The sequence below is a fragment of the Syzygium oleosum genome, unplaced genomic scaffold (genome assembly GCF_021117445.2).
Source record: "Syzygium oleosum isolate NSW1041296 unplaced genomic scaffold, Sole_v2.1 Sole_v2.16, whole genome shotgun sequence".
In the NCBI taxonomy this organism is placed as follows: Eukaryota; Viridiplantae; Streptophyta; class Magnoliopsida; order Myrtales; family Myrtaceae; genus Syzygium; species Syzygium oleosum.
This window is the reverse complement of record NW_026607500.1, coordinates 4,956,934-5,093,847: the sequence shown is the minus strand read 5'-3', so window position 1 is coordinate 5,093,847 and position 136,914 is coordinate 4,956,934. Positions and strand designations below refer to the sequence as shown.

Genomic DNA, 136,914 nt, shown 5'->3' with positions numbered 1-136,914 from the left:
TAAAGCAAAGTGTCGCGCCGCGCTTTCGCACACCTTTGGAGGTACTTTCATTTATCACGAATGAGGAAACTGTCCCAAAATGAGCTACTAAAGTCCGGAAAGGATATTTTGCCCAAACGTCAAACAGACATCACATCACTAGACAAACGGAGATCTCTCCCAGACCATACTTCACGAGACAACGGATATTTATTTTTTTTTAACTTTTTCTATTTAACCTAAATTTTGTTTTGGAGTTGCCACTAGTCTTTATTGGTCGACTAGAAACCTAATCGAGGTATGGGAGAACTACCACGATTTCTACGAACTAGAGATTACATGGGTAAGGGGACTTGGTTATGTTAATGATCCCAAATCGAGATCTCTAACACCCTTTTCGGTACCTAAAATGATACGAAGTGTCTAAACGTGTCACACGAGTTCGCAAGGCCTGTCTAACCGTTCTAATCGGGAGAAATCAATCAATCAATAAGGAAATGCGCAAATAATTTCAATCAAACACAGCAATCCTAAAATGGTCTCTAAAATGAAAATCAATTAAAACACATAAACTTTAGTAAAGCCTTAAAGGCTTGTTCATTCAATGGATTGTATGGCTTTAGGGTTTTTTAGGGAGAAAGTCCCCATTTGAGGGTTAAAACCCCTTTAGTTTTTTTTCATTAGGGGTTACTAAGTAATTTTCAAAAATACAACTTAGGCACCTTTAGAAATTTAAATTTCACTCAAAGTGGGTGGCTACAGGTATTCTAAGCCATTCTGTGAATTTTTGAAATTTTTTAATTTTATTTTATTATTTTTAATTTTTAAATTTATAATTTTTATTTTTTGGGAAAAGTTCACTGAATTTCTTACTTTCCCGAAATCTGTTTCTTTTTATATTCTGAAAAATTTTATGAAATTTTTTTTGAAATTTTCAATTTTTGTGAATTTTGAAATTTTGCAAATTTTTATGGGTTTTCTAAATTTTTTTGATTTTTATGAATTTTTTGGGGATTTTTCAAGATTATTATGAATTTTCAGGATTTTTATTGATTTTTAAATTTTCTTGAATTTCTGTGAATTTTCTAGGAATTTTTTGGAATTTATAAAATTTTCTTTAATTTTTTTTTCTGATTTTCTGAATTTTCTATTTTTTTGGATTTTTCTAATTTTTATGAGTTTTCTAGAATTTCTGATTTTTTAAAAAAAATTTATCATTTTTCCGAATTTTTTTATGTTTTTATTAATTTTTATTCTGGAGTGAATTGGACTGAACCGGTTTGGCCAACACGAGCCGGTGCTCCGATGATAACAGTGCCAAAACGGCACCGTTTTAGCCTTCTCTTCATTGTGGCATTTTCTCAAACATGTGTGGGCATTATCCTTGGTTTTACATTCTCGAGGCAGTCACCTTGGACCGATCTTCAGTGACCTTCCGGCTACATTCCGCCCATTCTAACCAATCCTAAACCTTCACTGAATGACCCTCTACATATTCATACCCATTAGATTTTCATTAAATCTCTCTAAGTCATTGATTTTCAAGCTCAAACTTCCTTACTTAACAGTGGAAATGATATCCTAAACTAAACTAACCTAACATTCAGATCAACAAACACAGCACCCTAATCATTTCCAGCGATCAAAACAATAATCAGAACAATTAGAGAATAAGAATGACTGACTTGGAACGGCCATTGGCCGCTGGGAACAATCTGATGAGGTTTGGGAACTCCAGGTGGGATGATCATGAGGGTCGACTCACGATTTTCACATAAATCCGATCCAAAGTGCATCAAACAACAAATCATATGATCATAAACATGTTTAAGGCATCACAAATCATAAAATCACAAATAGAATCTCAAGATCAAATTCAATGAAACTTAGATCCTCATTCTGGAATTTTGACGAACAGGTAGCGGATGATAGGGAAGGGTATTTACCTTCTTTGCGGGAGCTTGAATCGGGAATTTCGAGCCGAACGATGGCTATAAGATGATACTCTGACAACTCCTTTTCGAACTAGTGACCTCCACTTCGCCGGGAAAGTCGCTAGTTGATCAAACGAAGCTCGTTTTTAGAGGCTCACGATCAGCTACTTGATCGGAACGAGAAAGGGGAGGTCACAACCACGGGCTGATTTGCCGGCACTCCTCCGATTAGGGCAATGCCGGACGCTCGGTTAGAGACCTCTGACCCTCTCTCTCTCACTCTCTCTTTGGTTTCTCTTGTTTTTTTTCTCTCTCTCTCTAGAATTTCGTCAAATGCCTTCTGTTCTCCTGATAACAAGTTTTTCACCCTTTTTGTTCTCCTCCCCAAGTCGGTTGTCACCTCTAACCGACTCGCCAATTAGTTAGAGATAGTAAGGATGGACAACTGGAGATTCTCCAGCTGTCCATTTCGTTTAACATGTGTTGGAATGAAAGCAATCAGTCGGTGAAGATGAGGGACCAAACATATTTTTTTCTTCCTTTCCCGCGCAATGCCTGGACGGGTGAAGGGGATGATTGACCCGTGTCGGGTCGGGTCAATCTGACCGACCCGGCAGACCAGGGTTGGTCTAATTTCGCAAATTCGACCCAATTTTGACCCAATTTCATGATTTTGATCCCAAACTTCAATTCCTTGACACTTTGTGCCTTAAAATATGAAATCAATTTGAATTTTCATCTTCATTAAACCCAAATATTCTGAATTTTGCATTCGGTTTATCAGGGATTTTATTCAATTAAGGGTCCAAATGATCTAATAAGGTAAAATTGAGATCAAAATTGAATTACCCATGTTCAATTAACTCTAGGAAAGGTATAGGTTTGAATCGAAAATTTCAAATTGAATAAGATCCCCAATTTGGGTCTTAAAATCCCTAATTCTCAATTAATTTTGGGGCTTTTTAATTCCTTTGTCAAATTGTGAAATTGGACTGACCAATATGAAATTCAAGGTCCTAGAGTCAATTCTTGTGAAGACACCACAGCCTAAAAATGACTAAACATGACTTAATTGGATTTTTGGCTCAAGTATGGTGTGAAATTACCCAATTTTGGAAAAAACATATCCCCAATTGAAATTTTATAAAATTAAAACTGCAGGGATGAAATTGACACTAAAAGAAGACTGATGACTATTTTTGTGGAATTTTTAAATTCCATTTGGTATTTTTCTTGATTTTTCACTCATTTTAGCCAAAAGAAATTAAGGAAAAATGCACGAAAATTATAAAAAATTTATTTTTTTGTTTAGAAATAGGTTCCTAAGCATGGCCAAAGTTCCTAATTCTAATTTTATGATTTTTAAGTAAATTTGAAAAATTGTCCCAAAAATCAGGTGTCAACACAAAGCAATAAATAAATTGCAAGGAAATGAGATACACTTACCTTGAAGCAATGAAAGCATCTGCAATATCAACTAGAAAATCACATCATCATCCTAAATATGATTTCTAATTAACACACAATTTCACTCAAATCTTTTTTAGGGTTTTCTCTTATTTAAATGAGAACTAACATATATCCAATGCATGTAATGCAATTACTCTAATGTGATGACGTACAAAGCATGCCTATTCTAACATGACACGGAGCAATTAAATGACCTAACATGCAATTTCTAATGACGGTTAAAATTGATGTGCAACTATTCTTGCATGACATACAATTTCATGAACCTAACATACAATCACTAAATGACATGTAAGCAATCACATGGCAAGTTATGAATGATGTGGCAAGATGACACACAACATAGCATACATGACACTTAGTAATGACATGGCAGCGATGATACGAGCATAATGCAATTAATCTATATGACGTGCACATGATTTTTTTTTGTATCCGAAATTAATTAAATACTTTAATTTAACATGCAATCTATCCTAGAAATGAAAATCTAATTTATTCTAAGAATATATTTTTGGTATTTTATTAAATTCGAAAGTAGAAATTACTCTAAATATGCAAGATTATAAAAAAAAATCTATTTTGATTTATTGTCAAATCTTTTTGGATTTTTCTTTATAGAAGCAAAATCAATTGAAATAAAAGAAGATAGAAAGAAATCATATACACATCAAACACGGGATCGAATCACACGAGATATTATCAATATCCATCCAACTTTGTAAATAAATTGACGAATCGTATCTCAGGCATGAGGATCAGATTGGCTAATTTTCCATGCAATTGTGAATCGCATCTCGAGCATGAGATAGGATTAATGATTTTCCGTGCAGTCGCGAATCGTATCTTGGGCGAGAGATCGAATTGACAACCATAGCACGTTATGAAATTAGGAAATAATTCCTAATTTAAAAGTTATTCGGGAATTTTATGGATATGATGATATCAATCAAAGGTTCAAACAAGATTGCAATTTCACACATTAGGCTACAAAATATATAAAAACCGATTTAATGAAAATTCTTACCTAATTTGCGATATCGTTTGGATAGCGTTTCCGAACTTGAACGAACAGCAATCACGGGAATCATATACAAGCAATAGCACTCAAATATGTGAGAAATCACTCAAAGAAAAAGTTCACTTTTTCTCTTTTCCTCTCCCTGCTTCGTGAAAGTGGTGTCCTTGCAGAGGAGATAGACCAATTTGCCCAAGTCTTCTTTGAATGCCAGAATTGCTGTAGTGGAGGCCTTCTCCGGGGGCACGTTTTCCTTGAAAAATGCTACGAGTCTTCCCGTGAGCGCCTTCTTCGTGTAGTCTGTGTATTATGGCCGAATCCTACGATTTCTCCTCTTTCAATGTGGCCGCCCCACTCTCTCTATTCGCTCTCAGTGTCGTGTATTCTATCAATTGCGAATGAAGCCCCCCCGATTTCACTTGTGTGTGTCAGCTTTTATAGGCGAGAAGACTGGGTTGTCCAAAGATGTCTCAAATCTTGCTTTCCTTCTGTGTCCGAAGAAGCTATACTCCTCAACCGGTGGATAATTTGCTCCCAGGAATGTAATCCCACCGCTGAAATCATTTCGCATGTTAACAACTCAGCCAAATCTTTTTTTTTTCCTTTTTTTGCTTTATTCACCCGGGGTACCCATGAATCAAAGATCCATATGAAGATGATATGTATCCTATGTACGATTGCTTCCTTTCTTTAGAGAATACAGCCAGATATAATTAATTTCCTTCCCTCTCGACCCACTCCGGAAATGCAATATCCCCTGGATGACATGGGAACTTCGGCCATCAACTTGATTTGAGTCTATTTACTTAAGTCTATTCGCCACTGGTCCAATATAAATGCAAACTATATGTGCTTAATTAACTATTAATGCAAATACTCTTAAACTATATGCGATTTAATTAATTTATTTTTGTCAGGGGCTGAAGTCGGTCCCTAATTTTCTATGCAATAAATTATTAAATAATTAATCAAAATTTTGGTGTTAACCGGCATTATAGACGTCCATGGAGTGCTCTCATATAGCCAATCGAATTTGAAGTAGAAATGGATCGACCCCTTTCCTCTTTATTGGTTCAATCATATAGAGTTGTTAATAGCATGACCATTCGGATGTCGTTTTCAAATCAAAAGCTTTTTTGTCTATGCGGACCAAGAGATTAATTGTTAGTTCGAACCTTGAAGGTAATAAATGCACTTGGAAGAGCTAAATCCTTTGTATATTGTAATTTTTCTTTCTTTTTTTTGTGGTCGAAATTTTTTCTTCTTTGAGTCATTGGTAATTATATCTTATATTCAGTGAAATAATTTCTTCAAGGATAATTACATTGGACAAAGAGTGAAATGGCTCTGTGTTGTTCTCATCCTCAAAGTGATAGACGGACTCCAGAATCATCTACTTTTGACGCACGACCAAAATGACATATTAAACCGAAAAGTTGAGTGGATTGCAAAGATCAATAGGGCATGCAAGACGTTTCAATTATATCATCAGTTAGTTAGGGGTATGGAGTTTCCAATCAGCCATAGTTTCTTCTTTTACCTTTTCAATTGATCAGGCATTGCAGTTGATTAGTGGGTCAATTTCTTCTTCCTCTCATTTTCATAGGGGAAAATGACACAAATGGTCTCCATAGTTTGGTCCAATGTGTAATGTCATCCATGAACTTTTAATTTATTTAATATGGTCCCTGAATTTTGGCCCAATGTGTAATGTCATTTTTGAACTTTTAATTTGTTCAATGTAGTCTTTGAACTTTTGGTACATGTTCGATATAGTCCCGAGACTATATAAAAATGTTCAATATTGTACTCCCATTAGTTTAACTTTAACGGCAATATTGAACATTTTTCATATAATTTAGGGACTAGATTGAATATGTACCAAAAGATTAGGGAACGCATTGAATAAACTAAAAGTTCAGGACTACATTGCACAATGGGCCAAAGTTTAGAAACCATTTATGTCATTATTCCTTTTCACTGGCTTGAACTTTAATATATGTTCATTGATATCAGCAAGTACATATTTGATTCAGATAAAGCCAAATATCGTTCATAAATGAAATAAGAGAAATCAGAGACCCATTTCAGTATATCAGATCATTCAAAGGCAAAACTTACATTGGATTTAAGAAAAACACATTCTTCAAAGTACAGAATCCGCTAGAAATGGACTACCAGGCAAACTGCCTAGTAATTAGGAAGGTACGAACGCAAGATACTAATTGCAATAAGTCGATGTGGTGGTATATTTCCTTGGGATGCTTGCCGATTTACATATAACTTAAGTATAGATTGTAAAATACCAAGAATTCTAAAAGTCCATTTAACTTCACTATTTCTCTGACGAATTTCACGGCAAAAGTAAATTTGAGCTCTCTTTTTGCGATTAAACATTTTGCAAAACAATCTGTGATGTCAAACCACCTCTTCCGGGCATGAATGTATGATCTAGAATTTTTAGTACTCAATGACACTCGATACATAAGTTTTAAGTCTACTAGAACACTTATTCCTAGGACTTAGATAAAACAGTACAAGGTTGCTAAGAGAAATTATGTTCTCAACCTATTGTGTACATGCCGATTTAGTCATAAACTTTTCACTTTTACCAATTTAGTCATAAATCTTTGTACGAAATTTTAGTGTAATTCTTCCAACTAGTTTTCGCCAGAAATTGCTAACGTGGCGGTGTGCCATGTAAGATGGCCAGCGATGACTACACTGTCACAACGATGATTTCTAGTGAAAATTGATTGGAAAGACTACATTAGAATTTCGCGCAAAGATTTAAGACTAAATTGACAAAATTGAAGAGTTTAGGATTAAATTGACATCCGTACAATCAATTTAAGACTAATTAGGTAATCCTCTCAAGATAGTTAAGTTTGAAGCCTCGAATTCTTAATGAGGCGAGTAGATAATACTTCTTCCAATTAATGTAATTTGTTCTATTTCTCTTTCTTCACCAAGTATTGACATTGTCATTCTTGTATAATAGAGAAAATGACACTAGAAGTGCCATAACTTTCATACGAAACTCACTTTAGTGCCAAAACTTTTCAACAAATCACTTTAGTACCACTTTGGTTAAAAAAAAAATGATCACTTAAGTGCCAACTTCAATTTGGATGCCGAAAATCCAACATGGTAATATTTTAACATGTTTTTGATTGACGTAGCTTGTCGGAAATTCGATGTGACAAAGTCTAGTGAAAAGTGATCACTTAAGTACCAATTTTTGTTAAAAGTGAAAGCTTATGATTTTTAACTTTTTAAAAAGTGATTTGTTGGTTTCACTTTCTTAACATTATTGGACCACTTGTTTTGCAGCACACATTCTGTACAAACTTGGAAACACATACAAAAAAAGTTACTCCATCAACAATGGCTTAGATTCAAATCAAACAGCATTGCATTAAGAAGAATAAAGATGTTCTTACATCAACATAAAGTTCCCAAAGAGTCAAAAACCTCCCAGAGAAAAACCTCCCCTACTAAATGCAGCAACAACAGCTGTTGATACTTGCTTTTAGCCGACAAGTCATAAATTGTAAAAACTTGAGATTAGAGATCTCTAATTGCAACATGGCCCATCTCTCGGCCAAAAAGGGTCATTTCGATGTTTTCCAAAGTTTTTTAAGCTCCATTACATTCTGTGTAAACTTAGGCATTGATTTCCTCAATAATCCAAGGTTGACTTAGAGTTGATTTTTGGTCAACCCTTAAGTCAACACTCGGACAACATTTTTTCGAAAATCTAAAAATCATCAATTTAATTCCTTGCAAGCTGAATTAGACTTCCAATTCTTGATATTTACAAAAAATGATCGAGAACCGACTTTTCAGTTAAATAGAGAATTTTGACCCTCAATTTGTAAATTTCAAAATTCATTGATTTCTAATCATTTTTCGGAATAATTTCCTTCTCCACATTTGATCTAAGGATCATATCGCATCAGAATTTTAAGTCAATTTTTGAGAGTTCAAGATTGAGTCGGGTTGACCAATTCTTGGGCGCAAGTTTAAGGTCCAAATGGTATCTCACAAATGATGCCAATTAACCCAATTTGAATCCGATTAAGCCAATTAACTCAATTTCAATATCAATTTTGGCAAAATCATGGTAATTTGGCATAATTTAGCTTTACGCGAAAAATTAGGACCAATCAGACCTAGGCCTAATTTAGCCAATTGGACCGAGGAAGGTAAAATTGGCCAAGCCCATAGTGCAATTCAAAGAAAATCAAACCAATTGAGATGCCATGAGTCGATTAGATTGAACCGAGTCATCTCGGTTTGAACCGAGCCAACCAGGTTTGATCGAATTGGACCCGACTCATTGGGCCGAAGCCCAACACAATTCCACTTCACCCAATTAGCTAAACAAATCATCCCATAGAATGAAATAGACAAAATTTAAACAATTGAGCATCCCCGGGCTGACCCGATTGGGTTCGGTCTGAACCCACAGCCCACTTAGCCAAGGCTGGTCCCCTCCCTTACATCTCAAAAATTACCAAAATGATCAAAATTTCCGAATCATGGACATTGATTCCAATTCAATTTTAGCCATCATGATTGCCAAGTCATCTATTAATGTTACAAAAATTCAGCCAATAAGGAGCAACCATAACACTTAAGGACGCAATATCAACCATTGGATTAATCAAAGGCAAGAATTGAGAGCGGATTCAAATTTTCCCTCCAAAGGACAAAACTCATTCTCTCTCTCTTCCCTCTCACATTTGATCGAAGCTCTCTCTCTGACACTTTCTCACTAGAAATTCTCACAAAAACTCTCTCTCCCTCTCTTTCGGTGAGCCCCACGCCATCCATCTCATAGGTATCTTCTCGGCTTGTCTCGCTAGCCGACTCTTGCGATCACCATCCCCAAGGAGTCCTTGAGCCTATATTGGTGGTTGCTAGCTTAGATTGCCGCTAGGCCTCCTCCGTTCCGGCCAATTCCTTTAATTGCTCATTCGATGGCTTATTGAGGTAGGAGTTCCTAATTTTAATTGATCATTCCAGATGATCATACAAGGATGCTCAATTTGCTCATGGTCTAAAATTCAGGTATAACTTCAATCTATGATTAATAGAAGCTGGTATGTGATTTAATCGAGTGAAATCGGAATGGGAATTAGGTTATAATTTAGGATTGCTTGATGAAGTTTAGAAATAATTGCATGTTTAGATCAACTTTAGACTCCAAGAGGTGACCGAATCTATCTAGAAGGATATTAGATGTTACTTTTGATGTCATGTTGTTAATTAAGTCTAGTTTGCATGTTTAGGATAATTGATTCCTAGAACTAGATCAAGTGATAGTTGATTTGCATGTTCAATTTCCTTAAGAATCCAAGCCTAGCTGATTTCCTTAGGTAGAATTTTCATGTTCATTTGATGTTAACTATTCCTAGGATTGGTATAGGTTAGACGGATGATGCTTAGGAGTGATTGGATTGCATTTTGATGATGTTTCTTTGAGTTTTCCATAATAGATGAGTGAGATATGTGTTGTTTGACGTTGAATGTAGGAAGAAGTTGATGAATGTTCACAAGAAAGGCTTGAAGATGTTCATAAGTTCTGGAATATAGCTTGAATGAATAGGCTTGAATGATGTTAAATATGAGTTTGAAGTGTAATCCGACCTCTGTGTGTTCCCCTATTTTTTCAAAATTTTTAAAATGAATCTGAGAAAAATGTTTGAAATACGATTTGTCATGCTTCAAACCCACGAACGCGATAACATCCCACCTTGGTCGTTATAATGCGACATCCCAGGACTTGTCGCCGACCCAATCGAACTGACTTAAGATTAAACGCATGCGGAAGCAATCATAGACCACCCAATCACAATAACAGGGATAGTCAATAAAACACACCTCAATAAAAATAACTTTATAAACAAAACATCGGGTTAACATATTACAAGTCCGCCACACGAACCTTCCCGATTACAACCACAAAGGTAGGGGGTTAACCTATCTCCTCTACCTACGAGGTGACCTCAAAAGAAGTTTGACCCCTCAAACGGGTACCTAGTCACCTCCTGGTCCCGGTCAACAGGGACCCCAAAATCGCACGTGATAATTTTTCATCACTCAGGGTCTGAAAATGGTTAAACAACAACAATGAGATAAACTCATTGAGTTAACGACCAAAGCCTCGATTAGGAGGTCAACTCATCTCGGATGCACCTAAAACATGCAACTCAGCCCGACGTACACAAGATGCCATCACACAATTGTAGGTAACATTACCTTGCCATGGCACATGCCCTGCACGTTATCAATCTCCATATATAATCATCATACAATAAGCATATAATGCAATCAGAATACGTAGCAACTTTCCCATACACTATGCATCCACAGGTGTCCCGATTATAAGGTAAAACCGCTTCGGGCCGTCTCATACCGTGCCTCACAATTTCATCCCATAATCAAGCGCAATGCCACCACAATCTTTCATGCGTATTCCGATTACTACGGCCACACAGGGCATGGCACAACCCGCATTATTTGCATTAGGTTGGCGGTCTTCCGGTATAACCCCCATTGTCCCGCCCCGTCGGGCATGGCATCGTCTCACCCTACCTTAATGATGGCATCCCATAAATGTGTTCGTTCCGAATCCAATTCGCAAATGACTTCGTCTCCCCTGCCCCTGCGACGGCATCCAATTACCAAATTGGGGACACCTGTTAAGGCCACGGCCAAACCCTAGGTTAGCGGTCATCCGGTATAACCAGGCACGAAAGGAACCTTTAGGTGATTATGCACACATAGCAATCACTCAAGTCTCATTGTTATCTTTCTCAATTAGCCAATGCAGACAGGATCCGTGCTAATACGTCAAAATATTGCAACTTTCACACGTAAAAATGCACTAGAATAATCACACGTGATAACATACATATAATTAAATCATCAAACTTTGCATACTTCCCAATTCAAACATCCACGTCCTATTTAGCTAATAAAAATTGACATACAAACCCGACACCTCGAATTTTCTGTTCATATGCCCACAATTCCATCCTTAAAAATACAAATACAATTCATTTAGTTATACAAGCTAATTTATATAGCAATTTCCAACATAAGCATCACAATTCAAGCCTAAAACAATCACAATTTATTATTAAACTCTACACAAAAATATTAATATTTAAATTCCGAAAATTAATTTATTTAATAATAAAATATTAATTATAAAATAATCCGATAGCTTATCATCAAATCCTTGATAGCTTATCGTCAAATCCTTGATAGCTTATCACAATATCGGCGATAGCTTATCACTAAAAATTCGATAGCTTATCGCATTTTCTCGATAACTTATCAAGTCCACTTATTACTTATCGTGATAACTTATTGACTAATCCCTAATTAATTAGTGCTAAACATAATTAACCTAAACTAACTCATTCTAATCAAGTTTAACCTACTAATCAAGGGATCAGACGATGTAGACGAAAGATAGATGCTTTTCATTCAACAGAGCCCGAGTTATTCACCACAGGCATGACTCAAATAATTGGGTGCTTGGGGAAATGCGACCAATGATAAACAGGGTATCTGATACTTAATGAGATGAATCTCTAATTTTATTGCAAAATCATCATCATTACGAGTGTAATGTCAATTAAACTGTCGCGGACTCGAGGTTGAATATATCGAGTGAAGTAATTGGCACACTTGCACGTGTGAGGATGTCAGCCAAATGGAGTAAATAGTGTCACAGAAATCATTTTAAAATAAAAAATAATAAAAAACATAACGTTACTCAAATGAACAAAGCTAATACAAACAGACAAACCGTTGTTAAATTTTTAATATTTAAAATAAAGGAATATCATCATTTTCAATGCAATCTCTCACTTGTTACGTGCATCATTGCATTGGAAAATAAAAATATATCTTTATCCTTAATGGTAACTTGTTAACAAGGCCCGAAAAAGAAAAGTTTTAAAAGCTCATGGACTTGTATCTACCGTAGAGCACACCAGAATGATTCCGGCTTTTCCAATATAAGAAAATTCTTAGCTTTTTCTAGAAATTACATACATACATACATACATATATATAATTGCAATCCGTTTTTTCAAATCAGGATAAGGAAAAGGGTTGCATTGACCAATTTGTGCAGTATTGGCCACGTGCTTGACCAAGAAAAGAAGTACTTAGTCAAGCGTTTTGTCGGGGGGGTAAAGGGACAATGTCTCATTCAAGATTTGATTGAGGTGGAAAGAAAAATTGAGTTACTGTGATGACTAATTTTTCCATCATCCTCTTTTTTCTTTCGCATTACAATTTTGTCAAGGTCTTGTTATTTACTTTCCATCATCCTCGTACTGCTTTCCCATTACAATTTAGTAACTGTGGGGCCATGTGATTTGCAAGGGCAAAATGACACTATAAGTGCCATAACTTGTGTACGGAGATCACTTTGGTGCCATAACTTTTTTTCGGATCACTTTGGTGCCAAGTCGGATCACTTTGGTGCACTTAAGTGTCATAAGTTTTTTTTGGATCACTTCAGTGCTAAAATTTTTGAAAAACGATCACTTAAGTGCTAAAATTTTTGAAAAACGATCACTTAAGTGCCAATCTCCGGCGAGCCACGTCAGCTTCAGAAATTAATAAAAAAAAATGCCACGTCGGATTTCCGGCGAAAAATTGTGTACGGCACCGGAGTTGGCACTTAAGTGATCGTTTTTCAAAAATTTTAGCACTTAAGTGATCGTTTTTCAAAAATTTTAGCACTAAAGTGATTCAAAAAAAACTTATGGCACCAAAGTGAGCGCCGTACACAAGTTATGGCACTTGTAGTGTTCTTTTGCCGATTTGCAAGTGATGCGAATATGGACTAATTTAATGGTATTTTTGTTTAGGGAAGCGGGTCGATCCCTAATTTTTATGCGATGAATAGCCGAATGTAATAATCAAAATTAGATATCAACAATTGTTTGCTGCTTAAAGGTTACTATCGGGGTTTTCTAATGTCACCTAGGGTTAGCAAGGTATTTAATTGATCTTTTTGACATATCAAACAATCTTCATTACATTTTACATAATACCAAAAAAGAGATTTCTCCTCAAAAGTGGGCCTGTGAGGTTGTGTACATGTGTCCATGTTTGACGATCTTCGACTCTGTGTTTATCTACCATTTTGTTACGTCAAATGGTATCAGAGTTGGCAAGATCGCTATAGAATTGGTAACGATGGCAATGGAAGCAACTGCTTTGCTAATGAAAATCGGGGGATGCGGGTCTTGTGCACGGCTTTTTGTCGTCTCGAGACATCGCAACGGACCATGGAGCAAGATTTGCAATGGACTCTAGATATGTTCACAAAGCGGCTCGGAATATTCGTCATGCCAATTGTTGACAAATTTATGTTTCTCAAGTTTCGGTCGTCGGTGCTTGCGAGCCTCACATAGTATGTAGCCAACAAAGTGATTAAGAAGTTGAAACTTCCAAAGCTGAAGGATTTTGAGATCGAGAAAGAATTTTTAGAGAAAAATGTTTTGAATTTTTGTGATGATGGAAAGAAGATATTATAAGCCAATTCTAGGGAAAATTGTCAAAAATGTCCTAAATCTATTGTATGACAACTAATTAAGTCGCAATCATTTAATTCTGTCAATTTAGTCATAAACTTTCAAAAATTTGTCATATGACCAATTTTCACAAGAAATCGTTGATGTGGACATCGACCGTCCTCCCTCTGCTAGTTATCAGGCCTCAGCCATGGCCAGCGGAGGTCAGTAGCCACAAGCAAGGGTCGCCCTCTCGCCAACCTTTGGTGAGGGTTGGTAATGGTCGCCTCATCGGCCTCTGGCAAAGGTCGCCCTCACCCAAACGAGGCCCCTCGCCAGATCTAGCGATGGCAAGAGTCCCCCTCACCGGATCTAGTGAAGGCAACCCTCACCTGTGGCCAGCAACCAACGGAGAAAAATTGTGAAAACAAGAGTAAAATTGTAAAATCATTAGCGTCAGTATTTGCCTTCCTACGTGGCCCCGCTAATTGGATTGGGCCACCTAGGACAAGCCAACGCTAATGAACCATCACATTAGTAATTTTTAGCCAGTTGAAAGGGCTATATTGGAAAATCGTTAAAAGATTTAGGACTAAACTGGCCGTCCTACAATAGATTTAAGACTTTTTGGACAATTATCCTATTAATTTTGGAAATGAAATTATTGCTAAAATAGATGTTAAAGACTTCAATTGTGATGGAAGCAACTAGATTCCGGTATTTACAATATGGACAAAAGAAGAAATAAAGTTGTTGAAGAAGGGCATGCAGAATGTTGGCACAAAATTGATTTTGTGATTACGTAAGATTTCGATTATCCAGTTAAAAAATTCATTTTGGAGATTCTCCTTGTGGGCGGGAATGATGTGGGGCGCATATATTTAAAGATTAATATTTTTAATTTCCTTAATTTACTTTGTTTTAAAGATTATGTTACGATAATAGGTGATTTGTTCCGGTTTTCAGTAGTTTTCATTTAGATATTTAAGATTTATTAGTTAATATATATCCTATTATTTTTATTTTTTTGATCGAAAACATATATCCTATTTCAAACTTAGAATTTGTTCTCTTTTGCCCTGCCTCTTGCAAGGCATGGGAGTCGAAACCCACATCTGAAACTACACGTCCCCATCCCTAGCCTCCCTGAGAAGGTGGGGATTCGAACTCCCCACCTTCTCCTTTCCAAATAGAAAGGGTGGCCACTGAGGCAAACCCCAGTGGTTATGATGCAATACTAGTTCAAATCTATACTTATAATGAAGCAAACTCAATCAATTATGAAATTCCGTAACCATCTCATATGTAAATCTTCAATTAACAATCTCATATGGCATATTAGAATGGCTTTTTTTTAATGGAGACGACTAATAAAAAATCAAAATGGAAAAAAATACAACAAATAGGACACAATAAGAAGTTTTCAATATGCCAATATCTTCCTGACTCATCTCGTTGTAATGAACCCTAGAAAGAGATTATATTTTATTCCTCCAATGTCATTTTATATTTATTAATCAACAGTGTCATTTTCTAATACAGTGATTAGCAACACATATTGACTTTTCGATTTTTTTTCTTTGATCGTTCTCTTTCCTAGAATTGGCATGTGAAATAGACAGAACAAGCTCTAATAATTGCCAGTGAATTAATAATATTTTCATTGCTTGTCATTAGCAATTAAACTAATCTTGGAAATTTCACGGTAGCCTCTAGCAAACGTGCACTGCCAATATGACGTTGCATGACTCGTACGCTTCTAAACTTGTCACTTAAGTCTTGAATTTCTTATTAGAAATTCATTTTTCAAGCTAAAGAATTGGAAAGATTCTAACTCGACTTAGACATTTGGGGCTGATCAAGATCACAACCACCAATGTGTAGAATTTCAATTGCTTCCAGCGTGGAATTTCAATTGCCTTTCAATCTCACACTCAATCGAGAAATGACAACATTCATCTTATTAAATATAAGGAATATTTTACTAAACATATTATAAATTTAAGATCTTATTCACGTCTTTGTGTTTCATTTCACTTCTACCAACAAGAGATTCAGTAGATTTGAGGACTCGATTAAACTGTCGAAGACTCGAGGTTGAAGATATCGTGTGAAGTAATTGACACATATGCAAGTGTGAGGATGTCAGCCAAATGGAGTAAATAGTGTCATAGAGATCATTTTGAAATAAAAAATTAACGTTACTCAAATAAAGAAAGCCAATAAAAGCATACAAACTGTCGTTAGATTTTTAATATCTTTAAGATAAAAAAGAGGGATTTTCTAAAATAAAAAATTATTGTTATTTTCAACGCAGTCTCTCACGTGTTATGTGCATCATTATATTGGAACTAAAAGTATTTCTTCATCACTAATGGTAACTTGTTAACGAGTCCCGAAAAAGAAAAGTTTTAAAAGCGCATGTACTTGTATACACTATAAAATACGCTAATATGATTATGGGCTTTGCTGTTATGAGAAAATTCTTAGCTCATTCGACAACCGATCGACCAATTTCTCAGCTAAGCACACAACTAACTTTATACACAAAAGAGAAAATCCCACATAGTTTCCTTTTTCTTTGGGATAAGTGCCTGAAAATTTTAAAACTCATCGTGAAAGTGCAATTGAGTCTTAAAACTTACAAAAAGTGTAATCAAGTCTTAAAACTTGTCAAATTAGTATAATTAAGTCATTCTGTTAACTACGTTCAACTTGGCTAACAAAAACTGTTGACGTGGCTTGTTTTAATATTTTCTCTTTCTTACGTGGCGATGATGTGATTAAAACGACGACGTTTTGGTCCAAATTTAATTTTTAGTACAAATTTTATCTAAATTAAATGAAAAATTAAGAAAACTTATAAAAAGAAAAAAAACGATGATGTGGCTTCCTTTTTTTTTCCTTTTTAAGTTTTCTTAATTTTTAAAATAACTAAAAAAATTATTAAAAAAATTGATTTGGTCGTTTTGGTCACATCAGCGCCACATAGAAAAAAAAAATCATGTCATCATTTTTCGTTAGCCAAGTTAGATGTAGTTAACAAAAAGATTTGATTACACAAATTTGATAAGTTTTAAAACTTAATTGAACTTTTTGAAAGTTTTAAAACTTAATTGCATATTCATGACAAATTTTAGGATTTCTAATACACTTATATTTTTTTTAATCAATGGCTTGCGTTTGTCACATGGGAGAGTATCTTCCGCTCCCACCGTCCATTTCAACCCCATTTCTCGATTGGTTATTTTGCTAACCTCATTCTAAATTTTATCTTCTCTATGTGACCGACTTCAAAGAGAGGTTGTGTAATTAAAAGAAGTGTATTGTGATTGACTTTGTCTACCAATTATATAGAACTTAGAGCGGTCATGTGATACAAAATTATTTCACAAAGAGGACTACCGAAAGATTTTAACATAAGACGATATGTGAAATGGGTCGAAATTTTCATTTTTCTTAAATTTAAGAATGAACACATCTATAGTTCACTCAGAAAGCAACCTTTCTAGACACAAAATCTCACAAAATGTCAATAATACTGTTAAACTTGGTTGGATTGACGCATAATTGATTTTTAAGGAAAAAGCCTCGTATTGAGTAATATAATAGACTTTTTTGTAAGATATCAAATAAGGTCAACTTGTCCACCTACAAATTAATACGAAACCAGATTTTCTAAAATATTCAAAATATACCTAGCATTAGTCAATGCTCTGTTTGTTCCATTTAATGTCAATTATAAAGATTCTGATTACCAATAGGATATTGAAGGAATAATATAATCAAAGATACACCTACCTAGAGTTAGTGATTTATATACTGATAACGACATATGTCACGACTTTCTTATGTAACTTTGTTTTCTTTTTTCTATGATAGCACTCTTTCCTAGAATTTGCATGTGATAGAGACAGAGCTCTAATAATTATTTGATGTGACCCTTCATATACAATGCAAACATTACAAGCCCTTGACATTTCGACGTAAACTAGAAATAGTTAATAGTGAATTAATAATATGTTTTTTTTTGGTAAGGAAAATTAATAATATGTTCATTGCTTGTAATTAGCAATTAGACGAATCTTGGAAATTTCGAGGTAGTATCTAGCAGACATGCCTTACCAATACGACGTTGCGTGACCCATATGATTCTAAACTTGTCGCTTAAGTCTTGAATTCCTAATAAGAAAGTCAATTCAAGCTAGAGACTTGGAAAGATTCAAGTCGACTTAGACACTTGCAGCTGCTCAAGATCACAACCACCGATGTGTAGAATTTCAATTGCCTTTCAATTCCACGCCCACTTGAGGAATGACAACATTCATCTTATTAAATAAATATTTTAATAAGCATATTATAAATTTCACTAGTATTTACGATGAACTCAAAGCGGACAAAAACATCAAACAAGTGCTTATGAATTAGTTAGAACCTTCTTGTGATGTGCAGCCCCAAATCAAACGGCTTAGAACATTCCGTGAATCATGGGCACTATGATTTTCTATTCTTGATTTTTTCTATTTACTATTATTTTATTTGTACTACTCAAGTACTTGGACAGCGAAATGAAAAGGACTCCTTTGAAAACCAGAAAGTTCGGACTCGTCAAGTATTCATCCATTCTATATCAATCATCATATTACTCGGACTAAGCGTATGAACTTGGTAATTGTTGTTTGGACTCAATTTTCTTGTTGAGCTCTATAAAAGACACAAATTTTCCGAGAAATTATTCACTTTCTTGTTGAGATCAATAGATGTGCCAACCCATTCGACGAAATTTCGCGTCAAGTAATCGGGATATAATCCAATGGACAAGATCGGATAGCACATTGAGAATCAGTTAATGCCTGCTTATTTGAATGGATCTAATTGACTAGAGCTAATTAATTCCAAAGTCATTACCAAAATCACATGATTTTAATACAAACAATATCCTCCCACGCAATAAGCAATAACCAGGTGCTTTCATACACATCAAACGGGCTAACGGATAGAGAGAATCCACACTCCCATCACATTAAAATACAACCATGTCCCTCCTCATAAACATATTGAGAATCTTATTGTTAGGGTTCCTAGTTCGTATTCTAATTTCTTGGATGACCTCATCGACGGTTGATGTACTGACTTGTATCTGAAGTCGAGAGACCAGATACTTAGTTTCCCCTGCATTAAGTTTTCCCTCTTTTCCATTATAATTTATTTTTCTAATAACTTGTAAATTAATTGCCGGGTGAATTTTGTATAGAGATGTATTTAATACACAAACTGAAAATATATTGATATAATGCTCAAGCTTCCCATGTACCCAATCAACGGCTGAGGTCATAGACGGTTGCATTTTGGTCATAAACGGTTCCAGAAGTGTTTCTTTCCAGCTAGGTAGATATGGAACAATGCAATTATCACTGGAGCCATCATGATATTGGGAGAAATCCAAGTCAAAAGTTTTGACTTCAAGGCACACGCAGCTTCTCGGAAACTCACAAAAATCATTCAGTATGTTATAGAAAGCCAATTTTACTAATAATAGTAATTATTATTATTATTATTATTATTATAGTAGTGAATAACAACAACAACGACAGGAATGATAATAAAAGGGAATCAAGTTTGGCTCTAACGGGGTGGGACAAAGACAAATTCTACATTTAATTAGAGATGTCCGACTCCCGTAGACAAGGACCTTCCTCTTGGTGTGGAATTGTTAGGGGTACCTGTAGGTGTCTGACATCTCACATTTTATTTATCATCCTTCAAGAAAGTAGATTTATTGCTCGGTTCATAATTAATATGTTCTAATGTCATCTGATCCATTAATTATTTGAGTCTCAGCATGAGATTCGTATGATAAACGGTCTAGATGAGCTCAGTATGCATATTTTATTTTACTATGCAGTATTTTTGCTTCGAATGAGAACTTGTTGTATGATCTGTAGATCATATCCACCCATATCACATACATTCAAAACAAACAAGATGGCAATAGCGGGAAGAAGATTGAAAAGGCAATCCAGGGGCAAAATAATTTCTGGGATTCTTAATCCACAGAAAGAAAAAAACATAAGCAGCTGCTAAGGGTTTTTTGGAGCATCCAAACCAGTAGGCCATATATTTTTTTATCCGAAAGGTTCCAATGCGGCCCATAATGCCGATCTTGAGAGCCTGTTAGATTTCGACATTGAATCTTATATTTGTCCATGATTTTAGTCGATTTGGTATTAATGTGTTAATTTGGTCTGTTGTCTACGGGTTAGGGTTACGAGGATTTCTTTAGTACAAATAAATATTTTATTCTAGAAGACGAGAACCTTGTTGATTATTATTCAAAATACGACTAAAAATATTCCTCGTTTTCTTGCGCAAAATTCATTTACGAGAATCTGTCGTGTGTGAACTTAGATTTCTTTGCAATTCGTGTTGAATCTGGTCCCACCGTGCAAGGTCTCAAATGACCCACTTGATCCCCATCCTAAGTAAAGTCAAAGTTGGAATTATTGACCTCTTTTCTTCCGCAGAAAAGAGAAGACAATGAAGCAACAATCTCTTGTGGCTATGTGACATTAATATAAGAGGTTGATTGTTTGGTTTACGCAATAAAGAAGCAAGACGAGGGAAATGAGTTTATTAAAGAATTAAAAAGTATTAAAAAGTTCAACACAAAAGCGTAGGCACATAGAATTTGATGGACGGGGAGCAAAATCAAGCTCTAAATACCATGTAAAAATTTATGGGATCACACTATCATCTATTCTAAAAACTTAAGCGGATAGTTAAAAAACGTCAATGCGTATATGAAAAGTATATAAATTCAAACACAAGCGATGCGAAATATTTTAACAATAAGAAAAAGTAGAATTCCCGTGTTAGACATGAGCAAAAATCCTAGTAGTTTAAGGTATTGACAAAAATTCCAATGAATTAGTCTTAGGTATTGCGGACGCAGTCTAAGAAGTTATAGAAAATATTCCAACTTACCGAGTTAGTCTTGTGGTCTTGCACGAGCTTTTGCCGCTTTGCGTGTTAGATTTACTCCATCTGAAGCAGTTTCTATCCAAGACAGATCCTCCATGATGGACATAGAAAATTCATCAAAAATCACTAGATGGAGTAAATCTAACACGCAAAAGCGGCAAAAGTTCGCGCAAGTTTTAGGACTTAATTGCACTTTTTGAAAGTTATAGAACTCAATTGCACTTTCGTGATAAGTTTTAGAATTTACAGTGCACTTATTCCAAAAAAGAACTAGATCATTTGGTGTGGAGTTCATAGGTTGCCTTTAGGTGATTGACATGTCACATTTTTTCTTAATTTCCTAAACTAAAGAGAAGATATCACATGATTTGTAAATCGTATGTATCAATGCCATCCGATCCATTAATTATTTGAGTCTTACCTTGGAACTCAATGACCAACGGTCTAGATGAGTTTGATCTACCTGTTTCATTTGACCATGCAATGTTTTGTATCTAAGGAGAATTATTGCATAGTCTATAGATCATGTTTACCAATGTTACCCGAACCATTAACTACGCGAGTTGTACATTGGGACCAACATGATTTAAGAGATAGATACTCTTTCTAGCTATGTGAGACAACGATTTAGCGATTACAACGCAAAAGCAGCTGCTAAGGGTTTTTTGGAGCATCCAAACCAGTAGGCCATAACGACGCAATTTGCAAGTAGGCCATATATTTTTTTATCCGAAAGGTACCAATGCGGCCCATAATGCCGATCTTGAGAGCCTGTTAGATTTCGACATTGAATCTTATATTTGTCCATGATTTTAGTCGATTTGGTATTAATGTGTTAATTTGGTCTGTTATCTACGGGTTAGGGTTACCAAGGATTTCTTTAGTACAAAGAAATATTTTATTCTAGGAGACGAGAACCTTGTTGATTAGTATTCAAAATACGACTAAAAATATTCCTCGTTTTCTTGCGCAAAATTCATTTACGAGAATCTGTCGTGTGTGAACTTAGATTTCTTTGCAATTCGTGTTGAATCTGGTCCCACCGTGCAAGGTCTCAAATGACCCACTTGATCCCCATCCTAAGTAAAGTCAAAGTTGGAATTCTTGACCTCTTTTCTTCCGCAGAAAAGAGAAGACAATGAGGCAACAATCTCTTGCGGCTATGTGACATTAATATAAGAGGTTGATTGTTTGGTTTACGTAATAAAGAAGCAAGACGAGGGAAATGAGGTTATGAAAGAATTAAAAAGTATTAAAAAGCTCAACTCAAAAGCGTAGGTACATAGAATTTGATGGACAGGAGCAAAATCAGGCTTTGATACCATGTAAAAATTTATGGGATCACACTACCATATATTCTAAAAACTTAAGCCGATAGTTGAAAAACGTCAATGCATATATGAAAAGTATATAAATTCAAACATAAGCGATGTGAGATATTTTAACAATAAGAAAAAGTAGAATTCCCGTGTTATACATGAGCAAAAATCCTAGTAGTTTAAGGTATTAACAAAAATTCCAACGAATTAATCTTAGGTATTGCGGACGCAGTCTAAGAAGTTATAGAAAATATTCCAACTTACCGAGTTAGTCTTGTGGTCTTGCACGAGCTTTTGTCGCTTTTGCGTGTTAGATTTACTCCATCCGAAGCAGTCTCTATCCAAGACAGATCCTCCATGTTGGACATAGAAAATTCATCAAAAATCACTAGATGATGCGTTGCATACACATAATATCGGAGACCCTACGTTTCTTAAGTATTAAATCCGAGTTGTTTCTAGCACTCAAACCAAGTTCCATCATCAGTTGTTTAAAACAAGATGGAAATAGCAGCAAAACAATAGTGGTATAAACAATCCTGGGGTTAAAGAATTGTTAGGATTCTTCATCCAAAATTAAAAATTATAATAAAATCATGAACTGTCAATACTACCGGATGTCATCTTATCTCTTTGCATGGTACGTAAGCCCAGATGGATTTGATCCCAAAAAAAAAAAGCCCAGATGGGTCCCGCCCTCGACGATCAATCCTTGAATGGAAAGCTCTCCATGCTTTGTCTTACTTTTCGAAGCTCTTCCCCCTTACAAATACATCGGCTTCATCATCACATCCTTCCCGTCTCTCTCTCTCTCTCTCACACGAACAATCAAACACACACACTTGTGTTTTCCCGAAACCCTTTTCAATGATTCCTCCAAGAATCTCTTTCGATGCTGAAAAGCTCCTCTTTTTGACTCTCTCCTCTTTTGCCATCGTCGCGACCTTCAGCCAGGGCCCTCGCCTAGCGGCGGCGCAGAGCAGCAGCAACAACGATGCCACAACGATCCGGGTGAACGTTGGGGTGGTTCTTGATCTGGAGACGTGGGTGGGTCAGATGGGATTGAGCTGCATTAACATGTCTCTCTCTGACTTTTATAGTTCAAACCCTTCCTACAAGACCAGGCTCGTCCTCAACGTAAGAGATTCCAAAAGAGATGAGGTTGCCGCTGCTGCTGCAGGTTCTCTCTCTCTCTCTAACGTACTGACTAATCATGATGCTTGTCCAGAATTATACGATGACACCAGTTTTTGGGTTAAAACTTTTGTACTTCTGTTGATAGTGTTGAAGTTTTTCTTGGTTAATCTCTGCTTGAACTTGGAAGTGGTTTGGTTTTTGGGTTAATACACATCTTCTCGTAGAGGATAAAGAATTTTATGCAGCTGTCCGTGTGATGCAAGAGAAAAACATTTATTGTTCACAATGACATACTCTCCAATCATTTGAAAACTTCAGCTTCTATATTTTTGAAATTTGAAACGAATCCCCAGTTAAACTTTTGGCAACCCGACGTCATTTATGCATTCTCTTACCAGATCTTGTCCAAGTCCTAGTTTCAAAAGCTCCAAGAAGAAACGACCAGGGGCATCAAAGAATTGCCTCATCCTCTAGAATCGTCTGTCACCAATCTGTATTGACTGTCTACTGACAGAACTTTCCTTTATTAAATTTTCAAAGTTAATGAGTGCATTAATCATTGTGAGAAAGAAGTCATTAGCATCTCGTAATAGAATCAAAGATAACATAAAGTCAGTACTCGAGACTCAACTTGATCTCTTTCACACTTGGAATGAGGATGGTCTCAAATTCAGAAATGTATCAATATATCCCCCCCAAGTCCTGCGGTCGTATGAGACTGACACCTTGACGTTTAGCTTGAGAGCCGAGAGGATTCGTGGGATTTGGTCAATCCACGGAACGCGGTGCTTCTCCGCAAGGCTGGTCTTTGAGCGCAACATTTGACCTTGGAACCACTTGTTTTATTTTTTTCTTCCAATTCTTGGAGTATACTTTTCAGAAGCTATATCAAGAAATGATATTGGCGAGAATCCTATCTTGGGGATAGCTTGACGGAGATAGTTATTTCAGTCGCCTAACTGAAAATCTCCGTTCTGCTAAACTTTTTCTCGGGGTTTTATTTCGTGTTTAAAGGATGCAGCACCTTTAAAACTACCTTGTATGATTTACGGAACAAATATAGATCAAATTTATCTCAACCGTAGATCACCATGCGAGCCCCATGGTAGGACCCACATAATTACCGGTTGAAGTGGGATTGATCAACATGATTTACCGAGCATGCAATAATTTTTCAGTACCTATTGCCGTCAGTCAAAAGTTGACTTTGAATTGAATAGTCCACCTTCTCTATCATCTCATATTTCAATACATGAAGGCTGGCTTGCATTCTGGAGTGGAATTTTCTGATGCCATAAGATAAAGACGTTAACTTAACGATGAAGAAGATTCGACTTGATGTTAACAACTTTCATTTTGTTCTTAATTAACTTTAGTTGGAAGAATCAGTTTACGGTAGGTTTGCAATATCATTTGCCAAACAATTTATATCTTTAGATAATATTAATTAAATTTCTTTTCCAACTTCAAGCTCCTATATTTCTTTTTCTTAAACAGTTCTATTTTGGCAATATTACATCAAATTTTCATTGACTTCCGATCAATACTATGCCTTTTCCGATAAGAATTTCCATTATCTGCCGTATTGTTATTGTTTCACTGTCTTTGCAGCACTTGATTTGATAAAGAATAAGCAAGTCCAAGCCATAATAGGCCCTGAAGGTTCGGGGCAAGCAGACTTCATTATTGAACTTGGAAACAAATCTCATGTGCCCATCATCTCTTTTTCTGCTACTAGTCCTTCCCTCAGTTTGATTCGGAGTCCATACTTCATTCGAGCCACGCAAAATGACTCGTCTCAAGTGAATGCCATAAGCGCACTCGTCCAAGCTTTTGGCTGGAAAGAAGCAGTCCTCGTATATGTGGACAACGACTTCGGAGAAGGCATCATACCTTCTCTTACCGATGCTTTGGAAGAGGTCGACACGCAAGTGCCCTATAGGAGCCTCATTCCTCCTTTGGCCACGGATGATCAAATCCTGCAGGAACTCTACAAGTTAATGACGATGCAAACGAGGGTCTTCATCGTGCACATGTTACCTACCCTCGGTTCTCGGCTATTTGCCAAAGCAAAAGAGGTGGGAATGATGAACGAAGGCTATGTGTGGATCTTGACTAATGGAATCACTAACCTATTGAGTTCTGTGGATTCATCTGTTGTCGCTAGTTCGATGCAAGGAGTACTGGGCATCAAGACTTATATCCCGGACACACCAAACTTGGACAACTTCATGGTCCGATGGAAGATGAAATTCCAACAAGACAATCCATCTGTCCTTAATCCTACGTTGAACATTTTCGGATATAGGGCTTATGACGCTGCTCGGGCTCTAGCAATGGCTGTCGAGGAAATGGGGGCAACGAATTTTACCTTCCAGATGTTGAATGCTTCGACAGATGCAACGGATCTCGACACTATCGGGATCTCTCAAAATGGTCAGAAACTTCTCCAAGAACTAGCCAATATGACATTCACGGGCCTCACTGGAGATTTTAGACTCGTCGATGGGCAGCTAGAGTCATCAGTGTTCCAAATCGTTAATATCAATGGAAATGCAGCAAGAGGGATTGGGTTTTGGACGCTAGAAAATGGTCTGCTAAGAGATTTGTATTCATTCAACACAAGCAAATATTCCCCTTCGAAGAGTAATCTCGGATCGATAATATGGCCAGGAGATTCGACCTCTATTCCTAAGGGATGGGAGATACCCACAAATGGGAAGAGGCTAAAAATTTTAGTCCCCGTGAAGGTCGGTTTCAAACAATTTGTGACGGTGACTCGAGATTTTAGCACAAATACATCCCAAGTCACTGGATACTGTATCGACATCTTTAAAGCCGTCATAGAAAAATTGCCTTATGCTTTGGCTTATGACCTTATTCCATTTGCCCTGCCTAATGGAAGTACCGCTGGCAATTACAATGACATGATTGATCAAGTATTTTACCAGGTGAGCAACTGCTTGATTTTGTTGGATTACCTATTGAAACTTACTATGTTATCATGTAGTTGACAAAGAAAGCATTCCCCTTCCTTTTGTTGGAACAGAATTACGATGCAATGGTGGGTGATACAGCGATCATTGCGAACAGATCATTATACGTGGACTTCACCTTACCATACACCGAATCGGGGGTTGCAATGCTTGTGCCATACAAGGACAGCAAGAGCAAGAATGCTTGGGTTTTCTTGAAGCCACTCACTTGGGACCTTTGGTTAACAACCGGATGCTTCTTTGTGTTTATAGCATTGGTCGTGTGGATTCTCGAACATCAGATTAATGAAGATTTCAGGGGTCCAGCCGCGCATCAAGTTGGCACAAGCTTCTGGTTCTCGTTTTCAACCATGGTCTTTGCACAGAGTAATCACTCTTCCCTTTAATAAATCAATCGAACATTACAATTTACATACCATTCTTGGATAATTTAGGTGCTTTCCCTTAATTTGGATTGCAGGGGAGAGAGTACTTAGCAACCTAGCCAGATTTGTTGTGATCGTGTGGGTTTTCGTGGTACTTATACTAACGCAAAGTTACACTGCAAGCTTGAGCTCTCTTTTGGTGGTGCAAAATCTTCAACCAGTTGTGACTGATATGGATCAGCTCCTAAACAGTGGAGAAAAAGTGGGATACTTGGATGGCTCTTTCGTTTATGGATTGCTAAAGCAAATGAAGTTTGACGATTCTAGACTTATATCTTATAAGTCTCCTGAAGAATGCCATGCGCTTCTTTCCAATGGAAGTGCAAATGGCGGGATCGCAGCAGCGTTCGACGAAGTCCCCTACATTAAACTTGTTCTTTCTCAATATTGCAACAAATATACCATGATCCCAACCTTTAAAACTGCTGGATTTGGCTTCGTAAGTCCTCAATCAATTTTTTGCCTCAAATTTTTCAATTACTAGGACTATTCGCTATTTCTTTGATCGAAAAATCTCATGTCCGGCTTCTTTTGATTTACAGGTTTTCCCCAAAGGGTCTCCACTAGTACCGGATATTTCGCAAGCAATCCTCAACGTAACTGAAGGGCCTAAAATGACGGAAATCGAAAATGCATGGTTTCCATCAAAATCCAACTGCCTGGATTCGACTAACTCAGTTTCTTCCAACAGCTTGGGTCTTGACAGTTTTTGGGGCTTATTCTTGATTGCTGGAGCTGCTGCTGTTTTAGCTCTCCTCATTTTCATGGTCATGTTCGTCAAAAGAAATTGGCATGTCATTACAAGTTCTTCAGGTTCATTGTGGGAGAAAATTGTTGCATTGGGAAGAAGATTTCACCAAAGGGACCTCAACTCCCATACTTTTAGGAAATCCAGATTCAGAGACAGAAATATGGAAGATGGTGCCCATGAGATTGCATCTGTTGAAATTATGGAACACACTAACTTCCCCTCAAGTCCGTCAAGCGACTCCAGCCAAATCGATATTGTCTTTATCAATGAGCAAGAGTCACCATCTGCAGAGCAAGGACTTCCTAATCGTGTAGTCGAAGGGTGCCCCGAGAGAGCGGTAAACATTGAGCATACCAATGTAAATTAAGAGATGGAAATGCCACAAGAACATTAGATGCTAGACTTTCATGCTTGACTAGCTGAACTCGATACTTTTAGATGACAATATCTTCCCTCTCATTCTCTTCTCTTGTAAGGAATGCCATTGACACTGCTTATTGTCTAATCTCAGACAATATAGACGAAAGATAGATGCTTTTCATGCAGCAGAGCCAGAGTTAATCACCACAGGCTTAACTCAAATATTTGGTTGCTTGGGGAAATGCAGTACTAGTTCATGCCACAAAACTTAAAAAAGAACACATGGGCTCATCAATATTTAGTAACTAAACAGCGCTAGTCATAAAGATATTTTCTTATTTAATCCGTCTAGCACATAGTGCATTTTAATGTCTATATATCTCGACTGCGTAGATTTTAACTGTGATGACCTTTTTTTATTTTGGACTTTCTCCTTTCTTTTAGTGAATTTTCAATAAATATTTTACTAAACATATTATAAATTTTAAGATCTTATTCATGTATTTCATGTTTCATGTTACACTACAACTCTTGTTGAACTCATAATAACTCTCCTTGATTAATTTTATTAGAGAGAGTTTAAACTCCAATTATCAAATGTTTCATTTTGCAAGATTTAGAGTTTTGAAATCATCTGATTTGTTTTTAACCGTGTTCAGTTTGATTTTAGGAAAATTTCACAGAGTTTGAAAGTCAAGTTGAGAACATAGTTCATAGAAAGAGTCGTATGTTCATTTATCCTTGATAAAAAAAAACTTCATAGATGATCGTTAAATAATATTCACATAGAAGATTCATAGTATACAATTCCAAAGAACTAGATAAATCAATCCACAACGTCTTTCTTCAATTCGGGTTTTTTTATTTTTGTGTTGGAGATATCTCTCCTAATTGTAATGTGCATCATTTGGCCAAAATTGTATCAAGGTCGGTTCAATTTTCTAAATATCGTGAAAAATTGTACAAAAGATCAAGTGTAATCGGCAAAACTATTTTCTCTGAAGACTAAAAAGAAAATTTCTTCTCATAAATTGTGCTTCTTAGTTACCATTATTCTGAATATATATTATCTTGTGTCAATTGTGGTCTAGAAAATATTTTTCCTTCTTTTATGATATGTTCAATCTTGAGCTCGATCAAGTGACATTAATATCAAGGTCAAGTCTCATTTTTTTTATGTCCTATTTAGTTTATCATTTTGCTTGGATTCTTGCTCATTGTATTCTCCCGATTATTCGTTCCAGGGCCCGTTCTTCATGTTCGGTTCGCCCATGAGAGGGTTTGATTATGGGGTTACTAACACACTTATAGTTATGAAGTCACCCTCCGCTTAATATCGTTAAGGGTTTAACAAATCCATAAAAAAGTAACCTATGATAACCAAACAAATTTTCGTACATCTTTATTCAATAAACCAATATAGACACTAACAAATATCAAGCATAGGCTTCTATTTATAGGATTAATATGCATGATATATATAGTGGCATGTAAAGATCATCAAATTCATGATACAGTATAAATCTCATCAATTTTCTATTTATGAGAGCAAATATAACTAGATGAGGATATAATTTTCTAAAATATGATTTTTTTATTGATTTAAAAATGAATTTTTGAAAAAGACCATCTCATATGATTTTCCAAAAGATATAAATTTGTAGTCTTGGACCTATACATGGACATTCACTAGTATATACCATAATCTCGAACTATACAAACACATAAACAAGCAGTTATGAATTAGTTAAAACATTCTTGTCGTGTGCAACCTGAAATCGAACGGCCTAGAACATTCCCGTGAATCATGGGCACTATTTTTTTCTCATCTTAGTTTTTTTTTTATTTACTACTATTTTATCTGTACCACTCAAGTACATGGACAGCAATTTGAAAAGTACTCCTGTGAAAACCAGAAAGTTTGGGCTCATCACTTAATATTCATCCACTATATCAACCATCATATGACTTCGACTAATTTTCCCGAGAAAATTATTCACCTTGTCTGTCCCATGACTCATATAATCAGCCCATTCCATGAATTTTCGTGCCAAGTAATCGGGATAGAATCTAACGGATGAGATTAGATGATACATTGAGAATCAATTAATGCCCGCTTATTGGAATGGATCTTATTGACTAGAGCTAATTAATTTCAAAGTCATTACCTAAATCACATAATTTTAATACTCACTAATAGCTTATGATAATATAAACAATATACTCTGTGGCAAGAAGCAATGACCCGGCGCTTTCATATGCATCAAATGAGTCAAGGATAGAGAGAATCCACGCTCCCATCATCATCCATCACATTTAAATACGATCATGTCTCTCCTCATAAATATATTGAGAATCTTATTGATTTGGTTCCTATTTTAATTACTTGGATGACCTCATCAAGGGTTGATGATGTACTTACTTGTACATCTAAAGTCAAGAGGCCAGGTACTTAGTTTCTTCTAACTTGAGTTTTCCCTCTTTTGGTTTTTTTTTTATAACTTGTAAATTAATTGCCAGGTCATTCTTATGTACTAATATATAAAATAACACACGTACACTCTAGTTGCTATGTACTCAATCAATGGCTGAGGTCAGACGGTTCCATAAGTGTTCCTTTCAAGCTAGATAGATATGGAACAATGCAATGATCACTAGAGCCACTATAATATTGGGGAAAATCCAAGTCAAAAAGGTTTGACTTCAAGGCACACGCAGCTTCTTGGAACTCACGAGAATCACTCGATGTGCAATAGAAAGCCAATTTTACTATTATAATAGTAGTAAATACCAACAACAATAAGAATAATAAAAAAAATGAGTTAATATCACGAATAACCCCAAATTGATAAATCTATGGCAGCTTTTTTCCAAACTAATTTTTTTACTATCAAAAACTCCAAACTGATATATTTACAACAAATTTACTCCAAATTAATTTTTTGACCATCAAAAACCCCAAACTAGTACATTTGTAACAAATTTACCCTCCGCTAGTTTCCATTAAATTGGATAAATACCACGAAAAATCACAATTGTGCCAATTGAGTCATGAACCTTTTGACGATTTGTCAATTTAGTCCTAAACTTTTTTACGATTGGCCAATTTAGTTCTTCCGACTAATTTTTGGTCGGAAATTACTAACATGATGGTTAGTTAGCACCGATCATCTTACGTGGCACAGCTGACGCTGACATAGATGATTTTTGTAATTTTTTTTTTGATTTTCTGAATTTTTATCCTTTATTTGTTTTTTTCTTTAATTTCTCTTCTTTTTCTTTTTCCTTATGTCCCTCCGCCAGTCGTCAGCCTCGATGATGGCCAGCGGAGGTCATCAATCGCTAACGAGGGCAAGGGTAGGGATACCCTCGTCGACCATAGGCAAAGCTAGCCCTTCCAGCCTCTAGCAAGAGCTGGGTGAGACCGCCCCTTACCAGATCTAGTGGGGGGACCCTCGCCAAGCCCTCGTCGACGAGGGCTTGGCAAAAAATAGAGCATTATCCTGGTGGCAAAGATTTGAAGGAAGATCGACAGAGATCAAGAAGGCAAAGGACGGGAAAATTGTCCAAAAAGTTCTAAACCTATTGTAAGGCGGACAATTCAATTATAAATTTTTCAATTGTGCCAATTGAATCCTCAACCTACTAAAAATTTGCCAATTCAATCATAAACTTTTCAATTATTCCTATTTAGTCCAAAACCTTTTAACGATTTGCCAAACTAGTCCTAAACATTTTAACGAATTCCCAATTTAGTTCTTCCAATTAATTTTGGCCAGATATCCTTGATGTGCGGTCCAGTCAATGCCAATCGTCATACGTGGCGCAGTTGACGCTGACGTGGATAATTTTTAAAATTTTTAATTTTTTTCCTTTCTTTGCTTTATTTTCTTTTTTTCTCTTTTTTAACACAAGGCGAGAGACCTCCGCTGGTCACTAAGCAAGGGCTGGCGACCCCCCGATCCTTGGGCAAGGGCCATGAAGCCCTCGCCGGCAGCAAGCAAGGGTTGCAACCCTCATTGTGGCCTGCGAGGGCACCGAGGCCCTACTCAACCACAGCAAGGGTGGGTAAGGGCTACGGCGCCCTCATTGTGGCCCGCGAGGGCCTAGGCGAGGGCACGAGATGCCCTCACTAGCCACAACGATTTCCCGCGAGGCCTCACTAGATTCAACGAGGGCTGCGACGCCCTCACCAGATCTAGCGAGGTAAGGGCATCGTGACCCTCGCCCAAGCCCTCGCCAACCAAAACCAAGTTGGGTGAGGGCTTTGAGGGCTTGCAACGTCGTCACCCCTCACAGCCCTCGCCGGCCACAACGGGGGCTTGTGAGCCCTCATCGGTTTTGGTGAGGGCTTCGCGACCTTTATCCCGGCCAGCTCTCGCCTAGTGGCCGACAGGGGGCGCCGACACTTAGCCAGTGTCCGATGGCCCGGCTGCCCTATGTAAAAAAGAAAAAATAAATAAAGAAAAATAAAATAATCAAATAATCAAAAATATTTCTAAAAATTTTTAGAAAAATTAAAAAATTGTCAACGTCAGCGTCAATCGCACCATATAGAATGGCTAACTCTGACTAGACCGCCATGTCAACGATATCTAGCTAAAATTAGCCAAAATGACTAAACTGGAAATTCATCAAAAGGTTTAAGACTAGTTTGACAAATCGTTAAAAATTTTAGGACTAAATTCATACAATTAAAAAGCTTAGGACTAAATTGACACAATTGAAAGGTTTGGGATTGAATTGGCCACTATACCATGGGTTTATGAATTTTTGGACAATTTTTGTAACAGCCCGAATTTCGATGTAGTTCCGGGATCAATAAAATTGACAATATTTCGCATTTCATTTTAGTAAGTCTCGCTCAGAGCTGATCACTCTCGGGATACTAACCAATAGGGTATGGCTAATTAGAAAGCGGTACGTGGACCAAGGATCCGATCGCGAAGCGGACACCGATCACAAGAAATGATGAGAGAATATTATAAACCAATGTGGATCGATCTTAGGAAAAGTAACGGATTTGGTTTGACCAAGGCCAACGATGTACAATCGGATCGCAGGTGATTCTGCATGACCGAGAGTGCACGTGGCCAACCAATCTTGAACTTAAACCGGACGATCGTGACCTTTGGGATTGGTGATAATTTCTCATTCTCTCAATGATCAGGACCGTCATAACTCGGATAACCCTAGGTCGATACGCGTAACCTCTAGACAGCCGCCCGTTAGTGAGAGACCCTGAAATTGGAAATCGAGCGAGTTTTAGTCACGAAATTGGACCCGGACTTTGATACCAATTTTCGAAGGCTTAAGAGACTATTTTTGGGAATCTGACGTCATATCACGCTGGCCACACACGTTTGGAGTTAGTACGAGTAAAAATTGGAATTTCGGTCCGGGGGTGAAAAATTACGATTTTGCCCCTCGGGACGCCAGCGTTGCTTTTCGAGGCCAAATGAGGTTATTTTTCGAGGCCGACGCCATTTTTGGGTGGCCACGCATACCAGGAGTCGTTATGGCCAAAAATTAGAATTTCGACAAAAATTGGAAAAATAATATTATTTTATTCCCAGAACTTGGCAGTCGATTTTCGAGGGCTTAAAGGGTTGTTTTCGCGATTCCGACGCCATATTATGTTGGCCACACACATCTGGGGTTGATACGTGCGAAAATTGGAATTTCCCCCCGGGACTGGAAAAATGACCATTTTGCCCCTGGGCTATTTTCGGGTCCGAATTTTTGGGAAAGTATTTGGGACAGTTAAAGATAATTATCAGCTGCATTATTGGCCCCATTTACCCTTTTGCCCTCAATTTTTGGATAGGGTTAGATTAGAACCGTAGGATTAGGGGTATTTTGGTCAAAACCGCCGGATCGGCGACACGTGTCGCCCCTAGGCCACTTTATTTGACCAGATGACCTTCCCTCTCTCTCCTCCCAGCCCCATTCGGCCAGCAGCTCCCCCAGAACAGCCCTCCCTCTCCCATTTTTCTCTCATTTTCTCTCTTGGTTTGGCTTGCCGGAGCTCGCCGCCGGCCACCGGAGCACCGCCGCCGACCGCCGTGCCCCGCCGTCGACCACCACAGCCCCCAGCCTCAGCCTTGCCCCTGTCCGACCCTTTCTCTCTCTATTTCTCTCTCTTTCTCCCTTTTTTTCTCTCTTTCCTGTCCAACAAATAGGGCCGCCGGAGCTTCGCCAGAGCTCCGATCGCCGTTCCGTCGACACCCAGCCGTCCAGCCACGCTGTACGACGCCAACCGTACCTGTCCCCCCCGTACAGTGTTCCGTACGATCGGGGGTACTGTAGCGTCGTACGGTCGCCGTCGTACGGCTGTCACGCCGGCCACCGTTTTCCCCCTTTGTCCGTACAGTGTCCGTACGGGGGGAGGGGGGGTTACTGTTCACCGCCGTCCCGTACGGTCACTATTCACGCCGTCCGTACGCCGTCGCCGGGAATTCCGCCGCCGGTTTCACTGTTCACCAGTGATCGGCCGCCGTTCCCCGTCGTCGTGACCTTGGATTAGGTGAGTAAAATTCCTAAACCCGGATTAGGACTGATAGTGCATTTTTCTGGACTGGTTTAGGTATTATCGATGTATAATTCGGACTGGATTGAGGACTGATTAGTGGAAATAAAATCCGAGGAATTTAGTGAGATTATTATGGACAATTATTGGGCCCGGATTGAGGAAATAGCGGCTGTCCATATTTTTGAGGAATGTACCGGATTATAATGGACAGCAAGAATTATTAGCTAAATGGTCGGGATTACCTAGAATGATTGGCTGTTGATTGATTGATCATCAATTGTGTTTAATTGCGAAATGCTATATTGCGTGCTTGTGTGGCTGAATCGTGCGGAGTGTGATTGGCCAATTGATGGCTTGAATTGTGTATTTGGAATTTGGCCGCACGGTATTAATAGGCCAAGTAAGCACGTGGCTTGTGAATTAGGCACTGTGGAATGACTTTGATTGAACTGTGTGCCTGTGCCTATGTTATGTGGATGCTCATGTTGCATTTTATGGCACGCATTATGAATGCCGAGAATGAGGCTTGTGATGAAATTGTGTGAGACTGCGTGCCTGTCATGAGCATGTGATCACCTAAAATACCCTGATGCGTGTTACGCGGGGTTCAGATAATAATGGGTTGTGTGATCACCTAAGGGCCTTCGGGTCGATGCCGTCCTCATGCATTTTGAAGCAGGCTCTGGTTCATAAGGAAATCAGTGTTGCGCCTCATGCACTTTGAAGTAGGCTAGAGACACTGGGCCAGATCGGTTGCTGCGCCTCATGCACTTTGAAGCAGGCTAGACGCACCGGGCCGTGAATAATGTCGACTCGAGTCGTAATAAATAATAAATCGGGCGATTGCCAGTGTGCCAGTATGGGCCAGTGGGCCGGAAAATGCATATGACATGCTGACGACATTTGCGTGCATAAGAATGCATGGATTAGCGTGCGAGTGTGTGAGACTCGGTGCAGAAGCATGTGTTTGGCATACGTGTGACTATGTGTGCCACATATGTGCCGTGATTATTAGATGTTGAACTATCTAACCTGCAGGGTCAGAGACTTGTGTGATCATTGTTGTGTTATACTTTGAATGTTTATTTCCGGTCAGGAGATTGCATGCTAGCCTAGCCTAGGTTTAGGGGTTGAACTCATTGAGATTCGTCTCACGGTTGTGTAAACCGAAACATTTCAGACCCCCAACCGTAGAATACCGAGGTCACCACCTCTTTCTGGGATACCGCATCGCATTCAGCGGTCGTTGAGCACGCACCCCTGTGGAGACGGAGCAGCAGATATGGAGTCAGAGGAGTAGTCGGATGAATCCTCGGAATCCTCAGATCTTGACTGGGATCCCTAAGAGCACCCTAGCCACTTACCCTTTTGACCCAGTGGCTGTTGACTGTTTGTACTGCTCGCTTTAGTTGTTTGATGGGTATTGTAAAAAGGTTTTCTATAGTAATGTAAATATGTACCTATTTTCTGCTGTGATCGTGTTTATTGCTTGGCTATCCTTGGCTCGTATTTTATAATTGTCAGGGTTGTTTATTTAATTGCTTCCGCTTGTGCTTGTTCTCTGTTGGGGGTTGGGTCGGCGACGTTTCCTGGGACGTCGCACTGCAATCGACCAAGGTAGGGATGTTAGCGCTTCGTAGGGTACGGGGCGTGACAATTTTTCCGGTAAAGCACCGATGGAAACATGGTCGAAAGTGCGATTATTATTTAAGCGATAATACTTGCTGGGAGATTATGATGCCCATCATCAAATTTGAAACTGTGTACAACAAGAAAATAGCGCGTATGACAAACTGTCTCAAAATATTCTTGGGAAAATTCCCAAAAAAGTCATAAACTTATTGCATTTATGTCAATTCAATCTTAAACCTTTTAATTGTATTAATAGAGTCCTAAATCTTTTCATGATTTGTCAATATAGTCCATCCAGTCAATTTTTTAATTGTGTCAATAGAATCCTAAATCTTTTCATGATTTGTCAATGTAGTCCATCCGACCAATTTTGATCAGAAATCATTGACATGGACATTGGCTATTTTACATGGCATGACCGAATCCAACTTGGATAATTTTTACAATTTTTTAATTTTTTTAATATTTTTTTCTTTGCTTTTTCATTTCTTTACTTTCTTTGTTTTTTTTTAACAACTGTGGGCCGACGAGGTCACCAACCGACCCTCTCGGCCACAAGCGAGGTCTGGACGAGGGCTGACGCCCTCAACTGTTGGTTGGCGAGGCTATGACGCCCTCGCTAGCCACAGGCCAGAGGCTCGCAGCCCTCTGCTAGATTTGGGCAGGGCCGACGCCCTTGCCTATGGTCGAGGAGGGGGCGCAGGCCCTTGCCCATACCTCCCTTTGTGGCCAACGAGGGTCGACTGGCAACCTTGCTGGCCCACAGTTGGGCAAAAAAAAAGAAAGGAAAGAAAAGAAAAGAAAAAACAAAAGAAAAGCAAGAAAAACAAGAAAAAATTCAGAAAAATTAAAAAATTGTAAAAATTGTCCAAGGTTATGCCATGTCGGACGATTGGCATCCACGTCAGCGATTTCCAACCAAAATTAGCCAAATGGACTATCTTGACAAAAAGTCAAAAGATTTAGAACTCAATAGCACAATTGAAGGGCTTATGACACAAATACAATAGGTTTAGTAGTTTTTTGGTCATTTTCCCGAATATTCGTCATGTCAATCTTCAATAAATTACGACAATAATACGAGGAAAGAAAAATAGGACAATAAGAAGTTTTCAGTGTACCACTATCTTCTTGACTTATCTCCCTGAAATGAACACTAGAAAGACATTTAGTTTATTAGTCCTATGTGATCAAATAATTTGCTAGTTCGAGTGAATTTCACATTCATTGATCAATAGTGTTGTTTTCGGATCCGTGATTAACGACAAATATCCACTTTGTTCTGTGATTGTGCTTTTTCTTAGAATTTGCATATGAAAGAGACAGAACAAGCTTTGATTCTTACTTGATATGACTCCAGTTACAAAGCAAACATTACAAGCCCATGGCGTTTCGATGTATACAAAAGATAGTTCCTTGTCAATTAATAATATTTTCCCTCCTTACAATCAGCAAATTAAACTAATCTTGGAAATTTCACTATAATCTCTAGCATACATGGACTGCCAATATGACATTGGAATGTATGCTTTTGCGACTCATATGCTTCTAAACTTGTCCTTAATGTTTGACATCTAATAATAAGAAATTCAAGTTCCAAGCTAGAGACTTAGAAAGATTCGACTCGACGTAGACATTTTCAATTATAAGGAACATATTATATGTCTTATTAACGAAACTTTACTTTGCAAAGATTCATCTCGACTTAATCATTCCAACTAGAGACACTAGGGAATCCAAAAACTCATCTTATTAATTATAAAAAAAAAAGAAAATACTCCATTGAAATTTTATGTTTAGAATCTTACTTGTCTTTTATGTTTCACGTTACCCTCCGACATTTGTGGAACTCCTAATAATTCTGCTAATTATACTTTTAATTTTAGAAGAGTTTAGACTCCAATTGGGTCAAATACTTGATTTTACAAAAGTGAGAACTTCAATCATCCAATTTGTTTATAACCGTGTTCATTTTGATTTTTGGCGAATTTCACAAAGTTTGTGCACAATCATGCCGTTCCACGAGCTTTTTCATACTAGTCAACTCCATCCTAAGCAGTCACTAATCGAAGACAGATCCTCCATATTAGAATTAGGAATTTGATAGATAATCACTAGATGATGCGTTGCATAAACATCAGATTAGAGGACCCTGCGTTTCTTGGTCTCAAATTCGAGCCGTACTAGCTCTCGAACCAAGTTTGGCCGTCCGTTCTCAAAAAAAAAAAAATGACAATAGCAGGAAACAAAAAAGGATGGAAAAAAATCCTAGGATTAAAGCACTTTTGGGATTCTTAATCCAAAACAAGAAAAAAACAACCAGGAACTGTCGGTACTACCGGAGGTCAATTTACATTGTACGTACGCCCAGATGGACCGGCCCATGTCGAACAATCATTGAATGGAAGCTTTCCATGCTTTTTTCTTACTTTTGGAAGCTCTTCCCCATTATAAATACATCGTCGTCGTCGTCGTCGCATCTTCCAAGAATGGAAGCTTTCCATGCTTTTTCTTACTTTTGGAAGCTCTTCCCCATTATAAATACGTTGTCGTCTTCGTCATATCCTCCAAGAGTCTCTCTCTCTCTCAAACACACGTACACTTGCCTTTTCCCAAAACCCTTTTCAAAGCTTCCTCCAAGAATTTCGCAAGATGCTGAAAAGCTCCTCCTTTGGGCTCTCTTCTTTTTCACGATAGTCGTGAGCTTTATGGACAGCCCTCACGTCGCGGTGGCACAAAGCAGTAACAACAGCAATGCAACGATGATCCCGGTGAACATTGGGGTGGTTCTTGATCTGGATACTTGGGGGGTCAGATGGGATTGAGTTGCATTAACATGTCACTCTCTGACTTTTATAGTTCAAACCCTTCCTACAGAACCAGGCTCGTCCTCAACGGAAGGGACTCTGAACAAGACGAGGTTGCTGCTACTGCTGCAGGTTCTCTCTCTCTAACGTACTGACTGATCATGATGCTTGTCCAAAATTATATGATGACACCAGTCTTTGGATTGAAACTTCTGTTCTTCTGTTGATCGTGTTGAAGTTTGTTTGGGTGACGCAAGATGAAATCAATTATTGTTCAACGACACGACAACATAATGTGTGTTCCATTCGAAGCAATATGCATTCTCGTAGCGAAACAGCCTTAGCTGTCTTAGCTGCGCGGCACATCTACTTGATTTAGACAGACAGGACTTTTTTGCCCTTTTCAAAGTTAACGATTGCATTAATTTTAAAGGGGTTTTAATCATTGTGGACGAGAAGTCCTTATCATTTTATAATAGAATACATAAAGTTGGTACCTATGATTCAATTTGAACTAGATGATAAGTGAACCTGTTATATTTCGTCGGTCCGCCCATGATGTGTGTGTTCAAGGGACACCATTTGCTCTAATAAGAAGTGTGTCTGAGAGACACCTTTTGAAGAGGTGCGAGGGGAGTTTCTTAAGGGAAATTAAGGTAACTTCCTTAGAATAAGAATATCGAACAAGAAATAGTAAATGCTGAAGAATCAAAACTCTCTCTCTCCACTCTTCATCAAAGAACGACGCATAAGGATTCCGTATCTACTTTGAGAAGACAATCGGCATTAACGCTGTGGAATGAGAATACTTTCCTTGTGATTGTATTCGGACCAACGTGAAGTAGATTCGTTCATCATTCGCTGGTGATTCAACGTACGATCCTGGAAAATTGGTTCGGAGTGCATCGAACAGGTTAGTTGATTCTCCCGACACTCGCTTCCAATAGAACCATATTAGAAATCATCTCGCAAAAGACACATGATACGTAACTACATTTTTGGAAAAAGAGCCTAACATTATTGCGCCTTTCAGATTAGAAAAATAGTCATTTCAGTATTTCTGCATAATTATATTGTATTTTCTCTTGTTGAGCCAAACATCATGGTTCACCAACATTGTCAAGTTGAATCGGTGATTTAACTCTTTTCATGGAAGTCGTGTGTTATTGACGATGAAATGAAACGACCTAGGCTTCCAGTTCAATCAAATAATTTTCAATGCATGAAAGCAGTTTGATGTGGATGCTGAGAGGCTTGGTATATAATATAACATCATAAAGGTCTGCCCTCACAGATTCTATAGAATTGAAATGTGGGCTTGGATTCTAGAGTGGAATTTTCTGATGCCATGGGATAAAAGAGGTCGACTAAACGTTGAAGAAGAATCAACTTGACTGGCACTACAAAGTGCCAATAATTTCAAGTTTGGGTCACTTATCTAGACTTGCGTCTTTCTTGATCAATCGTATGCCCGGGGTATTTCATGGATCTACAATTTACATAATTAAAATGCGCTTCCTTGACATTAATAATTATTATTTTTGAACAAAATTATGCATCATGTCTCAAATTATGTAAAAATCCAAATGGGAGTGTTCAACTGTGTTTCGTGAGTAAAATTTCTTATTTTCTTCAAAATAAGAGGTTTCGCTTACCCATGTTGGAGTGATTGAGATTTTATCATGGTAAGAGCATGTTGAATTTGTTGGTTTTTTACTGAACATGCATAGTTAAATTAAATATAAACGCAGCGGAAAGATATAACCGTACATGTATATCCAAAGGTGTTGTTCGTGCGTTTCAATTAAAAATTAGAAAACCATAGGGGGTTAAACGGATTACCTTTCGTAGCGTGCCCAAAACGATTTCGGTTCGGATGTTCTTCAGTTCGAGCCCCACAAGCGTCGGACCTCTAGTTCAGACACACCACCAATCGCACAACGAACGGAAGGAAGAACTTGCGGGTAATCACTAATATAATTGTGCTAGCAATCTTGTGGCGACAATTCTCCGCACTCTCAATATTTCAGTCATGACGTCGGAAGAGAGAAAACGTATTTTCTTAACTCTCACGAACACATGATAATTGCATACACACATTTTCATCATCTTGCAACTGTTGCTGATCGCGCCTTTTATATGTGCGATCAGCAACGGTTGCTGATCGCATGTGTGCATATTGCACACGGTCAGCAACCGTTTGCTGACCGTGTGCCATGCACATTGCACACGATCAGCAACGGTTGCTGACCGTGTGCCGTGCACATGGTCAGCACTTGCTGGCCATGTGCATGCGCCAAATTTTTTTTTAATTTATATATATAAATAAATGTAAACATATATATACAAACATAGAAGTGCATGATCAGCATATGTGTATTTTGTGAGCATCATATGCACACACGCCCATGACAAAAATTGAATTAAATTAAATCCCATTTAATTTAATTTCAGTCCAACTCAATTCGATTGCAAACATATTTGCAATATCGTCTCTTCCGTACAACGTCATTCTAAATTGGTTATGGTGTGTGACATCCCTAGGTTCATCACTGAACTGGTAGTAAGACTTGTACTAACACATTAGTACTTCCAAGAGAATTAATTGTCCCGATCAACCTCTAGATCTTACAAACCACGATTGACATCTAGCAATATATCATGTCTGCCCAGATAGTGTGAATGCTTTAAGAACATAACGAACCTATCAACTTTGGCTACAGTGTAATTCAATCCCTCTGTCTTACTATGCCCCGATCGAACAAAGACCATGGAATATTTGTCAAGTCACCAATTCGATCATATGCACAAACCTAATCGTCATGCATTTTATATGAGACATGAACAGTTCATTCTCGATTACAACCCCGGCCGAGGATTTTAATGCAATGTCAAGATTAGATTGCATAGGACATCATTATTGTACCTTGCATACAATAAGGAGACAGATTCCATTTTGCGCACACGTATAACTTTGTATGTAAACGAACTATGGCCATCAAGTATAGAGACGGATTAACGAACTGGCAATATGCACACCTGTGAACCATAGCCATCAAACACACAAGTCAACACTGTGCCTCAGGCCTAAGGATTATTTACACAAGACCAGAACATGAACAATTAGGCATTGACCATGCTAAAAGCTTCCATGTTGCTAATCATTAAATGTGTGTCATGGTCAGTGAACTTGTCTGGTACAAGCACCTGCGTTCTAACTCGGGCATCACAATACCCAATGACTCGTGACTCGTCATTCCCTTAAGTATCCAATACTTAATGGTGAAGTTAAGAACATACCAGTCTCAACAGGATCATTACTATCCACTCAACGATCCATCTACCGGGAACAATTTAAAGAATCAGTCTAATTATGAACCTGTCACACATATTCTCAATGTCTCAAGAATAGGTCTAGTCACAACTGATCTTATGTAATCATTCATATATTTAAATAATTGGACAAATGAATGAATACATCCTTGCCATTAAATAACTAATGAAATTGAAAATACAACTTAAATCCCTAACATGTAACTATTACATAGTGACTTTAAGGCATACATCTAACAGAATTATGAATCCAATCACAATACATTCAACATCATAAATATTTTATTAACATGAGTTAACGCTACTACAAGAAACAGAGAAATTTTTTCAAGTTACTAAACACATGGGTTTGAATAATATTAAGTACAAGTTCTTTTTCAACTTTAAACTCCTATGTTTCCTTTTTCTTAAACATTTCTGTTCTTATAATATTGTTGACACCCAAAATTACCTCTGGTGAGAGCGGGCCGGTTACAAGTTACAAAGGATATAAAGTACGGCCCACATGGCGAAAATCCGAAAAAGGCCGCAAGTCAGGCCCAAAGACATTAAGAAGACCTAAGATAATTATCGACAGGACACGTCATAGAAGTGTCGACAAGTCCAAGATCACGAGTTTTGCACGTGACGTCGACGAATTCAAGATCATGAGCTTTGCACGTGACGTCGACAAAGTCTAAAATCACGAGTTTTGCACGGAATCATGGTAATACGTGTCGAAAAATTCATTTACACGTGTCAAAAGGTAAAGATATGACCGTGGGCGTGAAGTTCAAGGAAGTTAAAGAATGACAAGAAATAAAAAGATACGTGGAAGAAAATTAGTTATTACGTGATGCCCAAGGAGCGTAAGCAACGTCGATAAGGCAGGAAACGGTTAAAGGGCGAAACGTAAGGAAGTGGAAAACGACTTTCAAGGAGAAGTGTTCGGTCAACAGTTATCAAGCTGCTCTATAAATACTCAAGGATTTCCAACATAAAAGGGACCCCTTTTTCAAAAACAACACAACATATCTTTTATCTAGCTTTACTTTTAGTGCATTAGGAGTAGTTTTAGCTGTAATTTTCAAATTCCGCGTCGTAGATTCAATTCCGGCAAGAGTCTTTATCAGGTTCAACGTTGTTGATTAAATTCCAATGTTGTGCCATTAGTTCAGCGCCGTCGATTAAATTCCGGCGTTGTGCTTGGAATATAGCTGTTGATTAGATTCCAATCATATTCTCTCAAGTTACGTCATTGATTAGATTCTGGCGTACCTCGAATGGTAATACCGCATATTAGTTGTATCGTTGATTAGATTCCGACATAGCTTGATCTCGGTATTTGCAAGTTGTCATTCCATTATTAGTATTATCGAGTTTGGCATATTGTCCAGCCAAGTTGTAAGATATAAGTTGAACTTAATAAACGCATTTGACATTCTCTGTCCGAGCTTGACTCAAGACCCTAGTCTCCTCTAATAAAATCCGAAACGTAACGTTCGGTGAAAGATTTTCGACGGGATAAAACCGGCGAAACATCTTTTTGGCACGCCCGGTGGGACCCTTATTGAGTTAAGTAGAGAGAGTGCTATGCCACGCACCCGGAGTAGAACCAACTCGGATAATACTACCGACGAGCAAGCTGCATTGATGGCGAAAGATAATACCCGTGCTGAGACATCATCCGCTCAACTTCTTCATACCAAGATTGCTAACCAATCTCGAGAGGAGGTCACAGATATGTCGAGGCAGCGTGTTGAAGATAGAAGGCAAACTGAGCTTACACCGGTTGCACTTTCTACCATGAGGCGGACTATCGAAGAAACTCAGAACGAGTTCGTTGATTATGTGGTAAGGCGTATGACTGAAGTGGTTAGGCCTTTGATTATTAACACTTATCATGAATGCACGTAAGGTCAACATGAAGGGTCCATCGCACCGGCCCAACTAAGAACAGGATCTCCGTCAGTATCGGGGGGTCCTGCAATACAGTTTGGAACAATGATGCAAAGTACGTCTCCGATCCCACCCATTCGAATATTACCAAGGGCAGAAACTTTGCCAATAGCACCCAGCGAGGGATTACCTCACGCTAGCGTGGACCCAAATGGAGGAATTGCTCGACAGTCGATGATCGATAAAAACCTCCAAAGAGGATATCAGGTTACTCAGGTGCATGGTCCCCCTATGATCCAGGTAAATCCTCCACCTGTAGTCCTAGATGTTTAGAATCTTGCAACACCCTTGCCTAGAGGGCAAGAACAGATCCAACAGATGAACATTCAACCACAATGTCAGGCACCCCAGCCTGCAGTGCCTAACGTAAATCAACCTTTTCCACCCCCTATGGGTCCAAATGTAATCCAGCAACCATTGCCAGCACAGTTAAACCCACCGGTCAACCCACATATGATTGTTCACAACGTACCGCAGCTAATGCACCCACCACCTCAACAACAGCCACAATTACCACAGCAGCCATTCTACCAATTGCCTCATCAAAATTTGAATCAGCCATTGCCACCTAATTATATTGTAGCTCCTGCGCCTGTCGTGGGTCAAGTGCAAAATCAGTTAGTAGTGGACTTGTAATGAGGGGATATGGCCATGATATGGGATACCTCCCAAACGTTTATAGAAAATCATATCTTGATTGGATGGATATTATACCGTATCCAAGAGGTTTTAAAATGCCAGAATTTACATTGTTCACTGGAGAGAAATATCAGTCCATTTTTTAACATGTTAATCATTTTCTGGCTCAATGTGGTGATGCGGCTCATGCCGATTATTGGAAGTTGAGGTTATTTCCCTTATCCTCGTCAAAAACCGCGTTTACATGGTATACTGCCTTACCTGCAAATTCGATTACATCATGGGAACAAATGGAAAGGTTATTCCATTGCCAATTTCAAAGAGCTGTGCCGGATTTGTCGGTAGCAGATCTATCGACCATGAGACAGTTAGCTAATGAATCTGTCGATCAGTTCGTTTCCAAGTTTAAAAGGGCAAGGAATAAGTGTGTCGCGACCTAAAATTTCTCTCAGGCTAATGGATTGTTAAGACTAAGCCTAACTCGGGCTCTCCCAAGCCCTACCAATTCGCAACTTAGGGTTTAAGTTTTTAACATGCAAAAGTTTTCATGCTTGGAGCCGCCACTAATCAATTTTATGGTAGGTTGATTAGAAACCTAAATAAAACATAGGGAGATATGTTTTATTCCTACGAACCAGAGATTCTAAGCCCGGGGACTTGATTACGCTAGATCCGGTCTAACGCCCTTTCGGTACCTTTTCTTTTCAAAAATGTTTTGGCGGGCAGTTTGGATCCATTTCAACTTAGTTACTAACATGTGAGGTGTTCATGCGAGTGCGCAAACCACCAATTTAACACCCAGAAAGCATTAAATAAATTGCAAGTTTGGAAGAATTACTTACCTGGAAGCAACGTAAGCATCTGCATTGTTAGCTAGAAAATCACATTGACACCCTAATATGATTTCTAATTAACAAACAATTCACTCAATTTCTTTTTTTGGATTTTCACTTATTTAAATGAAATCTAGCCTATATGCAATGACATGCGATTAATGCAACCTAGCATGCAAACTATATGTCGTGCGACGACGTGACCTATTTCTAATGACAAGACGAATGATTATTTTTGGTATTTTCTCAATTTAAATTCGGAATAATAAAAATGCCTAAATTAACATGCAAACTATGATGACTTAATCTACCCTAGCATGATTTCTCTTTAGGATTTTTGTTAAAATTCGAAATAATGAATAACCTGAATAATCTATTAAGATTAGAATATTACTTAATTTAAACTAGGAAATAGATCATCTCAAGTCCTAATTTAAATTAAATGACTACTCTATCTTCTAGATACATTTAGGATTCCTAGACATGTGAAAACTCTAATTCAAATCTAATTAATATTTTTTGAATTTTCTGTTTATTTGAAAAAGGAAAGCGATTAAATAAACAAGGATAGTAACCACATTCAAAACGTCCACGCGATCCGCCATATTTGTTTCAAACTCGGATTAAGCACAAAAATCAAACTATCGGTCATATCTATAGGGTTATAAATATCGACGGAAAGCCGATTATTCAAATTTGGAAAGCGGATAAAAATCATTATCGTACCCAAGTGGTTATGGATAGGATAATAATTTTTCGTATCGCCGCGTATCGAACCTTAGGGATAAGGTCGGATAGTCGTCCAAATACGTTGCTAAATTAGGAAGTTTTCCTAATTTTGAATATTTAAAACTATTACGAATATATCGAACATTATCCTAAGATATCTAAATATCCACATGATATTCACGAAATATTCAAACACCCATATTAGGAAATTAAATATTCTGAAAATATCGGATAATGTTGAATTACCTAATTTGCAGATAACTTCCAAATTCGAATTGTGGATCGGGATCGGGCTTTGCGGATCGAGACGGCGGTGGTGGCGACGACACGGTGGCTCACGGGCGTCGAAGACGGCGGGGGCGATGACCGGCTGAACAGCAACTTGGCGGGGGCTCACAGAATGCTTGGCCGATGGGGCTGCTCAACGTCGGGACGGCAGCCCGACCGCACGGGGTTGGGACAGCAACTCTTCTTGGCGCTAGGCTCGCGGTGACTATGTTCCGTGGTGGTGCTCGGCAAGAAAACCCTGAGGAACGTCAAGAAAACCTGCAAAAGAGAAAGAGCCGCTCGGGTGGGCGCAGCAACAGCAATCGTGGAGTTGCTATGGCGTCAGCTTGGATACGTCAGTGAGGACACGCGGCTGCTCTGGAAAACCTTCAAAGGCATGAAGGCGAGGCGACGGGAATCACGATCGCAGCAGTACGCGTGACAGGATGCATAGCGATAAACGGATCTCCTGGAAGTTGACTGCGTCACCGAGCAGAAGGAACCGCAATCCGCTGGGCTGTCCGTTGAATATGCGAAGTCTCCACTGTACTTCGTGCAGTAAGTGGCAGCATCCTCTTTGGCCAATGGACTTCAGTGTGAGTGCTCCACTGACTGAGAACCCTTTGACTTATGCCGTGAGTTCTTCTTCTCCTCTATGGTGCGGCTTCTCACGATTTCTTTTTTCTGTAATATCGCGGAGCTCTCTTTGTGGCCGTGTATTCAATGTGTGGCCCCCTTAAAATCCTGACCTAATGATGTATATATAACACTAATCTAGGTCAATTACATGGGCTCTCTAGTCCTAATGGCTTAGGCTTGGGCTTAGATTTTAATTTAATTTAAATGGGCTGAATTAATTAAGGATAATGGGCTGAATTAAGCTCAAATTAAAATAACCGAGCCCGTTTGACTTGTAATTCCCGGCCCTTGCATTCCAAGCGAGCCGAGTCCCATTCGATGAAATTTAAGCTCGTTCGTCACCGCCGGTCTGATGCAAAATGCAATTAATCTAAAATGAATTTAAACTATATGTTATGCAACCTAGATATTTTTGTTTAGGGGTTAAAAATTTAATCCCTAATTTTCTATACAAATTACGACTAAATGATACGCCAAAATTTAGGTGTCAATAGCTGCCCCTCTTTGAAGGTGAGCTCGTAGAGGTTGCATTCAAAGACTAAATGATACCTAAATTTCAACCATGCAAATGCAATGAATGTTGTTTTTGTCGGGATTATGAGTCCCATTTTAAAATGCATTAAGAAATGATGTATGCTAACATGAGTGGAAAACATACCTGGAATTACTTACCTGACAGGAGTGAGATAGCGCAATTCGAGGCACGACTCGGACTTTGTATGTTGTTTGGCAAATGTCTGGGCTCATTTCCATAGGTATTGCCTGATATACGTTGATGAACTTCGGCGATCTGTAGTTAAGTCAAAACACACGAAGAAAGCTCGACGTATCTAATCATCATCTGGATTCATGAGAACAGTTCCGATCTTTACCAACTACCTATACATCTCCATAGGTATTTGCAAAGATTTGGCCGCTTCACTTATACCTGCTCATAAGTGAATTGCGGGGAGAACTTTTGAAGTCAAGAGGATATTCCGACCTTTACATATACCTGCTCATATGCAAAGATTTGGCCGCCTCACTTATACCTGCTCATAAGCGAGTAGCGGGGGAACACCTGGGGTTGAAAGAATATTCCGACCTTTACATATACCTGCTCATATGCAAGGATTTGGCCACTTCACCTATACCTGCTCATAGGCGAGTAGCGGGGGAATACCTGAGATTTGGGGAGAATTCCGACCTTTACATATACCTGCTCATATGCAAAGATTTGGCCGCCTCACCTATACCTGCTCATAGGTGAGTAACGGGGGAATCTTCTCGAGATTGTATGAAAATCTGTGATTTGGTGAACAAAGGGGCTAGCCCAAGTGTTCAAGGGTTCCTTGACAAAGTACCTGGATATCATCAGAGGTACCTAAAAAGGTTTGATCAATAGACACCTAAACATCATCAAAGGCATCTAGAGATTGCAAAAATGATCAAATGTGGGTCCTGACGATTGCTCGAACAGGTTAGGGACACCTAGATAGTTATAGACATCCTAGGGATAGAGATATACGTACCTGGCGATATCTCCAACTCTGAAGGTGTGTCTCCTGTTAGACACGGATTTAAGTAACATGTAATATGCATTCGCACACTGTCAAGAACACATATACACATGCACTATGATTTTCAACTGATTTTCATGCACGATGGTTTTGTCAAATCGGTATTACAAACTCCGCTGAGGAACAATCATGACAAGACAATCCGAACTTACAAGTGGGTGTCTTGAAAATGCCGAATGAGGGACTTCCGATCTAAAAGGGCTTTCTCTCATTCTCATTGAAAAAGGCTGATTTATGAGAATCACTCCATCTCACCTTCATCATGTGGACAAGGGTCCGAGTATTCTCGCAAGCGGTACGACCTTACCAATCTGAGAGGTCTTTGTCAGGACCGTAACATGGGCTTGGTCAATGGCTTAGCAAAAGGAGACTCTTTGAGTCAAGGCTATTGAAAGAACAATACTCCGCAATCGTCTCCGGGTTTACAAGTCAAGAACCCTGCAAAACGAGATAGAAATGGACTTGCTCGCACTTCTTCGAGCTAAGCTTATAAACATCTGAATCCTTCGTTAGTTCAAGTGCCCTAATCTGAAGAGACTTTACAAGGGACGTAACGTAGGCTAGGCTCATGGGTTGAGAAATGAATAGATCATTAGGCTCAAAATGTGTATAATTGGGGTGAATAAGTTGGTGATCATCTTGGCATTGTCACCGGTCTTCTTGTTCATTCTTGGGAGTTGTCTTTTCAGCGAATGCTTCATTGGGCTTGAATTCACCACTTCTTTAAATTTGTAGGACTATGACTATCCCACTGGGGATGATTTTGATACACTTATCTTTCATCCTTGGGCATTGGCCTTGCTTTTACCAGGCACACTGCTCTTTCTTGCCCACTGAACTCTTTTTTTTTTTTTTTTACACTTGACATACGCTGTTTACAATGCATATGTTGGCCAACTATACTCTGACTGAATGATTCAACATTAGACTTCCAGGGGTAATTGCCTTCGATTGACATTCTGAATATGCTGCTCGGCGGTGACAACTTTTACCTTGCCCCAATGTGGGGGATGATCACCAACTGGTTTTAAGAAACGAATTTGCAGGCTCAATTGGGCTTAGCAAAGGATAAAGTGTGTATAGGATAGAGAAAGAAATGCTCTTCGTCATCCTAAGGCACTTGAATTTCGTGTGAATTCATCTGAAAAAAAGAGCAACACTCGAAGATTAATGCAAGTGAGAGCAAGACAATCTCTATTCATTTTTCACCTTATAATGCTGACTTACCTCCAGTTTGCCCCGATGTGGGGTGGTTCTTGACATGGGTAATTTGAAAGAATTTCTCCAAGTGTTTAGGCTCAAAGTGGCAAAACAATGGATAACCTGTAGTGTTTGGGATAGAGAAATGAACCGCCTCTCGTCATTTCGGTTGCCGTACCTTTTGCGAGATAACCCTTTACCTTACAGACATGAAATTTTTCCGCTCAACTTACTGGGGATTAGTGCATGTGACTATGTATAGGATAGGGCTTGCCTTCCATCGTCCCGATGTACCTCATTCGACACATTCAAGTCATTCCACATGAGTTATCAGATTGTCTAAATAGACTTCTCCTTTGAAGTCGATGATGCAGACCGACAAAATAACCATGCAGAATTTAAAGCCAATGCACACATCTTAACTTGAAATTGATTGAAACCATTTATTCATAAGTGAAATGTTTGTGACTCAAAGTATAAAACCAAACACTTGAAAACTTTTGCCGCAAAAATGTTAGATCTTATCAGGGATAATACATCTTCACAGCATCAGAATTAACAGGATTGGAGAACTCACGACCATCCATTTCTGCAAGAATCAGGGCACCTCCGGGAAGCACCTTTTTAACCACATATGGACCAATGTAGTTTGGGGCAAATTTACCTCCAGGAACAGGAAAGACTGGCAGTACCTTCCTTAGGACTAGGTCATTTACCTCGAAGTGTCTTTGACACACTTTTTGGTTGAAAAACTTACCTACTCATGCGGCAACTGGATCGGGCGTTTCGTCTCACTCTCAGGGGGACCCTCTCTTCGCTTCTCTAGGTTCCTCCGCATCACCCAAGTTAATAGTGACAGTTTGGTCTGACATCAGGACTTTAGGTCTTTCATGACGCTCTAGATTGCGCTGAAGGTTCGAGGAATCTTCGAGTTCGTCGGTGTCATCGAGATCAGGCTCGGCGGCACATAATTCATCAGATTGGACCGTTCCCATACCTTCACGCGTCATAAGATTGCCCCTGAAACATAAAGTAAGGGATTCAGAAGGACAAACAGGGGTAAACCTTGCATTTTTTCTAAATTGTTTTTTTTTTTTAAATTCTTTTCAAAAATATTGTAACACGAAGGAACATGAAGAAGCCCAGGCCTCAGAATTCTCCTTGGACTATATTTTCTTTCATCGGTTGGATATCATCACCAGGCTGGTTTGATGTACCTCAACATGTCCTCAAAACGAAAATAACTTGTAATTTCATTGATTATTTCAAAATGAATTACATTTATTGAATGGAAATTGCAACAATCAAATCCTAGAAATGAAAATGGAAAGCAGAGCCTGAAACGGGGCAAGTCCTAAAAAGCAGTAAAAATTCCCACGCAGGGGAGTGTGCGAAAAAGTAAAAGTTTTACTCTTGTGGGCCTGTGCCCATTCCCTCTAACGGTCCTTCCTCGATAGCTCCAACGAAGAAATCATCAAACAGGGCAGTGATTCCATCCATTGCATCATCAGAATCTTCTGTCATTAGAGGTGTTGGATCATCCATACCTCCCCATTCATATGGGACAATGTCACAGGGGTTAACATAGAAGCTCGGGGGCGCCGAGTATTTCACATAAAAATCGAACTTGCCGCTCGGTTGCCCCAAAGTGTCGATCACCTCTTTCTCTTCATGCATCATTCTTGCAGGGCCTGGAAATGTGGTGCGGATATGTGGAAGCAACCTACCATGCCCAAGCTCTCTATTGTTGTGGGTAATTCCATTCGGCTTTTCTTCGGATCGCTGTCTATTATATCCATCTCTTCGACCTCGACCTCGGCCGCGTCCACGTTCATGTCCACGTCCCCTATTATTTGGCCCGCTTGACCCCTGGTATCCCAACCCAGTAGTGTGGGGCCTTCGAGAGACTTCCACCTGTTGGCTGATACCTTGACCATTCCTACCAAGACCTTCACCCGGAATAAAGCCATGGGACACCATTACTCTTCCAACCATGACTGCAGCATTTGACACCTCAGGAATGGGCGGTGATGATCCTCTCGATGCATGTATGGTTGATACGAGCTCGAGCGACTGATAGCTTGATTCTATTTTGCAATCCGACTCAACATAGGGGATAGCCGTTGCGTGGTAAATTGGGTGCTCCTCTTCACCGTGGATTGTGACTAACTTTCTCTCCACAACGAACTTCACCTTCTGATGCAGACTGGATGGCACAGCTCCGGCAGTATGAATCCATAGACGACCAAACAGAAAATTGAATGCAGTGGGAATGTCCATAACTTGAAATAGGATGTTGAACATTGTTGGTCCTATCTGTATGTCAAGGAGAATTTCTCCCATCACTTCTTTTTTCGTTCCGTCAAAAGCTCGCACGGAGGTCTTCGCAGAATTTATCCTAGAAGAATCTATCTTGAGGCGGTGTAAAGTCGCCAAAGGACAGATGTTCAAGGCTGATCCGTTATCAATGAGTACCCGGGCTACATGCGAGGCCTTATATTTGACAGAAATGTAAAGTGCCTTGGTATGCCCCCTCCCTTCCAGAGGAAACTCTTCATCTGAAAAGGCTATGAGGTCCTTGAGGAGTATAGAACCGACAAATTCCTTCAATTTATCATGATCGATCGTTTCTGGCACGTGGACTTCACTTAACACCTTCATTAGGGCCTTCTGATGCTTGACAGATGTCTGGAGTAGTTCAAGGAGAGAGATTTGCGCGGGCATCTTGCGCAATTGTTCAACTATGTTGTATTCGCTAGCCTTAATCACAGCTAGAAACTCTTTGGCTTCTTCATCAGTAACAGGTTTTGCAGGTTGGGCATTAGCTTGGCTATAGGTACGCCCAGATCATGTAACCAAGTCGTCATCGAGACTGTAAGACCAAGGGACCGCCTTATTATCACTGTACTCATGTGGTTGAGGTATCTCGATCATTATCCCTTCATCAGCTGTAAGCGTGCATACTACGATCTCTTCATCATCGGACGCATCTTCGAGCGGAGGCATGTCTTCAAGCAAAGGGTCGAACTTGTCCTTCCCGGTGTTCAATGTAGCAAACTCTTCTTCCCAATTAATAACCACTTCAGAAATAGTGGAAACAATGCCAGTGTGGTCAGCATAAACAATCGTCCCAGCTTCTACCATCCTTGAGATTCTTTCTCTCATGACAGCCAGGGGAAGGGTCTCGTTACTCGGGTAATAACCGGCTTTCACCAACTCGCCATAGACGTCCGTAGTATACACCTTGACGTTCTTAATTCGACCAGCATCGAAGCTAAAAATGGCATTCACATTGCCCGCGTGATCGGGAAGTGGGTTATTCTGAACATTCGGCTTAGCGGGTTGGAATGAGAAAGCCCTCGTATCCAGGAGGTTCTGGATTCGGTGCTTGAGGACATAGCAATCATCGGTTGAGTGTCCCAGCTCACCCATGTGATAATCACATTTCTTTGACGGGTCGAAGTTATAGAACCGCTCAGGATTGGGCCGCTTTGGCTCAGTAGTAAGCAAGCATTTCTTCTGAAGTACTGCCAATACTTGAGACAACGATCCGGGGAAGGAGGTGAATTGCCTCTTGTTGTTCCTCCTTTGAAAAGGTTGACGACCCGAGTTTTGTTGCCGAGCTTCCGCTACTTGGATTGCTGAGGCGGAGTTAGTATTCCGCCGGCTCGGTTGGTTATAAGCCACATTCACTTCAGCTACCGGTTCTTTCTCTTTTCTCGCACCAAATCTTCTGGTCGAGGAGGACGACTCGACAAACCATCCATCTTTCAGCCCTATCTCAATCTGTTCGCCTATGGGGATGAGTTGGTTGAAGTTGTTAGCCGGAATGGCAACCATCCGATTACGGTATTCGAACGGGAGAGTTTTTACGAACATCCTCTTCAACTCACTGTCTATGGGTTCTGGGACAACCTGAGCAGCTAAATTCCTCCATCTGATAGCATAGTCTTTGAAGGACTCAGTCTTTTTCATTTGAGCACGTTCGAGATCATCACGGGTAGGAATGATGTCCGTTATGAATCTGTACTGCTTTAAGAATGCTTCACTGGCTTCTTTCCAAGTTTTGAGGCCATTTATCTTCTTCATGAGATACCAGTTCAAAGCAGGACCCGTCAAACTTGCTTGAAAGGCATGGATCATCAGGAGTTCGTTGTCAACATACGAAGTCATCTGTACGTGATAGAGCTGCAGGTGGGCTTTTGGACATGTGGTGCCATTGTACTTGTCAAAATCTGGCATTTTGAACTTCTTTGGGATTTTGATCTGTGAGTACAGGGACAGATCGATCGAAGGTGAATCCTGCGAACCTTCCAGCTGCTTCACTCTTTCTTCAAGCTTGTTGACTCGTTCGTCAGGTTTGTCTTTGTTGTCGATAATCTGGACGGGGTCATCTTCTAAATCAGGAATATCATCATCTACGTCAACATCGACACTTTTTCTAACTTTCTGCTTTGGGACTGATGTTTCGAGGGATGCCGGAATAGGGATCGACCCAAGAGCTTTGATCTCAGCGGACATTTGTTGCATCGCGATGACAAGTTGCTTCATCTGGTCTTCCATACCAACAACACGCTCTTGCAAGTCGGTTTGATCAGCCATTCTGGCTCTCGACCGTGTACGAATGGGCGATCGTGATCGGTCCGTAGTTACCTAATTTCGGAACGAAACAGGCATACATAAGTGCCAAGCAAAATCATACGCCGATCCATGACATTGGTCTAAACGCTTTGAATTGAAAAGACCCCTTTATTGAAATGGTGAAAATTTTTACACCAATTAATGACTTGAAATTGAACTGAAGACAAATGACTCAATTCCTAAACAAATTTAAAAACTGAAACTGAAATGAGAAAAGAACTTCGAGCTTATTATTTAGCTTGATCTATAGACATATGGGAGGCGACTTCCTTCTTCAATTGCTCATAAGCTCGAGCTATCTTGGTTGCCTTTTCTTTAGCTTCTTCGGCCTTCCTTTTGAGGCGATTGTTCTATGAGCGATTGGCGGACTTGAGAGGCACCTTGGGTATCTTCGGGAGCAAATCCTGCGGGATTCTGTGCCGTCGAATGTACTGGGTCGTCGCGAAATAGGACTTCTGCTCTCCCTTTAGTTCTCTTTCGGGCCGAGCTATCTTTAACACACGGCACTTCTTCCACATCTTATTGAGCTGAGCTATGATCCCTTCGTGGTCTTTATCATCATCGGCGAAGTCGACCCGGAGGAGTTCTGGTTGTAACGCCGGAGGGAGTCCCTGGAGAATCTGGTACTGTCGGGACACTCTGGCAGGGTAGTACTCGATTGCGCCAGTGAAGCCCAAAAGTGGCACCGGTCCAACACCATTACACGTAAGCCGAGCTTCCTCGACCTTGAACCAATTAGCATGCCAATGGAAACCTTGGGGTCTAGCGTTTTTCATGAAAATGATCCATTCGGAATAATGATAATCAAGTGCATTTCCTTGTTTTTTTTTATAGCTTAAAATGGGATGGCTAGAATCACTAAGCTCGGATATTGTGAGCAAATCGCCACATCCTTTTATGTGAGACAAAAACCAAATTTGCAAAAGTTCGAGGGGGACATGAAACGTTTTGTCAACATGTTGCTTAAATTTAGTGAGTGAAATGAAAGTCTCGGCTAAAATGGTGTTGCCAAAATTCTTTTCAAGACAGACTTGTTGGACCAACCATGCGATTGACGGACTACATGCATTCTTACAGTGAGGAAAAATCACGAACCCGAAAAATGCTAACAAAAAGATTTTGCCCTTTTGGAAAGATGTGGCTTTTTCAAAACACTGACTCAGGAATGAAAAAGGACATGTGCCGCGATTTGCTTTTAAAACTTTTCCCAATTCATCTTTTCCAACATTCAAAAATTCAGCCAACATTAAAGTAGAATCAATTCCCAAAGGTGGTGTGACTAACTCCGACTCCAATGGTTTTCCAATGAGCACGCTATATTCTTCCAATGTCGGGGTGAGCTCGTGCTTATCGAATATAAAGGTAGAGGTCTCGGGACACCAGAAGTGCGCTAATGCTCGAACGAGGCCGGTACGGACTTTGACCTCCAGTAGGGGGAGCAGCCTCCCGATGTGGCCCTCAACTAGCTTGCGGTTGGTCGAACTGAGTAGATTCCACCAGGCACGGAGCTCGTCCTTAGGAGCATCAAGAATCCGGATGTCTACCCCTCCCATAGTGTATAGACCAAGACTCACGACCGACCTAATGTCATGGACCAACCAAAGAAAATACGGAACATAAATAAATTGCGAAATAAACGTTCAGAAAACTTACTTTACCCGATAGGACCATGGCAATCACATAGACATGCGCATGAAATGTGAGGTTCGATTTCTATCTAGACTCTGGCTTGCAAAATGGAGACGCGAGGATTACCGGGCTAAACCAGTCATGGTTGTGGTTAGGCCGGGGTTCCCCTTACTCCGGCTTAGTCAAGGAGCCGACCCGGGTTGCAAAGGGTGCAACCGTGGTGGGAACTCAATGACACCGTGAAAGAACTTTCGGGACCAAGGAGGGTGACCCGTACCACACGGGTGTGGTCAGGGTGTCCGCTGTCTCAGTACCATCCTAAACCTGTGCCGCCCAGGTCCGGCAGCGGGTAGTGTGTGCGGTGTAGTGTAAATGCAAGGCATGCACAACATGTTATATCAAACAGCGCTTCGTGCATAAAATAAACCATACATCCAAACACCTCCCTGCAAAACAAGGGTTAACAATCACGCCTCCCCTTATACCTCACATTCTGCAAAAACATTTAACACCTAAAATGTTAGGGACGTACATGGGATCCTCGCTGCCAAACAAAAATATTTTTTGAAAAGAAAAACTGGCCTAAGTCCACTAAGAGTTTTAACTCAAGTCCCCAGTGGAGTCGCCAAGCTGTCGCGACCTAAAATTTCTCTCAGGCTAATGGATTGTTAAGACTAAGCCTAACTCGGGCTCTCCCAAGCCCTACCAATTCGCAACTTAGGGTTTAAGTTTCTAACATGCAAAAGTTTTCATGCTTGGAGCCACCAATAATCAATTTATGGTAGGTTGATTAGAAACCTAAATAAACCATAGGGAGATATGTTTTATTCCTACGAACCAGAGATTCTAAGCCCGGGGACTTGATTACGCTAGATCTGGTCTAACGCCCTTTCGGTACCTTTTCTTTTCAAAAATGTTTTGGCAGGCAGTTTGGATCCATTTCAACTTAGTTACTAACATGTGAGGTGTTCATGCGAGTGCGCAAACCACCAATTTAACACCCAGAAAGCATTAAATAAATTGCAAGTTTGGAAGAATTACTTACCTGGAAGCAACGTAAGCATCTGCATTGTTAGCTAGAAAATCACATTGACACCCTAATATGATTTCTAATTAACAAGCAATTCACTCAATTTCTTTTTTTGGATTTTCACTTATTTAAATGAAATCTAGCCTATATGCAATGACATGCGATTAATGCAACCTAGCATGCAAACTATATGTCGTGCGACGACGTGACCTATTTCTAATGACAAGACGAATGATTATTTTTGGTATTTTCTCAATTTAAATTCGGAATAATAAAAATGCCTAAATTAACATGCAAACTATGATGACTTAATCTACCCTAGCATGATTTCTCTTTAGGATTTTTGTTAAAATTCGAAATAATGAATAACATGAATAATCTATTAAGATTAGAATATTACTTAATTTAAACTAGGAAATAGATCATCTCAAGTCCTAATTTAAATTAAATGACTACTCTATCTTCTAGATACATTTAGGATTCCTAGACATGTGAAAACTCTAATTCAAATCTAATTAATATTTTTTGAATTTTCTGTTTATTTGAAAAAGGAAAGCGATTAAATAAACAAGGATAGTAACCACATTAAAAACGTCCACGCGATCCGCCATATTTGTTTCAAACTCGGATTAAGCACAAAAATCAAACTATCGGTCATATCTATAGGGTTATAGATATCGACGGAAAGCCGATTATTCAAATTTGGAAAGCGGATAAAAATCATTATCGTACCCAAGTGGTTATAGATAGGATAATAATTTTCCGTATCGCCGCGTATCGAACCTTAGGGATAAGGTCGGATAGTCGTCCACATACGTTGCTAAATTAGGAAGTTTTTCTAATTTTGAATATTTAAAACTATTGCAGATATATCGAACATTATCCTAAGATATCTAAATATCCACATGATATTCACGAAATATTCAAACACCCATATTAGGAAATTAAATATTCTGAAAATATCGGATAATGTTGAATTACCTAATTTGCAGATAACTTCCAAATTCGAATTGTGGATCGGGATCGGGCTTTGCGGATCGAGACGGCGGTGGTGGCGACGACACGGTGGCTCACGGGCGTCGAAGACGGCGGGGGCGATGACCGGCTGAACAGCAACTTGGCGGGGGCTCACAGAATGCTTGGCCGATGGGGCTGCTCAACGTCGGGACGGCAGCCCGACCGCACGGGGTTGGGACAGCAGCTCTTCTTGGCGCTAGGCTCGCGGTGACTATGTTCCGTGGTGGTGCTCGGCAAGAAAACCCTGAGGAACGTCAAGAAAACCTGCAAAAGAGAAAGAGCCGCTCGGGTGGGCGCAGCAACAGCAATCGTGGAGTTGCTATGGCGTCAGCTTGGATACGTCAGTGAGGACACGCGGCTGCTCTGGAAAACCTTCAAAGGCATGAAGGCGAGGCGACGGGAATCACGATCGCAGCAGTACGCATGACAGGATGCATAGCGATAAACGGATCTCCTGGAAGTTGACTGCGTCACCGAGCAGAAGGAACCGTAATCCGCTGGGCTGTCCGTTGAATATGCGAAGTCTCCACTGTACTTCGTGCAGTAAGTGGCAGCATCCTCTTTGGCCAATGGACTTCAGTGTGAGTGCTCCACTGACTGAGAACCCTTTGACTTATACCGTGAGTTCTCCTTCTCCTCTATGGTGCGGCTTCTCACGATTTCTCTTTTCTGTAATATCGCGGAGCTCTCTTTGTGGTCGTGTATTCAATGTGTGGCCCCCTTAAAATCCTGACCTAATGATGTATATATAACACTAATCTAGGTCAATTACATGGGCTCTCTAGTCCTAATGGCTTAGGCTTGGGCTTAGATTTTAATTCAATTTAAATGGGCTGAATTAATTAAGGATAATGGGCTGAATTAAGCTCAAATTAAAACAACCGAGCCCGTTTGACTTGTAATTCCCGGCCCTTGCATTCCAAGCGAGCCGAGTCCCATTCGATGAAATTTAAGCTCGTTCGTCACCGCCGGTCCGATGCAAAATGCAATTAATCTAAAATGAATTTAAACTATATGTTATGCAACCTAGATATTTTTGTTTAGGGGTTAAAAATTTAATCCCTAATTTTCTATACAAATTACGACTAAATGATACGCCAAAATTTAGGTGTCAACAAAGTGTTTAATCCCTTTACCTGAAAATACTTTTGCGGACCTCGCTTTTAATGGACTGAAGTTTGAAATCCGAGAAAGAATGGTTGGACAACCATATTCAGATATGTTCCAGTTATCAACCATAACTACTAAGCATGAAAGTCTCCTTCAGGAAAAAGACAAAAGGTATGATCGATGGGGTGAAGTTTGTTGGGTTGACGCTGACAAGAGCAAGGATGAAATTGAATCAGGAGATATAGCAGATGTGGCTCTCGCTAAAATGATGACTGATAAGCCATACATTTGCAAGGCTCTAAAGCCAGCAAGAGTTAAAGAAAAATCCAACCTCATGTCCAAGGCTAAGGAACCTATTTTTTATTCTTTCGATATCAATAAGACAGAGGAAATATTTGACTTATTATTAACCGACGGTCAGATCAGACTCACGGAGGGTCAGGTTATACCCACCAAAGAAGAATTAGCGGGAAAGAAGTACTGTAAATGGCATCATTCATGGAGCCATGCCACCAATGACTGTCTCGTATTTAAAAGAAACGTCCAGGAAGCTATTAAGCAAGAGAAGATAAAATTCTCTGAGGACAAAGGTAAGTCCCCGATGGAAGTTGATGTCGATCCTTTTCTTGTAATGGCAGGGATGGTGTCATTAAGGACAAAGACCAGGGGACATCGGCCGTATCGTTTTTGCAAAAAGTGTAGACGACTATTGGAACAAGACAAACATTACTCCAACAGTCGAAGACGTCCGCCTAGTGAAGTTGTCGACGGAACTCGCGACTTGGTCCTCACTGATTCATATGATGAACAAACTCCTTCTAGAGGTGTTAATCATCATAGAGGCCATCAAAGCCGTAATAAGACTATTAAGTCATTCAAGCAAAGGTACGAAGAAGGTGATCCGACTATTGGTACTTTGGGAGAGCCTAATGGTAAATATGATTATTATGTTAGTTATGCTCCACCACCTTCGTACAATGGGAAGATTGAGCCAAGTGGATGGGGTTCTAACTTCCCTGATCAAGAGGATCTTTGCACAGACCCTCATCCACCACATCGACAAACTCTGAAAGTGCCAAGAGACCCACTTGTAGGTCAATGGTATGAGGCCCACCGAACTCAAAATCGTAGTTCAAATCTGACGCGGACTCAAAAAAGGAGAATGCTGAGGAAAAGAAAGGAGTATCAGCTCCAACAACAAGTAAGTCAAGTTCACATCAAGCAGGTTAGACCAACCTTAATCGCAGAACAAAAGGTCAAGCCAAAGTACCCTAAACGTAGAAACTTAGTCTGGAAAAGAAAACCAGGAATTCAAGTGTCGACATCTGGTCGACCTCAGCAATCTTCACCAAAGCAAGACATTGAGCCTGCACGGTGTGAACCACAACAATTGTCAAGATCAATCTCATCATTAAGTTCTTGCATGGTTCGAGTATATCTTCCATCGAACCTTCGGGTTATGACGGTGGAGCCAGGTCATACGAAAGAAATTACAATGGAAGAGAAAGAAAAAGCAGAATTTCACTTTGCTATAGAGGAGGTGGTTGAATTCGAGAAACCTCCGCCCAAGGGGTCAAACCATTTAAGGGCTCTGAATATCAACGCAAAAGTTAATGGCCGACCGGTGTCTTGAGTGTTAGTGGACGGGGGATCTACACTGAATCTCATCCCATATCGTTTCTACAAGAAACTGGGAAAGCGTGACGAGGAGATTATTCCGTCGAACATCTAATTGTCCGACTTTACTGGAGAAGCCTCCGAAGTTAAAGGAATTTTCATTGCTGACTTGATCGTTGGCACCAAAACTTTCAGGACGTCCTTTTGTGTGGTTAATGCATATGGATCTTACAATTTGCTATTGGGCCGGACTGGATCCATGGTAATTAATGCGTACCATCAACTCTCCATCAGATGCTAGCTTTTTGGAACGGAGATAAGGTAGAATATGTCAAAGCAAACACCAAGTCACAGTCAACCTATACACATGCATTGGCGCTGGAAGACAGTATATCCATCAATAAGCCACCTCTCGTTGACCCCAATAGTATTGCATTCTGCCGTTTTGACAAAGGGATCGTTGAGTGGGTCCCGAAGAGTCAACTGGCATTACAATTAAATGAGGTTGTCCATGGAGAACCTTATATTGTCAAAAGACCTCATTGAGAGGTACTCAGCCTATCAGGCCGAGCTCGCAGAACAATCCACAGAAGCTGTCGATGGAATTCTTGAGTTTGAAGAGTCACCTATAAAAGAAATTGAAAAATCAATTGAAGCTCAAGACCCGTTACAAGAGGTCAACCTTGGGCTAGGCAATGAACATCGACCTATTTACATAAGTTCGTTGATCGATGATGACTTCAAAGCTCAGTTGATAAGACTCCTGAAGAAGTATAGGGATTATTTTGCCTGGGACTATAAAGAAATGCCAGGATTAAGCAGAGATGTCGTCAAACACCGACTACCCATAAAAAAGGGGTTCAGGCCTCATAAACAGCCGCCCAGACGATTCGCCCCGGAGGTTATCCTTAAAGTAAAAGAAGAAGTCGAGCGATTGTTAGCAGCAGGGTTTATTAGAACACCATGGTACGTCGAATGGTTGTCTAACATAGTCCCGGTAAAGAAAAAGAATGGGAAGTTACGTGTCTGCATTGATTTCCAAGACTTAAACGCAGCCACGCCCAAGGATGAGTACCAGATGCCAATGGCGGATATGTTAGTTGACTCGGCTTCTGGAAATGAAATTATGTCATTAATGGATGGTCATTCAGGCTACAATCAAATATTCATTGCTAAAAAGGACGTCCATAAAACTGTATTCAGGTGTCCTGGGGCCATTGGCACTTTTGAATGGCTCGTCATGCCATTTGGATTAAAGAATGCAGGCGCAACTTACCAAAGAGCTATGAACTTTGTTTTTCATGACATGATTGGAGAATTTATGAAAGTCTACATCGATGACATTATTGTCAAGTCAGACCAGGTATGTCATTTAAATTATTTAGAATAAGCTTTTATTAAGATGCAGAAATTTGACCTGAAAATGAATCCATTGAAATGTGCTTTTGGAGTAAGAGCTGGTAACTTCTTAGGGTTCCTGGTTAATCAAAGAGGAATTGAAATTGATAAAAATAAAGCTAAGGCCATCTTAGAATTGCCGCCTCCCATAACCAAAAAGCAACTTCAGATGATTTTAGGAAAGATAAATTTTTTGCGTCGATTCATCGCTAACCTGTCAGGAAAAATTGAGATGTTTTCCCCATTGTTGAAGTTGAAAAGTCAAGAAGAGTTTGTATGAGAAGACAAACATCAACATGCTTTTGACCAAGTCAAGGGGTACTTGGTTAATCCGCCAATATTGATGCCGCCAAAAGTGGATCAACCATTGAAATTGTACCTGGCCGCTACCGATACTACCATCGAATGTATGCTGGCGCAGGAGAATGGTGAAGGCAAAGAGCAAGCGATGTATTATTTGAGTTGGATGTTGAATGATCCTGAAACAAGATACAATGCGATTGAGAAGTTATGCTTGTCATTATTTTATGCATGTACAAAATTACGTCATTATATGCTGCCGACTACAGTACATGTGATATGTAAAACAGACGTGATTAAGTACATGTTGACTCGGCCTATTGTTAAAGGCCGAATTGCCAAGTGGGCGTTTGCTTTGACCGAAATAAATCTGGTCTATGTACCACTTAAAGCAATAAAAGGACAAGCCATAGCAGATTTCATTACGGAATATCCCGGAGCACGAGATGAAAGTTGTGAAGAATATGTTCACGTGGTCCCATGGCAGCTTTACTTCAATGGATCCAGTATCCCTGGGTCTGTAGGGGCAAGGATCATGATAATATCCCCTCATGAACAGAAAACGAAACTTATGTTCAAAATGGATTTTGAATGTTCCAATAATCAGGCCGAATATGAGGCCTTAATTGTTGGCTTAAACATCTTGGCCAACATGAAAATACGTTTCGTCAAAGTTATAGGGGATTCTCAATTGGTGATAAAGCAATTATCTGGGGAGTACCAGTGTCTTAATGAGAATATTATATCTTATTATTCACTGGCCAAAGACTTTGAGTTGATCCATGTTAAAAGAGAACATAACATGGAGGCCAATGATTTGGCACAAATGACTTCCGGTTATAAAATATCAAAAGAGCTTGTTGACCATATGATTACTCAAACCAAGGTTCTAACATCGATAGACAATAGAGTTATGTTTACACAATCGACAGGAACTCTTGTCGACAGCACGACTGTTGACGAAGTAGTAACCCAAGATTGGAGAACTCCATTTATAGAAGAAAAGCATTTAATTATTTGATGATTGGAGACGAGTTATATCATAAGACCGTAGATGGGCTACTACTCAAATGTTTGGGACGACAAGAATCTGTGATAGCAATGGCCGAGGTTCATGAAGGCATATGTGGAGCCCATCAATCAGGGATAAAAATGAAGTGGTTGCTCCGTTGATATGGTTACTTTTGGCCAACTATTACTCAAGACTGCATAAGTTATACTAAGGGATGTGAAGCTTGTCAAAGGTACGATCCCATTCAACATGTTCCTGCAGCCGTAATGAAACCTATCATCAAACCTTGGCCATTTAGGGGCTGGGCGATGGATATAATAGGAAAAATCTACCTCCCTTCATCAAGGAAACATAGCTTCATTTTGGTTGCCACCGACTATTTTACCAAGTGGGTTGAAGCGGCCTCGTATAAGAGTATAACACAGAAGAGAGTGAAAGAGTTCATCGAGGAGCGTATTATCCATCGATTTGGCATTCCAGAATCTATAACTACGGATCAAGGCACGGTTTTTACTGGACAAGAGATGATTAGTTTCGCCAAGGCTAGAGGCATCAAAATGATTCATTCAACTCCTTATTACGCCCAAGCCAACGGCCAGGCTGAAGCCTCTAACAAAGCCATTATCGCACTAATTAAACGACACCTGGAGGATAATCCCAGAGAGTGGGATGTGTTGTTGTCGACTGTATTATGGGCTTATAGAACGTCTAAAAAGACTGCTACAGGAACTAGCCCATATATGCTCACTTATGGACAAGAGGCAGTTCTCCCTATTGAAGTTATAATTCAATCCCTATGAGTCAGACTCCAAAATAACTTGGCCAAGGAGGAATGTGACGAGTTAATGTTCGCCAATATCGATGAATTGGGAGAAAACAGAGCGATTGCCTTGGAAAAACTAATCCTCCAGAAAGATAGATTTGCCAAAGCATATAATAAACATGTAAAGCATAAACAGTTTCAAATTGGTGACCTAGTTTGGAAGACCATTTTGCCAACGAGTTTGGACAGTGAAAAGTTTGGTAAATGGTCACCAACTTGGGAAGAACCATTCATGGTAACTAAAGCATTTGTCGGAAATGCTTATCGATTAATGGATATCGATGGAAAAGAATTTCCCCGTACTATCAATGGCAAATATTTGAAGAAATATTATCCTACTATGTGGGAGATGCGAGATATGGAGGAGGAAGAGACTGAAAATTCCGAATAAGTCTAGCAAAAGACAGATTACAAAAAAAAAAAGGGACATTGTTTTGGTTTTCTTCTTCTTCTCCTTCTTCTTCTTCTTCCTTCCTTCCTTCCTTCTTTCCTTCCTTCCTTCCTTCCTTCCTTTCTTCCTTCCTTCTTTCCGAACATAGACCTGCCAACCATCCTCACTCTCCCAGGCCGAGACCGACATGATCTCTAAAGCGGGCCACGAAGTGCTGCATTTGGTCCTCCAGGCGCTAGTTCGCCACTTCAGCCTGCTCCTTGGCCTTCTCGAGCTTGGTAAGCATCTCCTCCAGGTTCGACAACCGTTGTTAAGCCTTCGGATAAGCTCGAGGTGGGACTCCACCAGTTCATCCGACCTCTTGGCCATTGTGCCCAAGGATGTGGAAGCGGAGTTGATAAAGACTTCACAACGGAAATCCATCGAGAGGTCCATCTCAATTTCATCCTTTTCAGGGCAAGGAACTCCTCGCCTCAGTCTTTTCTCCGCCGCCTGAATCCGCTCAACAATTGGTTCCCGATATTTGTCAAGATGCTCTCGGGAGGAATGGAGTTGGCCCTGCACGTCAGAGAGTGTGTTGTACACTACATCAGCATGCTCGATCTCCTCCTTGAGACTCTCGGACAAGCGTTCCATGACGAAGTATGCACGAATGGCCTTTCCATTGTCCTGGAACTGAGACACCCGGTGCTCGAAGACGGTCACGAATTCCTCATAGTTAGCAAGGAAAGGATGACCGGAAGGCAGGTCATCAGGTCTCCCTTTGCGAATCAGCTGCTCGACCTTGGCCACCGCCTGGGGCTTGATGACCAAGACGGCGTAGGTCAGGCTCAGGTAGGAGATTAGCTCCTTCCATAAGGCCTTGAACTTGCGAGCACTCAAAGTTGGTGACGAGGCACTGGATTCCATCGTCGATCGGCACAATAAAAGAAAGGAGATTTCTCTGGAGAATGAGGAGTTAAAATTCAAGTCAAGTGGTGAAGTCTTGATCGCAATAGACCCACTGTTTATAGCCCGCGACTTGAGTCTCAAATCTTCACGAATCGATACAAGAAGATCAAGTGACGTAACGAATATCTCGGTTCGCACAATCGTATCTGTTTGATCAGCCCAAGATACACGGATTGGAACGTTGCGAGTAATGGGTATTTATTCCTTGAAGGTCACAAAGCAAGATTTGGGAAAAACGTGCCGATGATTACTCCCAACCGTTCGATGGTTTACACGTGTACCGATGGGATTTAACTATTACTTAGGCGCATGTCCATTCGACGGCAGAAGCGAATTATACCGATATAGATTGATTACGTATCGTACTAATTCATTAAATGCAAGTGCAGAAGGGTGCACACAGACGTCTTTTCGAGACCATAAAGAAAGGGTAGTTTGGTCAATAATACCATACAGGTCATCAAAGCAGGTGCAGACTATGATTATTCAGATAATATTCAAGCAAAAGGAAAAGCAGAGCAGTAGAAATATTTACAGCAGTGCTATTCTTGGCATTAGTGACATGGAAAAGAAAGGAAAAGACGGTGCTAGTTGTAAATTAAACGAAATGTTGCTCGAGGCCCAAGATGAAGCTGTGAAGTTGGACTTCTCGATCACAGTTTAATTCCAGAATTTTGTTCTTTCTGGTTTGGCTGTCCTCCACCTCAGTGCTCAGTTGCTTCACGGTCGCTTCAAGGTCTAGTATGACCTTACTTTGGTCAAAGAGTGTCGACATAGAAATACTTTCGTTGATACGGAACGCCTTGAAGACCTTACGGGCCTCATCCAGCTCTTTTCCTTTAAGACTCAAGGTCTTCTCTTTGCCCTTGATGTCATTAACATATTCAAGCCCTGCTTTAAAAGCATTCATAGTTACATCGAATGAATCAGAGAATTCATGAAGAGCAAAATCTAGAGCTCAACAAGGTAAAGGGTAAGGTAAATTGGTCAGATAGTCAAGCAAGGACCTAACTTTGCTTTCGATATCTGGGACATCACAAATAACATCGTACCCTTCCTTTAAGAGCTCACAAAGTTGAACTCCCTTCGAGCGAATTTCATCATAATTAGCAGAGGGAAAAAAGTTGCTTACCGAAGGACGTTTACCCCCAATAACTCGAATGTTGTTAACCTGAGGAGTTTTAAGGGAAGGATGATCCATAGTAGAGCTCACTTCATCCATCGATTCGCTTAAAAAATCATCCATATCGGAGAAAGATAATGATGGCATACTGGAGATAAGGGCATATCGGGCATAGGAAACCTCCTGAAAGGATGTAACAATCCCATTGGGAGCAGGATTATCCTCGACAAGGCAGAATCCAGGTCTTCAGGAAAAATCAAGACCTTATATTCATCCCACCATTGATTAAATGACATTGAACCATACGGAGTATTGAAATTATCGACAAGCTTGAACTGTCCCAGGATATATTTGGCAACCTCATTGTAGTATGACAGAGCATCATTCCGTGGAGACATAGGATAAGGGAAGTTCACCGAGTAGATAATTGACATAGGAATACCTTGCACCAATCCGAATTGACGGGCACAGTAATGGAGGTTGTATGCCTCGAAGCCAATAGAAAACCTTCCTCCAAAAGTGAATTCCAGTGAAAGATCGGTGGGAACAAGGATGCTTGCCCAAAATATTAAGGTGTCATGTTGTATAGTCGATGATAGTCGATAGGTCACAGACAAAGTTTATGCCAAACCTATGAAAAGTGAAGTCCTTCAGGGTGAGCAGAATACCCAGGAAGTATTCCAAGACCGGAAGCCCTCCAATTGGCCGGAGGAAAATGCTACAAAACTTCCAAGGCCCAAAAAACAGTCTCTATGGGTTGCTTATGTGCATCATACCAGTCGACGGGTGTAGAACCGTAAGACGTGAACAGATGAGGGAAATATGATCGAAGCCAACCATGCAATATCCACAGCGGACCAATGAAAGGGTCAGGATGCGTACTAAACAATGAAGATTGTACATCGGTCAGGCCTTTATACAAGGCAGATAAGGCTATTCGACCTAACCCCACATCGACTGTAACGTCCCGAAATTCGACTCACTTTCGAAATCAATGAAATTGATGTATTTCTCATTTCATTTTAGTAAGTCTCGCCCGGAACTGATCATTCTTGGGATACTGACCAGTAGGGAAAGGCTAACTAGGAAAAACGGTACGTGGACCCAAGAACTCGACCGTGAATTGGGTCCGATCCTGAGGTACGACGAGTGAATATTTTGTGCCAATGTGGGCCGGTCTAAGGAGAGTGACGGATGCAGTTCGACCGACGACGTACAACCGGATAGCGGGTGATTCCGCACGACCGAGAGTACGCGCGACGTACGATCCCGAACTTATTCCGAAACGATCGCGACCCCTGGGACTAGCGATAAATCCTCGTGTTCTCTAGGAAATCGGGACCGTCACGACTCGAGTAGCCTTATGTCGATACGCGTAACCCCTAAACAGCCGCCCGTTAGTGAGAGACGCTAAAACTGCAAATTGAGTGAAAACGATCGTGGAATTTAGTCCGAACTTCGGCGTCGATTTTCGTGGGCATGTGCGACTAATTTTCAAGGACGACGTCATTTTTATGTGGCCACGCATATTTGGGATCAATAGAGTCAAAAATTGGAAATTTGACCCTGGACCGGAAAATTACCGTTTTGCCCTTGTACCCCTAAGTTGGAATTCCGAATTTTGGAGATTATTTTAAGGTTAAATATTGATTTGTTTCAGCCCAATAATGCTGGAAATTGAAGACCAAAATGCCCCCAAGAGTTTTGCCAAGTTTAAACCTCAACCTTTGTTTTAGGGGCAAAGTTGGCATTATGAATAATTGGTCAACCACTCCACTAACTCACTCTCTCTATAAACCCTCTAATCTCTCTCTCTCCTCTTCATTTCTCCCCTCACTCAGCCGGCTACCCCTCCCCCCACGACAGCTTCATCTTCTTCTTTTTCCCTTCTTGTTTGGGACGTGGAAGGCCAAGCTCGCCGGAGGAGCTCCGCCGCCGCCGGGGCTATTTCGCCACCACCGCCGCCTCGCCTAGCACCATCCAGCCGTCCCACTCCTCTCCCTCTCCCTCCCATCCGCCGCGACCAGCCGCCCCTCCGCCGTTGCCCTCAAGCCGTCGTCGCACGCGCACGCCGGGAAGGTCGCCGCCGCTGCCCCGCTGCTGCCCAGCCTTCCTCGTCGCTTGTTCAGCCCCATTTCAAGCTTAGGACTTCAAGTGAGTTTGACCCTAAACCCTAGGTAGGCTAATTTGCATTTCTAGATGGGTTTTAGGGGTTAATTAGGGTAATTTGGGGGTTAAATTGTGGAAGTGATTAGGGGCTGTTGTTGTGGCTGATTTGGTGGATTAGTATGATGAATTAATGGAGGTTTAGTGGCCCGAGAGGTGCTGTACAATGGCTGGACAGATTTGGATCGGAATGGCCCAAGTTTGGGAAAGTTCGGGTTTGAAATGTGGATTATAGAGCGCGCCTTATTTGGTCTTGTGGTGGCTGATTAAAATAGTGTCTTGGGGAGTCTAATGGAGCACTTTGAGGTTATTGAATGACGCGGTGCGACCGGTCTAGTGGCTGTCCACATTGGAGTTTAATTGGGCAAGGTGCGATTGTTTTGAGGTCTAGTAGTGTAATTGTCGGAAATGTTGGATTGACCGAACTAGTGGCTGAATTGTCCTTGAATGCGAGCGATTTTGTAGTGCCGTGACATATGCCTAGTGCGACTAGGAAGGGAGTAGCTTGGTGGGCCTCGATTTCTATGGATTCGTGTTGAACTAGTTGTGTGATTTATGCGTGTGAATTGTGTACCGTGCGTGAGTGCTTGAATTGATTCCACGGTTGTGCTAATATGTGGTTGGGCATATTGAATTGTGGTCTGAGCATATTGCGTGACGAATTGAACAGGTGGTGTAGTGATATTAAATGCCCTTTGTGAAAAATGTGAATGCCCAAGTGTGATTGTTGTAGTCATGGGTGTGCGTCACGAGCATTGGCACGACATGTGCATTTACAAGTGTGCCCGAGTGACATGTGCATTGTGATCACCTAAAATGCCCTGATGCGTTTAACGCGGGGTTCAGATAAAAATCGTGCCTGTGAATGTGTGATCACAATAAACCCTGATGCGTTTTACACGGGGTAGTGAACCCGTCCTGAGGCGTGTTACGCGGGACGATGCCTGGTTTACCGGAAGATGACCAACCTGAGGTGTTTTACGCGGGTAATGTGTCATGAGCCTGATGCGTTTTACGCGGGCCAGAGATCGATCTCGAAGTGTTGGACCTGATGCGTTTAACGCGGGTCGGATGAGAAATTGATAAATGGCAAGAGTGCTAGTATGCAAGTGTGTGTTAATGCATTGATGAGGCATGAACATGAGTGCGAACATGAGCATATGCATTACACACGTCGAGACTGAGTGATATGTGTATATGTGCCGTGATCTAATTTCTATGGTACTGTTGTGATTATATATATAGAATGCCTAACTTGCAGGGTCAAGTAAAAATTAGATTTAGGCCCGAGGGCCTGAGTCGTTTATGTTTCATATTGTGCTTTATTTAGTACTCGTCAGGAGGTGCACGTTAGCCTAGTTTAGGTTTAGGGAATTACTCACTGAGATTATTCTCATCGTTGTATAAAACCATTTTTCAGACCCTCAGCCCTGAGATGCCTACCATTCCAGTGCGTTTTGGGATTCCGCATCACGTAGAGCGGACAAGGACGATACACCCCGTAGGGAACGGGGAGTCATATATTAGATATTATACCGCAGTTTGGGTAGACGCGGGGGAGTCATATTATCAAACCCACGAGTACGTGGCTTGGTGCTTCAGGGACGATCTCGGAGAGTATGGTCCTCTCCGTACTTTTGACGTCCCGTTTACCGGGTTGGGCACCCGGTATCCTCGATGCCCTAATGGCGAGGTGACCGACCCTGGCTCTTCAGCCGAGGAGAGTGCGAGCTCCGACGGTGTGCTAGTGGAGTACGAAGTAGACGAGTTTGAGCCGATGGACATAGAGCCAGACGACGGGGACGCCGTTCCGGAGCCGATGGAGCCGGACGATGAGGAGATAGAGCCGATTGAGGAGGATCTCGTGTCGGAGGCCGAGCCCGAGGATATGGTCTCGGAGGAGGAGGCTGTAGAGGCCGAGTCTGAGACGGATTCATCAGGGTCCGAGGAGGAGATGCCTGACAGCTCTTCATCCTCGGAGTCTTCTGATTCCGACCCAGACTGGGCACCGTAGGAGTTAGTATCTGCCTTAGTTTGGTAGGGCCAGTACCTTTTTGACCAGTGCCCCACCTTTAGTATTAGACTGACCCCCGAGCCACTTACCCCTTTTTGTCAATAGTGGCCTTTGACCCGTTTTTGATTTTTGATGATCGGGCTGTACATGGATATTGTATATGGTTCCCAGTAGTAGTGCAAGTGTTTACTTTACAATTGCTGTTGTTCGTAATTGTGGCTATCCTTGGTTATGTGTATAATTTTGTCCGGGTATTGTATTGCTTCCGCGTGTGCTTTAATCTCTGTGTTGGGCGTTGGGTCGGCGACGCGTCCTGGGACGTCGCACTCGAATCGACCTTTGCGAGGGATGTAACGTGCCGAAGAGTGCGGGGCGTGACATCGACACTCTGAGTAAGGGCGTATGCGATGTCCACAAACTCATATGATATGGAAGTAGTACAAAAGATATATCGACAGAGCCAACAAAGCAGGAATGCAACATGTTCTTGGGGAGTTATGGGTCCATCTGGCTTGCTGAACTCCTTGATGAAGTCAGGCAATGAGAGATCAACGAAAGAAATACCATAAAAATCTGGACATGACCACGACTTCTGATTATAAAATTCCACAAAATGTGATAGGCCAGTCAGTGACCACATATCGAGCATAGTGATGGACATGTGTCCCCAACGAAAAAAGAAACAGTTGCTGGAGAAGGACCAGAAAGTAATGGCGGAGCCCAATAACCCACGTTCCAGGTCATAAGATGACATACTGACCTCGAGAGCGATGTCGATTCCGGCAGCTGTCCATAAAAGTCGAGTTTCTTGGTCAGCCTTCAACCGAATAAACCATTTGTGAAAATCCTCTTCGTAAGAAAGGAAACTTCGAAATCGAGAAGACCCGGTGGACCACACATCCGTAATGGAAGAATGTTACAGTGCCAAAGTCTCACTGTGCTTATACGGGAAATGAAATTGGAGATTCACGGGTATATTAAGATGGTCCATGAAACTGGGGCTTAGAGAGAAACAGTTGCATTCATCCTCAACAATTTTCAGTAGATGAAAAAAGCAATTACCAGCGCACGGATCGTTTTTAAACTTATCAAAAGCCGCGATGTAATCGCTAGCTAAATATTCAGACTTTTTGGACTCCATAAGAAATGATGGATCAAGATCGGAAAAGGATTCAAGAAAGGATTTTTAGGGTTAGAGAAGAAGACGTGGCGGTGAAACGAGGTTTTGACAAGAATGAAGGATGAAGAAGACGATTTGAAAAGTCACGACTGTTCGAAGAAGATACGAGGTGATGTATCCAAAGGATATTGGATGAAGAATTCGTATGGACTGCTCGAAAGGACGTCAAAGGACAGAAAAGCATGATTATCGCCTAGGGATTCGTACACAGATAAGGTACACCTTTAAAAGAAATAAATTCAAAATTATTCATTTTAAAAGGGAGCATATGTTGACACCCAAAATTACCTCTGGTGAGAGCGGGTCGGTTACAAGTTACAAAGGATATAAAGTACGGCCCACGTGGCGAAAATCCGAAAAAGGCCGCAAGTCAGGCCCAGAGACATTAAGAAGACCTAAGGTAATTATCGACAGGACACGTCATAGAAGTGTCGACAAGTCCAAAATCACGAGTTTTGCACGTGACATCGACGAGTTCAAGATCACGAGTTTTTCACGTGACGTCGACAAATCCAAGATCACGAGTTTTGCACGTGACGTTGACAAATCCAAGATCATGAGCTTTGCACGTGATGTCGACAAAGTCCAAAATCACGAGTTTTGCACGGAATCATGGTAATACGTGGTGAAAAATTCATTTACATGTGTCAAAAGGTAAAGATATGACCGTGGTCGTGAAGATCAAGGAAGTTAAATAATGACAAGAAATAAAGAGACACGTGGAAGAAAATTAGTTATTACGTGATGCCCAAGGAGCGTAAGCAACGTCGATAAGTCAGGAAACGGTTAAAGCGCGAAACGTAAGGAAGTGGAAAACAACTTTCAAGGAAATGTGTTCGGTCAACAGTTATCAAGCTGCTCTATAAATACTCAAGGATTTCCAACGTAAAAGGGACCCGTTTTTCAAAAACAATACAACATATCTTTTATCTAGCTTTACTTTTAGTGCATTAGGAGTAGTTTTAGCTGTAATTTTTAGATTCTACGTCGTAGATTCAATTCCAGCAAGAGTCTTTATCGGGTTCAACATTGTTGATTAAATTCCAATGTTGTGCCATTAGTTCAGCGTTGTCGATTAAATTCCGGCGTTGTGCTTGGAATATAGCTGTTGATTAGATTCCGGTCATATTCTCTCAAGTTACGTCATTGATTAGATTCTGGCGTACCTCGAATGGTAATACCGCATATTAGTTGTGTCGTTAATTAGATTCCGACATAGCTTGATCTCGGTATTTGCAAGTTGTCATTCCATTGTTAGTACTATCGAGTTTGGCATATTGTCCAGCCAAGTTGTAAGATATAAGTTGGACTTAATAAACGCATTTGACATTCTCTGTCCGAGCTTGACTCAAGACCCTAGTCTCCTCTAATAAAATCCGAAACGCAACGTTCGGTGAAAAATTTTCGACGGGATAAAACCAGCGAAATAAATATATTGCGTCAAGTTTACTATGCCTTTTCCAATAAGAATTTCCAATTTTCTGCCGTATTTTTATTGTCTCGCCGTCTTTACTGTTTCTCCTTTGCAGCACTTGATCTGATAAAGAACAAGCAAGTACAAGCCATAATAGGCCCTCAAGATTCAGTGCAAGCAGACTTCATCATTCACCTTGGAAACAAATCTCATGTGCCCATCATCTCTTTTTCGACTACTAGTCCTTCCCTCAGTTCGATTCGGAGTCCGTACTTCATTCGAGCCGTGCAAAATGACTCGTCCCAAGTGAATGCCATAAGCGCAGTCATCCAAGCTTTTGGCTGGAAAGAAGCAGTCCTCATATATGGGGACAACAAGTTAGGAGAAGGCTTTATTACTTCTCTTACTGATGCTTGGAAGAAGTCGGCACGCGAGTGCCCTACAGGAGCCTCATTTCTCCGTCGGCCACGCATGATGAAATCCCGCAGGAACTCTACAAATTAATGATGATGCAGACGAGGGTTTTCATCGTGCACATGTTGCCTACCCTCAGTTCTCGGCTATTTGCCAAAGCAAAAGAGGTGGGAATGATGAGCGAAGGTTATGTGTGGATCTTGACTAATGGAATCACCGACCTATTGAGTTCTATGGATTCATTTAATGTCGCTAGTTCGATGCAAGGAACACTGGGCATCAAGACTTATATCCCGGACACACCAAACCTGGACAACTTCATGGTCCGATGGAAGATGAAATTCCAACAAGACAACCCATCCATTCATAATCCCACGTTGAACATTTTCGGATACTGGGCTTATGACGCTGCTTGGGGTCTGGCAATGGCTATCGAGGAGATGGGTGTAGATAATTTTACCTTCCAGATATTCAATGCTTCGACAGATGCGACAGATCTTGACACTATTGGGGTCTCTCAAAATGGTCAGAAACTTCTCCAAAACTAGGCAATACAACATTTTCAGGCCTAACTGGAAATTTTATCCTCGTTAATGGCCAGCTAGAGTCGTCAGCGTTCCAAATTGTTAATATCAATGGAAATGGAGCAAGAGGGATTAGGTTTTGGACGATAGAAGATGGGCTGCTAAGAGATTTGAATTCATTCAACACAAGCAAATATTCCACTTCGAAGGGTAATCTCGGATCAATAATATGGCCAGGTGATTCGATCTATTTTCCCAAGGGATGGGAGATTCCAATGAGTGGGAAGAGGTTAAAAATTTTAGTTCCCGTAAAGGACAGTTTCAATCAATTGGTGATGGTGACTCCAGATCCTAGCACAAAAACATCCCAAGTCACCGGATACTGTATCGACATCTTTCAAGCTGTGATAGAAAAGCTACCTTATTCTGTGGCTTATGACCTTATTCCATTTGCCTTGCCTAATGGAAGAAGCGCTGGCAGTTACAATGACATGATCGATCAAGCATATTACCAGGTGAGATAACTCATTGCAAGTGCTTGATTTCATTGCATTAGATGTTGAAACTTACTATGCTATCATGGGGTTGACAAAGAAAATATTTCCCTTCCTTTTGTTGGATCAGAATTATGATGCAGTGGTGGGTGATATGACGATCATTGCAAATAGATCATTGTTCGAGGATTTCACCTTACCATACACTGAATCGGGGGTTGCAATGCTCGTGCCATACAAGGACAGCAAGAGCAAGAGTGCTTGGATTTTCTTAAAGCCACTAACTTGGGACCTTTGGTTAACAACCGGATGCTTCTTTGTGTTTATAGCATTGGTTGTGTGGATCCTCAAACACCAAGATTAACGAAGATTTCAGGGGTCCGGCCGCGCATCAAGTTGGCACGAGCTTCTGGTTCTCGTTTTCAACCATTGTCTTCGCTAAAAGCAATAACCCTTAACTTTAATAAATCAATCAAACATTACAATTTACATATTGTTCTTGGATAATTTAGGTGCTTTCCCTTAATTTGGATTGCAGGGGAGAGAGTATTTAGCAACCTAGCCAAATTTGTTTTGATTCTGTGGATTTTCGTGGTACTTATACTAACGCAAAGTTATACTGCAAGATTGAGCTCTCTTTTGGTGATGCAAAATCTTCAACCAGCTGTAGCTAATGTGGATCAACTCCTAAAGAGTGGAGAAAAGGTGGGATACCATGACGGTTCTTTCGTTTATGAAAAGCTAAAGCAAATGAATTTTGATGATTCCAGACTGATATCTTATGAGTCTCCTGAAGAATGCGATGAGCTTCTTTCTAAGGGAAGTACAAAGGGCAGGATTGCAGCAGCATTCGACAACGTACCCTACATTAAACTTATTCGTTCTCAATATTGCAACAAATATACCATGATCCTGACATTTAAAACTACTGGATTTGGCTTCGTAAGTCCTCAATCTCTCAATTCTGGCCAAAAGGGAAAATTCTCAAATTTATTAGGATTAGTCGTCATTTCTTTGATTTATAATCTCATGTCTTGCTTCTTTTGGTTTACAGGTTTTCCCCAAAGGGTCTCTGCTAGTACTAGATATTTCACGAGCAATTCTTAACGTAACTGAGGGGCCTAAAATGACGGAAATCGAAAATGCGTGGTTTCCATCAAAATCCAACTGCCTGGATTCGACTAACTCGATTTCTTCCAACAGCTTGGGTCTCGACAGTTTCTGGGGCCTATTCTTAATTGCTGGAGTTATTGCACTTTTAGCTCTCCTCATTTTCTTGGTCATGTTCGTCAAAAGAAGTTGGCATGTCATAACAAGTTCTTCGGGTTCATTGAGGGAGAAAATTGTTGCATTGGGAAGAAGATTTTACCAAAGAGACCTCAATTCCCATGCTTTTACGAAAGCCAGATTTAGAGATAGAAGTATGGAAAATGGTGCCAATGAGACTGCAGCTGAAACCTTAGAAAACACTAACTTTCCACCGAGTCCGTCAAGCGACTCCAGCCAAATCGACAACTTGCTAACCAATGAGCAAGGCAGACCATCTGCCGAACAAGGACTTCCAAATCATGTAGACGAAGGGTGCCCCAAGATAGCAATAAACGTCGAGCTTACAAATGTAAATTATTGAGGTACATGCCTCAACAACCTTACATGAATGGACATGATCATTTGATCCAGTGACATGTAAAGCGATCCTAAGTATTTGCTTCATTATCAAACATTTTATTTAACAAAAGGAATCATGATGCAAATCAAAACAGATTAATTGAGTAATTGACAGTACCGATTATAAATAGGCTTCAAGGCAGTGTTTGCTACACTAGGCATGTGATTTCAATGCCTGTCTAGATTTTCTAAATTCAATATGGTTCAAGGAGACATAGATGTTATCTGCAGAATCTGATCAATACCACAACCATCTGCAGAATCTGATCAATACCACAACCATCTATATGTAGAATTTGCATGATATTGAAAGGGACGTTGGCTGAGGAATTTGCATGATATAACCACAACAAAACAACACCAACACCAGAGATGTTGCCGGTGTAGTGGTCGTCGATGGTACCTGTTTCCAACAAGGGATAGGTGACAAGTGTGAAGAGTAGTCTTTCCATATTTTAGGATTGTGCGAGAGAACAGACAAATGAGAAAATGACTTTCTTTTTTTTTTTTAAAGGAGAAGTCATTTTCTCCTATTTTTAAAGGAGTTTTTTCCATCGACTAAAAATACCCCCTTTGACCGGTCTACTTTTCATGCATCAAACATTGAAAAACCCAGAAATTATTTTCCTTAAAGTTATTTTGATTGAAACAAATGGAGGCTAAACCAGCACGATCTTTCTATAGCTCTTTCGACATTTTGTGCTTTCATTATTTTTCAAGTTGTGAATAGGCTTCTTGTTCCTATGACATTGGCATCTTAATGCCAGTTTGTGGCCCATAATGGCACGAGCCTATTCGTCACAAATAACCCGCACACTTCAGGCCCAAAAATGAAAAAAGCACCCAAATTTCTCGAGGGCTGAGATGAACGGGGGGACACAAACCTATAAAGAAGTTGGGCAAATGTGACCTTAAAAAATATAGAAGTTATGCAGTAAAAGATACTAAAAATAATTGTATTTGCTGAGAATAAGTGTTTTTGACTTGTAATGGAAGGAGTGTTCCCCATTTTTCTTTTTCTTTTTTACCAATACAACAGAAAAATTACCTACATAAAGAAATTCGTCTCGTTTAGTGAACTTTCAAAGGTTATTAAACCTGTGGTTATAATTTTCAGTATTTTAAACTTTAGAGGCATTGCATGTGGAAGATCTACTTTTATTGTATTTATGGACCGATTAGCAACATTTGTCCCTAAAAAAATCAGCATGCAAGCTTTACAATTTTACCCATCCTTTCTTTATAACCACATCATCTACTAACAGACACTAGGGGTCAAAACAACTAGTGCGGGTGTTGACTAATTTCAAGACTGTGTTGGGCTATCATCTACTAACGGACACTTTTTTGTATATATAAAGAAAAAAAAAGGTGAAAGAGAACCTTTGGTTGTTCTGTGGCTAAAGACTAAATCAAGCAGACAAAAGAACAGGGTGGTCATTTGCTTGTGCGTGAACATCAAGCAGGCAGTGTCATTGCGTGTGTGGTTGTCTTCTTCGATTCTGAAGCCGCTCCCTTGTGTTGGAAAGCTTATTCTTCTTTTTTTGTCGACCTACTAACAGTGATCGGGAGCCAAACACCTAAGGCGGGTGTCGGCTAATTTCAAAATTACGTTAGAAAGCTTATGTTGGAAAGCTTTCGACATCGGAAAACATCATGCATACTATAGATATGATAAGAGTCGGGAAAAAGGACATTTATAGATTTGGTTTCGTGCATCTGTCGGGCATTATCTTCTGTTCCAATAGTGGACAACTCATGCTTTTTTGTTTTCCTTCCTGGTCTCGTTCAAAAGATGATTTCGTTCTAATGAAAAGTATTACAAGGTTAGGTTATGTGCAAGAATTGTTATCCGACTAGCGTTTAAATTTACCATGAATTCCATTGTTATATTTGATATAATCTTATTAGAATGTTTCGTTTCCGTCTTCCGGTGTTCTTTCTATTCTCTTTTTGTCTATTGCTGATCGCGGTTTCTTCCCTTTCTCTTCTTCTTCTTCTCCTTCTCCTTCTATTTTTCTTCTGCTTCTAGATCTGTTACTGCATTAGGAAGAGATCAATCGATAGTAATTTTCTGAAGGGGTCCCAATAAAGAAAACAAACGGAAATCCTGAAGCTGTCAAAATCAGAGAGATGATGCAACTTGTGCCTTTAGTAGGTAAAACATATCGGGGTCAAGATTGATTCAAGGATACAATTAGTGGAGTCAATATCCAAGAACGGAAACCACCGAGGTCTTTTTTTCCGACTACCGATTGCTGTGGAACCAGACTAACTTTTTTAACATAGACATATTAACACGAAATAGATCAGTCGGGACCAAAACTAAAAGCTGACTGTCGGAATCGGGATCAGAAAAACCAAGTTGACGGGTTTTCTCGCGAATTTAAGATTTGCAAGAAATGAACTTCTCGGTCCAAAGACCCTTACCAAAAAAAAACTTCTCGGTCCAAAGACTGTTCCAAACTGATATACGACACGAGACTTCCGTTATTGATATGCTCCGCCAGTTTAGCTGCCCTACTAAAGTGGTTATGTGCATTCTTCTTACTTTTTGCACCTAACGATATAAGATTTTGCTAGATTTGAGCAGTCTTGGTGTCTGCGAAAAGACACAGAATAAGTGTAGAGCCCATGAGCATGATGCTGCGACCCATTTAACTGATCTTCTTGGAATCTCCAAATCTAACTTGGTCACAGAGTTTTGAGAGTGTCGGTGACCAGACCTGTTTGTTTGCTTCCCAACTACTTTTGCACTCGGCGAAAAGCTCCAATCTCCGGGGAGCTTCGATGGTCCGCCGCAGTAATGACATTCATTTCATGATAATCCTCGCGCAAAGTGTGGTAACTAATAAAAACTCGAAGGATTTATGATCAAAGTGGGAGATATACTCACATTAGCATCCGATGGCCTCGCACTATCGAGCACTAGTTGAAAACCCGCCAACTTTGTCGATAGAGGAAAGAATTGGTAAAAAATTGTCTGTCCTTTTTAGTTATCCGTTTCTTTTTAATAAGTGCAACCATTTTCATTTGCTTACCAAAATGAAGAAGCTGTCATTCTAACCTACATAGAAAACCTGCATAGAAATCTTCAGACATATTACATAAGCAAATTACCGTTAAACTTCAGACGTGCGGGCCCTGATACCAAATGTTGAGTTGTGGAAGCGTGAAGCGTGACTCAAATATCAATTATTGAGGAAGAAACACGAAGCTCACTTCAAGAAAACACACTCTTACTAATGGAGGCACTGTCTTACAATATTGGTTGGGAGAACTCTTACACACACTTGTATGCCAAGCACACTTTCACGCTCTCACTTACACTCTTCAAGCTCCACAATTGAGGGTGCTTGGATATTTATAGGTTTAAGGAGGTGTTATGCCTCCTAAAATATATAGATATTCCTAGTAATTCTAGAGAAAATATCTTTCTAGTTATTTCTAAACTCTTCATTAAATATCTCGCAACAAAATATCCAGATATTTAAGTAACCTAGAAATATCTAGAATGCTGAAGAGAAGAGAGAAGATATATTTCTTCAACAATTATAAATGCATGAAAACACGAAAAAATTACTAGAAATGGAAACAGAAAAGGTATTTTTGGACAATAATAAAAATGGTCAATGTATTATTGTCAATGCTCAATTTAGATTTTCATACATAGTTTGGCGATAGATTTGGTCCCCAAAGTAATCTCCCATCATGATATCAGGACAAAGTCCGTGTTTCCGTCCATATATCAATGGAAAATGCTAACTAAGTGACCGGATAAACACGTGGCGGCGTAGAATAAACAAATCAAAAGTGAGGAGAAACTCCAAGAATGGTCATTGCACTATTGATCTTGTTCAATTTTGATCCCTGAAGTAATCTTTGATCCTGATTTTAGGACAACTTTCCTATTCTACCACCCAAATGCAAACAAATAGTTATGACTAAGTACCAAGTATAACATGTAGCATCGATATTTATAATCAGTGAAAAAACTGATGAACTAGTAGCGGTATTTCCTAAAGAGTGGACACTTAAATATCGTTTTTGGGGGATTTGATCCACGTGGACTAGACCGAATTTTTACAACTCTAGGCTTAGGTCATTAAAATTTGCACTGTCCATACCACCTCGACACCACATGTTAATCTCTGACACTTGGTCAGCAATTTTGTCTGTATTTGGATGGAAATATGAAATTTACCTGGAAATGGGGATGAGAAATTAGTTCATGGAACAAATTTGTCGAAAAAATAAAGTACGAGGAACGAAATTGAACATGAGCACAGTATAGGGACCATCTTTGTAATTTTATCTCAAATATTTTTTATCCCTTATCGACATGAAGTGTTCATCTTCGATACTTAGTCAACTTTTTAACACCAATATTTGGATGAAAAACGGAATTTGTCCTGAAATCATGAATGGAGATTTGTCTAGAGATCAAATCTGTTACAATATAAAGTACGTCAACCATAATTGAATAAGAAGATAGTACAGGGACCCTTTCTTAATTTGTCCATTTTTCTATTAGAAACTTAGCTTCTTATTTTTTGCCAAAAGTCCAACATTGTGCGCGTGAGGAATAAAAGCTAACTCTATCATAAAGATTTAGGCCTAATTCCCTTAAAAAAAACCCCAACATTAGATCTAGTCATAATTCTATCCCGAACTTTTTTTTGTGTATAAAAAAGCCCCAAACTTTAGGTCTAGTACCAAATCTGCCCCAAATTTTGTTTTGTCTTTAAAAAAATACCAACTTTTAATAAATTTTTCAAATCTACCCCCGTGATCCAATCTCAACTTGAAGTGGCATTTCCTCATCGATAACAAATCCTATGAAAAATTATCTCCAAAATGAAACCGTTACGAAAGGCTAATGGAGGCAGATTTGGAACTAGAGTAAATATTGGTGATTTTTGTCTTAGACAAAAAAAAATTTGGGAGAATTTGAGACTGGACCTAAAGTTAAGGATTTCTTATGACAAAGAAAAGTTCATGGTAGATTTGGACTGGACCTAAAGTTTAGGGTTTTTTATAGATAAAAAAAAGTTTGGGGCAAAGATTGGGACTAAACCTAAAGTGAAGGATTTTTCAAGGAAATTAGGCCTAAATAAATAGTGAGAAGGATGTTTTTCTTTTCCTCCTTTTACCAATTGTTTGAATTCTATTAATAGGAAAACATTTTCTTTGCTAGATTGTTGGTGCCATGATTAAACTTATGGCCTAGATTTTGCACATTCAGCATTTGAATCCCACAGTCTTAAGCCTAGAGTTATTTTGAGGGCCACGCTTCCTTTATGTTGCATGGGGGTCATATCAATGGAGGAGCTATGGTGATATACTTCACGAATTTCATTTGCATTAATGATGGGACACAATTCCTGCATCTGACCTGAATTGCAAGAACATTTGTTCGGTTGAGTTCTGATCAGTTGTACAGTTAGAGAACTAGGTTGTTTACTCAACTTGATCACGTGGGAGAACTTGTGATTCGTATTCGATCCAAACAAGGATTTTGGACTGACATCAATCATCACTTTAGGTCAAGATCTCAATTTTCAACGATGACATTATGAAAAGATCAAACTTTAGAATTGTGGATATGTTAATTGGGATAAATATACTTTCTCATTTTCTTTAGTGCCCCCAACTAGCAAAAAGAACTAGCTTCAAACAGATGTTGCTGGATTCATGAAAAGAGAAACTGAGAAATACCCATACTCGGAATGCAATTCTAATGGGGAAATTATCAAAAAAGTTCTAAATTCATTTTACGGATGTCAATTCAGTGGTAAACTTTTTAAATTGATCTATTTAGTCCTATACCTTTTGACAATGTACCAATATAGTCCTCTCCGTCAATTTGGGTAGGCAATCGTTGACACAGATGTTACGTATCCTACGTGATACGACTAACGTGGATGTGGACTATTTTTACAATTTTTATTGAAAATTCTCTGAGTCATTTTTTTTTCTTTTTTTTCGTATGTCTCTCCTCTGATCCGCGGCCTCGACGATGACTGCTGTAACGACCCGGTCCGACGAGGGCGGGGAGTGGTCGCCGGGGTCAGAGGGCCTAGACAAGGAGCGGCTCCTGGCAGGCTTCTAGGATGGCAAGGGGGGGCATGTCTCTTGTCCCACATCGCTTAGGGGGGCGAGTCCTGGGCTAGTTTATAAGGCTTGGGTTCTCTACTCTGTGTAACGCGTTTTAAAGCCGTGAGGGTCAGTGGGCCCAAAGCGGACAATATTACACAGTATAGACCCCGGGTCCTTACAACTGCCCTCACCCAAAGCCCGCGAGGGTGTTGCAGCTATCACCTACCACAGCGAGGGCGTCGGGGCAACGATCGTGATGCCCTTGTCAGCCATAGCGAGGGCCGACAAGGGCATCCCCACCCTCGTCTGTGACTGGCAACTTCCATTGGCCATCACCAAGGCCATGGACCAGCAAAGGGAAATAAAAAGAAACAACAAAAAAATAGATAAAAAATTATAGAAAATTTAAAAAATACAACGATTGTTCATGTCAGCGCTGGCCACGCCACATTATACGGCTGACATCCACGTCAGCAATTTCCAACCAAAATTGGCCAAACAAAATATATTGACAAATCGGTAAAAGATTTAGAACTAAATTGGTCAAATTAAAAAGTTTAAGACTGAGTTGGCGTCCGTACAATAACTTTACTCATTTTTTATTTTGTTGTAATTATCCCCCATCCTAACAGGTGATTATATTGCTATACACTTGGATTATAGCTAGTTTAAAACTCTTATTATAAGTCAACCCCAAAAGAAAAAGGGAACCATCAAGTTTAGAATCCAATGTAATCACTCTCCTAATTGTACTTCCACGAGGCGGCTTGAGCACAAAAATGGCCCCTCCAAAAAGCGAGCCCTCATCATGACCAATTGCTATATGAAAATCCAAAGCTGCCTTCCACCTAAGCATTTCATCATAATGACCACCCCGTAATCATATAATTAGGAAAAACGGCTTTATACTCCTAATTGCCAAAAGAGAAGATGCATAGAAAAGAACCAAGAGAGAAAAAAAAAACAGAAAACCCTAATCTCCACTTAATTTTTCTTCTCCTCTCTCTCTTTTTTTTTTTTTTTTGTTTTGCTAGAAAACATTTTTCTTGTCCTCAATCATCCACTTCTAGTGACCTCTGTTCTAATTCAAATTGTTTAATTTTTTTACCACTTTTCTATAATGAATTGCCAACCAGAGTCCAAAGGATGGACCCATTTCCTATATATTATATCAACTTTTTTTTCTTTTTTTCTTTTACACAGGGGCATCACTGTCATGACCCAATATATAAAATTTCTTTTTAAATTTCTTTTTAAATTTCTTTATGCTTTCTTTCCTTATGTTTTTTTTACTAGAATATGTCAAGAGAACCTTTTCCTCTTTTCATCTCACTGCCTGTTGTGACGGTGAAAGACATCAACTTCCTTACCTGAACTTGTTGTCTTTAATACTAGGGAGGGCAATAATGGCACGCGATGAGGGTCCCCGGATCATTGTCCACTACTAAAACCATAAGTCTCCATCCTGGGTAAGAGCGTTAAGGAGAGATCTGCCCAAGAACCTTCCACGTCAAAGTAATTTGCAAATTTTTACTGCAAATATCGTAAAAACCGCTCGAGCGGGTCCGCGCAGCAAGTATAATAGACTTGCATGGCTCTATAATCATTAGATATAGGGAAAATGATATAGATAGTGCCTGAACTTTGGCCTAATGTACAATATTATCCCTAAATTTTCATTTTATTCAATGTGGTCCCTGGACTTTTGGTGCATATTCAATTTAGTACTTGAACTATATGAAAATATTCAATGTTGTCCTTAAACTTGAATTAATGGAATGACAACATTGAATATTTTCATATAGTTCAAGGATTAAATTGAATATGTACCAAAAGTTCAGGGACCTTAGTGAACGAATTAAAAGTTCATAGACCACATTGCACATTGAGTTAAAGTTCAAGGACCACATTAAACAAAAAGTACATGGATCATATTACACATTAAGCCAAAGTTCAGGGACCACTTGTATCATAATCCCTTCGATATATTCAAGCGTCACATTCTAAAGACCAGTCAAAGTGTTAACCGACCATGAGCATCCAGCAAAACAAAAAGAAAGTTTTCTCAAAAAATAGACATGCGATTGTGGCAAGTTGTTTACTAAAAAATCATATGTGGAACTTGCATGGCTAAATAATTTGTCCGGAAGCTGCTCTTGACGGTTAGGATCCCCATTCTCCGTCGCTCCCATAAATTTATGCGCAAAATCTATATATATATCAAAAGAATTGCGGGTTTAGCTCCTCGATTGGCTCCCTGCTACTCACACGCTTGATAAAGAGAACAATCTGGTCGATCCCCTGTTTTCATCTCTCCTTTTACTTATAAAGAAAGATTATCTTGGTCAATCCCCCTGAAGGAAGCCTTATCTAGAACATTGTGGCAAGATCTGGAGTTGGTGAATTTGCACTTGCCCTTTTGCAATCATTATCGTTTTAGACTTTTAGTGATGCAGGCGAGAACTGGAGCTTTTACTTGGAGTCAACATGAAATGTTTGCTACTTTTGCTCAGGTGGTCCATGTTTTTTAGTGTAACCGTTTTTTAATCAGGTGGTTTTTCTGAGTTTAACCCTTGATTTCTCTCACAGAATTTGACTCATTCTCTGAGATGAAATTATGCACCAAATGGGCATTGGGCAAAGGGTAGTTTTTTTGTTTTTTAGTTCCCTGATCTTGCGAGGAAGGGAAGAGAGAGAAAGAGAGAGGCTTTAATCTTGGATTACTTGACAAGTGCCCACATGCTTGAGTGAGTGAGTGGGAGTGTAAGAAGGGTCTTTCACAGCTTCACCAGCAGATACCTTCCCTCATAATGGAGCTTCTTCTCTCTTTAACCATGTTGGTTGTGGCTTGCAAGAGGAGTGAGAGTCCATTTGGGAAACATTAAAAGAACCTCTCGAGCACTCTCCTCGCTTGGCTTTCTTTTTCTCTGCCACGTTCATCTCCAACAGGGAAAGGAAAAGGCCCTTGAAATGCTTTCCTTCGAGCGTTCTTCCTCCACTGGGTCCACATCTTTCTGATCGGTTGTTGCAACGAGGGAATTCCTTTCATCATTCTGAGATCCGGGTTCACACACAGAAGGGAGGATTTCCAGTCAACTGTGCTCTTGGGTTTCAAGATTTTCCAAGGACCTCAAGGGAAAAATGGCTCCAAGGTTGGATTTTTCAGATTGGTGGGCGAAGGAAAACAGGAAGGGAACGCCTGTGGTGGTGAAAATGGAGAACCCAAATTACTCTGTGGTTGAAATTGATGGCCCAGATGCTGCATTCAGGCCAGTTGAGAAGAGCAGAGGCAAAAATGCAAAGCAGGTGACTTGGGTCTTGCTTCTGAAGGCCAACCGTGCAGTGGGTTGTGTGGCTTGGTTAGCCACTGTGCTCTGGGCATTGCTTGGCACCATCAAGAAGAGGCTGATCCTCAGGCAAGGAGTGGCCATGGAGAGTGAAAAAATGGGCAAAGGAAGGTTGTTGTTCAGAGTCATAAGAGCATTCTTGGTCACTTCTCTGGTAATTTTGGGTTTTGAGGTGGTCACTTATTTCAAAGGTTGGCACTATTTCGAGCACCCAAACTTGCACATACCACAGACCACTGATGTCCATGGCTTGCTCCACATGATTCATGTCGCTTGGTTGACTTTTAGAGCTGATTACATTGCCCCACCAATTCAAGCACTCTCCAATTTTTGTGTGGCTCTGTTCTTGATCCAGTCCGTGGATCGGATGATACTCTGCCTCGGTTGTTTGTGGATAAAGTACAAGAAAGTCAAGCCGAGGATCGTGGGGGATCCATTCAAATCGGACGATGCCGAGGGAATTGGATGCGAGTACCCCATGGTTCTTGTTCAGATCCCAATGTGCAATGAGAGAGAGGTAGCACACTGAAAATTCACATTATTTCTCCTCAAATTCCTTTCTCTTTGTTTATCTTGCATCTCAATTCGGTCACTACATGTGCACAAAATCTTAAGTTGTTTCATTCTCAATATGAAAATCCCATTTCTTTTTCAAGCCAATTCAAATGATAGAGGGTAAATTTTGTTAGAAATGTTATGATATTAAGAATTGGAAAAGAGACCTTCAGTTCACTCTGCTAAGCATGGCTGACATGTTTAAAACTACAATTCAGACTTCCAAGGTGACTTATGTGCACACTTACTATCTTCAGACCATAATAAGTCATGTGTTTATAGTGTTAATTGCATCAGAGAACTCAGCTTATTCGTGCTAATTTGAGCTGGACCATGAAAGTGAAGTCACCCTTATAAAGACAAGTTACAGGGACGACTATTGACAATAGAAAGCTATAATAAGTCAAACTTCTGTGTTGAGTTCCTTTGGTGACAGTGATTTTTTCTTCTAATTCATATAGGTATATGAGCAATCCATCTCTGCTGTCTGCCGAATTGATTGGCCAAAGGACCGTCTACTTATCCAAGTTCTCGATGATTCCGATAACGAGAGTATACAGTGCTTAATTAAGGCAGAAGTCGCCAAATGGAGCCAGCGGGGCGTCAACATAATTTATCGACATCGTTTGGTTAGAACTGGTTACAAAGCTGGAAATCTCAAATCTGCAATGAGCTGTGACTATGTGAACGGTTACGAGTTTGTCACGATCTTTGATGCAGATTTCCAGCCAAATCCAGATTTCCTAAAACAGACTGTTCCACATTTTAAGGTTGATAGCATGTACCATTTTTCTGCTTTTTTTCTTTTTCTCGCTGTTAAACTTGCTTGAAAATTTTGACATCGCATTCTTCTTATGCATTTACTCGCAGGATAATCCTGAACTGGGATTGGTTCAGGCTAGGTGGGCTTTTGTGAACAAAGACGAGAACCTGTTGACTAGGCTTCAAAACATTAACCTGTGTTTCCACTTCGAGGTAGAACAGCAGGTTAATGGATTGTTCCTGAATTTCTTCGGTTTCAATGGAACTGCTGGTGTCTGGAGGATCAAAGCTCTTGAAGAATCTGGAGGCTGGCTTGAAAGGACAACCGTAGAGGACATGGACATTGCAGTCCGTGCACACCTTAATGGTTGGAAATTTATTTTCCTAAATGATGTTAAGGTATTAACAGAATTACTTTTTCACCTCTGTATCGAATTCGATTAATTTCTCTTCATTTATTAATTGCTGGTGACAACGCATCCGTGATTGGACAGAATATCACCCTTTAGCATGATTCATCTAGCGATGATTTCTTTCACATTCTTGCATTTCAAGTTACAACTTCAAATAACTCTCTTGGCCCCCTTATGTAAAAGATGAATTTATAAGTCTCATGAGTTTCTCTCTCTTTCTGAACTTAAAATTCTTGGGATCTTCATTTGTTGAAATTTCAGGTACTCTGCGAGCTTCCTGAGTCGTATGAAGCTTATAAGAAGCAGCAACATAGATGGCATTCCGGTCCAATGCAACTTTTTCGTTTGTGTCTACCTGCAATTGTAACTTCCAAGGTTCGTCTCATTATTGATTTCCATGTGTTCTATACTTCTTCAATAAAATGACGATACTTACAAACTTTCGACCTTTTCTCGACTCAGATCTCTGCTTGGAAGAAGGCGAATCTCATACTCTTATTCTTTCTACTTAGGAAACTCATTCTTCCCTTCTATTCCTTCACCTTGTTCTGCATAATCCTTCCGCTAACCATGTTCGTCCCTGAGGCCGAGCTCCCCATGTGGGTCATATGTTACGTGCCCGTTTTCATGTCGTTCCTAAACATCTTCCCCGCTCCAAAGTCCATCCCCTTCATCGTCCCTTACCTCCTGTTCGAGAACACCATGTCTGTTACCAAATTTAATGCAATGATATCTGGACTATTCCAGCTCGGCAGCTCTTATGAATGGGTCGTCACGAAAAAGGCTGGCAGGTCATCAGAACCAGACTTGCTCGCTGCCGCCGAGAGAGAGACAAAGAGCACGAACCAACAACAAATAACTAGAGGAGCTTCGGAGAGCGAGCTTCAAGAACTGACCAAGTTAAAGGAACAGCAAAAGGAAGTGACTTTTATGCCGGTTAAGAAGACCAACAAAATTTACAGGAAAGAGCTCGCTTTGGCGTTCCTCTTACTCACGGCTTCCGTGAGGAGTCTCTTGGCGGCCCAAGGAGTCCACTTCTACTTCCTGCTCTTCCAGGGCATTACTTTCCTCCTTGTGGGCCTCGATCTGATTGGCGAGCAGATGAGCTAAAGTAACTCAAGTCCTGCTATTACGAAGAATCGGAAGTCATCAGCCTAGAGAACTAAAGAAGCCGATACTAGCATCTGCAGCCCAAACTGCGAAATTCTTCACCTCCATACTCAGTTGCAAAAATGGCAATTGTTCAGACTAAATAAGCTGAACCCTTCAGTCTCCAGTGTGAAGCCTCCATAGGTTTTTATTTATTTTTTTCCCTAAATTGACTACCGTGTACAATAAATTGTTTCAAGTTATTCTGATTCTTGTTGTTCGTTATAGGTTGGAGGGAAAGAAACTAATGTTATATTTCACTCTTTTTCTTTTTCTTTTCTCTTTTTGCCTTTTTTGTTTTTCTAGACCTATTGGAAGAGAATTTCTTCCAGGGTTGTGATTTGGCATCTCATCTTGGAAGCCATATTGTACAAGGAGAAAAATAACACAAAGTTGGGTGGTGTTCGGAAGAGCTTGCTTGATATTTTCTTTGTTCCTAGATACTTTTCTTCTTCTTCTTTTTCTGTTCCTGCAGAAAAAGTGATGACATAAGTAAGTTTTCTCATTTGCATATTGACAAGATATGTAGTTAGTGTACCAATTGGAGAAAACCTTTCTGGGTCTCCTTGTCCTTTTCCATTGTCTCCTCAGTCTTGTTCCTTTTCCCCCTTGGTTGCTTCTGCAATTTGGTAGTGCTAAAGGGAAATACTACGCGCGCACGTGCGAGGCTCGCGACACATTGGAGCCTAGCCTAAATGGAAGTGTCGGCAGAGCAGAGTTGAGCGAAGAAAGCAAGGCACAAAAAGCTTTTTGTGTTTGAGGTGGCTTTGAGGTTCTGTGAATTCATTCATGGCTTTTGGTGTGTCTTCCTCCATTTATGGGGCTTGCATGATTTGAGGGCCTGAGAAATCCCGGTGTGGGCACACAAGGTTTTGGACGGGTGAAGGCTCATGGATGGTGTCGATGGAGCCACTTTGGTGAATGGTTGGGTGGTGATGGGATGGGGACAAATCTTCCCCCTCCTCCTCTCCCCCTCAGAAAAAAAGATATCTGTGTGATGGGCTCCATCACATCAATATTTTGTCACGAAGAAAAAGAATCTTTGATATGGCAATCTACCTGTAATGTCCCTTGGCATCTCACGCTCTCATCTCAGGATATGCTTGGTCTCTCAAGTACTTTTTTAGCGCCTGCATTGTAAACTCTTTGGCAAAAGAGGCAGGTAGGGTGAAGAGAAAGAAAGGAACAGGGACCATTATCACGATTTGCAGAAATGGTAAAATAACCCTTTGTGCTTATAGCTAAGGCTATATTTATTTCGTGAAAATGAATGATTTAAAAAATATTTTCCCAAGAATGATCATTTGTATCGCTGGGAATAATTAATTAATGAAAAATATTTTCATCATCGACAACAATTTATATCTAAACATTTTCGTAGACGATGAAAATAGCTTGCATTCATTCATTTTTGTAAATGATATAAGCGATCATTTTGATAAAAATGTTCTCCAAACTATTCACTTTTCGCGAAACAAACAGACTCTAAATGTGGTAGCATGACATGTTTATTGTGAATGATTAAAAGCATTTAGTATTGAGTATGAAAAGTGAACCGATCCGTGCCACTATCGCTAAGCACAACCATATTTGGAAACTCCGCATTTGAGATGACTAGATATGCTCGTTATAAGTGTCGAATTGTGAGAAAATGAGTTCATCGATAATCGTCGAGAATGATTTCAGGTTGCACTTTTGAAATATTGAAAATGGAGAACTATAGGTACTTTATTTGCAAATAGGGAAAAGTGTTATAAAAGTTTTAAACTTATTACATTTGTGTCAATTTAGTCATAAACCTTTTAATGATGCCGATTTAGTCCTAAACATTTTACCTAAAGCCAATTCAATCCTTCAGGCTAATTTTGGCCAGATATTACTGATATGGATGCTAGCCAACTAATGTGGCACGGTCGGCGATGACGTGGACAACTTTTAATAATATTTTAATATTTTTCTAATGTCTTATTTTTTTTCTTTTCTTTTTCCTTTTTTTCTTTTATTTCTCTTTCTTTTTTTTCCCTTCCCTTCCTTCTTCCTCTAGTCGGTCGCTCAAGTGAGGCCAGCCCTCACGGGCCATGACCGTGCCAGCCACCGGAGGAAAGAGGAGGAAAAAAAAGAGAGAAAAAAAAATAAAGGAAATAAATAAATAAATAATTCTAAAATATTAAAATATTATTAAAAAATATCCACGTCAGCAATATTCAGCCAGCATTAGCCGAAAGGACTGAATTGAAAAGGTTTAGAATTAAATTGGCATCAATTTAATAGGTTCATGACTTTTCTAATACTTTTTTCTTTAAAAGTAGATATAGATTTCTTTTTATTTTCTAGTATGCGTTGCACAACTACAATTGTCCCTTTGATGTGTGACACCTAACTCAAGTGCTCCTTCAGATAAAGGTGAGAAGTGCATGTGATCATTTCGATTCCTAGTAACGTAGGCATCTCCAAGACGTGTGACTTGTTTAACTTGAAAACGAGAAAGAATTGAGGTGCCCTGTATAAATCAATCAGAATAGTCTATAACCTGCTCTTTCTAATAACTTTTGATAGATCGTTTTTTTCTTCTTATTAATAACGAGACATCGCCCGACCAAGGCGATGGCCACCTGGGACCCTGACTAGGTACCCTAGACCTATAGAAAAGTAGTATCATGCGAGAGAGCCAGAGCGCGGATAAGCTTTGGCATTGTATGGACTCGATGACGCGGGAAGCCGAACCTCGCAAATCGCTAAGTGAATCATCATAATTATCAAAGGGGTCCTTGTCTGCTTGAGAATAACCATCTGCCTTTTCAATCTACTTCATTTCCATTGATATCAATCCATCTTATAAGGTTTGGAGATGGGCCAAGAACCTCATGTCCATGTCCTAGCTTTTAATGAACTCTTCCCCCGTCGCGATGCTCGTGAAAAGTAAAGCAAGCCAAGACTTAATAATGCGTACGAAACTCCCTCCCTTTACAACCTACCAACAGGCAATGCATGGGAGGGACCTTTTTCGAGTCGATGTTCGGAAAAAGATGTCCGTCGACCATAATTCTGATCGGCAGATTACGAATGTGGATATCACGCAGTTTAAGTTAGGTTTGCTCGTAAATGACGTCCGTAATTCGTGAGCCAGCAATCGAAGGTGTGATCGAAGGAACGGAGGACAATACAACCCATCTTTTCTCGTGAAAAAAGGAGTACTGTAAAAATTGCGGCAATTGTAGCTGCAAACGGAGTTGTAGGAGAGTTAGTCGTGCTCGAGGCGCGAAAAAAACCCGATCCGTCTCTTAACATGTCGATTTGGTAAATTAATCTTGATAAAAGTATTCAAAAAACGGGATCAATACCACGGAAAACTCCAAACTGTTACACTTGTGACAAATTTATCCAAAACTAATTTTTTGATCTCAAAAAATCCCAAACTGGTATATCTGTGACAAATTTACTCTCCATTAGTTTTCGTTAAATTTTACCGTCAAATTGCTAAGTTAGATAATACGTGGTAGTTGACGGGCGTACCAGTTTGGAGTTTTTCCCTCTATTTGTCATAGTTGTACCAGTTTGTGATTTTTCGTGCTATTAATCCAATTTAACGGAGAGTAAATTTGTCACAAATATACTAGTTTGAAGTTTTTTTATGGTCAAAAAATTAGTTTTGAGTAAATTTATCACAAGTGTATCAGTTTGGGGTTTTTAGTGGTTAAAAAATTAATTTGATGTATATTTGTCACATTTGTACCCATGTGACAAATTTGAGATTTTTTGTGATATTAACCTAAAAAAAAAAAAAGAGGAAATCTCAACTAAAACTGCAGCCCCATGATTTAATGCCGCTTGAGCGATACAAGCCAACATCAAGGACAGGCCCTACCGCCCCATGATCTCGCTCGATCCTGCCAGACCAAATTAGTTGGAATTGGGATAAATAAATTCAAAAAAAAAATTATGGAATTTTTAAAATTAATATTTTAGTGACCCGAATTTTTCGGGCCAGACGTCTGGCCCGACCAGTAGGACCGGCTCGAATAAAAACGAACCGGCCCATACGTAGATTATACGGTTCGATAAAGCTACTTTGGGCCTAGCCCGTAGGAAAGCCCGTTGACTTTTTTTAGGGAAAATTATTTTACGTTCAACTAAGTAGGGAAATTTTTCTGAAAGCAAAAAAAAAATAATATTAATAATAAAAGGAAGAAACGAAAACAAAACAAAAATCTGAAACAAATGTCATTACGAACACCCTTTTGATTTTCTGTGCAAGAGAGAAGCAGCAACCAACCTTAGGTTATGTTTGTTTCGCGGAAAATAAATGATTTGGAAAATAATTTTTTTTAAATTAATCGCTTGTATCGTTTGAAATAATTAGTTAACGAAAAATGTTTTTATTATCGACAACAATTTATGTTTGAATATTATCGCGCATGGTGAAAATATTTTTCCTTCATTCATTTTTATAAGCGTTACAAGCGATCAGTTTTAGAAAAATATTTTTCAAATCATTCATTTTCTATGAAACAAACATATTCTTAATTTATCCTTACCAAAAAAAAAAAAAACATACTCTTAATTTACAATATGATCCAGACAAGCTCTTCTACAAGACAGCATCTCAAAACTATATTGAAATGTCAAATGTGTGATTCAATAGGACTCCTAGTATCAATAAGCAGGAATAGACGACCCCATGTAATGAACCCGACAATGTACACCTTCGCGCCCACCAAATTTCGGCGCTTTGGTGTTGCCTCTTCGGCCATGACGAAGTTTGATCACAATCAGGTCCTGCTGCATAGTTGACAGGGCACTGGAATAGTGGAATGTGTCTCCTTAATGATGTATCAGGCAGCTCACCCTTTTGAGGAGATTATGGACAGAGAATCATGGACATGAGCAACCGTTTCAGGACTAAGTTGATTGATTTTAACTAGTTTCAATAGTCTCTCCTAGTTAATGTATCACTTACATGTGAATGACGCTTTCGAGTTCAGTTTATACAAGTCGGTGTTTGTCACTCATCGTCGGGCTCTGCTGAGAAGTCCAGCTCTTCAGGCTTTTTGCAGCTTAGTAATTTCTGTTCTCACACTAGCAGCTCGAATTTCTTAGATTAGCAAGGAAAGCAATGACAGAGCCACGAGCAAAGAAAGTATAGCTAATCTGCAACTCCAGCTTTACATGATCCAGACAAGCTCATCTACATGACAGCATCTCAAAACTATATTGAAATGTCAAATGTGTGATTGAATAGGACTCTTAGTATCAAGCAGGAAGAGACGACCCCATGTAGTGAACCCGACAATGAACACCTTCGCTCCCACCAATTTCAGCGCTTTGGTGTTGCCTGTTCAACCATGATGAAGTTTGATCACAATCAGGTCCTGCTGCATAGTTAACAGGGCACTGGAATAGTGGAATGTGTCTCCTTAATTATGCATCCGGCAGCTCACCCTTTTGACGAGATTATGGACAGAGAATCATGGACATGAGCAACCGTTTCAGGACTAAGTTGATTGATTTTAACTAGTTTCAATGCTCTCTCCTAGTTAATGTATCACTTACATGTGAATGACGCTTTCGAGTTCTGTTTATACAAGTCGGAGTTTGTCACTCATCGTCAGGCTCTGCTGAGAAGTCCGGCTCTTCGGGCTTTAGCAGCTTGGGCAATTGGACGTGTTTTGCCTTCTGAGCTCCTCTCCTCGTGTTAGCTGCGAATCTCGAAGCCAATATTGTGACCCCCAGATGTTGCCTCGCTTGGGAAGAAGCTGAGGATGCGATACTCCGGTCCCCCTCTTCCTCCCCGTGCTCTTCCGTTTCATCTTCCAGCGTCTCGTGCTCCTCAAAAGCCCACGAGAAGGACTCCCTCATGCTGAGAGTCTTCGCCAGCCTTCTCTTCTTGTATCTGCGCCACGCCGCCTGAATGAAGCATGCGCCCCACGTCCTCCAGTGGTGAGAGTAGAAGCGGAACGTGTGCTGCAGCTTCTTGCTGTGGAGGCGCCTGAACTGGTTCGCGACAAACTTGAGATCCTCCGCCCGCAGAGCGAACGCCTCCACTTCGTCCAGGGCTCTCACGGTTCTCGTGGAAGATGGCAGGTTGAGAGATGACTTCGGGAGCAACGCCCACGTAAGTAGCTCCTCCCCGCAAAAGTCGCCGGGCCTCAGGGTGATCGAATTGAAGAAACCCGTCCGCCCTCCGTTGGTCGTTGAGCTATCTAGCCTGCCCCTGATGATGAAGAGCATCTCGGTGACCGGGTCGCCTTCGCAGACTATGTACGTGCCTTGCGTGCACAGCGAGGACACGAGGCGCTCGCAAATGGCATCAAGCAGCTGATCATCCATTTGCGAGAAAAACGGGACCTGTAACAACGAAATACTGATTAGGCTACTGCTTGTAAGATAGTAAGATTTATGGAACAGTCATTTGGAACCATGTGACTTTTAGCTTTGTGATTTTCTTGGAGAAGCAACTACAATGATCTCTAATCTTGTAGAAGCTGGCAACATTGGAAAAACCATCATGTTCACATCGAAGTCAATTAGAACTAATGAGAACTTACTCGCCGAACGAGGTCCAAGCATAGGTGGCGCTGGATATCTCTACGGAGATCCACCGGCAAACCGTGCAAAATCGATTCCTCATCGACACCGCGAGTCGCTAGCCACTTGTACTGCACAAAGCGCCGGACACGTTCTCGTAGATCTTGGGGGAGTTGACGGTGTCTCATCCACTCCTCCGTGTCCCGACGTTTGAGCCTCCACTCCTCAAGCCTCACAGTGAGAGATTGCAGATACGTCTATGATATGACATTGGCATATCAAAGTTGAAGTTCCTCAGTTACACTTCGATAGAAAGTATGAAATTTGGCTTTGAAATTCATAGAATTCCAGGAAAGAAAGTGGCACAGACAGCACAATAATTTCTTCTTCCGTTGTTCTTTTGGTTTTTGCATCTTATTTGATTACTATATGAACGATAAAATGAGAAGATTAAATTCAGAGTATCAAGCCATTCTGACTACCTGCATGTTTCCAATCAAATGGGCAAACAGAACGAGACCGAGAATCGCGATGAGTATGGCAAATGAGGTCTCCCCGATGAACAAGCTTGTACTTAAATTTTGGCCATACGAACTGCATAATTACACCGGAGGAAAAGTTAAGATTTGCATCATCATTCATCTAATCATCAAATAAATGCATAGAAACTCGGATCTAGAATTTCTTAATCAGATGATGAATGTATGACAGAATCCAGAGGGCAGCGCCGTGAGTTTTAATGGTCTAGACCCTAGATACCTGCAATGCAATAGGGTTTGTTAACGATATCATACCTTAAGTTTTGCAATCCCCACCACAGACAGTACAGATACTTCTCGAGAAATACTGAGGACACAACATTCTCTGTGAAAGCTTTCGCGAATATGCCATATTGGAACGTGATATTCCCATTCGGGTCGCAATTGCTAAAGACGCCCGTAATGTTGCCCCATATGATGCGCTGGCCTTCATCAAGAGTATCACAATCCAGGTAATGAAGGACGCACTTCACGGGAGTAAGTTCCTGGTCGCATTCGGATTTCAAGCATGTTGCGTGTCGCTCGATCGACAACAGATACCATGATGCACCCAGGACCTACAAGAAGGGTCAGAATCATTGCAGCACAACTCATAAGACCCTTGATAACATGAAGTTGCGGAACACGATATGTACAAGCAGCTACATACATGACTGGCTAACATGTACAGTACGAGATTGTAGGCCGCTCCAGCCCAAGCAGTTTTTGTGACTACGCCGGTGGCTTTGATCAGCTGAGAACTCAATGGGAAGATCAGATATAGTCTCGGGACGTACTGGAGCAGAACGATCAGTACAAGAGTGTTGGTGGTGTGATCCGAGTGGGAACTTTTTATTGCAGGTATGATGAACCAGATCACAATCTGACCCAAAAGGAAAAAGCATCAAGTTAGTTTGTTCAATTCACAGTGAAACAACAGAGTTCTTACGTGATGGACATAGAGAAGTGAAGAACTATATGCACAATCAAGCATGATTTAGGAGACAAATTCACATTCTATCTTATGACTGATCACTGAATTTAATTGGAAAACCTCTTTACTGACTGAAAAGCGGCCTTTCCATGCCCTTTCTTTCTTATCTTTATCTTAGGCAAAAACTTCTATTATATACGTTCTATTAAGACTGAAATGATCCATAGCCGAATTTCTAATGTTAAACGAACCAACTTATCATGATGATCTTAGTTCCTTCTTTCGTTATATCTAAGAAGAAAATGAATAACAAAGTCAGCAAATAAATATTGCCTTAGCTTGCAGTTAAACTGAATCAGATTAGTACTGAAGTGATTAGCCAAAACATCGGCGACACGTTAAGGTCGAGTATTTTGCTTGAAACTATACAGCAACGGTTTCAAGTTAGAGATAGCCAGCCAGTGAAAAAGTGATCCAAGATGGTACCTGCGGAAGAGGCAATGCCGAGAACAAATCGACCCAGAACTCCGATCTCAAATACCTCCTGGAAATTTTCTTCGGATCCATAACGAGCTCGCCCCTCCCAAACACTCTCGAGCTCGGAGCAACATAAGCTGTCCGGAACTTCACGACCACGTGGAGCACGTAAAATGCGTCAGCCAGTGTCCGGAAAAACGTCACTATGATCCCCAGGCTCAAATCGGTGGTCAGGCACGACGTGCTGTTGCCGTTCACCACCGACGGAAGGTAAAAGAACAAGGGGTCAACAAACAGCGCCACCAGGCAGGAGAAGAGGAAAATCCTGTTCCACTTCAAGACGATTTCGCTCCCCGGGTCGAGAATCCGCCTCTTCCAGGGCTCCTGGTTCTCGGGGAAAACCTTGAACCTCCCGAATTTTGGGACTTCGAAAATGGCTTTAATCCTATCAGCAGGATCAACATCGGGTCTCAGCAGAGTTGATGCTGCCGGTATCTTACTATACAAAGGCAACGGCTTTTCTAGGCGTGTGGGATCGTTCTTTTCCCAGGAAACGCCAAGATTTTGCTTTCCATCATTATAAAATCTGTGAGTGAGAGAATCAGGACATCATGACAAATTCAGGAAAAAAAATTTCCACTGCACCAGAATCAAACCAGTCTCTGATACAAATTGACACTGGAAATGCAAATCTTATTAAGTACCTTACAACCTTCTCTTTCTTCTTCAAGTCCATGTTGTGTTTCTGGTCACTACCACGCTCTGAAACTTACTGCATTCCCAGGAAAGGCAAAAACTCGTAAAGAGGAAACAGACAGAAGAACCCAAAATGAGATTTCGTTAAGCCAATGAACTTGTTTTCTGAGAGGAGACTTGAACTGGGATTTGCTTCAGAATGATTAAAGAAATACGGGCTTGAAGAGAGACCCAGAAGAACAATAACCGCAACTATCAGAGTTAATAATGATAGAGACACATGAATTGAGTGGAGGGAACGAGAGAGGAAAGAGAAACCGGGGGTACGAGAAACGGTTGCACCTGTCCTAAGTTTTGACTTGCAAATTTACAATAAATTGCGCACAGTCGGGCGATAAGCGATTTCGTCTTGGCCGCTTGGAAAACTCGAGTGCGGATCACCACGCTTGCACGACCCCTCGAGGCTGCCCTCAGGTGGGCTCCTCTGCTTATCGATCCGTGCGCACGGGGAACGCGAGATCATAGAAAACCCGGACAACGAGGATTAGTCGGATGCTGAAAAAGTCGCAAACAATTCATGAAAGTGCATGAACAACAGAAACAGAAACTGCAGTGAAAAGAAAAAACAATGGAAAGCACAGCTCAGACCGTCCAATATTATATGATTCCTCGTTTGAGAGAGCGAAACATGGATCGACGTGAGTGCCATGATTCTGCATTAATAAATCGATATGATCTTGAGATTCGAGGAGCATTAACTCGGAAAAACAACTACGACTTTCAGACTTAGCAGCAGATTTCACGGGGGTGCTTTGTTTTTCAAAGGGGTCTTTGTGGCCAAACAAATACCATCCGGTGATGTTGCTATTAGGGGTGATCCGCTCCCGGTCTGGGAACCGATCCCGTGACTGCTGGAACTGGGAACCGATCCCGGTTCCCGACACTACCCGGGAGCCGGTCCAACTTTTGTTTTGTTAAAAAAAAACTAATTTTTTACAACAAAATATTAGCGTTGCACCATTCGCTATAAAAACACATGTTGGTCAAGTAGTTATATTGTTATTTCTTCATGTTGAAGACCGTTGTTTGATTCTCCGTATGTGTGTTTATAACATGTTTGTACATATTTATCGTAAATAAATGTTTTACCACAAAAATGAATTTCTTAGCATAATCCAACATCCATTTACTACGTGATTAGTCTTTTTTATCATATTTACCACGTGCAATACAGACATATTAACCGCGTCTGATGCAATTTTAAATCGATGAACGTTAGGACCCCAATTCCTCGTTCCTAGTTAGATTCCGGCCTTGGAACTGGGAATCAGACCGAGAACCAATCGGTTCTCCCTAGAACCAGACTGAACCAGTCCGGTAGAACCGGACCTGATGCTCATCCATAATTGCTCTTACTTTTTTTCTTTTAAAATGGCATGCTCCTTCGATATAATTAATGAAAAATTTACACAAGCGGTCTTATACACTATTGATCCAAAATTGGATAGCTATAATCCTCAAGTGAGGGATTGATAAGGTCGATTATGTACGATTTTCTTTACACTGACCATGTATGACTTTTCTTTTTGTTCATTTAATGATGTTAGATTTGAGTCATTGCAATAAGGAGACCATGAGACCGCGATACCGCAAATTTATCATGTGCAATACTATCCGCGACTATAGTCACATTCATACGTGCAATGCTTGTATGCACTCGACGTACATTTATTGAGCTCACATGAATTAGGTAAGCACAAAAATTCTCCATTAGCACCACAGGTGTGAGACCAGAAATACCTACTCCAACCACAATCTTGACCTTGCACTAATGCTATGTTTGGAAGGAAGAGGAAATTGCTAGACGAGAACGAAGAAAAAGGCCAAAAAATTTAAATTTTCTTCCCAATTTCTACTCACATAATTTTAAAATTCGTCACCTTACCTTAACTGATCACGTTGGATATTCTTCTTAAAGGCTTGATCTATGTGGATCTAGTAGGGTCGTAACAAAAAATACATTCATATTATCTATTGTGGAATCTTATATAATCTCACGCACAAGTATACTCGGTATGGCACCCAAAACTTCCATCTTCTACTAATACCATTAATTTACTTCTATGGCATTAATTTGTTTTCCAAATCTTGTTGATATTGCACTTATACTAATTGTTTGTTGAGTTTTTAATGAACATATTTCTGTAATAGTATTACTTAAAGGTTAACTTTAGAGGCAAATTTTTTTAATTTTCTTGTTGCGAGCTATACAAGTTATAGGGCATAGACCCCACATCATTCTGGGGGTGATGAGGAAAGTTGCCCCGTTTGTGATATGAGGCGAAAAGAGGCCAAAAGGTGCTGAACGCTAGTTCTTGACCCCATACTAAAGCTTCATTTATTTTGCGAAAACTTAAAAATAATTATTTATATCGCTTAAATAATTAGTTAAAAAAATATTTTTATTATCGATAATAATTAATCTTTTTCGCTTGTTCAATTTTGTGAGCGATACAAGCTATCACTTTAAGAAAATACTTTTCAAATTATTCATTTTGTTTCGCAGAAAATGAATGATTTGAAAAATATTTTCCAAAAATTTATCACATGTATTACTTACAAAAAGGTAATGAACGAAGGCTCCGCTCGTTTCATGGAAAATAACTTTCAAGAAAACATTTTTCAGATTTCCCGGTGTTCGTTTCACGGAAATAAACTAACCAAGGAAAATTGTGAACCTCGCTCAAGGCCGGCAAAGCTCGAGGTAGGCTGAGCCTCGCCAGATCTAGCCTCGCCCGAGGCCAGCACCTCGCTCGCCCGAGGCCAACACCTCACTCGCCCGAGGCCGGCGAGCTCAAGCGAGGCCTTGATCGACGTCGGCAAGGCAAGGCTAGGCCACGCCAGAGCTTTCTGGCCTTGGGCAAGCGAGGCCAAGCCTTGCCTCGCTAGATCTGGCAAGGCGCTGGCCTCGCCCAAGGTCGGCGAGGTGAGGCTCGGCCTCGTTCGAGGTCGCCGGCCTTGGGTGAGCAAGGTCGAGCCTCACCTGTGGCTGGTCGCTGGCAGTCATGGTGGCCGGTGACCGGCAGGAAAAGAAGAAAAGAAAAAAAAAAGAGAAAAGAAAAGAAATATAAAATATTTAAAAATTAAAATTTTGAATTTTAAAAAAAAATAAAATAAAATATTATTAAAATAAGTGCAAGGAATAAAATCAAATAAGATTTTCCATACCAAACGGCGGAAAATATTTTCCGGGTATGAGCCAAACACCGGAAAATATGGTCATTTTCCTAGAAAATAACTTTCTAGAAAACATTTTCTAGAAACGTCATATTTTCCACCAAACGAACGAAGCCAAAGAATACTTTTTACTATCAGTGAAAATGATGTTTCTATCAACTAATTATTTCAAGTGATATAAATAATCATTTTCAGAAAAAAAAAAATCAAATCATTCGTTTGCTGCGAGAAAAATTGGAGCCTATTACTCATAATCATTTGAAGGTTTCTCATTGTTTTTAGAAAAATGAAAATGGTTTTTTTTCCAATTCTTTTTTTTTTTCGAAAAGGAAAAGGATTATGATAAAATCGAACACATATTTCGAGTCATGAACCAAACATTCTCCGCATGACTAAAAGCCAAGCACCTTGGAAAGTGGTGAATGATTTGATTTGGAGAAATCTCCTTCAGTCAAAGAAGTCAAAACTGATTCATAGTAAGAAGAAACAACAACCAAGCAAAGCAACAGCGAGCAAGCAAAGGCAAAAGCATATTAGACAACTTTTTATTGCACGAAACACGTTAAAATTCACGTCCCTCATCCAATCGAGTTGTCTTCATACTCAATTTATAGTCAGAAAATCATGTGACTAGACCCCCTCAATTGGGTGCGCGAGATCGCGGCGAATGCCATATGGTACAAGTGTCGCCTCGTGGATACTCTCGCCCCGATAGACTCGGGTCGACATCGAGCCACTTGGCAGAGAAAACAAATTCCATGCCATGATTGAAAGATTAGACTCTGGTGGTTCCTGCTTCAATCCGTCGTGCCGGCCATCAAATCTAGTGGAGATTGTTTGCACTCCATGATCGTTTTGACCGAAAGAGCATTTTCATTGCGCTACGGAACAACTCCAACATCTACATAGTGGGGGCACAAATTTGGTGTCACCAGCAAAGCTCGAGTAACCCTTGATTGCAAGTTCTTTTCCTCTCAAAAATTGAGAGGAAACTGTAATTGGCTATGCCTCAAATTTATGAATTTCACAAAATTGTTTTCTATGAAAATTTTAATAATTAAATGGTGTGGAAAACATCCACTTATAGGCTCAGCTAGACTTGTCAAAACCTATATTTGATGGGCTGGATTGTTATATGGGTTAATTATATTTAATAAATGAGTTTAGAATGATGAAGCGCAAAAATAATACGATTGCTAAATGGGTTCACAACTTATTTAAACCCAACCCACCTCTATAATTCTTTCTTCATTCTCTTGCCCTCACTCGATCTCATCCACACTCTCACCTTAATTTGGGTACGAGTTTTTCTAGATTTAGTTAAATATGAAAGAATTTAACAATATGGATCGGGTCAGATAGGGGTGTCAATGGATCGGGTCGGGTCGGGTTTTCATGATACTCGGCCCGACCCGAAATATTGGACATGTGTGTTCGACCCGACCCGAAACAAAACCCGAACAAGATATCACCGCACGATCGGGTCGGGTCAGGTCGGGTCGGGCCGTGTTTCAAACAATGAACCCTAGATTCTACTTTAGTCAAGTCTCTTCAACTTTTCCCACGCGCTCGTCTTCTTGCATCACGGAGTCCCATCATCCTCCTCCTCCTCCTCCTCCCCCTTCCTCCACCACCATCGCCAGAAGACCATCTCTCTCCCTCCCCCCCTCCGCGCCTCGCCTCTCGCGATGTTGTTCAAGGCGGTTCGCCATGCCCGGCCTCCCAGTCCTCCTCCCACCAATCACAGCGCAGGCGGCGGCGGCGGCGGCGGCGGCGGCGGCGGCAGCGACGTGCTTGTGAATCCATGCCTCGCGAGCCTCCTCCTTCCTGCGTTACATTGCGACGGTGGTGGAGGAAGAAGGAGGAGGAGGAAGAAGATCGGAACTCTCTCCCGTCCGCCGCCGTAGCTCTGCAGATCCCGCCATCCAAGGAGCCCCTGATCCATTCCCCCGATATTCGGCGATCCTGGGATCTCATGTCCGCCCAGCATTCCCTCGAGGTCTCCCCTCAGAGGGACCGCGAGCCCAGCGCCAACGCCGCGGATGCTGCCTTCGCCAAGCGGGGCTGCTGCTTCTGGGTGTCGTTCCTCAGCTCCTCCTCCGACGACGAGGACCTACCACCATAGCCCCGCCCCCTTCCCCTGCCACCGTAACCCCCACCCTTGTTCCCCCCGCCGGTGCGGCCTTTCCCCTGCACCGCGGTGCCGCTGGGGCCGGTCATGCCGACGGCCTTGGTGCGGTTGCTGTCAGACTCGAACTGGATGGAGGACAAAAAAGGCAGAAGAGGCGAGAGAGTGAGAGAGAAAAGTGGAAGAAAGGTCTTAGGTTTCGTTGTTTGGGTTATTGTTTGGGTTGGGTTTGGGTACCCAAGCCCAATAGATCCAAACAATACCCAAATTTTTTTATTGTTACCCAAACAAGTTGAGATCCAACCCGACCCAATAAGAAAATTTCGTGTTTGGTTCGGATCGGGTCGGGTCGGGTCATGTTTGAGCGGGTTCTTTTGACACCCCTAGGGTCAGATATGGGTCGGGTTAAGTATGGGTCACTAAATTTGCAGTGCATGGATATGGGTCAATATGGATTAAAAGAGTTTATTTGAGATGGACCATTTTTTACCCTAATCGACCCACCCGTTTGACGGGTCTACGCTCAGCTTTGGGTAATCGAAACAAGTAGAGCGGTTCACAAACTATTTGAACTCTATTGATTAGAATACCAAACTCGACCCCGATTCTCATTAAGATTTAATGGTGTCCAAGCAGTCCAAAGAATCGAGCGGCATCAAACCTTGAGCTTCCGAGCTCGACCCCAGTAAAATTGAGCACCTCGAAAATCCTAGCCCTGACCAATCTACTAAATCTATGTTTCACCCCATCGATAGCCACAATAAACATGATCATGAAGGCGTTTATAATTATATTCATTCCGTGAGAGCTCACGTTTAGGGTCAAGCTTCGGAACTTATCTGCGGTTCGAGTTGTTATCTCATCAAACTGAACCGAGTAGAGCTCAAATACACCAGAAACCGTATCGAGTCGACTCCAAAGATGGAAATACGCCGCGAGGAGCTCATGAGCTCCAAGTTCAGTTGGGTTATTTTCATGGCTGAAAAAGTAGAAATAGACTGTGTCGACTCAAAACAGCAACAGTGGGAATGTCCTTTGCGAGAATGGAGCACTTCTTAGAGGGGTAAGAGATGATCTCTTTTCTCTAATTGGGGGGGTCATTCGTGAATCGTTGAGGTCGCAAATCAAATCGATTAGGAAATGCTTTATTTGGAAAGTCAAAAGTCATTTTCCCCGTGGGAAGGATGCTTGGAGCTGGCTCTTGCATAGAGCACCACCGCAGTCAAGCCACTCTGCAACTTCAGATTTCAGATTCCACATAGCCCTAGGCATAACAAAAAATCTTGCATGCAATTCGCGCATCTAAACAAAAATGGACCGTTAGAGTCGATCAAAATGTTCGATCAGATTGCTAGAAGCCTGTTTGTTTATAGATTGATTAAAATAAATATACACATGGAATTATGTAATGACATTTAGATTCCATTTGTTTCGCGAAAAATGAATGATTTACAAAACATTTTCCTAAAAACAATCGTTTGTATCACTTACAAAAAAAAAAACCAACAAAAAATATTTTCATTATTTACAAAAAATTTTAGACATAAATTACTTTCGATAACGAAAACATTTTTCATTGACTGATTATTTCAAGCAATGCGAGCAATCATTTTTCAAAAAATATTTTCCAAATAATTTATTTTCCGTGAAACAGACGGCCTTAAATGCTGCGAAAGTCTCGGAGATTTTGAATTTCAAAAAATGTCAAAATGCATGAATGGCAAGATCTAGATTCAGCCAAGAAGCAAGCCATCTCAAGCAAAGTGAAGAAGAAATGGGCAAACAGCTCAATGTCGATGAATGCACGGGAAAGCATTAGAAATCAAAGTTCAATGATTCACAGAGTTCCGGAATTATCCACTTTAGCTCAGATGTTTCTACTTGCTCCCTCCTAAATAGCTCAATGCACTTTGGATTAGCTCATAAGAAAACTGAGTGGACATTGCCAAATCAAGATGGCCAAAAAAGAACCCAAAAATGAATTGAACTGGAAAGAGTACTGAAATGGTCAAAACCGCGATAAACGACACGACCACCAAAACTTACTGGAAACTTGACAGCCAAGTACGACGATCAGAAAATGGACATGACATAACTCTCGGACTCCTTTCGTATATATTTGCATCTCCTAAGGCCAATTAACACAATTATTATCATAAAATGTCAACCAGCAGGCACTTCACAACACTTAGGGTGCGTTTGGTAACTGCCAAATAATAACTAATTATATTTTTTTATTTCCAGAATCACTTTTAGAACAAAAATCCGTTCGGTAAATTTTTTATTCCTGAGCACAAATTTACACAAATTTGTTTCCAGAATTAGTTTTGAAACAAAATCAAGAAGCAAATTCTGAGAACAAGAATGAGAAATAGAAAAGATTTTTTTTTCTTTTTCTTCTTTCCTATTCTTCTTTCCTGTTCTTCTTGGCCATGGCAGGGTCGCCGGCGACCTGCCACAAGCCAGGGCAGCGAGGGCGTCGCGGCCCTCGCAGCCTAGGCGAGGGTCATCCTCATCGGATCGAGCGAGGGCGGCCCTCGTTGGCTATTTCTAGCCCTCGCCTGAGCCAGTGAGGGCCACCCTCGAGGCTCGTAGCCCTCGCCCAGGCCGCAAGGGTCCAGCCCTCGCTTGTGGCCGGCAAGGGCTGCGACGCCCTCGCCAGCCCTACCCTGGGCGACCCTCGCCAGCTCGGGCGAAGGCTGGAAATGGGCGACGAGGGTGACCTCACCCAGGCCGAGAGGGTCCAGCCCTCGCCCTCGGCAGCGAGGGCCGCGACGCCCTTGTCGACCAGTCGCCGGCCATGGCCAAAAAGGAGAAGAAAAACAAAAATAAAAAAAAAGAAAAAAATATTAAAATATTTAAAATTATTATTGATAAAAAAAAATTTTGTGCAGTTACCAAACGCATTTCTATTCTTTTTCTATTCCAAGAATAAAAATTTTGAGCCGTTACCAAATACCTTCAAATGTCTAGAAATTATTTCCGAGAACAGAATAAAAAAAAATCATTTGAGTAGAAATTGTTTCCGGGAACAAAATGGTTATCAAACGCACCCTTAAAATCAAGTCAAGGCAAATGCCAAATACTGAGGTCCAACAAGTCAAGAAAACTTTTGACATAGCTATCCTTCATGCTCTTAACAGAGAGATAGCAGATGCTTCCATGAGACATTGGTTCAAAGACAGGAACACAGCTAATTACAAGATAAACTCCTTCAACTTCTTCAAATAAGCAAACTGCTCACTGGGAACGATTATCTAGCCATAGAAGCGATGGTTCAGCAATGATTGCCGATCAAGATGACTATAATAGATAAATCTACGAAAAAATGATCCTTGAAATCTCATATCTAAACTTTTAATCCATGCATATGCTCAAAAGCCGGTCACAAGGACAGGTGCACTTCCACTATGACGGCTTCAATCCTGTCACTTTACTTAAGGCAATCTTTCAAACTGGCAAGCATGTCGGTCCCTAGGATGAGTAACAATTACTTCTCCAAATACGACAGCAAAGAAAGAAAAAGGAAACAGATGGCAGACCAGAGATCAATTAAGCAAGTATAGAGGTGAAAATTCCAGCTACACATAAGTACCGGGTCAAGCCATTCAGAAAGATTACACTGAAAAGAGTGCCACTCGATAATGACATAAATCCCTGCAGTCAAACTCTTGAAGTATGCTTTCACCACCAAGGAGAAAGAAGTCGGTTCAAACTTTCCTAGGACGAATATACAGCGACTCAACCCGATGTGAGGCCCATATCAATGATTATGCTTTGAAGGAACCCAAAGTAGATAGTCCATCTAAGCTTGACGAGGCAGAGCTTGTTAAGATAACTTGTCTAAAGAGAATATGGCGACACAGATAGCAGCTCTCAGCAGCATAGGCATCAAACGTATGCTTTGTACGAAGACGACGCCGAAGAAATTGAAATGACTATCACGTAGACGAATCTCAATCAATTAGGAAGCCAATCGACGAAGTGGAGATCATTCTGTAGTCGGGCCCTCAGGTCTCGTGGTTGACAAAGCAGCGAGTGTTCAATTTTGGAAGAAAATCACAATTTAGTTAAAGAAACATTATAAAATTAGAATCAAAGACAGCTGTGTCGAAACCAAAAAAATATGTAGAAAAGATCATGCTCCAATTCTGACAGCTAAGGAAAACATTTAATTGCCTTAATTTCAATATGAAGTGATACCCCATTACCTGAAAAATAAAACCACTATTCCATGCTCTGGTAAAACAAATATAATTACCTGATAGAAGAGTTTGATGCAGCTCCTCAAACCTTCTAGTTAACTATATTAAGTGCCAATAGAATTTGAGAAGCATGAATCGATCTGGAGAAAGACAAAAGGGACGCATCTATAGACGAAGCCGGCCGGGACCCACAATCATTCAAAAATTGAAGATCCCATGGCGAGGCAGCGAAGAATCAAATCCCGCTGAAGTGCAGAAGCACAAAGCGCAGCGAAGATCGAAATCCCGTGGAAGTGCAGGAGCATAAAACCAATGAAGCAAACCCAGAAGATACCTCGACACAAAGCAAAAGGCATGGAGATTTAGCAATACCCAGAGAAGATAACTAAGAACTATCTACCAGCAGATATCTTAAGATCCTTTACCTGTAACATAACCACAATAATTCTGACAAAGTAAAAGACAGGATAACATACTCAGTAATGAGAACTTATCCAAATCGAAGAGGTGAGGCTGAGGGCGAGGCCCGACTAAAACAAAGTTGTACCAAGTCCAAACTACTAAACACACTTAATCCAGATATGATCCAGACAAAACCACATTTTTTAGCTTGCACCATTCAGCTCCTGCTTCGGCGACGATCACGACCATTGCTGTTGACGTTTCAACAGAGATAAAATTAGAATCCATCAAAAGTTTTAGTCATTAGTAAGTCACATTAGAACTTTTTCAAGACTAGAGCTTTAGTCGTTCAAACAAAAATATCTGAGATGAATACTGCATCTTACCTATGGATCAAATCAACATGACCAAACAGGTAGCATATGTAGCACTATGTATGTGGCCAAGCTCAAATTAAGAGACATGCAGTGAGAGCAGACATGAAAGTCACAGCACTAAGACAGAATACATTGTGCAAAGATTTGAGGACTCTATCTATAACTGACTGATATTCTGGACTAAAGTCAACAAAATGCCGTAGAAGGATACAAGAGAAGACATTACTGATACATCATTGAACAAAACAACACTCATATTAAAGGCAAATATAAGCACATTAAATTGAACATGCTTGCGACATATTTCACACATGCACATGAAAGGGAGATAAAAGAAAGGAGCATAAGACCTCACCCATTAGCATATGGCACTTCCTCACGGGCACGGTACGGGGGTGACTTGCTATAGCTGCGACCACGAGGAGACACGCTGCGACCACGAGGAGACACGCTGCGACCCCGAGGAGACACGCTGCGACGTCTTGGAGATCGACCGCGTGGGCTATAGCTCCTATGAAAAAGCATAGCGAAGCATTGAAACACTCAAGTAAAGTCAACTTCTTACAGAAAATAGTTAACCACATCTGTCGTCGCATCATATGAAAAACACAGAATTTTATAAAAGTAACACCAAACAATGTGTATTAATGATCAGCACCAAAATTTTCATAAAAATATATTACAATAGCTAAAAAATAGCTCGTAGATAACTGCAATATGCTTTACGATAAACAAACCTTCGACCATAACTTGGGCTCCTGCGGTATCTTGGACTGCGACTGCGACTGCGACTTCGACTTCGACGTCTTCGTGAACCCACACGCAGGCGGCACTCCCGAGCAAAGTGCCCAGGCTCGCCACATTCATAGCACTTCAAATCGGAACCGCCAGATCGACCACCACGTCCACCACCACGTCCACCACCACTAGAGTTATGAGAGAGCTCAACCCTCCAGCCATTTTTACCTATTTGATCAAATGAAATGCAGTTTGCCATTCAGAATCATCAAATCCTATACCTCTCTATCCATCTTCAGAAAACCTACCAGCTTTCCAACTAAACAAAAACCATCCAGCTTCCAAATGATGCAGAAAATAAGTGATAAGGAGACCGCAAATAAAGAAAAAAATTTGTAGCACGCGTTAAGGAAGAAAGAATGGCAAGCTGAAGGATCTTCAAGGTTATCATGAAAAAATTTCTTCTAACCATATTAAACAGCACAACCAACTCGACCCAGAAGAGCAGATTCCGAAATCAATCAAGAGAACTAGATGTCAAATCTAAGGGGCATCATCTAATATTAAAGGATAAATCACATGAGAACATACACAAACAGCTTCTTTGTAAATAATGACATTACTTACACAAGGAGAATAAAAACAACATTATCAACATCGACAGGAAAAATCATTTGCGATAAACAAAGGCTGAATTAGCAATCTCTAATTTGGACTGGATGTACCAATGTGCAGAGCTTTAGACATACCATCTAGCTCACGGATCGCATCTTGTGCATCCCTATGGTCATCAAAATCAATAAAAGCATATCCTGGCGGTCTTCGGGCAACCCATACACTGCATATGTCATAAAAGAACCAAACTGAGTATCAGTACCAGCAGGAGAAACAAGCATAAACTGCAATTGGAATAAAGATGATAAGTTCTTCAAGCAACAGTCTATCATAAGATTTTTTTTCTTGATTTAAAAGGGAAAAAGGATTTTTGCTTTAGTCCCCCCACCTCACCCACCCCCCTCCCCAAAAGAAATAAAAAGAAAAGAAAAAAGGTAAAAGAAAAAAGGCCAACCTTAACAATCCTGTCATTCCAAATAATATTAAGCCAGGTGATTCAGATTGCAGAGGATTGTGTTTGTATATTGGTAATTGTTCTGGTATTTTAATTGATGAGGCAAAAACACACTGCAACTTTGACATGCAATCTTATATATCAAGTTGAAGCAACCCATGGGTCATACAGAAAATTGCATCTCTTTACTGCCATGCGCTCCTGACAGAAGAGAGTCAACACTAGATGAGCTGCATCAGTACTTTTTAAGTAATTGGGATAACAACCAAACAGAATACTCTATGTCTAAAAAGTAACGCATCCCATATAAGTGCATAAGTACAGGGAGATGATTGAACTTCTTAAAGAAAAAGCCCAACCTTCTTATAATTCCAAACGCGCGAAACTCGTCCTCGAGATCTCGTTCCGTAACACGAGAATCCAGGTTACCAACATATACCCGTGCCATTTTCCCTGCCAAACACAACGGAGAACTCAGACGGATGGAAGCACGATGTCAAAATTGTTGACGAAACAAATGAAGACCAGCATATACACATCTTCAGCAACCTCGCCTACAGACAGAAAAAACCAAGCGAATCTACCACAACAACACCAGGTCCGTTTACGGGGATGCGGTCACGCCACTTCAGAACCCTAAATGGCTTCCACGGACACCGAACAAACCGAAGAGCTCATCCCGAACAGAACTGAGTAAGGGGGCAAACCAAAGGAGGGAAAAAGCGCAAAGAATTGAACCCCATTAAGCCGAAACAATCCTGGAACAACAAGACGCGAAACAACGAATCCGGGGTCTCACGACCGAGAACCCGGATCCCCAAAATCGCAACTTTCGACGAGAAACCGCACCCGCGCGCGCGCGATCCCGCACGGAAAAACGACAGGGACGCGATCTCTCCGAGGAAACAATCCGCGGGGCGGGGGGTGGTGGTTCGCCAATCCGAACGACCGCACGTCCGCGCGCTTCGGACAACCGCGGGGGACCTGCGGACGCGCCGCGATTACCGGCAGGCTCACGTCGACGACGGCGGACGATTACCGCGGCGCGGCGGACGTACTACCGTGCGCAGCTACGCTCCGATGAAGAGAGAGAGCGGAGCAGAGAGCAGAGATTTACCGGCGAGCGCGAGGGAAGGTGACGGAGCTGGGGGGAAACCCTAGCGGAACGCAAACGCCAAAACTCCTTCGTCGTTGGAATGGTTTTCGAGGGGGTGCGTGGGGGGGTCCAGGAGCGTCGCCAGGCCTAGAGGCCCTTTTAAACGAGTCTCTCTTGCGAGAAATTTTCCCGATCGAGGCCCGAATTTTGTCCGATATTGCAAATTTGACCCCTCCACTGGAGTTTTTATTCTCAAATTAGCCCCTTGATGTTGAAGAGTATCGCATCAATTTGCCCCCCCCCCCCCCCAACACTACTTTTGATCGCCGGTCGTCGTAAGTTGCATCCTCGCGCGTGTCGATTCTAGGGGCGTTTCTGTGCCGAGAATGATGCGTCGAGAAGAGAATCACAGTGAAGAGTAAAACTCGAGAGGGAGAGGGAGAGAGTGAGGCTGGACGTTGGCGACGGTACTCGTCGAGTTCCGGTAAAGGCCCGACATTCCTTATCGGCCTCTGGCGAACTAGTTCGTGTTGTCATGACCACCTCATGTCACGCCCGCAAATCTCAATTTTGAGCGATAGGGTAATAGGCTCCGTGGCGCAACCCGACTCTTCGTTCGAACATTCCGTTTGTGTTGTTCTTTTTGGCTCATTAACGGTTATTGAGGAAGATTAGCAGCTCTAAACTGTAGTAATTTGCTCTTACGATCGCCTTCGCGGTGACAATGCGGTGTCCGTCCGAGCCCATCGAGGGGCGTTGGACCTTGGCCGATGCCCGGACGGCGCCATCTATGCCATTGTCTAGCTTCCTCCTATCCTGTGCCTCTCTCTCCTTATCTCTAAGGCTGCGTTTGGTGGGTCGGATAAAATTTCAAATAATATAACTTTTTATCCTATCCGGTATTTGGTGGTAGAGAGCACGTTGATGTGCACTTGCCAAATTCAGGGAATCGTTTGAGAGAAACTCAAGTTCAAGGGCACTTTAGGAAAACAAAGCCCACTTGAGGGGGTTATTTGGAATGTTCTGGATCCAAAATCTATGTAGGGCTTGTACTCTTGTACTTCATGTTTCCCTGTCGTATTCGGGTTGGTTATTTACATTATTTTGACCCGTCGTAAATATGTTTAAGTTATAATCACAAGTGCTTTTTATTTTACAAGAAAAGAATGGAAATATGTCATTTCGTGTTGATTTTGAGTTTAAGTTCTATGATATCAAGTTCTGATTTCTTTCATTTGTGTTTGAGGTGTGTTCCAATGTCGTGTCCGAAATTGTCACCCAACAAGACCGCCCAAACTAGTAACAAGTAGCATTGTTAGGTCTGACCAAAAAAAAAAAAGTAGCATTTTTACGATTAAAATTATATGAAGGTAATCTTTTAATACAAACTTAGAAATGAAAAAAAGATCAAGGAAATAAAGAATTCACATAACTATGGCTTTTTTTCCCAAAAGTTAGTTTAATACATAGCAAGAGCATATCATTGAATTGTACATTTTATCTCTACAGCGAGGCAAGTGGATACACATTGATCATATTTATTTGTTTTTTAGCAGAAATTTTTCAATACATGAAAAAACATTTTGAGAGAGAATTCCAAACACAACTTACTTAAATTAAAAGTTCACACATATTATGCAGTAATATCCTATTGTGAAGATGACATAAATGGTTTCTGAACTTTTTCCTAATGTGACCCATGAACTTTTAATTTGTTCAATGTGATCCATAAACTTTATCTCAATGTTCAATGTCATCTCTAAACTTTGGATACATGTTCAATCTAATCCTTGGACTTCATAAAAATGTTAAATGTTCTTTTTTCATTAATTTAAGTTCGGAAACAACATCGAACATTTTCATATAATCCAAAGACAAGTTTGAACCTATACCAACAATTTAGAAACCACATTGAAAAAATTAAAAGTTCATGGACCAAATTAAACAAATTAAAATTTTCGTTTTGTACATTGGGCCAAAATTCAGAAACCATTTGTATTATTATCCCTACCATATTTTACAACCGGAAAAAAGTCCATTTCCAAATTATCTTATAATTTTGGAAGTATGGACATAACTTGTAAAAACCCTCTGTATATGCCTGCATATATGTGTGTGTGTGTGAGAGAGAGAGAGAGAGAGAGAGAGAGACCTGCGCTAGAGAAAACAGAGTTTATGATTATCAGAAACATAAGAGAGGGGTCAAAAAGATGTTAATTTACACAGCTTAAGTGTTGAGTGCATTTGACAAAACAAAAAAGAGTAAAAGTGCAGCACTATATAAAAGTTGGGTTTAAAGCAAAGAAATCATTGAGAGCTGCTTTGCCCCAGCTCAAGCAGCCAATTGACCATCCCGGATCGCTCCTTCAATGCGCTCTCCCACCATCACTATGTTTGGGAAGGTATCGCAGCCTATCATCCGGATGAAATATTCCAATGGCAGAGTTCTCACAAAAAGATCTGTCATCTCTTTATCTGACAAAGCCGGCCATACTTGCGCCGCTAAGCTATGCCACCTTCGCGCATAGGCTCCAAATGACTCGCCCCTCTTCATCTCTGCTCGCCTCAAGTCGTCACGAGCGGGGGCTAAGTCCGCGTTAAACTTATACTGTAGCAGGAAGGCGTCCGACACCTCCTCCCATGTATCCAGCATATGAACCCTGCGCATGAAGAACCATTGCAGCGCCGGTCCCGTCAAGCTGTATTGGAAAGCTAGAATCATAAGTGGCGCGTTCTCGGCATGGCGTGCCATCTTCATCATAAAATGATTGAGATGAACTATTGGATTCCCGGAGCTGTCGTACTTGTTGAACTTAGGCATCTTAAATGTCTCCGGTACTTGAAATTTAGCGTAGTACGAAAGGTCTTCGATTCCGTCCAGTCCTTGCAACAGCCTGAGTTTTTCTTCTAATTTGGCTATCCGCTTATTATTCCTGTCTTCTTCCCTTCGCGCCACTATCTTGGGAATTACAGGATTTAACTCCTCCACATCTGGAGCATCGGAGGGGCCGTCATTCGAGACCGGTCTACCATTAGAGCCGACGTCAAGTTCTTTGGGAGCTGATGCAGAAGCTGTCGCCTCGGCTTGAGGCAGAGGACGCAAAAGTTCTTTGATCAGGTGAAAACAATCGATGAATTGTGGCAGCAGTATCTTGAGTACACTCATCTGATTCTCGAGTTTAACAATCCGGTCATTTAGTTCTTCGGAATCCATTTGTGCGGCTCTCAAGTGGGTAGGGGTCGGAGATCTTCGAGAAGAGGCCACAGTGAAAAACCTATTGAATTTAAACGAGACAGTGTAAGTACACAAATTGAATGGTAATTTGAATGGTAATCCTATATTGAGGTGGTCTCTTATAACAAAAGTGAGGCAACAATACTTTGCCCCTGTTTACGAAAACAAAATTCTTTGCCAACATTTCACCAGAAGGGAAAATGTAATTGAAGGATTATCATCAAACTTTACATAGAAAGACAAGTTACAAGAGCAAAAGATCTAGCTTGTAGATAACTCCAATATAGGTATATTTGAGAGTAAACAGACCTTCGACCATTGCTTGGGCTCCTGCGGGATCTTGTGTGACTTTGACATCTTTGTGAACCCACACGCAGGTGGCACTCCCGAGCAAAGTGTCCAGGTTCGCCGCATTGATAACAATCAAAATCAGAAACACCAGATCGACCACCACGTCCACCACTAGAGTTATGAGAGAGCTCAACTCTCCATCCATCTTTACCTATTTGATCAAGTGAAATGCCTTTTGCCATTCAGAATCATCAAATGCTACCTCTATCCTTCCACAGAACACAAACCAGATTTCCAACTACGACAATCCGTCTTCCAAATGATGCAAGAAGAGACAATCAAGTGACGAACAATAAGGAAATGATTGCAGTACATGTTAAGGAAGAAAGAATGGCAAGTAGGATGATCTCCAAGGTTATCATAAATAAATTCCTTGTCATCAAACAACACAACCAACTCAAGCCATAAGAGCAAATTCATAAATTTATTCAAGAGAACTAGATGTCAAATGTAAACTGCATCATCCAATATTAAAGAATAAAGCACGTGAGAACATGCACAAACTGCTCTTCTGTAAATAATGCCATTAATTGCATGAGGAGGATAAAAACAACATTATCAACATTGACCAGAAAAATCATTTACGATAAACAACGGCTGCTTTAGCAGCCTGTGATTTGGGATGGATGTTCCAAAGTACAGAGCTTTAGACTTACCATTTAGCTCACGGATTGCATCTTGTGCATCCCTATGGTCATCAAAATCAATAAAAGCATATCCCGATGGTCTTCGTGCAACCCACATACTGCATATATCATAACGGAACCAAATCAAGTATTAGTACCAGCAGGGGAAACAAGCATAAACTGCAATTGTAGTAGAGATGAGAAGTTCGTTAAGCAAGAGTGTAGTGCTTAAAGATCTTTTTTCTTAATTTTACAAGGAAAGAGAATATTTGCTTTAGTCCCCCCACCACCCCCCCCCAAAAAAAAAAAAAAATCAAATCCACCAACAATCTGATCAATCCTGTTATTCCAAATTATTAGGAGTCAAGCCAGGTGATCCGAATAGTAGAGGATTGTGTTTGAGAGTAGGTAATTCTTCCAGTATTTGGATTGATGAGGCAAGAACACATTGCAACTGCGGGATGCAATCTTACAAATCAAGTTGAAGCAACCCATGGGTCACACAGAAAATTGCATCGTTTCACTTCCAGGCGCTTCTGAATGAAGAGGGCGAGCACTAGATGAGCTGCATGAGTACTTTCCAAGTAATTGGGGTAGCAACCAAACAGAATGCTATATGTCTAAAGAGTAGTTCACCGCACGTAAGTGCAAAAGTACAAGGGGTTGATGAAAGTTTTTTAAAGCAAAAGCCAGACCTTCTTATAATTCCAAACGCGCAAAACTCATCCTCGAGATCATGTTCGGTAACACAAGAATCCAGGTTGCCAACATAAACCCGTGCCATTTTCCCTGTCAAACACAAAGGGAAAAACTTAGACAAGTGCAAGCATAATGTCCATGCGACAGGGAACGATGTCGCAACTGCCAAATTGTTGATGAAACAAATAAACACGGGAGGTGCTCATCATCAGTGATCTTTTGCCTACACTTTCGACAGAAGAACCGGATGAAACTAATATAAACAACACCGTGTGCGCTTATAGAGATGCGGGTATGCCACGTTAGAGCTCTAAATGGCTTCGAAGGACATTGAGCGGCCAAAGAGCTCACACAACACTGGATTTCTCTCCAAAAAAAAACCCAACACACAACCCATGCACGCACGCACGCACGCACGCACGCAATGAAAAGACGGAGACACGAGATCTTTTGAGGAAACAATCGACGGGGTCATCAGTGTGAGTGACTGCGTATGTGTCGTATACTTGGACAACTACAGTAGCTACAGATGCACGATCATCAGCAGATCACGTCAAAAACAGCAGATAGTATACAGCCTTCGCATCACAGCGACTGTTCTACCTGTGCAGCTACGTTACTATGGGGAGAGTGGGAGAGAGTTACCTGCGAGGGAGGAAGGTGACAGAGAAACCCTAGCGGAACGTACCACCTGCTCGTTCGTCGTTTGAATGTTCGGGGGTCAGGGAGGGTCTTGGGAAAAGTTCCAATTAGCCCATGCGAATTTATGTACATTTCGATATGTATATAAAAAAGAGTTTATTTAAGAAAATCGAATCAAATATATATAATCAAAAAAGATATGAAAATCAGAATAAGTATCATAAATATCTTTTTAAAATATGTCTAAGATCCCCTTCGAAGTTCGAACTCAAGGTGCGTTGGAAAATGTCAACTTGAGTTTGAATTCAAGTATGAACATTGTCTCAAAATCAGACGAACGACAACGGAAATGGTCGAAACCAGCATTGCACAGCGTCGGGCATGGTGGAGTCGTGACGAGGCTGTGCATGGCAATGCGTGAGGTGACCGACGGCTATTCAAGGTGAAACTATGTCTGAGGTCAGCGAGTCTATGGTGGTGTTGTCTTCTCAAAATGAAAAGTGAAAAATCGAGAATCAGAGGCCAACAAAATGCATACATTGAATTTAATTTTGTTGTCAAAATGGTAATTGAACAAACACTGCCGATACAACTAGCATGGCTACAGCAGGCGCAATAAGCTAGGCATTGCTGCTAGCGTAGAAAAAAAAAACCTTCGTAAAAAAGAAAAGCTCGACTTGACAACACATCACCTGTGTCATAACATTGTCAAGAGGCCGAGATGGAATTATTTTGCTATGAGTGCATGGGGTGCACCTGATGCAAAGTGCACCGGGTGCACCTCAGGAAAGGAGCTCTAATACCAAGTTATGAAATGACATTACCACCAAACTTGTTGCTGTCAGATGAGCAATATTTAATAGTCTGGATTTGAGTCCTGCATAAAATACCGGGTGGAATAAATCCGGATTAGATAAATAAATTTAAAATAATCTTAACAAAAACTTGTTATCTTGGAACATGGAGTGACGGAGTGATGCATCCGATATTGCTTCACCGGCCACCACAGGAGGACCAACACCACGAGAGTCGATCATCATCACTTCCAACAACCATGCGATTATCACCTGCCAGCCAATCGTGTTCCGACGACTGAGAGTAAAAAGAAGTATGAACACGATCGACGTGGCCTAGCCTCCGACCACCGGGTTGTCTCGATAAATCATCGTCGCTTCTTTCTCGTACATCTTCTGAAGCCTTTTTCTTTCTGCTCTTTTGTTCTTCTTTTTTCTATTGATTTATTATATTGATACTCTAGGCTCTTCCTTCCGGGCGGCATGGCTTCTATACTGCGTTGTGATGAGTTATGGACCTCGCAAATTAAAAAGCTAGAGAGAAAATTATTTGTGCTACGTAAATAGAACTTGAGATTGTGGAGGAAAGGGGCGTGATTGTCACCTTTTCCTGAAATTCGGAACTCATCTAACTATCATACAGCTGTGATTGGTGTTCGTAGGGAAAGTTTCAAATTAGCATCTATTTTTCTCAAAAGATGGTCTAGAATAAATATTGTCTCAAATAAGAATCTAACGTGGCCATTTTTATCTCAAATAAGGCCCCAAACTCACCGGCCAGCCAAATTATAGCCGGCAACCAGAGTCTGGAGGTTTCGAGGACACTCGGAGCATCGACAGACGCCCGCATACATAGCCAGGGGAGCAGAGACAGAAATTGGATATTTCGGAACTTAATTCGCGCAATAACAGAATGATTGCAGGAAGAAGCTGAAGCGATGGACGAGCAGGACAGGAGGTGAATCTTCGGACTTCATACCGATGAGTTCGGAAGCCCACAGTGATAAAACCAGGGATCTTACCCTTTCTAAAACCAGAATTGCTGCGAGAGCAGCTTTTCAGATGATACGGTTTCGTGGGCCTACTGATTCAAAAGGAAGATACGACATCAACCGCTGCAGACACAGAAAGAAACGGCTGATTGCCTTGTGTGCATCAAAGGAAGAGGCCAGTTTTCAAACATTTGAAATAATAGGAGATGTACAACCTTTTGTATGGTTCACAACAAAGAGTCATGTGATACAATTAGCAATCAGTTTAATCCTATAATGGTCACCAGAACTTCCTTTTTCCATCTTATTCAACTACAACCAAGCATCCTGAGATTCACATATATCAAAAAACCTGAGAAATCGCAGTTGCCTGGTTTAGCTAAAATAATAAACGAACCTTGACAATATATCTAATGAACCCAAAAAAAAAAGAGAACAAAAATGATCTGCCAGGCAAGCTTGGTGCCCACTCAAATGAATTCAACATGGTTGATAACATCGAATTGTACAACAACCGGATAACCTGCATACAAACTACAGAGGGAAAAATTGGTTAGTTAAGAACTCATTACTTATACTAGGTAAAATGAACGGTTCTTGATCTAGAATTGTACCAAATAATCACTAATAACAAATTTCAAACCAACCCATACAAAAACTCTTGATTGACATAGATAATTAGTAGAATGCATAAGATCGAGCTGTTAGAAGGCAATAATGAGTTCTTTTGCTTTGATCCTCAGAATAGCATCGAGTGATCAAATATGAGTTGGCTTTGCGTGCTCATTTATGAAATCCCTTTTTTAAATGATATTCCCGATCAAACTTTATCTCGACATTGCCAATGTTTTCAAAATATGCAATAGTTTGCTGTCATATTCTGTCTGTCTTCACTGTAATTTTTTGCCAGTTACTAATCTCCAATAACATCTTCAATTTGAATTGATCACTGACTTTTAGCAACACTAGAGAGACACAATTTGCGTTGTTTGAAGTTATTGAAAACCCCTCAACACCCACCCTCCCCAGCCACCAAACGACCAGAGAAATAACAAGATAATGCAGACTTGGTCTCTTATATCTTTCTAAATCCAACTGAACTGCAGGTATCATCGTGAATGAAAAGTTCATCTAAACACCAATATAAAAAATGATAATATTTTCAAGGGCTAGAGAGCTTGCCCCAATTGAAATAGACTTGATCAGCCCTCAACAAACAAAGGGTGGAAACATGTCATTTTACTTTAGCTTTTCAAACTATAATCCCTATGATGCAAGTTGGCCACTACATGGGAACCATTATTACAAAATCCACATTTCTCAATCCATTCAGATTGGAAAAGAATAAAAACGGTCAAATTAGAAATATTTTATTTATTGTTTGGTATATAGCAGGGAAGTCAAAGTAATTCTCATGAATGTAAGATACATGGCTATAATTTAACAGGGGATGTCAAAGTATACTTTCAAAAAGGTGGACCGGTTGCAATGTGTTTGCCTGTGATGAAAAGTATTAAAGCCTAAACCAAGTAAGAACAATTACTCGAAGGAAAGAAAAGAACTACAAGATCAATTCAAATATTGGGTCAAATTTGATTAATAGATAAAAGTAATACACTGGATGCCAACATGCTCATTAGGTTTTTATTTGCCTATTATTTTTCCAAAGAAATCAAGGAATTATCAATCAGGGTTGTGTATCATGAGACAAAATTGGTTCCCTTGAGCCTCTAACAAAAAATTGAAGAAATAATACAGGCAAAACCTGTAGAAAATCTGAGTAAGTGGGTCTACAAATGGGTATGGACCAGTGGCCTACTAACTGTAATTGGGTTAAGAACTCAAGGTACAAATGTATTCGGACTGTAATTGGAGCACAGCAAATTGCAAGAAAATAAGGTGATGTCCAGGAGAGTAAAAATTTCAAAAAGTGACTATCTTCCTAATGTAGGCAAACCTAGGTCAATCAACCAGCATTCAATGCCCATTTGGTTCACAGAAAAGCTATTCTATTGCCAGACAATACACCAGCCATCCAATTATTTTATTAAAAAATTCAGCCGGAGTGGTACACCTCCTTTATGGTCTATAAATGTCTCGACAACTAAAAGCAGCTAAGACCAGAAGACCAATATCGTCACACTCAAGAGTTACTTGGTGGAAGATGCGTCCACACAGAAAAAAAGCATCACAAGACTTGATTAGAAAATTTCTAGTTTCCATTGATTCGTCAAATGCCTGTCAAACCAACAGCTAATCAACAGCCCTTTTTACCAACATGAATCATCCATGGGACAGTTGATAGATTCAATACACAATGTAGATACAGAGAGAAACAGTCACAAACATGAGATCAAGCAAAGGAACCATGGAACATAGAATGAATATTCTAACTGATAAGGAGGATTCACTCACCAGTCTCCTCTGCTTATACTACAAAAGAAGCAAGGAGTGCATGCAATACAGCCCAATACATGATAATGCCAAGCCGCAAAGCAGGTTGTCTCATCAATGCCCGGTCACAAGAAACCCTGTTCGGTTACAGATACAAGTATATATATTACTCTCAGTTTGGTCAAGTCTCTAGATGAACAACAAGAACAAGTTATGATACCTACCAGAGCCCGTCAACCATGTCTGTCAAAGGTCTTGTAAATTTTGGGACAATTCTTGATGTTGTAAGTGACTTGAAACCATGGACTGTAGTTGAGAAGGAAGAAATCGAGTGAGAGAAATCCTCAGCAGGACACAAGATGATAACAGCTATTATAGATAAACCGTGTATAATACCTTTATCGTCGTCCTCATCTTCTAACCTAGAACTGCTAGTGGGACCCTCATCAATGGCAATGGCAACTTGGTCATTATTTGCCTTACGCAAACTGCGCACCTGAGGGGTGCTGGAAGTAGCCGCCACAGCCCATTTGTTTATCTGCAAGAAAGTCCAATAATTAAATCTCTCGAATATGTACTTAAAAGTGCTCTACCACAAAGATGGGTAATGACCAAAAAAAAAAACTAAAAAACAGTATAGATAATTAATTTTCTATAGAAAATTAAAATAATCAGCAGACGACCCACAATCAAGATTACACTTCATCAGAAGAATTTACAATAAATCAAGGAGCGCAAGGGATCATTCCATTTTCAAAAGTATGATAAGAATTCGAGTTAGTACTTTACAAGGCCGGAGGTCAGATAGTTGCTCGAAAAGGCAAACTATGAAAACATGTTCAATATTTAGGTCTTTCCAGGTAAACTAAAATACCGATTTTCTTACAGACTAGGAAATATTTCTACTTTAAAGAAATATTGCAAACTAAATTATCAACTATGACATAACATTATCTGAAGAGAAACATTCTGTTCTTTACCCAAAAAAAGGACGTTTTCACAATCAACCAGTTCATGTTCGTCGTCAAATGTCAAATCAAAGCTGATATCAGTAGGCTTTTGACTTAAGATTGATCTAAAAACTATTCCTCTAAGGAAAAACAAAATCTCTCTAACCAAATTCACAGGCTTTCACTATTTCGGCCAAATTCACAGGCTTTCAACCCCAAATTCCCGAAAAAAAATAGTTCGCCCAGTTCTTCGGGTAAATCTCCTGTCCAAACCCCAATGCTCCAGCTTTACAGATCAAAAGGCAGTTCTCTCAGGAGACCTCACGCAGTCTTACAATATAAAGGTTTCCTAGGGAGCTTAGGTATTATTTCTTCCTAATGCAGCTTAAAAACAATCAACTAAAACCAAAATTTGCAATTACCAGGCATTGAACAGAAAAAAAAAAGTTCACTGCATGATAATGCAAGAGCGGACAAGCATACAGATATTTCAAAAGCACTTACAAAGTCAAAAGAAAACCAGAATGTGTAAAACATAGAGGACTTCCAAAGTTGAAAGAACTGCTTTCAGGATAATAATTAAGCAACAAAGTCGTCCAGGGACTCACCACCGGTTCAAGTTCCACAATTTCAGAAGTCATGCCAGTTGGCTGCCTTGAATCTTCCCCACCTATAAGTAAATTTAATTGGGATTCCTTTTCACGTAAAGATCTTTCAAGAGTCTCTCCTTTGCGTGTCAAGTCCTCTACTTTACTTCTTTCTACCAGCAACAAGGCATCCTTACTACGAGCTGCTGCCCTTAAATCCTCCAATTCAGAAACAATAGTCTCGATCTTTTTCTGAAGCAATTCCTTGTATTCACTCACCTGAATGCTCTTCTTATCACTGACATCATGAAATGGTAGCCCAGGTATTAAGGTCTCGATACAGGTTAAGAACTCAAAGAAGTCTTCAGCACTTCCATTATTACTCAACCGAGACGACACAAGAACATCATTGGTGCATCTTGTGACCTCTTGCCTCAAGAAAGACACCTCACAATCCTGTTCTTTTATTTTGGCTTGAAGCTTTTCAATCTCAGTAAGAAGACTACCTGAAAAATGATGAAGTTCATCAAATTTATTCACTGTTATAGAAAGCTTTTTCAAAGCCTTCCCTCGAGAAGCTTCAAGTTCTTCCACAACCAGATTCTTTTGTTCCAAAACTTTCTCCAGTTCTTCGATCTTTTTTCCCAAGTGCTCCATCTGCGTCTCCTCCTCATCAAGTGCTTGCATCAGGGCCTCAATTTCTAGATCAAATACAGTACTTATCAGTATCATTACCATAAAAAGACAATTAGAATGAAAGCAAATATAATGAATGATTACAAGGAAAAAGCAACAGACCTTGATCTTTAGAAGCTAGTAGATCTGTCAGCGATTGGAGCCTCTCCTGTAATTCTGTCGATGCCACTTGCCCATCTTGCATCTCTTTCAATCTCTTTTGCAATAAGGTATGTTGAGCCTCCATTTCTGCAATTTTTATCTCCAAGTTGTGGGCCATACTTTTGGAAGATTGGAGATCCGATGAATACCCTAAAGCAGCAGCTTCAGCTTCCTTAATCTGATTCACAAGCTCCACGCAGATCATGTCTTTCTGGATGTCTTTCTCCTGAAGCTCCTTCTGTAAATTTGCTATCGTACTCTTCAATTCTTTCTGGCTGTTGTCGATAATTTCGGTTTTCACAGAGGCAAAATTTTTCACACTTGTCAGGAGATTACCAGCAAAGTTCTTCAAAAATTCCTCCGATGAAAAACGGGTATCATCAGCAGAAAATCCCCCACGGAAAGAATCCATGTTTGTTCTTGAATCCACAGTAGCAAAATTCTTCCCTAACAATGCAGCTTGACTATTTTCAATTTCTGCAAGGGAACTGGAGCATGCTTCACAAAGCAAGGCCATGCCACAGCGCAGCAAAGAAATCTCTACGTCCTTTTCTCTGTGAGTTGACTTTAAACGTTCCACATCTCTTTCAGTCACTCCAGATGACTCCTTTTGGCCAATAATTTCTCTATTAATAACAGTTAAGACTTTGGAAAGACTGCTGGCCTGTTCTTGGAATGCACTAGAATGTTTGTGCAGATCTTCCTTTAAAGAAACAATCCCTGAAGAGAATTGTTGCAGTTGATTCTCAAAGAAACTCCAAATTTCGGGTAGATCTTTATTGACAAACTGGTTCAAAGTCTCAGAATCTGACCCAGAATTAATGAAGAAAAACTTATCCTGAATAAAAATAGAAAGTATCAGCATGAAATGTGTAGGAAAAAAGGTGCAAAAAAGCAACAAGCATCACACATGCATAGATGATAATGCCATTGCCTTCGGCTGTAACTAACATGTTAAGATTAAACTTCAAATAAGAAAAACCGCCAAGCAGAATCAAGAGCCCAAAATCCACCGAACAAAAGATATTTCTTGGTACAGAATTTCAATATAGTTTTTAAAAATTTTCAGAAATAAGTAGTCGAACCACAGCTCAACCCTCACAAGATCTCTAGTTTGGGCACACCGTAAAGCATTAAACCAAATTAAATGGTAAGAAGATTCAGAATTGCAGAGATTAACTTTGAAGGCAAATCCAACCCTACCCCCCAACCAGCCTCCCCCCCGCGCCTGGAACCCCCAACCCCCAAAGAAACAGATAATAATAAATAAAAAGCATTACAAATGCCATCTCCAACACCCGAACTCCAAATTTCGTCCCGACAGACTAAAGAACACCCCAGAAACAGGATGTTATGGGAATCTAATAGATAACTACCAAGCCAAAGATAAATAAGAAGACACAGAGCAAAAGCTCAATAAAGTAACAGAAAAGCCAGCTTGCATGCCCCACCAACAGCACAAAGTGATAGTGACAAGTAAGTTTGTTTTTACTTTGTTTGCACAATCATTATATAAAGCGAATTATACCTTTTTAGCAGCATGATTGGAAATAACACGACGAGAACTAGACTTCATTGGCCCAATCACATCAATAGCGTCAACTTTTCCAAGAGATGACTCGATAGCAATTCCCAGATTGTGTAGAATTTCATAGTCCTCGGACAGAACATCAGCTAGTAAACCATTGAAATCAGAGAAAACCTTCCAGAGAAGTTCTAAGGAAGATTTCATTTTCGTGAACTCAGAAAACAGCTTCCCCCTCTCCTCATTGTGAACAGAAGATAAACTTTCATAACGTGAAATAGCTTGGAGCCGGGCAGCCTCTGCGGCCTTCTTTATCTGAGAAAGTTTGGTAAGCTCGCCGTCTACTTGTGTTATCTCCTCCTGTAGACTATCATTCCTCTCTTGAACCTCATTCAACTCTGCAAGGAGTAGTTCTGCTGCCCTTTTAGATTTCTTCGACTCTTGTTCCGAAGAAGCGACGGCTCCACGTAACTCATAGCACAGTTGCTCAATCTGTCTCAATCTTTCAACAGGGTCACTGGCGTTTACTTCTGAACCCACATCCATGTCAGCCAAAGTACTTAGAATTGCGCTCAAAGTACTGCCTTTATTCTGCCAGGAAAGCTCATTTTCTTCCAAACTCTTCCTTAAGAACAGAATCTCAGACTCAAGAGCTTCGACCCTACCTGAGTAAGAGGATAGGTCCCTAATCTTATGTTCACACTCTGCAAGAATAAATTCCTTGCGGCTAATCTCAGATTTCAAATGATTCATTTCTGAATTTATCTCTTCAATGTTCTGTTTCAAACTGTCCCGTTGTTGCACCAACGACTTACCTTTTCTAACAGCAACATTTAACTTCTCTCTCAGAGACGCAGCCTTTTGCTCCTCCTGTTTCAGTAATCCTTGCAACTCGTCTCCTCTTTTGCCAAGTGCTGCAACTTCATGAAACAACAATTCACTTTTTTCCAAGTAGCTATCTCTCTCCTGCTTCACCTGCATCAATTCACTCAACGCCTCGTCCAGTTGCTTCTTCAGAACCATGATGCCAGGCTCCTCTCCACCCAATGTGTCCATCGCTCTTTGCCCACCGGTGGTTGCATCAGCCTTCTCAGTTTGCATATCAATTGCATCAGCAAGTACAGATTCTGTTGATCGAAGGGCAGTGAACTGCTCAATAAGTTTTTGCAGAAGATCTTCCAAAACTGCAATACTAGATCTGCCATTATCCACATCTTCTGTAACTTGATCATTCAATGCATCACCAACCACTTCCTGCAATCTTCTTATCTCTCGTTCGTTTGTCCGAATACTTTCCTCATTTCCAGCCAACTCAGCCAATTTTTGGTGCAAATCAAATGCTTCAGTCTTGAGTTTTTCATTCTCGTGTTCAAGTTGCAATGCCTTCTCTGATAATTTCTCATGGTTTTCGCTCAATATCTCCAACCTTTCAGAAAATTGCTCTCTCCCATCAGAGACTTCCTTAAGATCTGCCTCAAGGTCAGATATTCTCCTCTGTGATTCTTCCAGATCAGCAGCAAGTGAAGAGCAATAACTTTCAAGGTCATCAATCTTCTTCAGTAGAGAAACCCTATCATTTTCAGCCTCTGAGAATGAATTGCATAGCCATTCGATTTTTTCCTCTGGTTCCACAGACCTCACCTGCGAAGGCAAATTAATTTTGCCCAAAAGTTCTTCCCATCTCTGCACTAAGTTGTTCCTCTCCATCAATGATTGCTCAAGCATTTCATTTTGCTCAGCCAAACCATAAAATTTACCTTGGAGCTCATCATACTTTCTTCGCAAATCATCTACAGAATTTGAGCCTGGCTGCACGTCTTCTCTCCAGGGATCCATGATAACAAAACCAGCATCTGAGTGGGAACCACCAACTGAGCTCTTCTGGTCCCAATCAACAAGAGGCAAAGAGCTACCAGAAACTGACCTTGCCAACCATTCAACCTTTTCAACGATATCTTTTGCATGGAAATGCTCAGGCAGATCTAGATCTTCCAAAATCTCTTCTATCTTCTGTAATAATGAGTCCTTAAGAAGAAAAGATTCCCGTAATGCATTGGCTGAGTTGCGGATGTATGCAAGTTCAGATTCAAGAGCTTCCACACGCTCACCTGCCTCTGAGTGGGTCCCAAGTTTTATCTCTACCTCAAGAAGTCTGGCTTCTTTCAAGTGTAATTCCTGCGAGCATTGCTCCAATTCGCTTGAGGTATCAGCCAGGGACTGCTTTAAACTATCACGTTGCACAACCAGACCTTTCCCCTTGGCAACGGCAATGCTAAGTTTCTCCCTCAAGGAAGACACTCGCTGCTCCGATTGTTCAAGTTCAACTATTTTATCACGAAGTTGTGTCTGAGCCACATTAATTGCTTCCTCCGCCTGGCTCAAGCTTTCCTTAAGAATAAGGATTTGGTTCTCGTGCTGAAGATTCAATGCATTTGACTGCGTTAACCTTTCCTGCAATTCTGACAATTCCATCTCCTTGGATCCAATCACTTCTCTAGAGAATACCGCATGCTCATTAGTGTCTCTGTATTTCTGAACAAGGAAAGAGATTAATGACCCTAACCGAGAAAGAGGAGGTCCATGAAAGCCTTCCACCTCTTCAACATTTACTACGGTTTCAACATCTTCAATAAACTTGTGAATCAAATCCATATTGACACATCTGGCATTAAGTTCCTGGATTTCTTGCATTCTGCTCTCCAGCTGAGAACTGAGAAGATCGATTTCAGACCCAAGTTGCAGCCTCTCACTGAGAATATTGGTCACTTGTTCCATAAGAGCATCATAATTACTTGGATCTAGAGGATTATGGAGTCCCTCTGTTTCTATCTGAGTCTCACAATGTTCCACAGACCTCAGTGAAGAACGTACAGTCTTTCTAAGGTTACTATACAGACTATTCAGTAAAGCTACAGCCAATTGACTCTTCCCCTGCAAATCACACAACTTTTCATTTGAGTTCTTGTATAGCCCAATGATTGCTTCGCGATCCTTGGAAATGTCTTCCAGTTTTCCCTGCAAATTCTCAATCACTTCAATGGCAGCACTAACAGAAGCAGCAACATGGCTGCTCATGTCCAAGCCATCAAAATTTTGAACTGAGACATTAGTTGTATGCTCGTCTAGTTTACTAACAGTTTCAACAATTTCACTAACAAGTACATTCCACTCTAGCTGGAACATTACTGTCCTCTCAGTGGCCTGTGTCCGGAAACTTTCTAACCGACTTTGCAACGCGGACATTGTTTCATTCGAGTATTGCTGTAACTCACGCAACTGACTCCCCATATTGTTCATTCTGTTTTGGCACTCCCCAAGCTTATCACTAAGCTCAGTGTTTTCTGCTCTAAGAACAGTGTTCTGCTGTTTCAAGGCTTCACAATGTGCCTCAAGTTGACTGTGGTCTGATTCAAGGCTGGACGTGCTTTGCTTCAGCACTTCGTACAGAACTCCCAATTCGATGGCACTTGCTTCAAGAGTGTCAGGGTGTTCTCCCAAAGTTTCGCATTGAATCTTTAGTTCCCTAATCATCACATTAGCAGCTCTTCTACCATCCAGTTCTCCCTTAAACAGAGAAGCAGCACTAACAACATCAAAACTCAACTGCTTACATATTGCTTTCAGATTTCCTATCTGCTCCTGTGATGAAGAGTAAGGATCTGCCTCTGGTTGATCTTCACCCGCTTCCTCTTCCTCATGTTCATCAAGATGTGTCTTCAACTCAAATGCTTGGATCAGTTTTGACACTCCAGCTGCAGCCACTTTACCACCCGACTTACTTGGGGATGTCGATTGAGAATGCATATTATCAACTGCCTTCTCAAGTTTTTGAACTATTTTCTCCATCTTCTTCAAGAGTCTGCTTAGACCGAGAAATTCAGAACATTCATTAGAGAGTTCTTCCATGACCAGTCCAGCCTGGCTTCCTGTTACCTGGCAGCGAGATAGTGGTTTCTCCATCACAGGAGATGACACTTCACCAACTCTGTTTTCGAGAGCTTCGGAAAGGCCCATAGCATCAACTACCCCTTTTAGGCCTTGTGCTTCCATAGATTTGACTTCATTCCCAGCTTCCTCAGCTGATGATTCAATTTGGGTTCGGTTGTCATCCAATTCCTTCATCTTGGCCATGTATAATTCCAGACTGCTACTTAGAGAAAGATTTTCCTCAGTCAGCTGCTCAATGCGAATAGTTTTTCCTTTAAGATCTTCTTCAGCTCGCATGTGGTCCTTCTGCTTTATTGATAACTGCTCCTGAAGAACAAGGACCTCAGATGAGAGCCTCTCAGACTCAAGGGCAAAATGATCATTCTCCTTCCTTGTCTTGTTTACCTCCTCTGTCAACAGAGTAAGGGACTCATGTAAGTTGGCCTTTTCAACCTCTGAGGCCTCCACCAAACTCTTCAAACCAATTACCTCTATGGATAATCCTTCACTTTCTCGAGCAAGACGCTCCTTCTCTTCCTCAAGTTTTTTACTTCCCTCCAACACGGAAGCATGGTCTCCATTTAAAGTTGCAATTTCAGCCTGTAGACCTCTCACCAGTCTCCGGCTTTCGTCCAGCTCAATCAACAACCTCTGATTCTCACGCAGAAGATTCTCCTTTTCATCCTCGAGATTCTTTCTCTCCTCAACCCCCAAACTAATGATTCCATTCAATCTTTCATTTTCAATATGCAAAGCTGCCATCGAACTCTTACAATCAGCCAAATCTCTTGATTGGTTCCTCAAATTTTCCTGTGACATTTCCAGCGAATTCTGCAATTCGAATGCCCTTGCACCCAACTCCTGAATTTCATCCCTTGCAGCATGAACTTGACTGCAGAAATCATCTCTCCCACGGACAACTGCATCATGTTCAGACCTGCACTGCAGAAGCTCCTCAGTGAGAGAACCGTTCTTCTCCTGAACAGCAGCTAGCGAACTTTGGAGCATAGATATCTCATCAGTCAACTGAAACCGCTGATTAAAAAATTCTTTCCGCAACTTGGAACAATCCTCTAGCTGCAAATGGAAGATATCTTTTGTAAAGTTTATTGAAACCAGTTCTTCTTCAAGATGTTCCACGACTCCCGAATGGCTGTGTTCTTCAACCGGAGAACTAAAACTCAACTCTAGTTTTGCACTAGAAACTGATTCCCGTGCTTTAAGCATCAAATTAAATTCGTCTTCACTAAGTTTCTTTATCGCCTCTGTAAGCTCTGAGAGGCTAATAGAGCTCATATCTGCTGAAAGAGGGAAGACCACCTGTGACGAACTTGTTGTACTTTCCCAATGCCCTTTATGGCTTACGTCTTTATCCTCCATAGATCCCACCAATGCGTAATGCTGTTGACAACCCTCACTCGATTTAGCAGCCTTCATGTCATCATTATCTGGTTCATCTTCTAAGACGCCATGTTCACCAGAGGCCAAAGACATGTTTGAGTTGCCATTATCTGTTACCTGATCTTCCTGCTGGTTTGGACATTCTGGAGTAATATCCAGAACTCGATCTGGGTCTAATGCAGGCAAAGAAGGATAGGTTAACTCATCTGACTCATTGTTAGCAGAAGGCTCAGCATGCATTATATCTGCCTCAACAACTTCACCCATAGAAGGTGTAGCCCCCTCGACTTCTCCAGGGGTCAACTTTGTAAAACTCTCGCCGGGCTCAGGCAAAGAGGATACACGATTGCCTTCAAGCTCCAAGTTTTCACCTCCATCATGATGCTTCAAACCCAAACCATCAGCGTCCTGCATTGCCCCTACCCAGCAACAAATGAGAATATAATTATACATCAAAAAGTGCATGGTTTCAGGAAAGGCTTCCTACTTGTTAGCATGAGTTTAAATTAAAACTTCTGGAGACAGAGTAGCAAGAGAGGAAGTGCAAAACGTACATCTGATGCCTGAACAACCTCCTGATGTATCAATGGCGCATCAACGTCATGTTCATGTGCAAGCAGTGAAGCCTTTTGATCTTCACCTCTTAGCATCTTGCTTTCGAGTGGTTCTTTTTGATTTTCCCCAATTAGCATCTCCCTCCCAACCGAAACAGTTGTCCCCTCTGAGGCATCGCCTATATTAGCAGGCAGAATGTCACTTACACTGGAGGAGATATTGGTTTGTGCAATTTTTGCATTAGAATCTAGCACATCTAACATTTCTCTCGCTGTACTTCCCCCTTCATTTAGGCTTGAGGAATCAGCACCAAGCTCTTGATCCACTGTTGTCACTGACACAGCTTCCGGAGACTCTGGAACTTGGGCAAATTCGCTTTCTCTGATGTTAGAGACAATTGACGGGGGGATTGAACTTGGACCGTGAGTCACAATGGAGACATCAGGAGAAGCTGCTGCATCCTCCAATCCATGTGGCAGAATTCTGTGTTCAGCACCCACCTCAGATTCTGGGTGTTGCGAACCACTCTCCACCTCAGCAGTGGGCACTACTGTCAGAGGTGTGGAGGGAGTAGGCATGACATCAGGATCAGTCTCATTCTGCTCAGATTTACCAAGCTTTTTTGAGGATTTTCCATGGCTAGAACTGCTCTTCCCATCCTTTTTCTGACGAAATTGTTGAAGCTGATAACATAGAGAACGGATAATGATGAGTATCTAGAAGAGTTGTTCAGATTCGCCGCATCCAAGTAAACATCAAACTTACTTATGCGACCAAATCACATAGAATTACACAAACATACATCAGAAAAAAGATAGTCATCCTCCCTCACTATTTTATCCTCTAGTCTTAAACTAAAGACTCATACTCAAATGATGTTTGATCCGCCATGCCCTCGTCAACTAGTGAATATGCAATTTAGCGGAAAAAAGAAAAGAAAAGAAAAGCAAGACGGATTCCCATTCCGACGTTTCAATAACCGTTACAGCATAGTACCACAACGGCAACACGCCAAAAACTAACCTTTTTGCGCCCCGCCGTGAGAAGATCAGTCCTGCTCTTGTTCTTGTCCATCCAGTCAACCGTGCTCTTGTCTCCGCAGCTAAGTATCCCAAAATCACCACCCCGCCACAATCACCATTAGATCCTCCTTCCTACAGATAAAGAAAACAAGAGTAAGCACAGGGCGACGCCAAAGGGATATCGGGATATCGCCGCACGAGCCGAGCACGGCCCCAATCACGCGGCCTTTCCGCCTCCGAGCGCGACAAGCGGAAGCGGAACAAAACGGCGACGCCGGAAACGAAACGGAACCCCCCTAGACCCCGACCCGACAAACAGATTCCCGCCGCTCAATTTCGGGTCGACAGAGACACCACCGCGCATTCACGACAATGCACCACCGCTCCGCTATCCTAGCCCAAAAAACCCGCACCGGAACAAGCGTCGTCCGCCGCCCTAGTCCCGGAGCACGAATTCTCCCCGGGACACCCCCACCCAGCCCTAGCAACCCAATCGCAGCGCAACGGAAGGAATCCAAGAAAGCAAAGGAGAAATCCGAATCGATTCGAGATGGGGGGCAAAGAGAAAACGCTCGCCGCGCACCTCGAATTGGCCGGATCTGCCGCGGGGCCCGGCTGGCGAGGACCGTCGCGGGCGGCGGCGGCGGCGTCTGCGGTTTCGGCTCTTCCTCGACGGTGGGGGGCGGCAGCGGTGTCGTTTAGATCCGACGCGAGCTCCGTTGCATTTTCTTTTGTAGCTTTGCGTGTTCGTGCGCGTATGGTGAAATGTCGATTATGGGGGAAGGAAAGAAAGACGAGACGGGGCCCGGAAATTCCACACACTGTTTCAGTTTAACCCCCCGAACTCCTTCTTTCTTCGTCGTTTTTGGTTTCGGTTTAACGTCAATTGCTGTTCAGGCTCATGAATCGGAGTTTCCAATAGAGAAAATGACACAAACAATCTCTGAATTTTGATCCGATGTAAAATTTGATCTCTAAACTTTTGATTTGTTCAATAGAGTCCCTAAACTTTAGGCTAATGTGCAATGTAATCCCTGAACTTTGCACATTGGGCCAAAGTTCAGGGATTACATTGAACAAATTAAAAATTCAAGAATCAAATTGCGCATTGGGCCAAAGTTCGAAGACTGTTTGTATCATTTTCCCTTTCCAATAGGGATAGTGCATCGATCCAACCCGAGATCCGAACTGGTCGAATCTGAATGGTTCTTGGTTTCAAATTTCCGATCCAAATCCCGCCTCCACGTAAGGAATTGGATTGGACCGGTCCTTATTTGTGGATTATTTTTTCTTTCCACTTGTAGGGTACAAAAGATATCGAAAAACAAAAATCACTGGTCCCAGGACCGACTCTTAACCAAATCGGACCTGTCGGTCCATTTTTGGGACCAGATGGGCTGGTTCCCAGTCTCACAAAGTGGGAATCAACCTTGCCCGATCCGGTCATTGGTTCCAGGGTGGGAACCGACTCACCTTGAAATCGATTCAATCAAATTCTAAAATTCTGATATTCATCCCATCGAATTATTTTTTATAAATACATAGATTAACAATTCTATTTTATCTCTTATGCACTTCGATTCTAAAACTTGAGTATTTTTTATTTTATTTAGTAAGATTACCAAAAAATTTCACATCCTGAAATATTTTTTCTCAATATATACACGCGTACAATCAATAATTTGTTTCCATCAATTAATAATTCAGATATTTTGCAATGAGGCGATCTTGCAAAGTCTCTCGAATGTCAATTTTTCGTACGTACAAAACACGTGTGCGCTCTTGCTAATACAACTGATGGTAAGCAAAGTATGTGCTCTTTGAACATAACCATGGTCGAAGTCATCCTTCATTTGAATAAGGTACTGAAGTTTCGACAGCTAAACGGTCGCATGAAATTTCGCGGGGTTTAGAATTGTAGCACACTTTTTCGAAACGACCGGTATTTGATCGTATGGCGTGGGCGTATAAAACGAAGGATTTATGGTGTAATTCAGTCATTACGATTTGGTATACGGAAGGGCGGACGTTGGTTGGGACCTTGATGTGCACGATTCGAGGCAACAACTTGCGAACCAAAACACGCAGGGAAAGCGACGCTTCAACCTTAAGGCTTTTTGAATTGGTGCAAATGAAGAAAGGAAAAAAGAGTAATTTTCCACCAAAAAAAAATATAAGAAGAAGAGTAAAGAACAAAAGAATTGATTTTCGAATTTTAATTTGAAAAATCATGAGAAAGATATTGGGAATCCGTACAGAAAGTGAAAAAAAGAAGAAGAAAAGACTCTGTATCATTAAAGTCAAGCGACTCGAAACGATTGACTTTAATAAAAGACCAAAAATCTCCAAACTTTGAAAATATGATCGCAGCTAAGGGCACGGCATCTCTTTTATCTGTTCATTAGGGCGAAGCATCTAGGTATTTTCTGCTGTTCGGTATGGAAAATCAAATTTGATTTTCCTCCGTACACTACTTCTAATATTTTATTATTTTTTAAAGTCGATTTTTTAAATTATTTTTTAATTTTTTGTATTACCTTCTTCTTTGGCCATGGCAAAGGCCGGCGACCGGCCACAGGCGAGCTCGAGCGTTGCCAATCTGGAGAGGCCCAAGCCCCACCGCCCCCTGGCGATGCTTGAGCTCGCCTATGGCCGGTCATCAGCCTTCGCCATGGCCAAAGAAGAAGTTAAAAAAGAAAATAAAAAGAAAAAAGATAAATAAGAATTAGATTTTTTTATAAAAAGAAAATAAAAATAATTAAAATGAATAGTGCAAGGATAAAAAGAGAAAAACATTTTCCTCATTTTTGAATGGAAAGAAAATGATTCCCTTGACTAGTTTATTTTCTATAAAACGAACGCCTGAAAATCAGAAAAATATTTTCTTAGAAATTATTTTCTGTGAAACAAACGGATCACTAAAGTTCCCAAAACTCGTCACTCGAATTCGTCCAACAATCCCATCCCAGAACGACGTTAAATTTGACACATCGAGATTGCCTGAGGTGTGAACGCGCGAAACCCTCCATCCTTTCACTCCCTTTCTTCTTTACCTTTTTACCTTCTTGGGTCCCCCCTCTTCTGCCACCTATCCCTCGGACTTCAAGGAGTTCGAGTCAAACTCCACACGTCAATAATGGCCACTAGCCTAGTGCCCATCTGTCTCCAATGACGTCTATAAATTTGACCAAACAAACATAGAACTTTAGCAAACTGTTCCAATGAGAGCCATCCATGTTTGCCTCATCTCATTATACATTCATTCTTCCTTTCGCGCACGAGAACAGTATAGCCTATAAGCAACCACCAAACTCAATTTCATTAATCGAATAAGAAACAACAACAAAAATTGATCATAAAAACGTTCTCCAAATTTTTGGTTGTTACAGCGACCGTCGTGATGGCGACACTCCATCTGATTTTCGCAATTGTTTTTTCCTAAATTTTTGGGCGTGAGAAAAATCATTGTTCGAACCGTTTCATAAAATATGTCGAAACTTCTTATTGGGGCTGCCCGCCTATCCAAATGTATACACCTAGCGGGTTGGCATGACTATGTTCCTTATTTTAACGTGCTAATGGACGCAAGCCCAGTCCCCCTAATTGGAGAGAAAGTTTTCCTTCCCTCTCTCCAGGGAATTACCCCGTAGTTTAACGTACCAAAGTTTGGACAAAGTAGTTTAAAGACATGCTCGGGTCCATTTTTCCTAAATATTTGCACGTAAGAAAAACCATTGTTCAAACCATTTCATCCAAAATGTCGAAAATTCTCCATGGAAAGGATTAACAAGTTGTGTGCACTTTGCGTCCGACCAAATTTAGCTGAAAGAATCACGTGATCTACGGAATCAATGTAATTATTGCCTTCTTTCTTGGATAATATATTCATGAAAGTTATTCACGCTTATATTGTATTGAGATTGCGATGAGAAAAATATACTTCGATACTAAATATATTAAACAAATATAAAAATAGAAAATTCATGTCTGGTAGGAAACTTATGGTAGTTTCTAATTAGCTGTAGAAATAGTTTACTCGACCCACCATTAATAACAAATGAATAGAACATTGGGACTCTCATTATCCCTTTGATTAAGTACATTACCAAATAAATAAAAAAAGAAGAAGTCATAATAAAGCAAATCAGGTAAAAAAGTGTCATAGGAAGGAAAATTCTGTACCGCCAGCTATTCTTTACATAATAAAGAAAAATTCGAAAAAAAAAACAGTAATAAAAAGAAACGCTCCGTCTTTTAACATAGCCATGCCCAATTTTAACTTCCAACAAAAATTCGACACCCCTTTAATATTATAAGAGAAAATGATACAAATGATCTCCGAACTTTAATCCAATTTCTAATATGCAATGCACTTCCTGAATTTTTAATTTGCGCAACGTGGTCTCTAAATGTTGGTCCAATGTTTTATATGGTCTTTAAACTTTTAAACACTTTTTCATATAATTTAGGAACAATAGTGAACATTTACCAAAAGCGTAGGGACCGCGTTTAAATTGAGTAAAGAGCCATTTCGATCATTATATTAAGTTTGAGAGCACAAATTAGTTAATTTATCAGTTTAAAGGGTATTCTGATCATTTCTTAAAATTTTAGTTCGAGGTATAATGCATGCCTCGCCTGGGCATTTGAACAAATCAGGCATCCAAAAAGGTGTGTTTTCAACCAAAACGGCTAACAACGCCCT

At 40.5% G+C, this 136,914-nt stretch overlaps 7 protein-coding genes, 1 long non-coding RNA gene and 1 pseudogene across 15 annotated transcripts; 3 read left to right on the top strand and 6 right to left on the bottom strand.

Annotated features, from left to right (window-relative positions):
• The first annotated feature begins 23,062 nt into the window (after positions 1-23,062).
• Positions 23,063-28,106, top strand: LOC115671562 (glutamate receptor 2.1-like). Its single transcript, XM_030593191.2, has 5 exons — positions 23,063-23,432; positions 25,001-26,340; positions 26,439-26,751; positions 26,846-27,249; positions 27,353-28,106. Exons 1-5 carry the CDS (start codon positions 23,120-23,122, stop codon positions 27,926-27,928), a joined length of 2,946 nt encoding a protein of 981 aa, XP_030449051.1. The 5' UTR covers positions 23,063-23,119; the 3' UTR covers positions 27,929-28,106.
• Positions 28,107-38,570: 10,464 nt separating this feature from the next.
• Positions 38,571-76,907, top strand: LOC115671640 (glutamate receptor 2.1-like; annotated as a pseudogene).
• An 8,850-nt stretch (positions 76,908-85,757) lies between these two features.
• Positions 85,758-89,680, top strand: LOC115671543 (probable xyloglucan glycosyltransferase 5). Its single transcript, XM_030593165.2, has 5 exons — positions 85,758-86,908; positions 87,408-87,716; positions 87,817-88,107; positions 88,383-88,496; positions 88,584-89,680. Exons 1-5 carry the CDS (start codon positions 86,186-86,188, stop codon positions 89,229-89,231), a joined length of 2,085 nt encoding a protein of 694 aa, XP_030449025.1. The 5' UTR covers positions 85,758-86,185; the 3' UTR covers positions 89,232-89,680.
• Positions 89,521-90,286, bottom strand: LOC115671544 (uncharacterized). Its single transcript, XR_004004617.2, has 2 exons — positions 89,823-90,286; positions 89,521-89,739 (listed from the first exon to the last, which is right to left on the bottom strand). It is a non-coding gene; the product is annotated as an uncharacterized LOC115671544 (long non-coding RNA).
• Positions 90,287-94,161: 3,875 nt separating this feature from the next.
• Positions 94,162-98,763, bottom strand: LOC115671388 (probable cyclic nucleotide-gated ion channel 14). Of its 4 annotated transcripts, none has more exons than XM_056318691.1 (8): positions 98,429-98,763; positions 97,734-98,310; positions 96,984-97,196; positions 96,590-96,891; positions 96,278-96,389; positions 95,816-96,052; positions 94,821-95,615; positions 94,162-94,346 (listed from the first exon to the last, which is right to left on the bottom strand). In XM_056318691.1, exons 1-7 carry the CDS (start codon positions 98,458-98,460, stop codon positions 94,866-94,868), a joined length of 2,223 nt encoding a protein of 740 aa, XP_056174666.1. In that variant the 5' UTR covers positions 98,461-98,763; the 3' UTR covers positions 94,162-94,346; positions 94,821-94,865. The 4 variants fall into 4 exon arrangements, with proteins under 4 accessions (XP_056174666.1, XP_056174665.1, XP_056174667.1 ...); XM_056318690.1 differs by lacking the exon at positions 94,162-94,346 and adding an exon at positions 94,398-94,709; XM_056318692.1 differs by lacking the exon at positions 94,162-94,346 and adding an exon at positions 94,398-94,602.
• Positions 98,764-107,319: 8,556 nt separating this feature from the next.
• LOC115671528 (serine/arginine-rich splicing factor RSZ22-like) lies at positions 107,320-111,788 on the bottom strand. Of its 3 annotated transcripts, XR_004004615.2 has the most exons (7): positions 111,694-111,765; positions 110,936-111,029; positions 110,257-110,345; positions 109,507-109,735; positions 109,125-109,280; positions 108,467-108,643; positions 107,320-108,324 (listed from the first exon to the last, which is right to left on the bottom strand). XR_004004615.2 is itself a non-coding variant. In XM_030593133.2 (6 exons), exons 2-6 carry the CDS (start codon positions 111,022-111,024, stop codon positions 108,610-108,612), a joined length of 597 nt encoding a protein of 198 aa, XP_030448993.1. In that variant the 5' UTR covers positions 111,025-111,029; positions 111,694-111,788; the 3' UTR covers positions 108,402-108,609. The 3 variants fall into 3 exon arrangements, 2 of the variants coding, with proteins under 2 accessions (XP_030448993.1, XP_030448994.1); XM_030593133.2 differs by lacking the exon at positions 107,320-108,324 and having other exon boundaries at positions 108,402-108,643; positions 111,694-111,788; XM_030593134.2 differs by lacking the exons at positions 107,320-108,324; positions 111,694-111,765 and having other exon boundaries at positions 108,402-108,643; positions 110,936-111,049.
• Positions 111,789-113,944: 2,156 nt separating this feature from the next.
• On the bottom strand, positions 113,945-115,350 carry LOC115671527 (uncharacterized). The gene is made up of 2 exons (XM_030593132.2): positions 115,217-115,350; positions 113,945-114,947 (listed from the first exon to the last, which is right to left on the bottom strand). Exon 2 carries the CDS (start codon positions 114,884-114,886, stop codon positions 114,005-114,007), a length of 882 nt encoding a protein of 293 aa, XP_030448992.2. The 5' UTR covers positions 114,887-114,947; positions 115,217-115,350; the 3' UTR covers positions 113,945-114,004.
• On the bottom strand, positions 115,349-117,297 carry LOC130134611 (serine/arginine-rich splicing factor RSZ22A-like). The gene is made up of 4 exons (XM_056318820.1): positions 117,229-117,297; positions 116,580-116,673; positions 115,915-116,003; positions 115,349-115,462 (listed from the first exon to the last, which is right to left on the bottom strand). Exons 2-4 carry the CDS (start codon positions 116,666-116,668, stop codon positions 115,410-115,412), a joined length of 231 nt encoding a protein of 76 aa, XP_056174795.1. The 5' UTR covers positions 116,669-116,673; positions 117,229-117,297; the 3' UTR covers positions 115,349-115,409.
• A 1,868-nt stretch (positions 117,298-119,165) lies between these two features.
• Positions 119,166-132,949, bottom strand: LOC115671560 (trans-Golgi network-localized SYP41-interacting protein 1). Of its 3 annotated transcripts, none has more exons than XM_030593187.2 (10): positions 132,793-132,949; positions 132,211-132,341; positions 131,187-131,870; positions 125,308-131,040; positions 123,741-124,617; positions 122,964-123,643; positions 121,802-121,943; positions 121,630-121,711; positions 121,427-121,542; positions 119,166-119,545 (listed from the first exon to the last, which is right to left on the bottom strand). In XM_030593187.2, exons 2-9 carry the CDS (start codon positions 132,259-132,261, stop codon positions 121,440-121,442), a joined length of 8,352 nt encoding a protein of 2,783 aa, XP_030449047.1. In that variant the 5' UTR covers positions 132,262-132,341; positions 132,793-132,949; the 3' UTR covers positions 119,166-119,545; positions 121,427-121,439. The 3 variants fall into 3 exon arrangements, with proteins under 3 accessions (XP_030449047.1, XP_030449046.1, XP_056174849.1); XM_030593186.2 differs by having other exon boundaries at positions 119,166-119,534; XM_056318874.1 differs by lacking the exons at positions 132,211-132,341; positions 132,793-132,949 and having other exon boundaries at positions 125,308-131,051; positions 131,187-131,327.
• Between the last annotated feature and the right edge of the window lie 3,965 nt (positions 132,950-136,914).

What these genes read in the sequence shown, in the direction of transcription:
- LOC115671388 (XM_056318691.1), bottom strand. Translation starts at nt 98,460, where the DNA reads ATGGACTTGAAGAAGAAAGAGAAGGTTGTAAG. An exon ending in AAGAAAGAGAAGGTTGTAAG is followed by an intron (nt 98,311 to 98,428) that starts GTACTTAATAAG and finishes TCTCACTCACAG; the next exon opens with ATTTTATAATGATGGAAAGC. An exon ending in TGTACATGTTAGCCAGTCAT is followed by an intron (nt 96,892 to 96,983) that starts GTATGTAGCTGC and finishes CCCTTCTTGTAG; the next exon opens with GTCCTGGGTGCATCATGGTA.
- LOC115671562 (XM_030593191.2), top strand. Translation starts at nt 23,120, where the DNA reads ATGATTCCTCCAAGAATCTCTTTCGATGCTGAAAAGCTCCTCTTTTTG. An exon ending in TTGATCAAGTATTTTACCAG is followed by an intron (nt 26,341 to 26,438) that starts GTGAGCAACTGC and finishes TTGTTGGAACAG; the next exon opens with AATTACGATGCAATGGTGGG. An exon ending in AAACTGCTGGATTTGGCTTC is followed by an intron (nt 27,250 to 27,352) that starts GTAAGTCCTCAA and finishes TTTGATTTACAG; the next exon opens with GTTTTCCCCAAAGGGTCTCC.
- LOC115671528 (XM_030593133.2), bottom strand. Translation starts at nt 111,024, where the DNA reads ATGGCACGGGTATATGTTGGTAACCTGGATTCTCGTGTTACGGAACGA. An exon ending in TGCGATCCGTGAGCTAGATG is followed by an intron (nt 109,736 to 110,256) that starts GTATGTCTAAAG and finishes TTGATCAAATAG; the next exon opens with GTAAAAATGGCTGGAGGGTT. An exon ending in AGCCCAAGTTATGGTCGAAG is followed by an intron (nt 109,281 to 109,506) that starts GTTTGTTTATCG and finishes GCTTTTTCATAG; the next exon opens with GAGCTATAGCCCACGCGGTC.
- LOC115671527 (XM_030593132.2), bottom strand. Translation starts at nt 114,886, where the DNA reads ATGGATTCCGAAGAACTAAATGACCGGATTGTTAAACTCGAGAATCAG.
- LOC115671543 (XM_030593165.2), top strand. Translation starts at nt 86,186, where the DNA reads ATGGCTCCAAGGTTGGATTTTTCAGATTGGTGGGCGAAGGAAAACAGG. An exon ending in CAATGTGCAATGAGAGAGAG is followed by an intron (nt 86,909 to 87,407) that starts GTAGCACACTGA and finishes TAATTCATATAG; the next exon opens with GTATATGAGCAATCCATCTC. An exon ending in AGACTGTTCCACATTTTAAG is followed by an intron (nt 87,717 to 87,816) that starts GTTGATAGCATG and finishes ATTTACTCGCAG; the next exon opens with GATAATCCTGAACTGGGATT.
- LOC115671560 (XM_030593187.2), bottom strand. Translation starts at nt 132,261, where the DNA reads ATGGACAAGAACAAGAGCAGGACTGATCTTCTCACGGCGGGGCGCAAA. An exon ending in CCAATCATGCTGCTAAAAAG is followed by an intron (nt 124,618 to 125,307) that starts GTATAATTCGCT and finishes ATTTTTATTCAG; the next exon opens with GATAAGTTTTTCTTCATTAA. An exon ending in ACTAGCTTCTAAAGATCAAG is followed by an intron (nt 123,644 to 123,740) that starts GTCTGTTGCTTT and finishes TATTTGATCTAG; the next exon opens with AAATTGAGGCCCTGATGCAA.
- LOC130134611 (XM_056318820.1), bottom strand. Translation starts at nt 116,668, where the DNA reads ATGGCACGGGTTTATGTTGGCAACCTGGATTCTTGTGTTACCGAACAT. An exon ending in GCGTTTGGAATTATAAGAAG is followed by an intron (nt 116,004 to 116,579) that starts GTCTGGCTTTTG and finishes TGATATATGCAG; the next exon opens with TATGTGGGTTGCACGAAGAC. An exon ending in TGCAATCCGTGAGCTAAATG is followed by an intron (nt 115,463 to 115,914) that starts GTAAGTCTAAAG and finishes GTGGAAGGATAG; the next exon opens with AGGTAGCATTTGATGATTCT.